Genomic DNA, 134,649 nt, shown 5'->3' with positions numbered 1-134,649 from the left:
GATAACATGGTTAAAAATAAAAGTCAACATCAAATGGCCTAACATGACATCTTCCTTTGCTGATGCTAACATCACTGTTATTATAGATTACATCTCTTGCCTTTGTCCTGTGATGAATGGGAGTCACCTGCTGGGGTCTTGTTTTGCTTTCCTTGATACATTAAAATATGGAAAAAAAATCACCCAAAACACTCAAACTCAAACCAACTGTGTCTGTGTGTCGTCTTCTTCCGTCCACATTTCTTGTTCATATATAAACTGAGCAGCTCACAGAGAAACATGAATGAGCCAGGAGAGCAGAGTCAATTCTCCACAGATAACATGGAACACCTGCTCTCAGGTTTGTACTACTGCACCATATGTGTGACATTATTCTCTGGGCCTTTCAGGAGTGAGCTGGGTTTTCTGTTGGCTTGCAAATATTTTCAAGCTGCAATGAATGAATAATTATTTCATGATAAACTGAAATTAGCTTCATCCTGGCGTAGATATGAACATCACTAAAGATAAACAAAAACCTCTCACAGTCGACCCTCAAGGAAAAATTCTGACGAACACGGCGCGCTACAAGTAGATAAACAGAGATAGTGAAAGGCAATGTTGATCCTCTGAGTGGTTTCCTGCATCAGCCTCCAGAAAGCTAAATGTTTCCCAGCAAAATAGGAACACACATGTCCCAGCATGCAGCAGGACAATAAGGACTAAGTGGAACTTTACTCTGAGACTGAGAGAGAAAGAACACATTTCTGCACAACAATGCTTGCCGTCATGCCACAAAGATGCTCTGAGCTGTTCCTATTGTGTCAGGCCAGCAGCCCAATATGTAAACATCCTCTCTTTACCGAATCACGACTATATTCAGACCCCGACCAGGAAGTGATTTCATATCCAACATCCGCCTCAGCCTTCCTCTTTCAGGTGGTGAACGATCCTGGCACCCGGACTCTCAGATCAAGGAAAGCGGGTGATGGAAGAGCTAGTTAGTCTTTGCTAATGTAACTTAACGGTAAAACCACTAAATGTCTTTCTTAGTTTTATTTGTGATATGTGTAAAATAAACACCTTGATTTTTTTTACACTGTGTTACGTTTACACACATAAAGCATAAATGCATTTTATAACACAACAGTCCATTTTAGTGTTTTCTTTTCTTCATGCAGATACCAAACATCAAATAAGGCCGTCAAGTAAGCAATCAAAAATGTAACAAAAAGATTTATTTGTAGGAGTCTGTATTTATATAACATATTACATTTTTTAGTTTTTTATTTTGCATAGCTAGTTGCTCAGATTTACAAATTAGCCAGTAAGACAACACAAAATGAAAAGCATAGAAAAATGGTTTGTATTTTGCCGTAATAGAGAAAAAAAGAATTGAGGTACATAATCTGAACAAAAGGTCGTTTGCTTTAATGAATAACAGCGAAATCAAATGAACGCATTTATCTGATGCTGTGCATGGAAAGTCACTTAGCGATGAAAAAAATGTGTGTAAAATCTGAGCTACAACTGACTCTGCAGAAGGAAAATAAACAATTTAAATAAATGGATCGTTCTAAAGGTAAAATATTTTAAACAACGCATTTTTTATGCTTTATAAGGCATCGGTCTCCATGGCTGAGCAGCTCCTTGTAATGTGGATGTGGTCCAGAATTTTATATTTCTTTTATTTATATTCATATATATGTATATCAATTTCACAGTAGTTGTTACCTTCTATCATGCTGTCTTCTGTTATATTAAGCTATAGTACTCTTCTGCTAAGCTCATTTTAAATGACAAAATATGGGTAAATAAGATATATCTTATCTACATTGACCCACATATTTGTTTTTGTTTGTTTGTGTATCTTATTTTGTAAAGTGTAGTTTATAGTGAAAAACATGTGCCCGTGTTGTTTTCCACAGTGGACTTGTTGTCATGTTGAAAGGTCCTCTGTGAATAGATGTAATCAGTGGAGCTGATTACAACAGACCAAATGTAGAAAACGAGCCAGAGAACCTGCCAGGAACTAATAAGCTGATAAAAATGTAAACATACTTGTTTGAATGGAGAGCTACATGCATCAATTTAGTACCGTTTTAAAACAAACCTGTAAACTGTGTATGGGAACGACCAAAGAGAAAACCAACGAGAGACAAAACTAAAAATGAAATAAATAAATGTAACGTTCTAACTCAATTTAAGGGACATTGCATACCTTCATTTACAAAAATCACACACAGGAAGAAAATGACTCCCTTTGAATCCCAGGGTGTACACAGCTCCAAAAACTGGGTTCAATCAATTCCCTCCATTAACATCTGCAGAAGCACTGGAGCTGAACGGTGCTGTGTTATTTTTAAAATGCCCGAATAAATCATTTAGCTATAACCATCTTAAAAAAACAGAAGGAACGTCATTAGAAGCATATAAAACATAAACAATAGCAAGTTTCAGCGCTACAGTATGTGACAAGGAACGATAAAACAGATAAATGTATTTGATTACTTTTAATGAATCTAGTCTTCTGGGAGCTTTAGGCTCATATATACAAACTTAACAACTCAGAGCTTCAAGAGGACAGCTGAGAACAAAAAGGCTGTTTTCACCTTTAGAATAACTGGTCTATTCAGTTATGCTTGCTTTGGTGTGTGTAAATGAGTGAGCGTCCTTCAGGTCTAATAGCTAAATAAACATAGACTGAATTGTTGGATCAGACTATTCATTCAAACAGGTGTCTAACAACGGCCGGAGCAGAATCTGTACTCTACTGATCTCCTCACAATACAGAGTGTGTCATCTCTACTTGCTTACGTAAGAACTCGCACTCCTACTGAATAACATCAAAGTACTACCAGATCAGAAATAGTAGTGAAACCTATCGCTGCCATGTGTGACTCCCAGCTGTAAAACAAGCTTGCAAACAACTTGTCACAGACGGAGCAGGTGAGGGATGAAATGAGGAAAGTGAAAATAAATGAACTCAGGAAGCAACAGTGGGTGGTGGTGAGAAACAAACAAGCAAGAGGTTAGTTTTTACACCCACCTGTTCCATCAGCTGTTCTATACCAGCTACTGACAGAAGGGAACAGAGTGTGACAACTGGGGAGTACACCTAACCAAAGAAGCATTTTCCATGTTCGAGTTTATCATCAGTGGGAAACGTATTTGTGTTCTTCACTTGAAGCATCAGAAATATTTTTATTTTACTAATGCCTACGCCATGTCTCTGGTGATGACACTGTTAGGCTGACAAGTCAGTGATTCTACAGCTTTGATGCAGGCTGAAATATACATACAGCTACTGGGTGGAATATCGTGAGATTTTGCCCAGATCATGAATCAAACTGATCTGACTGGTAGGTTTAGAGTCTTGCTTTAAATTAAAAATCTACTGGACACAAAACTGTGCTGCAACCTTTTTATGTCTTCTTGAAAATAGAAAACACAAATCCTGTCTATGAAAACAAATTAACAAAGTTTGATGTCTGTTTCACTAACACTTGTGCTTCATTAACATCCAGACTATACTGGATTTACTGATCCTTTAAAAATTTAAACTCTATCCTTAATGATAGAGATTAACTTCCAGACTTTGGTTTATGCCTAAATTTACATTCCTATTATAATCAGCAACACTTGGGCTTTATGCAGTTGTATTGAGTTGTCATGTCAGTACAGGCTCAGGTGTAATGAATAACCTTAAGGATGGCTGAGTTTCATATCAGTAGTTATCTAATACACGTTACGACTGTGCTATTTCTGTGATGAGGCTAAATGCCTGCTATATCTTTCAGCAACTAAAATAGCGATCATAAATATCAGTCTGTTAGCCTGTTAGCTGAAGAGCCTGTTAGCTTGTTGGCGTTAACTTAAATGCTAAATATAGAGCATTTACAGTGAGTGTTGTTATACCTAAACCTGTAAAAAGTGTCCTTGGAGTGTTATCACCAGGCTGTGATTTCCTCTTGGCTTCTTTCCTGTTTTTGTTCACTTTCACCGCTCGTATCAATGCTCTTTTCACATTTAGCAGGTAGCTCTTTGGCCTCACTACCACTAGACAGATGTAGTGAGAAGCTGGCGAACATAAAAGAGCAATTAGCTGCTAAAGAGAAGCTATATCCCATGAGAGATAGCGGAGCCCCACAAAAGCATGAAGGATCATCCAGAAACAAAACCCCAAACAAATATTGCTCTTTGTTTACCAGAAGGGCTAAAAGGTAAGTGTTTGCATATTATATCAGTGCTGCCTTAGTCAGTTAATCTGTAACCATCTGAGGCCTGATGTGCTCATCTTACACCACCAACCAAGATGTCTTCAGCTTAACTCTGGCTGAGCTAGCAAAAATAAAAAATACAAATAAAATAGCAAAATGCAAATGAAAAAATGGCAATGTATGAATTATAACATTATGTGACTGATTAAATATTTTAGAATATTGTCTATTTAAATTCTTATTACAAATTCATATATATATGTAGATTTCTAAAAAAGTAATGTGTAGCATGTATTAGAACGGTATAACAAAGAACAATTAAATAAAGCATTAAATGAAGTAGGAAAACTAGAGAGGAAACAGATGCACCCCCCCACACATAGTTCATTATTCTCCTGCTAAAAGCCTTGAAAGGACACTTGGAGCTTCAATAGGCAGTACCTCAGCTGTGAGATAACACTTCATTGCTTCAAGTGTCCCGACAAAGACGGCGAGCGAAAGGTTGCTGAAGCCATCTGCAACCTTTATACCTCGCTACTCATTTACTTACTCTCCCCCCTTTGCTCTTCGACTTCTCCTTTACTCTCCCACACACAGAGAGTATGCACACACAAACTGATAAACACAGAGAGCTGATTGAACTGAGAAAGTGAGCCAGTGCAGACAGCCGACCAAGCCAGACCAACATGCAGATAAGAGCTGCTAGTAGTCAGGCTGATGATCAATAGCCAAATACCATGTGTACAAGTGTGTGTTTGTGTGGATGTTTGCCCCTGGTCACTGCAGTGATGTGCTACCACCCACACCCCATCCATGGAAAAGCAAAAATTCTGCATACACATAAGAAATGAATGTTTTTGTGCAAAGGATTCACTTCATATAGAGACAACGGCTCAACCTTATCCAAACATGTCTGCCAAGTCACAAAATTTTGAGTGAACACATCTGTGAGATGTTAACTGATAATGTGTTTTAAATATGCAGCAAAGCAATTGTGGTTGTAGCTTCTGCTTTAAGAAGTAAACAGCAACTTCAAGTTTCAGAACCACAAACCTTTGGAAAAGAGCAAAATATTGTGTGTATCCATGTAAAAAGGTTTAGGTTTAAGACAAAGTTACAAAGCGGGGAAAAGGTCTACACACAATTTGTCTTTATTGCAGTCGTCAGACATGCCTGAAGAACATCCCATTGCCTTTAAAGGATGTTTAGATAAACTGGAGCCACGCAGTGTGCAGACCTTTCCCCCTCTTCCCAGTCTTATCCAGGTTTTGTTAAACCTTACAAAAGCAAGGTCTGTGAACAAAAGCAGACTGAATTTTGGAAATCCAACAACCTTAACCCAGATCTTCATTGGCCATGTGTGGCAGAAAAACGATGTGTTCACTGCCCCAGAAAAAATAAAAAAGTCAGGGAAGGCAGCAGTTCCTTCTTTATTGTGATTGGTAGTACAAATATAGAATTTGTCAGACTGCACAACTTTGTCTGGTCAATTGAAACCAGTTTGGATTGAAAACCAAAAAAATATCCATTTTTTAAGGCAGTAGTGTGAACAAATTTAGAGAGAAGCAGCTCTTTGATGGTGACATCCAAAATCACGCTGAGCCGCTTTATGACCGGTAGCCTCGGATGGCGCCTTTTCATGTGAGAGCTGGTCCATTTATCAACCTGATAAATCCCACAGCACTGACTGACAGGCTCTTAAGAAAGACAGATGGGCCTGCAGAGGATTGTTAAAGGTGGGAACCTCAGAATTTTCCTTTGGCCAGGAGCAGGATTTGGGGGAGGGGGTGGGGTCGTCATTATATTTAGCAGTCTTTAAATTTTACTTCTACTCAGAAAGTCCAACATGCATTCATACAGACAGAGAGAAACATGAACCCATATTAGCGTGTGTGCCTGTGCGCAAGCATGACAGAACCGAGGGGATTTTCCCCGTGTGGGATTTCAACACTTTATTAGATTTTTCATTACTACATGTGGGGGTTTTTTTGTTTTTTGTTTTGTTAAATAATATGTCTATATTACATGCTGGGAAATACTGCAGATGGTGCCAGTGACTGAGAGTGGAGATGAGGTTGAGAGACAGAATATCAGCATCAGCAGGTTGCAGGAAATCAAGTGATCGGGCTTGTTTTGTGTCCCTGAATGCAACCTAATACTGACCAAGTATAGTCGAGGCGAGACTGGATTTATTTTTCTTGAGTTACTTTAAAAAAAAACTCAACCGGTAACAGGGTCATGGCATATCCATGGTGAATTGAAGACGGAGTGCTGTGTATGTAATTCATCTTTCACTCTCTGGCGGCCTTCACACTAAACCTCATCTTGACGCAAAACCCTAAGCACAGAGCTTTCCTCTTGCACAAATCACAACAGACGGTATTCATTTTACACCATTTTAACTGTTAGCTGAACAGCCAGCTTACCCATTTTAATGCTGCTCGCCAAACCGACCACCCTCTTTGTCTATCTGTCTTGCACACAATAGATTTCTACTGCTACTACTGCACAGTTTTGTTAGGCTTTTATCTCCGTCGCAGTCCACCCTTCCCTCCTGTTCATCTCCTCATCTATCAGCCTGCAATGTGACTCATATATTATTGTAGTGTTAACACAGGGAAGCACCCGCTGACCGGAAGATCTGTTTCTGCAGATTGAGCCAGTAACTAAATGACGCTTCCTGTCTCTCACCCCTAATTCCCTTCTCTAATGTTGCCTACAGAACCATTACATCAACATTAAAAGCCTCATGCTACCGTATAGCCCTGCTTAATGATTTTTTATGAATTTGAACTCTAGCTGTGTGCTTATGAACGCCACGTTTAGACATTTATCTCGTGGCAAATATGCTCTCGAGTCAGTCATATGTACCTGTACATTGCAGGAAAAAGTCCAGGCATTTTCAATTATGGGTTTTTGCATATTTATGGGAAAAAAAAGAAGTGGATTACACGATGACCATTTGTCACATCCAAATGAATCGTGACAGAATAAACATTCAAGGCAAAAAGTGCAGACTTTTTGAGCAGGGAACCTGAACGAGACACCCACCTTCTGCACTCAAGGATATTTTCTTTCTGCCACAGACCCCGAGGCAGAATGCCACGTGAATCAGAGGTCAGAGTTCACAGCAGGTTTACATTGAATCAAGCGCAAAATATGCCCTAACGCTTGTTACAGATGTATCCTGCTCATTTCGCCGCCAATACATCTACATTTATTTTAAGTCAAGGGAATTGACTAAAAAACATTAGGTCTGGGCCAGCCGGGGTGGATAATCCCAACCAGACTGACCTTGACTGAAAGAATGAGTGAAGGCTCGGGACCAGGGGGATCAAAGACCGGGAACAATTGGAAGATTTTGTTTTGCTGGATGTCAAATGGCGGGGTGAACCGTGCTGAGGTGCTCAGATATGTGCTTGCTTTTTCTTTTTCTTTTTTTTGTCTTAACCTTTTTTAGGGTGGGGCCGAGTGGGAGGCGAGTCTGCAGGACTGAGATAAATTCAGAAGGGAGTCGATAGGAAGTGCTCTCACATCACTTCCTCTCTTTGTTTCAGCCGCTATTTTCAAGGCTTGGAATGTAGTTCCTGTCAAGTAGGTGAAGGAATTCAAAACAAGTTCATTAACCTCTGCATAAGTAAGATGGGAAAGCACTGTGGGGTCTATTTGTGGGTTGTGTTTGTGAATGAAGGAGTTTTTAGTCAAAGGCTCCCACAAGAATGCATTTTATGTCTATTTTCTCTTGTCGGAGCGAATCAAGCCAATCATGCGTAGCTGGTTTTGTGTGTGTGTTGTACGCGTCCTGTATGTGTCCCAAGGTCTGTGGGAGACTGAGAAAAACTTGAGCACCACACCCGCTTCACATCCTGTAGCAGGTCTGTCCTTGTTTCCAGACATACCAAGCCCTGCAGTCCCAGCACACTGACATAAACACTGACCCCTAAAAGGAAGTCTGTGTGTATTTGTGTGTGTGTGTGCATCTGTGCTCATCTGTTGCAGTGCAACACACTGTTCGCAACTTGATGCTCAAAATGTGCGACTCAAATACTTGTTAACATTCCCAAATAAGATGACTGGCTCAGTGGGTTTCCACAGCTTCAAACACCTGGCACTTCCATTGTGTTGGTGAAGACAGGATGTAAGTCATGCTGTGCTCACCAACAGCGTGTCTACAGGCTTTTATTTGTAAGTGGGTATATCTCTCCTGGGACATCTCAAGTTATGCCCCATCCTCTGCTCACAGACATGCGGAAATCCACCATTTTTCTCGAGAAAAGACTTCAGTCCCACTAATGACTCTCTAGGAAACTGCAGTCAGCAGCAGAGGGATTTGGGCTGAAACACAGCAAACCTTTGCCACAGCCAGTCTGACGGGCCTTCACAGATGTGAGCCTGAATTCTCACCCTTTTGGGCCTTTGGCAACCGTCACAGGCTTTTGTAATTTAGTGACTGTGGTATAGTTCAACATCTAAAAGCTTGATGTGAAAACAATCTACGATCTTCTGAACTGCACACACGCAAATGTGAAAAATAAAGAAACATTGTTAAGCAGACTAACTTATTTCATCCCATATATAGAGTTGGGCTCTAACACTGGAATAGTTTGACATTTTGCACATTCACTCTCCTGCCAAGAGTCAGGTGAAACATGAAGCTTTAGCTCAAAGCTGGTGAGCTTAGTTTTCATTAAACATACAGCATAATCTGTGTTAATTAGTGTGTTTAGACATTCTATATTGGCCAGTTTTTTACCTCCAGACATAGTTATATTAACATAAGCTAACCGGCAGCTAGTTCTCGCTTCATAGTGAGTGCATATATAATGAGCATTTCCCAAAATGTCAAACAATTTCAGCTATTGTGACACTGTGAAGAATAAACACGGGTGTGTTGTGCACCACACTGCTTTTGGCAAATGGATTAAGGGTTTGTGCTAAAATCTTTTCATGGCAGACACACACACACACTTTCCCTTCTTTTACTACCCTTCCTTGCCTCCATTTATTTCCTAATGCCATCATCAGCTCCTTGGTGCCATCAGTACTATTGCATTTGAGACATTTTTTGGGACGGTGCAATGCCACACACAATTTTGTGGGCACATTAGGGCTCCGCTGCTAATGTCTTTGACAAAGTTATGAGAGTACTTTGTCTCATAAAGCCTGTGTACAGTAGCTGTAAGCCCCATCAGAAAGAGGATAATTGGTCTCATTTGGAGAGGTCACTCTATTTCATAATCTTTCTTTTTCAGTGTCTTTTGATTGGCACTGTTAGACGGAAACCAAAGACTATGTTTCCAGTTGGTGGCGATATAATTTAAACAGATACGTTGAACAAACTGTCAGTTTAAATTTGCCTTGGTTTGCCCTCCATAGATGCTGTGAATGGTCACATTTATACTAAATGAATGTCAGGGACAGTGCAGCTTTGGATCTCGTGTAAAAACAGAGGCAGACAAGAGCTCAAATAGATGTAATGTTGAGACTGTTGTGCAGAGTTTCCGAGGTTCAGCTGCGGTTTGACATAAATCTCCCCTGTTTGATATGCCATAACTGCTTGTCAGCCATCTGTGCTTAGTTAGAGAGCAAGATACCTTTTTAATGAACCTATCATTAAGACTTTAGGAGAAAGCAACAGCATTCAGCTGGTATTCCCTCTGTGGTTTGCTGATGGCTCTGTAAATACAATATTTCAGACAGCACTGTATGTCATTAAAGAACTGCGCTGCAAGACTGCGCTCTCCCTCATAAGCTGTGGTGGTCCACTTTAATGCTCAGTTCACATCAATCAGAATCAAGTTGTAACCTGACAGAAAGAGCACGGCGGGGGTCTCCGAGGTGGATTCTCATAAAACTCTCATCAGTGCAAGAAGTCATGCTGCTTCACTGACAACAGTTGAGTTTTAACTCACACTGATATTCTGTTTTTTCTGCACCAGCTGAAAGAAAGCAACCCCCCCACCACACACACACACACACACACACAAAAAAAAAAAATCCCGTCTGTGGCCTGCTAAAAGGAAAGTGCCAAAAATGAGTGCGTTGCTTTCTTTTAAGTGCACCATGATTTTTTGATTTTGGACTTTTGTTTGCAAAAATTACAAAAGAAGTGTAGTTGGTAAAACATTTACCACTGAGATTTTGCTAATCTGTAGTAAACACTGGGAAGCGCTGATGGGAATGTTATTGACAGAATCATCGGTTTACTTAACCTTAATTCAAATATGCATGACATATTATTATATACATGACATTAGCATGTTGCTAACTTGTTGAAAGTAAGCAAGAGATTGTGTAGCACATCTTGGGAAGAAACCGCCAACATGTTGGTGGTCTTGGCTTTAATGAACCGTGGACTTTGTCTCAGTGCAGGAACAGATGGCTGCCTGGCTGGACAGAATCCCCCCCTCTGCTCCACCCTGATGTCACTCAGCGTTTTTGGTGCAATATCCCTCCATTCAGCAGTGCAGACAAAATCCTTGTGGCTGTCATCAAAGCGGCTCCAGACTGGCATGCATCAAAATCTATAAAATTGACTGACTGGTCTTCTTTGGTTACTGCAAGAAGGGAATCGATTATGTTGAGCCTCTAACTTTCAGAGCAGACTTTCAGAACTTTTATATGGTGGTTTATGTAGAGCTCACTGTTGATGGCAAAAAGTTCAATTAAATTTTGCCCCAATTTTTACAGCGGAACAATAAACAGGTAGCCAAGTAGCATATTGTTCTTGACTCAAGTGGAGCTTTCATACTCTTTTATTTAGTGCATCAAAGATCTGGCCTGACTATAGGAAAATAAACAAGGCACTGAGCACTTGCTCTAAGCTACAACCCTGACCACGTTAGTGTAAAATTTAAAAACTGAATAAAATTATTATGAAGACAGTTTTAAGTCTATAATAGTGAAAACTGTAAACGTGTAATATATCAAATATCCAAACTCAAAAAAGCTAATTTGTATAAATTTGTATATAACACCAACACTTATTTCAAAAACATTTAGATGTGGATCTAAATTGTTTCCACTGTGTTCTGTGCTTCTTATTTTAACAACACTCTGTAAGTCTTTGGAGAATTTAAAATAATGTGGTGTAGAGTTTTACTTAAACAGCATGGTCATTCTTAAAAAAAGGCATCTGAATGGCCACAGCCTGAATACATGGCCCAGCATTAATCACAAATGGTGACCTTTGAACTATGGGTTGATAAAAATAACCTGGATAGAGTCTCTGCTCCTTAGCACAGAGGACACTGTGGCCACGATTTCTAAAAAGAATTCCTAATTTTGATTGGTCACAGCACAGGCCAGTTTCACACTTAGCTTCAGTCCATATCAAATAAGCCTGGGCTCAGAGAGAGCGAGAGAGAGAAAAGGGATTCCGGGATGTTGTTTATCTAAAGTTTTTCTTTGCATGGTAAGGATTTAACTTGGATTTATGGATGTAGCAACAAACCGTGTTCACTGACAGAAGTTTTCAGACATGTTCCTGTACTCCTTTAGTGCCTGTTCTAAAGCACTTTGGAGCCATTAATTATTGGGTTTCAGCCTTATGCCTTGATTTGAGAGTCTTTTCTGACACTTTGAATTTATTGGACCATTGATAATGTTGAAAAATGCTATTTACTGTTGAACCATGTCTCCATACATCTCTTTTTAGGCCTATTAGTTGCTATATATCTTTACACACCTTTTCTAGTCTTGTTGCCTCTCTCCCTTTTTGGTGCTGGCCTAAAACTTCTCAATTTCAACATTTGGTAATTTCTGTTTGTCCTAACAAGAAGACAAAGATAGCTAAGATAGTAAGCATTATGTGATGATGAAACTATAAGCACGTCAAAATCCTGCCAAAATATCTCCAACACATATTCAATAGACTCACATAATGTCTTAAACAGCCAAGTTTGCTCTTTTCCGAGTAAAATATTTGTACACAAGCAGCATGAATTAGAGAGAATGCCATTCAAGGCTTTAAAATCATGTAGAGGAATTCTAAAGACTTAAGCAATCTCATCTTGTCCTCTAGCCAGCAAACTGTACTCTTTAGAAATCTTTATGAGCAGTACTTGAGGGAAAAAATGACTATTTTAATGTAATATTCTGTAAAGACCATGCCTATTCAGCCAAAGAGAAAATGAATAGTGCTCCTAACGCTCCTATTTCTGCAAAAGTTTGAAAAAAAAAAGAAGGTAAATCTAAGAATAGCAACAAAAAAAACCATCAGTAAAACACCAAATACTGCTGCTGGCAGCCATCATTAGAGCTGGCAATGCTATCGTGAATCTCATATCCAGGACATATTAGCATTTCTCTTCATGTAACATCACTCCTCACTGTGACACCTCACCTAGGCAATAAATATCTGTGTGTGAACTAACATTAAATCATGCTGGATGAATGGAGAAAATATTTTAGGATTGGTGCGGCTAAGCAATGACAGCACCCACACTTAACACACAACAAGAACAAATGTTGGCTCGAGTTTAAGCCACAACCAACATGGCCACTGTTCAGAATATCCTCAGAACGGGAGAATGTGATTACTACGGTAAATAAACCAATCAGACTCACATGTGTTTCTGGGGAATGTGCTTAAAGTCCACACTGTTGACAGACTGACACAGAGAGCTGGCAGGAGCAAAGAATTACTCTATGAAAAAGAGGCCATAAAAGGGGGCATATCAATCAGGACAGAAAAATGAAAGCAAGCCTTACAGAATAACAGTATTATTTGACACCTTTTCTGCAAAACAGGGCAAGATGAACAGATAAAGAGGTGGACACAGGGCTAACAAAGATACTTGTTGCTGTGAGGCTACTAGTGTATCACTAAAACTTTGATTTTTATCTGGAGAAGTGGTCTTTCAGAGATTCTAAATATCTTTGGATCCTGATGCAAAATCCACTTGAGAATTTTTTTGTAGTTTGCTTTAGGTTTGCATCCAAATCTTTTCCCATAAATTCAAAGTTCTCTCTTCCAGATCTACCACAAGAACAATGTTCCCACCGTCCACATTTTACTTTAGCCTTAGTGTAGTCCTGTTTTCGTTATTTTCCTTAACATGTGAGTTGAATTTTGTGATCTCTGAAGCAGTCGTTTCTACTGCAGTCCAATCTGCTAATAGTCGTGCTAGGTCTGTCTTTTGCACCTTCTCTTCTCAGTCTTCCTTTTCTTAACTTTTTGACTTGATATGAAGGTTTGGGTTTTTTTGGCTGATCTAACAAATACTGGTCTTCTTGTTGAAAACACACCAATTCAATTCAGTTTAGCTTTATTTATATAGCACCGCATCACAACAACAATTGCCATACATTGTAATGTCAAGACCATATAATAATAGAGAGAAAACTCCCAACAATTAGATAACCCCCCTGTGAGCAAGCACTTAGCAACAGTGGCAATAAAAAACTCTCTTTTAACAGGAAGAGGCAAGTAACTGCAATAACAAGTTGGGGGGTGATGGAAAAAGAAGAGATCAGAGGATAAACAAATGAATAAAACAAATAAACAAAAGTAGACAATACTCCACAGGCCTATGCCCTGTTTCAGATATTAAAGCAGTTCCCAGATCTCATTTCTAAAGCGTGACAGTGAAACTTTTTTCTTTTTTTTTTTAAGTGACAACCTAACTAACTTATTTCAGTAGAATAGTGTACCAAATGTGTTTTTCAGTGGACACATACCAGATATGCCACATTTTAGGAAGTGATTTTGAGGAACCATATGGAAGTTTGCAAATTTTTCATTAATTGTTTTGGGAGATCTCACAGAGTAAATAGAGTTAATAAGAAGGACTAACACTTAATCAATTCCTGAAATTTGTTAGAACTAAATAAGACAACATTTTCCCAAGATTTATTCTAGTTTTGTTGAGTCTTTAAGAGTTCACAATCAGTCTCAGACTATAGTATGATATAGTCTGGCTCCGGTCGTGGAACAGAGGAAGCACTGAGACCACCAACATGAAGTCATTAGCACGACGGTTTTGGAGGATTGCATGCTTTGGCTTTGAGGGTGACAGGGGAGTGATGGTACTAGTGGCAGGACTTGGACAACAGGATGTCCTGCTTGGCTGCTCAGCATGGAAATCAGAGCAGAGACACTGGCTGCACCTCTAGTCTTGTTCAGCAGAATGAATCAGCAGGGCTTTGGCAAAATCAAATACTTCACAACTCCTCTGTAAATCCTAAGGTTATATTAATACAGAGATTGGAAATAGAGAAACTATTTGAAACTACTGTATCTACATACTGTCATACTGACTATTTAACAGTAAAACCTAAAACACAATCAGTCACTACTTTGGCATCACTTTTCTAAAATATTAGAATCTTATCTCACCCTAAAAGTGGCTTTTATGTTGATTATGTTGCTCCACTGGCACACAACACTGATTAAGGATGACGCAAACTTTTTAAAAAAAGTTGAATTTGACACTTTTGTGGTAGGAAAAAGAATCGTCTCCACACATATGTTTCTCTAAAAGGTCTGCATGCTTTTGCGAATGGCCTAACAGACTATCGGGCTTGCTGGGAGCAACAACTCGCAGCTCTTTTAAAAATATAGATTTTCCTTGACTCCCTTTTTAAGAAGTATCTGATGTGCACGTATTCGCCCTGTATTCTTGTAAAAGTTTGCCCATTACTCCCCATTCTCTGATGCTACTGATGCAACTTTCTCCTCAGCATTGATTTGGAATCTTTGTTTTCAAAATGCAAGTAATAAGTTATTGAGTTAAATGAGTTATTGTTGGGGCACAGCTGCCCTCTTGTTCATGCCCCATCCAGGGTCACTGCTACTGCCCTTTAGTAAAATCTGTCAGGCCTTCTTTGACGCAGATCCGTTTCCTGTCAAAGTGAGATTTTTATTGTTCCAAGGGAGCAGGCTCCAGAATCTCACTCCCCCAGCCTTTTCCTGTTTCCCTTTGAAGAGGAAGTGCTGCTTTGCTTCTTTTTTTTCATACCCCCCACCCCCCACCCCACATGCCCCTACATCTTCTCTGGGACAAATCTGGAACAGTAGCTACAAGATTTTGCTTTTGTCAGCCAAGTCTTGATTTCAAAGAATGAAAGTTCCTTAAAAAAAAAGAAAGGAAAAAAGAGGCACCCTCCCACTTTGTTATACAATCCCTAATATACAAACACACACAGGCTAATGCGCTGACAAACAAGCCCACGCTGATTTTTGCATCTTATTCTAATGCGCCCCCTCTGAGCAATCAGCGCTGAAGGTGCATGCTCACCTGCGACCCCAAAGTCAAAGGTTCCCATGGTGCCTCAGCACGTAGGCTCTTTGTTATCGGAGAAAATAGTTCTTTGTATGCAGGGAGGGTCTGACTTAGTCAATATAAGCTCTTGAACAAACACTTAAAAAAAGGGCCAAACATCCCCCACAGCGGCATCATTGCATAACAAAGAGAAACAAACCAGAACATAAATACATATTTTTTAAAAAATCAAGGCATTTATCATTAGTGCAGAAGGAAAGTTCCGGTTTATGCCACTTGAAGCTCACCCTAAATGCACATACTGAAGTTGTCTGAGTGTGCACGCACACATCAACGCATTTCCAGCAGAGCAGTTCTGCACAATAAATCCTTCTCGTCAGATTTGTCAAAGTTAAACTCAGTTTAAATGAGAAGGTCGAGGAGTCTGTTGCTGATACAATGTCAGCTGCAGCCACCGAAATCCACTTTGGTTCAAATCAGATTCCTATGAACACAGGCAGGAACACATCCAACACGCTCCAGGAGCCTTACAAGACTGAGCGCGGCGATTTAACCCAACAAACGAATGAGTTCTCACACGTCAGGCAAACAAACAAGGATTCAAAAAGTGAATCACGAGGAAGGAATTCTAAAGATGGGAATTCTAAAGTGAATTCATGCATCTGGAAAATGTCAGGAGAAGTTTGGGGTTTGCAGTTTATCAAACTGTTGGTCATTACTGTAGAGGTGGGAGTGAGACATATGTATATGGGAGGTGATCAGGAAAGTCTTTTTTTTAAATATAATAATAGTGGTCTGACAGTGAGTTACAGGCTACCATTTGTCCCACTGCGCTGCACTGATCTACAATAGATGCATGCAAGCAGGGAAAAGAATCTACTTCCTTATCATGTAACGAGCTGCAATTTCACAGATTTGATCTGGCAGTGACCTTAAACAGTTGTAAACTTGACTCTACCCTCTAATGGAATAGTAGTAAGTGCTGTTGCACTGGGCCTAGTGCGAGCTTCACTTTTCTCTATACTTGCATAGGCAGCAGGAGGCCGTGAGGTGAGAAGACTGGAGACACTTGCCTCCAAAAAAAAAAAAAAAAAAATGTCACAATGGACGTGGTGGTGGGGGAGAAAAAAATGTTTCAAAATCAGATTCGCCAAGCGGTTTGAGCAGGATGGAGAGTGTTTGTGCAGGAGAGGGGGTTTTATCAGCGGCAAACACTCACAGGAATTCCGGTTTGGGATTGTCCATCCAATTCCTGCGTTCCACAGGAAGCTTTGCATAAAAAGCAAGTGAAATACGCCCAAAGACATTTCATTTGCCGCCAGTCGACTCAGAGGGAGCACCTCGAATCAAGCGCGAGGGTTTTTTAATTCGAAAGCACCAACGCTAGAAGCTCTTAAAAGAAACTGGCACCATGGAAATGTCCCCTTACCCGCCGGTCCAGCGGCGCGTGCTCATGGCCGCCGCTCAGCCTGCGCGCGCGCACGCACCTGACGACCTAATACTGCAAGGGTAAGATTTGTGCCTATTTCAAAGGTCACATTCCGACAGGTAGGACAATGCACTAACCCGTGTTTCAAAGTTAATGATAGTTTTCACATACTACAAACAGTGGGCTCGTTAATTTTCAGCTCACTCACAGGAGCACTTCAAAGAAGGGAAATTCGTAAGGCTAGCTAGATAAAACAACCTAATTCAAATTCAGCATAAGCTAGCTGTACTGAGAAGAGATGCTTAGCAAAACCATCCATGTTGTTGATAAACAGCTATCTATACAGGGTTGAAAGTGCCGCAAATCACACGAGAATAGTGTATTGATAACACAGAACTCGTTTTGCGGACCTGTGGGATCACATAATTATATATGTGTTATTGCACTGTGTGTGCTTAACTATTGTATACAGTAAAACTTCAAATTGGTGTTTGAAGTACATGCAAAAATCACCAGAGTACATGCAAATACCGAATCACAGGCCTGTACAACTTTATACATTAAGAGAATTGAGACCAATCTTGTAGACAGACTTCAATACAGGCCAAACATTTTCTGATAATTTTCTTTTTTTTTTTATTAGTCCTTTATTTATCCAGGTAAAAATCTCGTTGAGAATATAAAAATCTCATTTCCAAGAGAGACCCGGATGAAAAAATGAGCTGTTTTCAGTGTGGTGACTTGTTGGGGGGGGTAGCTATTTGTTTTCGAATAACAGGGTTGTAATGTTTAAAGTCTCAATAATAGGTTACATGATTTATAAGTATTGTTGATATAGATTTCCTTGGACTATTTTATTTTTTCAGCTGTAGCAGTTAATTAAAGGATTGGATTATTTTGTCCCTGCAATGAGCTGTTTGCTGTTCTAATTATTTTGTCTACAATGCCTAACATAACAGCCATTTGCACTTGAGGAATGGGAAACAGCGTGATTCTTGCTTTGTGCAAAAACAAGGAAAAAATATTCATTCCAACAAATGTATCGTTTCACTAAAGCAGTGGACGTATGTGTGTGTGAGACAGAGCAGGAGGAGTGATCGCAGCACCCAAAATCTGCCTCCTTGTGATGGGTAAATTGCTTGAAGGGAGGGGCAGCATGCCTCTCTCGGGTCTCTTTACTAAACCAGTCGGCAGTCGATAGTTTATGAATGAAAAAGCTGAGTAGTCTACCTGCTGACGTCACACACGTTGAACCCCCCCCCCTCCACCCACCCCCAGTGAAGGCAAGAGTGAGCTGCGGGACACCCAGCTGGAGGAGTGGGAGGAGGTCCTACCATCACCCCCCATGCTCTCTGACAGTCCGAGCTCTAGGACAAACCTGAGTAGTGGCGGAGTTTTATCACTGGACTCTCCCCTCACTTGGCGGAATATAAGGGAACTAACTTTTATCAGACCTCCGGCTGTTTCTCTACTACCAGCAGTGTACGAGTGTGTGTGCGCTTTTTAAATTTTTTCATTTTTTTGCGGGAGTCGTCTTAGAGGAGCTGATTGTTTATTGCACGGTTTGTCATTATTCTTATGTATCCATGCGGGCGCCCCGGAGTTTGGCTCGTGTTTAATGGCGTGTCCGGCATGCCCGCTTGTTCTTTGATGTAGGACGCTTTGGTTTTTCTTTGTATTTATTTCCGATTCTCTCGTGAAATCATGCGTTTAACGTGACTCCGTGTGCGTGAGAATAGCGCGGAGGAGGGAAGGTCTCTTAGACTTTATGTGCAGTGCCTGTAAAACAGCGCCCTCTTACGGCGAATCTAAAAGTGGTCCGATTGCTTTTTAATGTATCAGTAGGCCAGGCTTGATTATGCTTTGAAACACTTGCATGTGCATATACAAACAAGGATTAAGTCTCTGGTGTTCCTGATGTACTTCCTGACACCCAAAATACTTTAAAATAAAGCTGATAAAACTCCCATGTCCTAACCGACAATAACTTTTTTGTGTTTCCCCCTGTGGCGATCTTCCCCTGCCAGTGTAATGATGCTCAATCGTTAACACATATCATTTTGAAAGTGGCTACCTGCTGCACAGAGTGTCCTGTTCTCTGAAGTGATTTGTGAATGAATGCAGGGCTTTAGAAGTGCATGTATGTCACGTCTTCAGGCACAAAGCCAGCCAGAGATCAGAGAGACATGCAAGCTGTCATCCGTGGCTTAGTGTCACCTCCAGGATAACCGAGGACTCTCCAGCAGGCTACGGTCCCGAAAACTGATGATACCGCCCGGATGGATTTAATGTGCTATGAGAGATTTCCCAGGGGTTTAGTATCGGCTGTGTTAAAACATGCCTGTAGGCTTACATTGGAGCAGGAGCGGGTCCAAGCTGACTGTCATGCACTCTGACAGTCCTACTTGGGAATGGGTGGCTCAGTCTTTCTTTTAATCCTCTACAGTATGTTATAATCTAATATGGTGTGAGGGTGGATGAACATATCTGTGAAATGAGAGTGCTCTGGCTTTTTTGTCTTTTACCCTGTGACCTCAGAGGCAGGGCAGGTGCAGGTCACCGATGCCTCTCTGTGTTCTTGGATGCATCCAAACATCTGCCTAGCAGCGAGTTCTCCAATATCTTTCCAGAAGGCTTTTCTGTGTCTTTGGGAATGTCAACTGGACATTTAGGGGTAGCACAGAAATCCAAATGTACAGTGGGAGCAAATGAACTCTTTAGATGCATGTTAGGTCTTTATTACTGTTTTCTCACTGCATCCTGTTTAATGACTTTTAGAAACATTCACTGAGAAAAAACCCAAACAACAATAACTTTATTTGTGATATAAAATACAAATCAGGGATGTTAAAAGTTGAAAGTAATAACTGAAAACAGCTAAAAACGATCCATTTGTAATTGAGATGTTTCCAGATGTAAAGTCTCTCATTTTTATTTGACACAATCGTGTCTCTCTGTTGCCCAGACCCATACTGCTCAGCTCAAGCTGCTTTCTGCCGTACAAATGTGACCGCTTTCCAGTTTCAGCTAGTTTTTCATTTGCTACTTAATGACTTCCGGGTTCAGTAATCTGCTGTTTCTCAGACTTCCCCTTTACCTGTCCTCAGCAACCCCACTAATCATAAGTGACAGAGCTTCTCCAGACCCATTAACATTTTCTACACAGATTTAATGGGTGCTAATCCTTTTTTGAAAAGGAGTGCAGAGGCTCTGGTGTGGACGCCTGTAGAAATCTGCTAATGCAGACATGACACAGCTGACACTGACACCAGAGTCCTTCCCTCTAGTGCTCCATGGCTTCAAAGGAAGTAGGATTTGCTCTGTGGCTGCAAAAGAATGAACTGTATTCCATTTAAGTTCCTTTATTTATCGCCTTGTTCGCATAATTTTTTGTTCAGTTTTTTTGCTTTAACACATCCTCTCCCCATGCCCTCTCCTTATAGGTAGCTGGAGTGGTCCTCCTTGAAGGAAACATAGATATTCAGTGTGAGGAGACTTTGGATTCAATCCACGCCCTTCCCCCCGTCACCCCTTCTTCATCCTCCTCTCCTCTTCCCTCCGACTGGCACGGAGAAGAGTCCAAGAGACCCAGCGAGGGAACGTGGGAAAGAGGAAGACGATGTACCAAATACTGCTCCTTTCCTCCTCCCTCTTCATCCTTCATGTGATGGCCACTCCCCAGTTCTTCGCTCACCACGGGTAATAGCTCACTTAATACTCTTCCTGTGTTTGTAATGGCCTGTCATTTAGTCAGTAGCTCTGTCCTGATTTCAGCTGCAGATCTCCACTTTAGCTGTCATTCATACTGTGACATTCTCAGCCAAAGCGAATGTATACAGATTGGTCAAATGACCTCAGTCTCTGTTCCAACTCTTAGATGGACACCAGTATGGGCAGGCTAATCTTGTCATTTTCAGTTGATTTGTACACAGGCAAAAATTAACTTAAAGGTGAATGAAAGGTCAAGTGGCGACTTGGAGGTCGAAGATCAGCTCTTAACACGGACACATTCAGGAGTGATTACATAGGTCATTCAGGAGCAATTAGACTCCAATCTGGAGTTTTTCATGTGAATTGTGGACCACTTAGGGCTTAAATATCTCAAACTGTTTGAACTTGGGTCTGGAATGACTTAAAAGCTGTAAAAATGTCTCCATTTAAAAACCAGCTCAGCTTCCGATGCAGCTGGAGCGCCTACAAATGTGCACTTCAGGTCAGTTTTTAACATCAAATCTCACGTCTGCCTTTCGCAGGAGAAGGGTGTGCGGCAGAGACCTCCGTCACAGTGTTGTCACTACGACAGAGTCGTTCGTCCAGCCAGTGCACAAGCCCTACCTCACCCTGTGTCAGGGGCATCGCCTCTGCAGCACATACAAGTGAGACAAACTTTCTCAGCCTTCCATACACTGAATCAGCACAAAGACACAACAACTAAATCAGACATTTACAGCTTTTTTGGGGGAAAAAACCAGCCGAACTGCACGGTCAGTTTACATTGAGAGTCAGCCTTTATCTGAAGATGTTTAGTTTATTAAGGAGTAAACAGCGCTTGACATGTTTAGGAAGGGAAAGGGTTAGGAGTACAGTCATAAATAGATCTTGACTTCACACAAACACACACATATACACATACATGTGCATTTTTCACAGAACTGGGTCATGGTGGCACGTATTTGGGTAGAATCTAAATATCGAATACTTTGTGTAACTACGGGAAATGAACTACTGCCCACAGAGACTGGTCGTGTTTATTTTGGACTCTGTCTCCCTCCATACTTCTCTCTCTCCCTTTTTCTAGCTCTGACCCCCCAACCCACCCCCACATTCTCCCCATTTTTTCTCTTTAACTCCTCTCGCCACCAAAATGCAGCTTCACTTTAAAGTATTTGTAATTTGTGTGCTCATTATGTTTTCGATAACAGCCCTAGAAAATAATTCCTTGTTTTGTTTTAAGAAAGCACATCTCAAACTGGTTCCTTTAGCTTTTGGTTCATCACCCCCTGCAAGCTAAACATACCAAGCTCTCAGCAGGCTGCAGCAAAAGCTCTGATTTTCGATACGATCTCCAGCCCCTCCACCCCTCTCTCATCTCTGACACACTCTTGGAAGTCAGTGGTCCGTGGTTCAGTATTCCACCAAATTACCATCCTCTCATCAGCATTCCTGCTGTGTGACAGATCATGGAAAAGGCCTCACAGGCTGAACACCACACGCACACACACACACACTTACAGATGAGAGTGATGACAGTATGAATAATTAGAAATGCCTAAACACTGTGGGCGTCTGTACTTTGTCTCCACAGGACTACGTACTTGGTGGCATACCGACAGGTGAACAGAGCAGCTTCTCCTTTGCATTTCTACCCAGATTGCTGCCCAGGCTGGAGGAGATTTTACTCTCACAACTGCAACCAAGGTATTTCAGTGGGATGTGCATTATAATTAGAATCATATGGAAAGAGCTATATTAGCCCAGTTTTAGGGTTCAAACATGTTCATCAAATGTCCACTTTAGGCTTGCTTTTAAAACTCCACATAGCTACCTGAATTTAAATGTTCACATTTAGAGCAGAAATAAGCATATTTACATCCCGCTACACTATTTATAACTGATTTCTTACTCTATTAGAATTGTAAGGTTGGTAAGGCTTAAAGTTTGCATTATTTGGGGTGTGGCACCTTTTAGTGACAACTGTCATGGCTGCCTGCTAGGCTTCATCTCTGCATTTATGCTCTTTAACTGGACAGCTCTGTGTTTATGCTGTTTGTGCCTTTTAGAGCATTTTATTGGATTTAAATAATAGCAAATAATATGGGAATACATTCTGTATGTTAAAAGTTGCAGTTACCAACACAAATATAAAGTCGAGCAGATAGCTTGCTAGCAAGCTCTCTGCAGATGGAATGCAGCTACATTTTTTGTACAATATGTAAATGTAAATGTGTTTATTATGAAGTTCTGAGGTGGTGTAATTTTTTATTTTTTGTATTAATTTATTTTGATTTATTATTTTGGTGTCGATCTTCTTGTCTGTGTCTCAGCAAGAACATCTGTTTCATCTCAGTGGGAAAGTGAAACTGCATATTTCCTAGTGACAGGTCACTTGTACAGATTAAAACAAACTACATTAAATGTGACAACAATTAAAATGTGAGAAAGCCAGGCTAGCATAAACCAACCCTTGCTAACTGCGATACTATACATCCATATACAAGAATGATCTCTTAACCAAATGATCGCTTCATAAATGTCTTTCACAGCTGTGTGCGGACAACCCTGTTTGAATGGCGGTACCTGTTTAAGACCCAACCAGTGTGCTTGTCCGTTAGGCTGGACAGGACACCAGTGCCAAAGAGGTATATGTGCTCCTACCATTTACCTGCAAAGCCACTCTCAAGTGTCTGTGTTTATATTCACAGTGGTTTTTGTGTCTTTCTTGCCTGTCAGATGTGGATGAGTGCAGTGAGCAGCAGCGGTGCGCCCAGCAGTGCGTGAACACAGCTGGCAGCTATCGATGTACATGCAGAGAGGGCTTCGCCCTTGCTGGAGACGGCCGTTCCTGTCAAAGCCTTCCTCCTCCATCTCCTCCTCCTGCCACTCCTACCTCCTCATCACAGAGCAGCCAGGCAACAGTGGGTGTGGGTCATCACACTGATGCAGGTAAATGAACAGAATAGGAGTGCGTCTAATTTTGTGTTACGCAGCAGCAAAGTGTCTGGACAGAAGAGAGGAACATGGCCAGCTTCGCGGTCCATTATTACTTTTGGTACGCGCTATGCCACTCTCAACTCGTACCGTGAGTAATAATGCACTGCGACTGGTGCCGACTCCAGACAGATGTCTTGCGGTCTGGCCCAGTGCGGCGAGACTGGGACCGATTGGGCTTTGATAATGACTCCTATGAGTCCTGTGAGCAAAGCAAACATCTGCCTCTAATAGAGCTCCCGTGCTAATACAGACATATTTTTATCCCACACACTCCATTAGCTCTCTTAAAAAAAGTTTAAATGTTATCTCCTACCAAGAAAAAGTCAATTTTTTCCCGTGTGTGCTTTCTGTATCTTAGCAACAACAGAAAAATACAACCCCCCCCTCCCTCTCCATGTCTAGAAATGTGGTCGTTGACCCGAGGATGTTCCTTTTAACTCCAATTCTGTGTCAACATTATCTGCTCTCAGAAATTTATGTAACATGAAAGTTTAAAGAAGACGTACCTCATCCTGATCTTCCAAACTTGGGGGATTTTTTTGTGAGTCACCACATTGTTAAAATCCAAAAGGAGAGAGCGTCTCCTGTACTTGCAGAAAAAGAAATATTTCTCTGTAAAGTGTGTGAGATTGCCAAATTTCTCAGGCTCGGCTCCAGATTCCCTTCTGTTTATCGAGTTTCACACAGAGCGAGTTTTCTCTGTTCAAAGGAAAGTGCTCGTCTCCGTGACTCGGCGTGATAGATCAGTGGAAGCATTGCTGAGTCTGCGAAAAGGACAGAAAAACACTCAGAGGAAAGGGAAATAAAAAGCCAATATGACAGATTTTTGTATTTTTCTTTAGGAAAGCAATGTGTTCTGTGTCAGAGGCAAAAAAAAAAAATTATTGCAATGTTTTTGTAAGATGTCTTGCCTGAGACAGTTTTCTGTTATTTGTGTTCATATGCACATGTCAGAGTGATATTATGCCAGGGGTGTTGGACTACATTTCTGTACTGCAGTCTTTACCCCCCTCTCGCCTGCATTCTTTTCACTCTGTCCTTGGCCAACACTTGTGTTCTCATTCCAGCTCCATCAACCCCGTCTGCTGGGGGTCATCGCCAGCTCCCCCTCCCCTTTCTTCTCCTGAACCTCCACCTCTTCCTCACCCTGTTTCTCAGCTTATTCTTGTCTCAGTAATGGACCACATCTGGCAGAGATTGAAGCACTCTCTCAGTCTGTCTGCGGAAGAGCAACCATCGAGTCGGGGGCGGGGGGTGTTTCTAACTGTGCGTCCCGATCACGGTCCTGCCTGCAGCAGACACATTCCCCTTCGAATGGAGACAGCCAGGCTTTTCCTCACAGTCAAATCACAGGAGGAATGAATGTTTGGCTGTATGTTTCTCATAATCTGTCTTTGAGCTTATCTACTGGCTTTTTGGGCCATTCCCCCCTCTGTGCCCTGCATTCCCCCTCTCTCTCAGCAGCCCTGCCGTCTTCTTCCTGGTTTATACTTTGGAGACATTGCAGTGGTCATGAATCATTCAAGGAGGGACTGAAGGGGGCTTCCTAGATGCTCCAAGGAATCCAATGCAATATATACTCTGCATCATTCTCACGCATCATCACATCCATGCCCTTACCCCTCTCTCTGTTCTGCTCCTCATCAGTTTGTTTCCACAGATTCAGACTGAAGTCACCACGCTCTGATGTGTATGTCTGCATTTGTGTGGTTTTCTATAGATGCAAAGTTTGGCTTGGTGGAGAATGTGACAGAGGAGGTACAGAGCCTGAGGAACCGAGTTGAGCTCCTGGAAAAGGTACATAGGAAAACTCAAGAACACATGTTCAAACATATAAAAGCCACCTACTCTGATACCTCCCAGTCTGGCTCACCAGGAAAACCTCTGAGCCTTGTGTGTGATCTGACGTCTTAGCTGCTCTTTAATCCCCCAACAAAAGATTTTTAGATATGCCAGACCTGCACAGTGGCTTTTTAAAACTTTCACAAGTTTACTAAAATCCTTCTCATGTTAAACAATTATAAAGAGCAAATAGATGCATATAAAATAACGATGTAATGGTCCTCTTGTGGAGCATTTTTCTCTTTTCCCTAACTTCCTCTCATCTCTCTGTTAAGAAGCTGCAGCTGGTGCTGACGCCCTTCAGCAGCTTCTTCCCTCTGTCGTTGGATGAGGGCCTGTCGGAGAAAACCACCTTGCTATCCCACTCTTTCCAGCAGCTAGATCGCATCGACTCCCTCAGCGAGCAGATTGGCTTTCTGGAGGAGCGCCTTGGGACATGTGAGTGACCACAGACTGACCCTTTTTATTGTTCATAAGTTAAAATCCAGTATTTTGTTGAACTCCATGGGAACTTGGTTTCCTGGGAAAGTAGGATCTGTAACAAAAAAAGTCAAATTAAAGACAAGAGGCCACACAAAATCTCAAATGTAATAAAATTCACAATCCAATCCATCAATATAATACAATCTTGTGTCTCTAATGTAATAACCTTTGATTATGATGTAATACAGTAAACTGTACAAGCTAAAAATGACACATTTGCTCTTAAAGTTTAACCTAATTAGGCACAGCTGAAGCTCATGGATAGCCATGTTAGACAAACTACGTTGCAGGAATGTTACTATAATTAATCACATTTACAGAACTGCAGTCTATCCAACTATCATAAAAAGAATACAAACAGTGGCTCTAAAGGAGTATTCAGGGGATTTATCCTCTGGTGATAAATTCAGTTTTAGTATATATGACCAAATCACAACAACAGTCACCAAAAGGTAAAAACGTAACAATGATACAGAGAAAACCTCCTATGAGCAAGCACTTGGAAAAAGTGGGAAGGAAAACCTCACTTTTAACAGGAAGAAACCTCCAACAGAACCAGGATCAGCAAGGAGCAGCTGTCTGCCACAACTGGTTTGGGCTGTTAGGAGGGAGACGGGAGATAAAAGACAATAAGGAATTTTTGGAGAATGGTGTTCAGTTGAAGAGCTGCTGAAACAGCGTTAGCCGTGCAGCAGACATGCCGCTTCTTATTTAAACACTTCAGTCTCTGCTGTGCTCACTAAAAAACACTTTCTTGCCACTGTGCAGCCACACGAGCCGACATCCCATTCGGCTTAACAACTTGCGCCGTCACGCTGGTATTTTAAAGTAGATAAAGAATAAATAGCATACAAGATGAAGACAATCAAGTTTTCTATCAAATTTAACTTGGTTTTTAGCCAGAATACATTCATCAACATTGGTGTAAATGTTTAATCATATAACAAACTTGATCAAATTTAGATTGATTGCATTTTAATAATAGCTACTTTGGGAATCCAAACACTTAAATAAGAGCATTTGAAACCAGCCTCTTTTCTATTCTTTGAAAAGGTCTCCCTAGCCAGTAATACAGTTAAAAAAAAAAAAGTATTGTTCTTTTAATGGAAATCCCGATGGATAGCGCCCAGTGTTTTCAATCATATTTCAAAATCCACAGTTATAAAAGTACCTGTGGTAAGTCTTTTCATCTTCTTCCCTGCAGGTTCATGTCAGGAGAATTAGCCTCTGAACACGGCCACCATTGTTCCAGTAAAGTTACCGTCTACGCAAACCTGCCAGATTGGACGTGCCAAGACTGCTGGCATTTGCAGCAAAGAGATGGCAGACGTCAGAAAGCGCCTCGGTCCTCGTTATGCCGTGATGTAATCGCCTTGGAAATCATTTGAGATTTTTACTATTCCTGACAGGTTCATTTACTTTTCTCATTGAATCACTGTCACGTTGTTGATTTTCTAACAGTACCTGTGGTGGGGGGCAGTTTCACTATTACATCACCCCAGGAAGATCTAAATTAAACTCCCCTGTTAGGGTCAGAGGTCAAACTTGCCACTTAGTTTCTGTTTGTTTTTCACCAGTGCAGCTTTGTCCCAAAGTGACCTGGGGCATCTGTATTTATGTATTTAAATTATGATTACTTGTAGGTCTGTCTCAGTGCTCCAATAGACATTTGTAACTAGTTTTGTAACATTTTGTAATAAAACTTCCTAATCAAAAACACGACTTACTGATTAATGTGTGCAGATATGTGAGCTCGTCTACAATGCTGATGGAAGAGTGCAATTACAAACCTGCTGACCTCATGTGTGTACAGAAAATACTGCAATCAGTGGTAAAAGTATTCAGATACTTCCAGTCAAAGCACACCATGAAAAATGGGATTTTGAAAAAAAATATATCTACAGTCCACATTATGAGAAATGATGCTTTACATAGATACAGTTTTGTACAATGATTGTTTTCTGTAGATAAATGGGATCATTGCTTTAGAATCAGAAAATCATTCTAGAAAATTCATAATTCCTAAAAGTACATCAATGCAATGTCTTTTCCCCCCCTTTTTGCTCCATGAAATTAAATGTTTTAGGTCTCAGAACGCTTTTTGTGCTTCACAGTGCAACATGTCTGCAAACATGCAGTCAAATGTCGCAGAGTTAATGTGGAATATTAATATGAAGTAGCAGAAAGGGAAAATAGAAACAAAGTACCTCCAGGTCTTTATGCCCCAACTTTAAGTCGGAGCGTAGTTTGCTGCTTATGTATGGATCTGGTCTGATGGTGTGCGGTGAACTTTGAGAACTTCTAGAAACAGCTGGAACAAACTAAGTTCTGTCGAACCCCAGATTAAAGCCATTACTGCGGACTCTCATACAGTAAGTACCTTTTCCACTGCTGATTTTAAAACGAGTCCCAGAGGAGGGCAAGACAGGCATTTCAGTACATGACCAATTAAGAAAAGGAAAAAAAAGAAAAAAAAAAAAGAATTTATTTACTTAATGTTATGCAAGGCATTCACATTTACCCAGAATATGTGAAATCAAGAACACTACATTAAATATTAACCGGATACTTATAATGGGCATCTATACCATGTGTGCATATATACACACACACATACAATAAAGGGCCACACGCACACACACGGCTCTGCAGGATGTCAGCTCTGTTTCTCATATCCATCTAAATTACACTTTAATAGCTTTGGTGAAAACAAACATCTTTTTTTATTTTCGCCCACCAGAACTCGGCATGAAAAGTGCTTTACGAATACTTTAATATGTAAGATATTGGAAAATATTCAGTTTGTAAACAATGGCCCTACGGGAAAAAAAAAAAAAAAGACAAAAGATTTTAAAAAAAAAAAAAAAACACAAAGGGAAGAAATTAAACAGGCAGGACTGTTGCAGAGCCTGTTAGCCAAAGCTAACAAATCACACAATCTCTTGTACAAAACACCCCCAACACACACAATGAACAGGGAATAAATGGATAGCACACCCCATTAAATAAATGTATATGGTATAGATAGTTTTTGGAAAGAAACCGATTTGGTAGAGTGCTTTTTGAACATTCGAAACACCTGCTGCAAAGGTGAAAACTGGTCTTAGACAGCCCCCCCCCCCCTCAAAAAAAACCAAAACAAAACAAAAAGGATAATAAACAAAAAAAAAAAAAGAAAGAAAAACTAAAAGAAAAATATAATAACAATAATAATAATGATAATAAAGAACAGGTTGGTGAGTTATTAGTAGTGATTAATAGTAAGGGCTTATGATCCAAACTGGCTTTGGAACTTGCCTGAAATCCGACTCTAACATGTCACCAAAGCAGGGCTCACTAAAAGTAAGTGCACTCAACTACGAACAGCAACGCACGTAGCAGGGCGTACTACCAACGTACCCATAAATCCATTCACATGAGCTCTCAGGAGGTCAGTGAGCACAACAAGGTTAGACTAAGCCTAATGCCTTGTGCCCAGCCCAATAAATCACCTACATTTGATGCCAAGTACATGCAAGGCAACGTCACACTTCTAATAAAGAAAGCAAAAGTCATTTAAAAAAAAAAAAAAAAAAAAAGCTGCAATTAGTAACAAACAAATGTCCTGAATGCTGTGGTACATTGTCAGAGTATGTTTGATGGGAAGAATTAATGATTTTTGTGGCTGTACTCTGAGCGAAGTGAAACTAAGACCTGGGTGTAAATGAAAGCGGTTCAGTCAGTGGTCCGAAGACATTTTCAGTACAAATCATAAAACAAATCCATTTCGAGCAAAACTCACCCAACGATGCCAACAATCAAAATTTGGGCCAAATTTTTGCACTTTTTCTGTTTAAATAATCTAATAGTCTCCAGTGAGGTTAAATAATCAGAACATCACAACTAAATATAATAACTTATTTTCTTAGGATTTTAAAAAACAAAACAAAAACAGGGCTTCCCATCATACCCAATCAATATAACACATTTTCAGTCATTAGATCCTCGAGTTTGTTAGTACTTTGGGATTCCTTGGTTTAATCCTAATAAATGAACAAATACTAGAGATCTAAATCATCTCATAGGTTTCCTCCTCTTGTTTATGGCAAGAACTGCCTTAAATCATTTCATTGGGCCGGCAGTTAAGCAGACCGTAATGAGATAGTAATATATAAAAAAAAAAAAAAAAAAAACCCCACGCACATTGGAAACCTCCCAAAACATCTTTGTCATGGCACAGCAGGAAGCTCGCACTTTGGAACAGTAGTAACGCTGAAAGAATTGGACATTGCACTTAAAGAATTCACTTCTTTTGACACTTTGTATATGAGTAGGAGCAAAAAGGTGATCCTGAAAAAAAACAAAAAAAAAAAAACAAAAACAAAACAACAACAAAGCAAGAGTGTGAAATTAGAGTTTGAGTTCAGAGCACTGCTGGAGGACACTTGGTGCTCAATGCTGCAGACCGGTTGCTTCAATTCATTTTTGGAGAGAGAGACAAACTGGAAGAATGTACAGTGATACACCAACATACGACACACTGAGAAGTGATCAGTTCGCTTGAGTCCATAAATCCAGTACAGATGGGTGCTGTTGTTATACACGGTATCTTGCATTCCTTGCCTTCTGACATCATGAAGCGTGTCATGGAGCTATTGGTCATTGGGTTGATGAGCCAATGTGGATATAGAGTTCAATCCAGAGCGACAGAGCTAGAGAAAGTCGTGGGTGTCCTTTCCTTCCACACGCTCCACACTTTGTGGAGACCCGCACTCATTTTTGTCTTTGGGCAAAAGACTGGAATGCTCAAAGGGGAGAAACAGAAAAAACAGTAAAAGCAAAGGAAGTAAGGAGATGAGGTACTTTGATTTTGTGTATGTCTGTTTAAGCATCCGAAGAGAACTAAAACCAAGGCAGCATGAGAGGAAAACATAAATATCCACTGACATTTATGATCAGAAAAAACCCCGCAAAATTTATCTGCTAAACAGAAGGCAAAACAGACAAAAGCAGGTGAAGATAAAAGGCCAAAGAAAAGTAGAAAACAGCGATAAAGTAAGACAATAAGAAAGCTGAGCTTTCCAAAGCAAGGATGAAAGGTGGACAGAGCCATCCGAAAGGCATGCATGAACAACACACACCCAGACTGTTCGGCTCGCCGTCCGTCATTCCGCTCACAAAGTGCAGAGCAGCTGCTGCTGCTGGGACAGTGAGGGTCAGGACTGACTGTGCTGTGTGCTCAGGCAAGAGGTGGACCGGACCAGGCGTCAACTAGACATGAAGAGCTTTCATCACAAAAAGACTTGTGTCACGTTGTTTCCTGGCCAGGCGGTGGGACAACCTGGGGCGGAGAGTGGGGAGGTCTTGGGGAGGGGTGGGTCTCAGACATGGGGCTGAAAAAAAAACAGGAGGCGGGTGGAAGATCAATGTTCAGTGCCTTACGGGCCCGTTGCTCCGGGTTATGGAGTCAGAGATGTCCAGGAAGGCAGCACGCATCAGGTCAAAGGATTTGTCAGACAGGGATGACACGTCGTCTGAAGTCATCCCCTTTGTCTCAATCTTTGGAAGGATCTTCAATCTGATGACTCCTGCAGGGGCAAAAAAACCCAAAAAACTTTAGAGTCAGGAGTCTCAGGGAACATCAAGCTGTTGTTTTCATGTTATTGTCATTTGACCCTACACAAATTAAAAAGTTGAGGACCGTTACCTGATTTGAACTGCTTTTCTTTCCGTAGATAGAAGTTGCTGTAGGAGGAGAAAACGACAGGTATGATGGGTACCTGGAAAAAAACAAAAACAAAGGCAAAAATAAGAAAACAGACAGGAAAGAAGCCCCAAAAGGAAATGTTTTCTAAACCAATCAAAAAAGGCCGAAATTCCTGATTAAACCAGCAGCACATTTCTTCAAACACACACAAACTCAGCATGACACAAGCATTCTCCATCTCCTCCACTCCTGCTAATCGAGGCCGAGTTGCTCTCTCTCAAGGCCCCGAGTGGCCCTTCAGCAGGGCTGAATGAGCCAAACGCGGCTCCCCCTGGGCGCTGTCCTGTTTCCACTCAATCTGGCTGGTCGGGTACGAATGAAAAGGCTGGACTAACTCAGCAGAAGCAAATGCAGAGAGAGAAACAGTCTCAAGTGTGTAAAAAAGAAGAAGAAAAAAAGCCATCAGGGAAAGGTGAAACAGACTGCATTCACCACATTTCAAATGGAGTTACTCCAGCACTTCAAATGCAAACAAAGTGCTTTTGTTAACATCCACTAAACACCATTTGGAGAACGTGTTAGCAAGCGCTCTGAAGTGTAAGAACCTCTTACTAAAACGTTAATGTGTTTTCTAATGAGAAGCAGCAGGGCTTTATTTTTGCAGACTCTGGTGCACATCTGAACCCGACTGATATCGATCTTCAGCTGCAAGTTACAAAATCTGGGTTCACACATGCACACACCGTTGTAGCTTCATGGCTAGGTCTCATTCGAGAGTGTTTTTCTTTTTGCGTATGTGTAATTTATCCCACCTGTCTGACCCCGAGTGTTGCTATGAAACATTAACTGGAGAACAGAGACCTCCCACCTGCATGCACGCAGAGATAAAGCTCATAAATTTGCACAGCTGAGCTGCAGCCATTTTGAACTGGAGGTCATGTCTGCTGCTGTCCCACCAATCATTTTGTGAGAGCGCACTGGCAATGTATCAAACACAATGCAGAAAAAATATCATAGAAAATGAAAATGACCTGGCTGCAGCCCGGCTGAAAGCTGTGCTCTCTACTAAATTATGATTTCATAATTTAGTCTTGCCCCACATAAGTCTGCTAGCTCCCCCATGTGTCTGGAATCAGCCCCCTCACTATTGGGAACCCTAAGCTGGCAGAAGTTTCCTGAAATACCAACAGAATCATCACAGCCTGTCAGGGTTAAGAGAATAAATAGGATGTTTACATGTATGGATGAAGCAAAATGCTAGAAGAGCTCTAACACTCCCTCCCTCTACATACAAGGTAAAATTTAAGATCTTTAAAGTAAATAAATAAATAAACCTACTTGTGCCTGCACTGCCAGGTGGAAAGCACCCTTTTTGAAGGGCAGCAGGTCGCCATTTTGGTTACGAGTTCCCTCTGGAAATACCCACAGACGAATCTGTGAAAGTCATAAGACAAGGGTGATTTAATCATCTCACATTCTCCAACAAAGATTACAACAGAACCTAGAGATGAAGATGCTTCTTGTGTTAACTGGAGGCAGGTTACCTGGTCGTCCAACATGGTTTTGGCGGCGTCAGCCATCACGCTTTTGGCATCACTCGTCTTCTTGCGGTTGATGAAGACAATCCCGCCCAGCCAGCAAATGAGGCCCACTGTACCGGCGTAGACCAGCTCCTTCTTAGCAATTGTGGTGCAGCGGTCTGGTAGGATCTCCATCAAGCCTGACAGACAAAGCAAGAGACTTAACCTTCAGGATCATGAAACTTTTAGAACCATCACAGCTACTGTATGTACATAGTGGTTTGTTTTGGTTTTGGCAAAGAAACAACAGCTCATCATTTCCATTTCCAACATCATTTCCAAGATGTCTTTGTGCCATGTATGATAGACAACTCTAGGACAAACAGGGCTTGGCTGTACTCCCATGTAATACCACTTTGAACCACAAGATGGTGCAGTAAGTCCAATCTGCTGTGCCCAAAATGAGATATACCAGATGTTAGCTCAATACTTGTAAAGAGTTCATGATTCTATCACACTCACCTGACTTATTTTGGCAGCTAGAAGAGCACAGAGACTGCAGTTTTTCAAAATTAAACATATTTCAAACATCCATAAAAAAAATAATAATAATAATAATAAAAATGTAATGCTATACTACAACCTAGTGAAACGGTGACACCTTGTGGTGACAGTTTTTACTCAGTTTTTTACAAAAACTACTTCTAAAACTAAAATATAAAAATAATAAATTAAAATAAAAGTTAAAGACATTGCAGTTAAGCACACAGCTTTCTACTAGCAGTATGTAACTGCTCTGTAGCTTCAAAGTCTTCTAATATGACAAGTTACAGAGAGTCAATAAGAACTTGTGCTATAATAAATTGTCTTCCTTTCAGTCATTAAATAATACCCCAAATGCAATGCACTTATACCATAGAGACTTTAAAAATACGCCCTCTCAAAGCAGAGAGAGAGTCCACCTGTGGCACGTATTTACACATGAGGACGAAGAGCTGGATATGAACTCTGATAAGTGATCAGAATGGGATATCTGTAGCACCGCCACATGTCTGAAGTGGTGCTATCTTGGAAGGGGATAGCACCCAAACTGAAATCACATGTTTCTGCCTTTTGATTGTAGCTCATTCAGAGAAGGATCAGTGACCAGACGAAACATCCATGCTTTTGACTCTTTGTCTCATCTCTTTATAAGATGTTACTCTGAAAACAGCAGGTGAGCAGATGCGTTTAAACCAAGCTGAAAAAGCAGCTCAGAACGGTGAAGACACTAATATAACATCCGCTCTAGCATCAGCATCTCCTAATGGCTGGGGTGTAGCAGTTGGCATGGCAACTTGGACGCTAAACAAACCGCATGCTGAGTTTTGTCAGTGCTAATTAGATGCCTAGCTCTTCCTCTGCTATCACTACCCTGGCCTTGAGCCTGCCCTCATCACTCACGGGTGCTGAAAAACCCTCTTCCCCCACACACTGATGGATCAGTGTGTGGGGGACACTCAGATTTAGAACAGGGAAGAATGAGATACTGTTAAAAGATATTTCAACTATCAACAATACAAGCTGAAGAAAATAAATAAAAGAAGAATCGAAGCCTTTCTACAACATGCTTTTGTTTCCGACCAGTGTGTAGCTCAGATAGGGTTCTGTGAGGCCTACATTTTATTGATACAGTAAGTTGATCAGTATGTAAAGAATGTTTTCTGAAGCCACATTAAAAACCCATACCAATGTAACAGGTTCTTTCTGTGCCCGTGCTTTGCTTCTTTACCAAGTTTTGTATTATTCAGCTTGCTGAGAAGCAAACAGCATGTGATCCCCTATCAGCAGAGGTTGTGAAAACTGTTCTGTTCTGACAAGCACTGTGTACCAACACAAAGCTGGAATGTAGTAATCTAACAATTGGCCTAGTTTTAACATGCCTACTGCCTGTCTGACAAACCAGAAAAGGTGCCCGTTGCTAAAGTAGGTGGGAGTGTATACACCTGGAAGGCCTTAACATTTGGTTCCAGTAAGTTGTGAGTAGCCTGTGCAGACTTTCCCTTAATGACCAAAGCAATAAAGCTGTAACAGTGGAGCAGCAAGTCTTGCTCCACTGTTTGCTGGCTGATCTAAACTAAACTGTAACAGGATGAGACCAGATCACAGTCTGGCTCCATCACGGCTGCCACAGACAATCCTGCAGTCTGATCACAAAGTGTTTTCACATGGCATAACCTACAATGTAGCCCTTTATTATTTACATATTCCCCAGTTCCTGTTTGCACACAAAGGAACGAGTGTTAAAGTGGAGCACGGCTCAAAAATAGTAGCTACTGAGATCCAGAAAAAAAGAATTGTTATGTATAACCATCGTGACATAGAATAATGATAGTAATAGTAGTATAATGACTCTCAAAAGGAGAGACCAAGGATAAAGTTTGACACAAAAACAAGTTGCATCTGGTACTACATCTGCTGGAACTGAGCCAACTGCAAACATCCGTACCAGTTAGCTGGTTGCTTTTGCACTTTCACACAGGCTTGAGTTTAGCCATCACTACATGCTGACCAGAATAGACAGGTGACATGAACTCTTCTGATATTCAAGATTTGTTCTTGTATTAGTTAAAATGCATATTTTGTGGTTTTGCCAGCGGTTTGAATGAAGATGCCAACTTGTCTGTAGATACCGGGGAACTAACCACAGACAGGTAGTGAAACTTGAAGAAGAGCGATAAACTGGAGCTGCAAAATGCCTCCAAAGTAAAAGTTGTGCCACTGAACACGTTTCCAAAAAAAGCACAACATTTTCCCATTTCCAGTTTGTGTTTCACATTTCAGATTTTCGTAACTGCTTGGTGATTAGTTGGCAACTGTTTGCAGACAAGTTGGCATCTTCCATCTTACAAAATGTACAGGTGATGAGAGTAATCCGCTAGTGACCAGCGCAATCACAGTAATCCTATACCTCTGTGTTCAATTTCACCAAGATTTTCACCAAGACACAAAAGCGCCTTCCTAAATACATTTTTAGTGCTATTGGGCCCCTGATTGGTCTCTCCGCCAATGTGATTGGTGCAGACATTAAATTAGCCATCAGCCGATGAGGCTCGATATCAGCTTTTCCTTTCCTACTTTAGGTCATGAGGTAGACAATTGCCACATGTATATTAAGGTGCAGATTCAAAAATTTCCATGGTTGGAGCTTAACGATACAATTCTTCCATCTGGGACTCATGCATCTACTGCAGAGGAATGCTGCTCCTCCAACTAAAATGTTCAGGACCGCATGCATCATATCTGGTATCAAGTTGCTCAGGATGAACTGGACTCACTGTAAAACAACTCTTCCCTGGTGAGGATTCTCTCTTTTTCCTACTCTTGGTTTGTTTTCTTGAGTCTGTAGGGCTTAAAAACACAAAAACTACAGCTGAGACAAATCTACCGTCCGCATGACTGTCTTGCTTTATTCCTCCTCTCAGATTAAAAGTCGGTGTATAGTGAGAAACAGATGAGACAGGCTGTCACTGCTAAACTCTCAACACATGTTTCAATCTGATATTTATGACCATTTATAAGTAGAGGGTTGAATGCATTTTAAATAACCTTTAAGTATGTCATCACACAGGCCTACCTGATGACAGAGCAGTAAGGACACATCCTGCATGGGTACAAATGCCCTAAGCAGGATCCTAGCAATTCCCAGCCAGCTGGACCTTTACTGCACACCCTTCTCTTTACCCACATGTCCTTTCTGTCTGCTTCACCAATTATATTTCTTGCTAAAATGCCAAATGTCTGTCTTCAGAGAAGCACTAAAAGACTCACCCAAAACATCCAGGGAGCTCTGGTGGTTCGAGATGACAACGTAGGGACCCTCGGTCTGCAGATGCTCCCAACCGCTCACTTCAAATCGAAGACCCAGCAAATACTTGACGTGTCGAACCATGAAACGGATGATCCTAAGAGAGGGAAAGGTTCAGTAAAGTGAGTATGTATTGGTTACTTATGATGTCAGTGTATCGCATATTAAAGCCCTGTGAAATGTAGAAGGCAAAAGCGGAATGTGTCAGGTAATATAATCACAACCATTTTTAAACACATAGGCTAAATGAATCATGTTCAACACCCCTTTTAAGCTTTGGTTTTTTCCTGGTTGGGTAAATAATTACTTGCACCAAGTATAACGCTCCAGTAACCATCGAGAAAGAAATGTTCATCCACCTTCCTGATGACAAACATTACATACAAGAACACACAGGCTTTGATTAGTCAAAGTAAATGCACATTTGTATTTATCTGAACATTTAATTTTTTTATCTTGTTGCAAGATAGTCACTATCTGTCTTACTCTGATAGGCAGGTAGTGAACAGTCCATTTATCAGAGCTAGTCTGCTGACAACAACAAAAACAGCCGTCTTTTGACCTTACAATAACTTACAAAACTATAGGCTTCCATGGGAGCTCTCTCCAAGTATCACAAAAATCTGTTTGTAGTTAGGGTTAAAAGAAAAAAAAAAATGTTACAAGGAAATTTTACTAGAAACTGTCAGGGCATTTATGACCTGACAGTTTGCTGATGCAATGAGGCAATGGACAAGGAAAAAAGAGAAAAAGAAGAAGAAAAAAAATTCAACAGAAACAAGGGTTTTTTGGGCTCCACTGTGCATGATTACTCAAGTTCAATGATGACGTGATTACTGTAAATGTTTGTTAGTCAGCATGTGCTTGTTTATAACTGTGATTTGATGATCTAACAAAGTCAGTTTTTTTTAAGCTTTTCTTTCCCCCTTGCAACTATTAAAAGCCTGAAACTGTCTGATCCACCAGATGAGATCTATTGGGACTTGTGAAACTTAACCTTTGTAGACACAAACATGATAACAACTCTGACCTCTGTTAAGACAAATCCAAGGTGCTCGCTGGCTTGGCTTGGAAAACTTTCGGTGTGATTTTTAACAACCATGATGAGCTCAGGCAGAGTTCACACATCATGAAAACGCTACTTTACATTTTCAGCTAAACAATCATACTCCCATAACATTCTCCATGCTAAAGTGTACCACTAATTTTGGATAGCAAACTAGCTGTGTGACACACTAAAACTGGCTTCTGTCAATAATCTGAATGAAATTTCTCAGAAAAAGAGCAGAGCCACTACCAATCTGGCCTCAGGAAGAGAAATATCTCTTCTATACATAATACTTAAAGAAGAGACCTCGCTCATCCCTGAATCGTATTCTCTCTGTAACATCTTCCTCTGTTTGTTGTCACAAAAACAAACTATCCTCCTTGTAACGTGTGGTAGTTTTCTTGCTAAACCAGCTATTACAGGAACCGCACTCATCTTTAAACTGTGCTTTCATTTAAGCTCAGTTTCATGACTGCACACAAAATGTGTCCACTGACTAAAACATCTACCCAACTACTTAAAACCATCTTTGAGCAAGTTTCAGCTATAACGTATATCCAATGTCACACATACTCACTGAAAACTGTACCACTAATGCTAATAATGTGCCATGAAGGAGCAGCTTTAAGCATTTAGGCACATCGAAACTCAATACTGCTAACTCAAAACCAGGAGTATCAAACATAAGGCTCAGGGCCCAGAATTGGCCCGGCAAAGACTCCAACTTGGTTCGCTAGATGGCTTTGGAAAATATGAAGGGCAATATATTTTGGACTTTTTACTGTATTTTTTTAAATAAATTTTACACCCTTTTCTGCTGACAAAGGCCTCACATGCAGAGTCTTTTAAGAATTTTATAGTGATTCTACTCTACTACAAGTATTACCTAACAGACAAGCAAAACATTTTAAAAATTAAATAAAAAATTTTTTAATGGGAACTACCAGACTATTCTTATAAGAATATACATTGGACATAGTTTCTTACTAAAATACAGCAAAAAAGGTCTTTAACCACCCTTCATGTCTTTATATTTTGTAGGAAATATAGGACATAAGTACTGTATTTACTGAAATGTGCAAGCATACATGCGACTACAACATAAAGAGCAAATAAACTGAGTTTGTGCAATTCTAACAAGCTGGAAGTTAATATTTGGTATAACCAGCTTTATTCTTCAACACAGCCTGAACTCTCTTAGACAATCTTTCTTTACCATTTGAACAATTTAAAATTGGTTCTTTGAGAAGTTATAATGTATAACATAATAGGTGCCCTTTTTATGTTTTAAGTGGCCTTCAGGCAGAACCATTACTCAACCACTTCAAAATAAAAATACAACACAGTCTGGCTCCTTGGAAACAAAATATAAAGAAGTGGTGGTATGCGATTTCTCAGAACCATCTTCTGATGACTGTAGTAGACTTTGGTTCAACTTGCATATATACGCTTGACTGGTAATCTACAGGAAAAATCTTGTTAACCTTTAAACTAGAGTAGCCTTTTGGTTATCTTACAACATAGCGGTGCAGTGATAACACATTCGGTCTGAAGTAAAAGCCACAGGTTATGCAACGATATAGTGTTGCAGCAACTCTAAGTATGTTCAAGGGTAATAAGTGACCTCTGTTGAATGATATTTTATGATCAATCCACTAAGCATTCACTTTGGTTCACTTCATTATCAGCAACCCAGAGAGTGCAATCAAATTTGAACAAGAGGATAAATCACATGCAATCTGGCCACTCCAAAGGTCAGCCTGACCTGTTTTGCCAAAATGTAAAACTGCCAAACTTATTGAATTTACTTATAAGTTTAAGGTCAGTAGGTTGTCCAAAGGGCAAGAATCTAATGACAGTCTCAGGGTGACAGAGCTAACAATTACTTTGATCAGAAATACTATGGCAAGAAAACTGGTTGTTTTCAATACAGCATGTTGAGTGGCAATATTACTCCTTTACCAAAAAGACAGGGCCACTGATCTCCCACTGATGTTCGACACCATTACACAGCACGGAACATGAGCTCATGCAATTGTGAGTGAGAAAACTAAACCCCTGTCCTTTATCTGTTGTCATGAGATCCTACCTAATAACTAATGCTGGACTCATACCCAGAAGTAGCCATTCACATAAGTGATGGATAAAACAGAGTTTCAATTAAATGTAAACTAATGGATGTGTTTCAAGAAATGAAAGCACAACACAAGCTGTAACTTGATGCTTTACAGATGTTATTGACTGAGCGAACTCATGGACACCTGCTGTGGCCTACAGGTTTAATTCAGAGGTAAAGTGACTGGAAACCCACAAGTCTTCAGGCTTTGGTGTGACAGTAAATTTAGGTGACAGAACCCTCTGAATTACAGTGCTCTCTCTTCCAGTCCTGTCTGCCATGTAAAATATCCATCCAAAAAGTCAATTCATTCCCTATCTCAGGTCTGACCTCAGTTCGCTCACTTTGTCACAGACAACCCGTCCAGATAACCTCTGCACTGACAGAACGGTACACTGGTGCAACATGACACCACGGGCACAGCTAACATGACTGTGACACTGTTATTCCTGGAGCACTGAGGCAGTAAGGTCTGCTGTTGTAACAGACATTGCTGCTGTCAGCAGTTCAGGGCCAAGTGAGGTTGCATTGAGGATGGGTCTGATAACTATTCAGTAACCCAGCTCCAATCAGGGGAAACGTGCCATCTGGCATCTGTCTCTTCAGGGTAATTACTGAAATGCAATCATTTGTGTGCAGCAAGCCATCACCACTGACTAGATTTAACCAACCACACAACAACACCCCCTACAACGTGAACACCAACACTGAAGATGTGTTACATTCCTACAGTAAGGATCAGTTGACTGCTTTTTGTGTCAGGTGAAAAATAACGTCTTTGTAAAATGTTTAACATTTTGCCCCCTGACACAGATATAAACTGAGGCAGATAAGACAGAAATATGAAGTTAAATCAGCACTACTAGTAACTATCGCTTCAAGAAATTAGTCACTCCTTTATACACACACACACACACACACACACACACACACACACACACACACACACACACACAGATTTAAAAAGACAGGACTAATTGAGCGGATACAGTGCTAGATTACACATGCAGAGGGCACAAATCGGTGGATACTTGTATGGGTTGGGATTCTAAGAAAGTGCCTGCAGGAAATACACTGAAAATATCCGCTATCTAAAGATATTATTGCTTTTCTTGCGTTAAGATTTGCCAAACATTTTAAAATAGTGCACAGGGTTCATCTTAGCAAATCAAAATTGGCAAAGATGTATCCCCAGATTGACCCAACCTGCGAAAGATGTAAATTGGCAGAGGCGACCTTGATCCATACGTTTTGGTCCTGTCCCAAAATACAAAAGTTCTGGGTGGATGTCTGTGGGGCTTTGTCATGCATATTTGGGATAAGAGTGCCGCTTAATCCACTTTTATTTTTATTTGGGGTCAATTCCGATGGTCTGGCACTACCAGCAGGTGGTCAAAGACTTATTGCCTTCTCTACACTACTGGCAAGACGTCTGATACTTTTGAAGTGGAAGGACGCAGCCCCGTCCACAGTTTCGCATTGGGTTAAGGATGTACTATTTCATCTTAAATTAGAGAAAATTAGGTTCGTTTTGAGAGGCTCTGTAAATAAATTTAATAAAGTCTGAAACCCTTTTTGATATTTTTGACCAACCATCTACGCAGGTTCAGGAATGACATTTATTTATTTATTTTTAATTATATTTGTTTGCTTATTTTTCCTTCCTTCTTGTTCTGTATACCTTGGCTGGTGTTATTTTGCACTGATTGTAAGTTTTTTCTTTTAAACTTTTGATTACTTGACGGCGAACAGGGGTGTTGTTTGTTAGGGTGGGTTTTTATTTTTATTTATTTATTTTTTCTCCCCTCTTTTACTTTTATTTGATGCTTTGTATTTTTGTATTTCATTGTGGAAAATAATAAATATATTAAACACTAAGATTTGCCAAACATTAACCCAGCATGAACACAACGTCACATTAGCACCCTGATTTTTAGCTAATGTCCACTCGCCGTTACTGCCAATGTGTCAAGCGAGCTAATAGTAGCATATGAATGATAGAGAAAAATGCATTGGGAATTTCTTTACTTTCTGCTTATTTTTTGTCTTTCAAATTTCACACAGTTTGGCAGGAAACACCTCTTCCGCCACATTGCTGTAACGGTAACTTAACTCCTCGCAACAATGAGGCCATTATTGTTTCTGCTGAGATTAAAAACCCGAATGCTTCAATATAAACAACCACTGTTGCTAGCCAGCTAACGAGCTAGCGCGGGCTAGCTGTCAGACGGCGCCGCGAGCGACATTTCTGCAAAACTCACCTCATGTTTTCAATGTCTCTGCCTCCGCTCTTTAGTATGCACAGAGGTATAGCGATGAGGGCCAAGACCATCATCCAGGCCACGTAAAAGAACTTTTTGAAATAAAAAACAAACGTGCTGCTGGTGCACATCAGGAGCGGAATAATCATGAGCAGCAGCAGCGGTATCATCCACAGCACATCCATAGCGAAACAGCCGCAGAAACTAGCAGCAGCACTGACTCACGCGGGGTGTTTCTGGATGAGGAAGCCGCTAACGGTTTCAGCCAGCTACGGTGCAAGGGACGGAGGGACGGACCGCGACCCCGACAAACATTTACACAGTGAAGTATTCCTTCAGGAAACCACGGCGGCGGCTGTGCTTCACTCTGGCCCGACAAAATGAACATGAAGCGCTGCTCATCTGTTGCTAAATGGTATCGTGAGGTGGAGTCAAATCGTCATCGGTTGTGAGTTCTTTCTATTTCCGGTTGCTTGGCCACTAAATGGTCCGATGTCACCAGAGATGGTCAGGTATCGACAGAGATTTTGGTGTTACAAACCACACATCAGTTATTATGGCAGTAGTTGTTTAAACTTGGAAATAATTTCTAGATACAGCCACAGCTCCCCTATTTATTTATTTGGTACGACTGCGTGTTCAAAATTTTTAATTCAGCCTCCAAATGGTCATCCTTACTTACAGTAGTTTCACAGCCGATTACAGCACACCATGTGTAATTGGATTAGCAGTGATAATCCAGTCCTCAACTATAATCTGACACTGTCCGTAGCCATGATCATGAAGTTTCAGCAACGTCCAAGAGCTCTGCTTGACATGATTTGGAAGATTAGGATCAATCGGTCATTAATCCTAATTTAATATCCTAATCAAGGACTTTAAACTTGGCACTAGAGGCAGTAACAAGGCTGTCTAATTTGCACTATGTGTAAGCAGTGAATAAAATGTAATGTGTAGGCATATGAAAACAAAACTGTGATTAAAAACATTAATGGAATATTTTTGATCAGCTTTTTTTCTGGTTTTTTTTTTAATAGTTTTTTTTGTGGACTTCATATTACCCACAAATTAAATGACTTAACTGTATTTACAAGTTGGTAATGTTTGCTTTTTCACTGGTAGGGTGTGATGGTGTTTAAACTGGAGTTTAAGCAAACACACTGGTCATGGGTGAAATATTCAAACAGGCTCACTCTTTCACTGTAAAAGATGCATGTACAGACATCTGCACACTTATATCTATATAATGGCTCCCACGTTCACAGTTGCATTTTTTAACAGTACAATTTATTATCAGAAATACAATATATGACTTTCCAAGTTAGAGAAAGATCTTGAGGGGTAAACAGCGAAGAGATTAAAGGTCTTTTAGTGATATCTGGTGTACCGTACTAAATGTACTAAATACAAGAATAACTCCACTTGATAATGTAGCAGTGGTTATGAGTCCATCCATTTGGACGAGTAAAGCAAGGTGAACACGGTGGAAACTGGCAGTCTGAATGTGCAGTGGAACCACTGCTTAGGAAAGGTGGCATGATTTTGCAATTTCCAATAGAGCTGGAGGTTATCCAAGCTCTCTGTTGCACTAAATACACACTGAGGTTCAAAGCACAGGGGAGATCTGGTGATTCTAAATTGGTATAGATGTGAGGTAGATAAAATGCCCCAGATAGTAAGATGACATTAAACTGATGTAGAGTTTTCATCCACATTATCATTATAGTCAAGATTGAAATCTCAGTGCTATATAAATGTTGGATCAATGTTAAAATACTGATGAAATCTGACAGTGTATGTGTATGACAGTGTGATTTATAGTTGGAAAGTTGTTATCAGTTAGACTGTTCCATCGCACCCCTCTCACAGTGGTACACCCCATCTGTACATATATTGCTGAACATGCAATACATTGACACATATTGTAGATGTATGACTGTCACCATGGTCATTATTAGACACATCAAAAATGTCATTAACTGAAGTTAGATTGCTAACGTAACTGATACTAAAGGCGGATTATATTAGCTAGGATGAGTTAGTGAAACAGAGAGAGATGTCTTAGGTGGAAAATTTCAAATCTGACCAAAGTATGCCCTTTCCTTAACTTTTTCATGGCCTTCATTCACTTTTTGGTTTTGCTTTCTTTTGTAGATGAAGCGACTCGGCAAATTGAAGCAGTGACAGTCTGTGAGTTCTCCTTTAACTATAGAGGTAGCTCCCAGTTAGGATACAGACTAGAGAAGGACATCATTCAGTGCAGGAGTGAATTCACCAAAATTATTGTAAACTAATCTTGATTTCATAAATTAATTAGCCTGATGTAAAGTTGTCTTTTGCTGCTTATATGTTAGAGACTAGTCTTTAATAGAACTGTTAAAATGTTTTAATCAACACCATTACATCATTTATCACAATATTAGATAAGTAAAATATATTAATCTGAAGTATTTTAGGTAATTTGTTTTGTTTAACATCAGTTGAATTTCCACTTATGTCCTCTTGGTCTTTAGTAGTTACTTTCACATTGTTTTAATATTAACTGAGGGTGCAAAAGTGGTCAGAATTCAATGAAAATTAAGTTGACAGCGTGGCGGACCATCAGGGTTTCCACTCACACCCAGCAAGAAGAAAAGTGGGATGAGTAATGTTTCTGGGTTCTAGGAGATGTTTTGGCACGTTGTGAAACCAGTTGAGTGAAGCTGAGATTAAAGTTGGAGTAAAATGTGAGTTTTCGTGTCATCCTTACATACCTCCATAACAGTATAACTCTGATTTCACGTATATTAAATTATTGTTTGCTTTCTGGGGTGACTAGTGACAACAGTGACGATTAGATGCCCACATTAAATTATTTGGCTGCCATGAGCAAATTTGACAATGGAACAAAAGAACCACAGCAATGAAATTACAACTACTCACACTCATGTGAATACAATTCCCAAATGTATAAAATACAATTCACACCAAACCATATTATCCTGGGTTACAATATCCTATTAAACAGTATATAAAAAACAAATGCATATTAGTGCTGTCAATAGATTTTTTATTTTTATTTTCGCCTGTCCCGTTTGGTTCTTTTGCCATCAGAATTATTGTCTAAAGGCAAAGAAAGATGCCCAACGGATTTACTTTAACAAATGGACCATCCCGGCCTTGCCGTATTGGTCTATTTGATTCACCTTTGCTTTTATTGTTTATTTTATTTTATTTTCACTTGCTAAATATGGGACAGACTTGACTGGGGAAAAGAAAAGGGAGAAAGAAAGAGGGAAAGAAAAACAGGAGGGAAGAGGAACGCTGATAAAGGGCAAAAAACAAACAGACAAAAAATACATATATCAATCACCTGGATCACCTGTTGAGAAAGAAAAAAGAGAAAACAAGCAAAAAAAAGAGCAATATAATAAACAACATCATCGCGATGGTCTATGTGAATATAACAGTAAATACTAAATATTGAATATTATTGTGCAGCACGTAAGATCGACAGCGCACAGTGTGCTTTGAGGTAGGAGCCAAAAAGGGTGTAGTTTGTGTGTGTGAGCACCCGTGTGTACACCTGTGAGCATGAGCGCGCTTGTATTTAACAGGTTCCTTCATGTAATGATCTGCTAGAGGGTGTGGGGAGCCATAGCCCCGTCTTCCAGGGCATGAAGCAGGTATGGAGGAGATCCAGGCTCCAGACATCCAGAGGCCCTCAGAGCACAAGAGACCAAGGAAGACCAACGGAGGGGCAAACGTGCCACTCTCCCGGAAAGAGCTGAGGAGAGCCCCAGATGAGGGGTCACTCAGCAGCCGCGGAGCAGAAGCCAGGGGGGGTTGCAGTGACGTGCCCATGAGCTCCGCCCGCAGCCAGCTGTGCCAGAGTGACTGTCAATAGATTTAAAAAATTAACTAATTAATTACACAATTTTCTGTAATTAATAGCGATTAATCGCAATTACTTGTTCAGTAGGCCGGTTGCAATGACATTTTTTCAATTTATATTTAAGCTTGTAACTGAAATTTATGCAATATAATGAAGTAAATGCAGAATAAACACAAAGAATGTGTGCTTAATTTCAAAGAGAATTTGAATAGTTTTCTTCAGTCTTTTAGCATTGGTTCTCTCCTGTGAAATACAACTGTTTAAAAAACCTATATACTAACAGGTAAGTATATACTAATATATTATATATATTAGTGCTGTCAAACAATTAAAAATTTTAATCAGATTCATCACAGGGTTACTGTGGATTATTTTTGATTAATCACAATTAGATATTCATTTTTATTTTATATTAATCACATTTCATTTTGCATGAGCAAACAGAATCGAGAAAAAAGGGAAAAAATATACACTTAATATGTTTATTGAACATCTTGAACATTCATGTTAACAAAACACTCTGTAAACATTTATCCACTCTCTCTGTCACTCTTTGGGGAGGCACTTCAAGTCCTTGAAATGAGGAACCAAAGCTATGTAAAGAGTGTCAGTCAATATGTCCGAGGTAGACTTACTGAGTCCCCGATGCTCAGTGAGTGGTTTGTCGCAAGCTGGGTGACGCGTTAGAAAAAGTGCTAGCAGCATCCCCGGCTAACGTATTCGCATCAATGTGATATTTTAAGCTGGAGGTGCTTCAGTGAAAAGAAAATTCCTTCTTGCACAATGTGCATAATACTTTATGTCGGTCAACTGTTTCGTCTTGTTATTTTTTTTAAAAAACTCATCAAGAGTGCATTTATCATCTTCCATATTGAGTTGACTGGTTCAGCTGCCCATTTGCGCATGTGCGAAGGTAACTCTACCTGCCTGAAATGCGTTGACAGAAACATTTCAGAAATTTTGAGTCATTCTCCACTCCAGATGCGTTACTTGCGTTAAAATTTTTTAATCGCGTTGACTGTGATGGCAGATTAATTTGCGTTAACGCGTCAATTTTGACAGCACTTTACATATATATATTTGTTTCATGTATGTTTTTCCAATGACTATTTTTTTAAATACAAGGTTAAAGAAAAAAAATCCCCATTCATATATGTCATGTGACAACCTAATTCCTATGACATCATAAACTTTTTGAGGTGTACTCTCAGTGGCAAGGGAACAATAACAGAACAGCACCACCAAGGCTGGAGACGGAGCAATACTGGAAGAGCATATGGGAGAAGGACGCAACCCATAACGGCAATGCTCAGTGGCTAGTGGATCTGAGGGCAGACCATAGCGACCTCCCTGAACAGGGTCCAGTAACCATCACAGTGGCAGATATCCAAGAAAGGGTCTCCAGTATGAAGAGTTGGACAGCACCAGGGCCCGACATGGTTCACGCCTACTGGCTGAAGAAGCTGACTGCACTCCACGAGCGTCTGGCAGCACAAATGAACCAAATGAACGAGAGACACCCGGAATGGCTAACCGAAGGTCGGACGGTCCTGATCCCCAAGGACCCCAAGAAGGGACCGGTCCCATCCAACTACCGACCAATAACCTGCCTCAGTACTACATGGAAGCTCCTGTCAGGCATCATATCGGCTAAGATGAACAGGCACATGGGTCAATACATGAGCGGGGCACAGAAAGGGATTGGCAAGAATACGCAAAACACCAGCTACTGGTAGACAGAACGGTCAGCCGAGACTGCAAGACCAGACTGACCAACCTGTGCACTGCCTGGATTGATTACAAGAAGGCCTATGACTCAATGCCCCACAGCTGGATCCTGGAATGCCTAGAATTGTACAAGATCAACAGGACCCTAAGAGCCTTCATCAGGAACTCAATGGGGATGTGGCGTACAACACTAGAGGCCAACTCCAAGCCCATAGCACAAGTCACCATCAAGTGCGGGATCTACCAAGGAGATGCTCTGTCCCCACTGCTGTTCTGCATAGGCCTGAACCCCCTCAGTGAGATCATTGACAAGACTGGCTACGGATACCGACTACGAAACGGAGCAGTTGTCAGCCACCTCCTGTACATGGATGACATCAAGCTGTATGCCAAGAGTGAACGAGACATCGATTCACTGATACACACTACCAGGCTATACAGCAATGACATTGGAATGTCGTTCGGACTGGAGAAGTGTAGTCGGATGGTAACAAAAAGAGGGAAGGTAGTCAGAACTGAGGGGATTGAACTACCAGAAGGCAACATTGCAGACATAGAGGACAGTTACAAGTACCTGGGGATCCCGCAAGCGAATGGGAACCATGAAGAGGGCGCTAGGAAAGCTGCAACCACCAAGTACCTGCAGAGGGTCAGGCAAGTCCTGAGGAGTCAGCTGAACGGTAAGAACAAGATCCGGGCCATCAACACCTACGCCCTGCCCTGGGGTAATAGGCTGGCCAAAGGAGGAGATAGAAGCCACTGACATAAAGACAAGAAAGCTCCTTACCATGCATGGAGGGTTTCACCCCAAGTCCAGCACCCTGAGGCTGTATGCTAAGCGGAAGGAAGGGGCCGGGGACTGGTGAGTGTCAGCACCACAGTCCAGGATGAGACAAGAAACATCCACGAATACATCACGAAGATGGCCCCAACTGACAGCGTGCTCAGTGAATACCTCAGGCAGCAGAAACCCAAGAAAGAGGAGGAAGGCGAGGAACCATCATGGAAGGACAGGCCCCTGCACGGTATGTACCACCGGCAGATAGAGGAGGTGGCTGATATCCAGAAATCCTACCAGTGGCTGGACAAAGCTGGACTGAAAGACAGCACAGAGGCACTAATCATGGCAGCACAAGAACAAGCTCTGAGTACAAGATCCATAGAGGCTGGGGTCTATCACACCAGGCAAGACCCCAGGTGCAGGCTGTGTAAAGATGCCCCAGAGACAATCCAGCACATAACAGCAGGGTGCAAGATGCTAGCAGGCAAGGCATACATGGAGCGCCATAACCAAGTGGCCGGCATAGTGTACAGGAACATCTGTGCCGAGTATAACCTGGAAGTCCCGAGGTCAAAATGGGAGATGCCCCCAAGGGTGGTGGAGAATGACCGAGCTAAGATCCTGTGGGACTTCCAGATGCAGACGGACAAAATGGTGGTGGCTAACCAACCGGACATAGTGGTGGTAGACAAACAGAAGAAGACGGCTGTAGTGATCGATGTAGCGGTTCCGAATGACAGCAATATCAGGAAGAAGGAACACGAGAAGCTGGAGAAATACCAAGGGCTCAGAGAAGAGCTCGAGAGGATGTGGAGGGTGAAGGTGACGGTGGTCCCCGTGGTAATCGGAGCACTAGGTGCGGTGACTCCCAAGCTAGGCGAGTGGCTCCAGCAGATCCCGGGAACAACATCAGAGATCTCTGTCCAGAAGAGCGCAGTCCTGGGAACAGCTAAGATACTGCAAGAGGACCCTCAAGCTCCCAGGCCTCTGGTAGAGGACCCGAGCTTGAAGGATAAACCGCCCGCAGGGGCGTGCTGGTGTGTTTTTATTTATATATATATATATATATATATATATATATATATATATATATATATATATATATATATGTATATATATAGTCTTAATATTGCATATTATGCATAAACACATGCATAATATGCTCTTGTATTAAACATCTGCTGAAATTCTGGCCGGTCACATAAGGGAAACAACTCTGTGTTACTTGTCTATTCCTTTCTTTATTGAGTGAAACAAACCACGAGATCATGACAGATACTGGTAATAATGTAAAACATAAATGTGCTGCCCCACTACACATGCAGTTATCACCCGTTTGTTGCTTTTATTCTAAAGATGAATTATTCTTGAATGAAGACATTGATTTGAGACAAGTAAAAATATGGTTGATTGTGTTTATTGTTAGTTAAGAAAAGTTAAGTGAGGGTGAAAAAAGAAAAGAGAAAGGATGAAGAAGGCAGGGGAGAAAGAAAAAAATGGAGAGTGATGGAGAGGTGGTAGGAGAGAAAGGGAGAAGAGATGAAAATAAAGGGATAGAAAGGAGGAAAGAGACAGAGGAGAAAACCCCAACAATCCCCTCTGAGCAAGCACTAGGCGACTGTGGTTAGGAAAAACTCCCTATAAGGAAGAAACCTATTGCAGAACCAGGCTCAGTGAGGATCATCTGCCTTGACTAGTTGGGGGTAAGGGGAAAAAAAAAAAAAAAAAGATGAAGAGGAGAGGGAGAAAAGAAAAACGGGGAGTGATGGAGAGTTGGTAGGGGAGAAAGGGAGAAAAGATGAAAATAAAGGGATAGAAAGGAGGAAAGAGACAGAGGAGAGAAAACCCCAACAATCCCCTCTGAGCAAGCACTAGGCGACTGTGGTTAGGAAAAACTCCCTTTTAAAAGGAAGAAACCTATTGCAGAACCAGGCTCAGTGAGGGTCATCTGCCTTGACTAGTTCGGGGGTAAGGGGGAAAAAAGAAAAGAAAAAGGATGAAGAGGAGAGGGGAGAAAGAAAAAACGGGGAGTGATGGAGAGTTGGTAGGGGAGAAAGGGAGGTAGAAGGGTGAGGAGATAGAAAAGAGGTGGATGAAGAGGAGGCTATTTCTATTTCATTGTCTTTGCACGTGAAGTTGTTATTAAGTTCTGTTTTTCCTGAGCATTTCATTTTTTTTGCATTTTAAGTTGTTATTAAGTCTCTCGAGCTCTCATGCTTTTCCTGAGCATTTCCTTGTTTCTGCATTTTAAGTTCTTATTAACTTTCTCGAGCTCTGTGTTTTTCCTCAGCATTTCATTGTTTTTGTATTTTAAGTTCTTAAGAAGTTTCTCGAGCTCCGTGTTCTTTCTCAGCATTTCCTTGTTTCTGCATTTTAAGTTGTAATTAAGTTTCTCGAGCTCTGTGTTTTTCCTGGGCGTTTCATTGGTTTTGTATTTTAGGTTCTGATTAAGTTTCTTGAGCTCAGTGTTTTCCCTAAGCATTTCGTTGTTTTTGCACTTTAAGTTCTTATTAAGTTCCTCGAGTTCTCTGTTTTCCCTGAGCATATCATAGTTTTTGCACTTTAGGTTCTTATTCGTTTCCTCGAGTTCTATGTTTTGCCTGAGCATATCATAGTTTTTGCACTTTAGGTTCTTATTTGTTTCCTCGAGTTCTATGTTTTCCCTGAGCATTTTAGTGTTTTTGTATTTTAAGTTGTTATTAAGGTCCTGGAGCACTGTGTTCTTTCTCAGCATTTCGTTGTTTTGGTATTTTAAGTTCTTATTAATTTCCTCAAGCTCTGTGTTTTCCCTGAGCATTTTCTTGTTTTTGTACTTTAAGTTCTTATTAAGTTCCTCGAGTTCTGTGTTTTCCCTGAGCATTTTCTTGTTTTTGTACTTTAAGTTCTTATTAAGTTCCTCGAGTTCTGTGTTTTCCCTGAGCATTTTCTTGTTTTTGTATTTTACGTTGTTATTAAGTTCCTCGAGTTCTGTGTTCTTTTTTAGGATTTCACTGTATTTGTATTTTAAGTTCTTATTATGTTCCTCGAGCACTGTGTTCTTTCTCAGGATTTCATCGTTTTTGTATTTTAATCTGTTATTAAGTTCCTCAAGCTCTGAGTTCTTGCTTAGCATTTCACTGCATTTGCATTTTAAGTTGTTATTATCTTCCTCAAGCTCTGAGTTCTTTCTTAGCATTTCAATCAAAGTAGACTGCATGCCTGAGCATTGTTTTTTCAGTTTTTCCCTTTCTCCTTCTAGTTTCATGATTTTCTCCTTCATTTCATTATAACATCCGTTTAGTTGTAGATTTTTCCTTTCTAAGTCTTGGAGAATAAGTTGTGTCTTTTTGTGCATTTTTTCCTGTTGCTGTTTCTCCTGAAGAAACTCTTTGTTTTTTTCCTGGGCTTCATCAAGTTGTACTTCCATCTCCTGGTTCTTTTTCTTAGTGTCTTGGAGATTCTCATAGAGCTCCTCATTAATATCTTCTGATTCTTCAAGCTGGTGGGACATTTTTCTTAATTCAGCACAGTTGTGCTTGTTTCTTGTCGCCAGGTTAAAAATCTTCTCCTTTGCTTGCTTAAACATTATTTCCCAGCCCTTATTTATATTATCCACATTGGGCTGCCTTCGCTTTTCATTTTCTTGTTCTCGTTGGTTCTTGACAAATTCATTATGCCTTTCTTCCAACTGTTTATTTAGGGCCTCCATGTGTCTGCACTTCCTTACAAGCTGAATTTTCTCTGCTTTGATTTGTTTAATCATGTTGTCCAGAGTTTGGTTTTCCTGCCTACTTTCAGCTAATGCCTTTTTGATAGATAAAACATCATCTGGGGCATTTTTCTGGGCACCCTCGAGCAGAAGGCCAACGTAAGTTTCTTGGTTTTTGCTGTGTTTTCTCTGAGACATGTTGTAATCTTAACAAAATGTTTCTCAGGCGTATGTTTCAATGCTACTATCACGACTGCTGCGAATAAACTGACTAAAGTTTGTAGTTCTCACCCTTATTTATGCCTTTCGGATCAAAGGCATATATGTGCCTTTGATCTGAATGGATCAGATGCCTTTGATCTTAGATTACGTCAGAGATTCCCAAAGTGTGGGGCCCGCCCCCTAGGGGGGCGCAGAGCCATTGCAGGGGGCGGCGGGCGCGGTATGAAAGGAAAAAAAAAAAAAAAGAGCGCTTGGACACTGTGGACAGGTTTTTGCAACACGTTCTCACTCCCAACTCGTCAAATGTGTGACGCATGGTCAGGCTCCCTCTGCTGCTTCACTTATCGACGCGCAGGGTACCCCCCTCGCGTCGAGAATTGACGTGCAGGGTCCTCCTATTGAATACTATAGCGCTCCCTAAACGTTGTTTATTGACGACAAGAGATTGCCGCGGAAGAGCCTGTTGTCCGTATATTTATATATTTCCGAAATCACATTGTAGTGACGTGTACTGAACACAATATATTATATAATGTAAACAACTACCTGAGAAACATCAGATACAGCAGATAAATTAATTATAGGCCATTACTTTTGTATCGTTTATTGCATTTATGGAGGGAGAGGTGTATGCTGGGTAATGGCACAGCTAGCGACCGGGTGACCCGCTTCGGATGTTCAGTCCATCAGGCGTTATTAGCAGAAATCAGTCCCATAGATATGGGCCATCTCCACCTGCTAGATTGTTCAGAAGGTTGTTATCATCCATCCAGATGGAGGATCACTAACTGGAGCGTGGGAAGACTCCAGAATCCACTCTGGCTGGAATCCGATGGATACAGCAGTGTTACAGGTAAGGCCATTTAAACGGACGGCATTTATAAAATGACTATTAAAAGTCAGCGAGTGTCAATAATGTTAATGTGGTTATGTTAGTAATACAGCGAAAAGTGCAATATAACAGCTTTAAGATGCATTTGTAGATATTATTACGTGTTTTACCGTCTTTATGGTGCTAGCTTAAAGTTACGGTGTAAACGTTAGCTTATACTGTAGTAAAGCTGTTACTGTTTAAACGATGTTGGGACAGAAATATTAGCTTCTGTCATGACTGATGAAGTTACTAGTTAATAAAGTTTCCAGTAAAGTGATTAATCGCAGCCACAGATTGACAGTAAATATCTCGATTAGCTTCAATGCATCTGTTATAAATATGTGCAAGTTTCAGTGCTTCGTTTAAACTGTATGATACTTATACTGACCCAGGGTCAGTGTAAAATACAATCCTAGCTGTGTGAACAAAGCCTGGCTCCTTTAATCCTGCATGACAAACCTCAGGATGCAGGTTATTATTACTATTTCCTGCTGGCACACCTGTCACACCTGAGAGTCAGCTAGAAACTTACAGTGACGTGGAAAATCATGCAAAGACTGCCAGACTCTGTAATACTGTAAATGATCAGTGACTCAGGTTAACACTAAACTTTAAACAGTCCCTTTGTGTCTCTGTGTGCTGAACATTTAGGATTAAGTCAGGCTGCATTGACTGTGGTACTTTTCTGTGTTAAAAGCAAGTTGAAGACGGCTCAGAAACATTTGAAGATTAAAATTTAGCATTATGGCTGCTGGTGGTGTGTAAAGCTTCTACTCAGCTGTATTTTTGTTACTAATTTATGTTTGTTGTTGTTTAACACAGATTTCAGAAGAGCAAAGATGAGCACTGTTGCTTAATCCTTAATAGTTTAAGTGGATTGGAAATAAAAAAAATTCCAGATTTTTCTTCCACAGAAGTTTCATTTGTCAGTGTGAAGAGGGAGCTGGGGGTTATAAAAAAAATCTAAATGTATTTATAAAGAAACCTTTAAATAATATTTTAATTAATAGTCATAATTATGATTACTATTAGAAATATCAAACATTTAAGTGGATTTTCTGTTACACGTATTGTCTTAGCCCTGCGATAACTGGCAGCCTGTCTTTGTCCTGTATCAGCTGGGATAGGCTTCATCCTCCCACGACCTTGAATTGGATACATGAATTGTATTGAATTGTATTCCAATTATGTAATCTGATCATTTACAAACTCAAGGTATCTAATCAAAATGTAAGTAATAATGATAAAAATGGGAAAGCAGAAATAAGTGTGACATGAATGTAAATGTGTGAGCTGACATAGAGGACAGCTACATGTAGTCTGAAAAACCTTTGTTGTCAAGTTTGCAGGTCTATCACGAAACATTCTTACATAGAAGAGACTGTTAAAGTCTCTAACTCAGTGAAGCATTATTGGTCCAGTCTGTTTGGATAAATATAGTAAGTTGATGTTTGTCCATTTATTGACACATTTTCTTAAGTGCTTATCCAGTTCAGGATCACAGTGGAGCTGCAGCTGAATGTGTTCAGTAAAGAAACCTTACAAAAGTTAACAATATACCTGCATCTCTGTACGTTGTTGTCCACAGGATGAGAAAATCAAACTGGAAGACTGTGGAACATGTTAATAAATGTTTGTGTTTATGCCTGTGTCTTTCACAGGAGGCGCTGAAAGGTTTCCCTAATAGTTCCTGGTGAATCAAAGCAGAACCATAAAGGTTGCTGGACTGCATCGTGGCCTTACCCCTGAGAAGTCATCCTGTTAAAGGAGGAACCAGTTAGAAGCTGTTTTCAAAGTAGCTGAGCAGATTTCACCTCAAGTAAGCGATTAACTGTTTGTTTGTTTGTTCTGCCACTTAAAGAGCATTTAAGGACATCTTTTGAGTGTCCAGTTGAATTAATTCTACTGGCTCTCATGGTCATTTGTGATTATGGACATATTTTTCATGTTCATCCAGCTATTTAGTAAATTCTATCTATTTAGTAATATCTGTCAGCTATAAAATATAATATAAATATAAAAATATCTAAATATCTCCTGCCCTTTATATTTTAATGATGTAAGACCAGACGTCTGTTATCGTGTTACATTAGCATTAATGGATTGGATTTATATAGGGCTGTTCAAGGCACCCAAAGCGCTTGATATGTGAGCATTCCTCACATATGAATGAGATGCTGTACAGTACAATCCTACAGACACAGCAGAGGGATAACAGCGGCTATTCAACATCGTTACACGACACATTCGAGCTGCATGATGCAGACAAAGTGACTAAATCATCTTTTTGTGGTTTATTGTCTTCAAACCAGCAGACAAAGCCGATGGCAGAAGATGTTTGGAGAAGAACTTCAGGCCGTGCACTGAAAAGGTATTTTTTTCTTGTTATCAAAAGACATTTGGAGTGACGGCTTCTACAACTGTGCTGAAGTAAAGCTTACAGCCTAAGAAGTCACAGTGTTGATATTCAGCACAAAGAGAAAAGCTCACTAGTTTGAATTGATTTACAATCATAGTTTTTATAAATTCTGACTGTAAACAGCTTTTACAGCTTTGATATTGTTTGACACTCGATGTCAGGTGATGGTATTTAATTTAAAGGTTTCTTTGTCCCAATGAGCCATTTACACTGACCAGTTCAGTTTAACTGTAACACATTCATTATTTAGATCCAACATTTCTAAGAGAAATAACTGAATGTAAAAAATGGCAGCACTCAGACCAGGTTTAATTGATAGAGATGTCTGCATGCATTATGAAATTTATGTATCCCAGATAATTGTTATTCATCTAGTCCTGGCAGACCCACCCCTTCCTCCCAAGTAAACTGCAACCCAAAAGAACTAGTGGGGCTATTTACACACTCACAACCAGTGTGGGGTAAAAAGAGCCACCAAAAACCTGTCAGCCTGCACAGCTACAGATGTGCTAAAAGCTATAAGAGTTAGAAGCTCTGCTTATGGAGATACTCTTGGAGAAACTTTCTAAGCCTAACAGGGGACAGGTACTCCTGCCCAAATAACATGATATAACCCCACATACAGCCCAGCCATAAAGTGAACCAAGTCATTTATTTAAAGACAGCATGGGAGCAAATGCCAGCCTGCACCAACCTGACATTTCTTCCTCCTGAATTAAATGGATGGATGGATGAAAGTTAAATGACTACAAACCTAAAGCCACTAGTTCCCACACTGGAGTTCCCTGACACTGTGTTTTAACTATATTTAGCTTGTATCAACAGTTGTAACAGGCTAAGCTACGTGAGACACTGCATTGAACGATTGTTTCTATCTGAATGGTTTCAGCTCAGATGTTCTGCTTTTTCCTTTCAGTAGATCAAAGCAGCTCGTGCTCTGTCTGCTTCCATTCTGATGGCAAGAAGAAGAAGAAGGAGAAGAATGCTTCAGCGAAGTGGCGTTCATGGTCTCAGTGGACAGTCATGGTCACACACTGCATGTGGTTTTAAAAGCAACATTGTTCACCACAACAATGGAGATGTGTAATATTAGTGCAGCTACGGTTTGTTCTTGAACATCAGTTCTGTTTTCTACTTTGACCACTTAGACCAAAAAAGTGTTGTTTTCAGATTCTTTCTTTTTAAATCTATAAAGCACCTGTTCATTTTTTATTACAATTAGTTTCACATAAATGTTAGTGTTTCCTTTATGATCTTTTAATGCTTACACTACACTGTACACGTCTACATTAGAGACATTTCTGTTACCTATGTATGAGACTGGGCTGCTTGACTACGATTTGGAAATGGATGCAAAATCACATGGATCGTGCTATTGTTTGTTTTTTAATATGATGGACTGAACACAGGATGTATCTGACTAAGCAAAGATTAATCTGATCCCATTTCTACCTGTCTCTACTGTTTCAACTGTAACTGTCAGGATATATATTTATTCCAGCTCTCATAGGGCAAAGGAATGACTCAGACTTGTCAAATGTTCTTTGACTTGATACACAATATGAAGTTCACAATTTTCTTACAAATAAAACTATAATGACAAACATGAACAGCTGTGCTTATTTCTGAGACATGATTTTTTTGAACGTGTTCACATTTAGACAGTGTGCATTTGTATGCTGAAACTGTAATGGTGAACCTGAGGTGATGGTCAACAGAAGGCAAATATATATAAATATAAAACAATATTGAAGTAATGTCTTTACCCTCTGCAGCGTGTGGACGCTGTGCACGCAATCACCTTATTCACTGTAGTAAACATGCACCGCTAGCTCACGTGACTGACTGTCTCCATGGTTACATCGTATATTATTAGCTATGTAAACAGCTTCCAAAGATACCGCCATAGCTCTCTGCAACACTTTCACGCTTTGCAAATCATTTCACGTTTTTGGTAGTTATGAAGACAGAATATGTTTTTAAAGTCATGCTAGGCGGTTGCTATGGTGGTTGCTGTGGACTAGGGTGGACCGCGCGTCCGATTCCTGTTATTAGCTGTCCGCCGTAGGAAGGCTGCGTTCCATTTAGAAGTAGCGACAGTATGCCGTAACTCGAACTCAAACCCCGTTTTGTTCTTTAATTAAAGGGCTTTTATAGCCGTTCATGACACGCACGCACACACACATAAAACACTTTGCCTCACCATGAGAATGCAACTTTACTAAAACCTTTAAAGTATCTGATATAGGATAGAAAAATGAAGCAACCAGAGATTTAATGATGAAGACTCTGGGTTCTGTAGTTCACGTTTTACAGTCCTGAATGACTCACTGCACATCCATATAATTTATTGAAGAGGAGTTTAGAATGCACTTTACATTTAGACTGTTGCTGTTTAATTTTTTACATTGTTACTGTGTTATGTCATGAATAAGGTTCACCTGCTAGGGGTTTGATGGATCAGCTGGACAATACAGTCAAAGACAGACTTCATCCATCATACGCAAGAATCCTAGTTGGATTTTTGTTTTCACTCATATTTTAGAACCAAATATTGAAAACAACTGTGACAGACTGGATACCTGGTCAGGGTGTACATTACCTTTCACTCAAGCATCCCAGGACAGAGCCCTGCCCCACCATGAGCCTGGGTGGATACATGGTTATAATATAAAATGACTGATACTGAATTTGAATATTTCATGAATTATAATACAAATTCCTAGGCGTTTGTTCCAGCAAGAGTAATATTGATTACATATGTCTGAATTCCTAACCCTAACCCTAGCTCAACAGACCACAATGCCCTGGACTGTCACTATTATTACATGCTGTGAACATAAGTAGCTTTGATCACAGTTTATGTTGTAAAAGAGAAGGAATATTAAAAAAAGATCAACACTGTGATGTTATTTCTTCCAAACTGACCAGAAACATGCTTGTCAGACTCTCACAGCACAGGATCAGACTCACCGTGCATGACGGCTCAGGCCAATAATGTCTGTTAGATTGTCAGTTGTTTAGTGCTTCTGTACAGTTATGGTCACCATCTCTATTTCAGTATAATTAATATGCAGAAAACACTAAAAGTTGATTGTCTTCCAATATTCTAGCATAATTAAAAAACTTTGACTTTGTAAGTACATATTGGTACAGTCCTAATGCCAGTATGATTCTTCATAATGCCTGCTTTGAAATACTGAACTTTAAAATTGACCTGATGAAAGATAATTTACAGTGGGAGTCTGTCAGGATAATTCTGACTATAAGATCACTGTATTGATCTGAATCGTTCTGCAATGTGCTGTGAATGAATGCTGATGCAACTGACTGTGGGAAAGCTGTTAATAAATGAATCTGTGACACATGCAACACATTCACAGAGGAAGAGGACACAAAGGGAGGACACGCAGAGGCTGTGTTAAAGTCAGAAATCCAAATCTTTAGTCAAAAACAGGCGGCGGTTACAAACAGGAAGACAAGCAGTCCATTAAACAGTCTACAGGGTCAAACATACAGAGAATTCAAACAACAGTAAAAAATAACTGAACACTGAAAAACTTAAAGCAATGTGAGACGAAACAAAAGGAAGCAGCGCAGTATATTCACTGAATTATCATCAATTACAAAAGAGAAAAGCAACGATTTCTACGGTTTGTTTTCTTAATTGCAGTTAAGAGTGTGGCTGGTAAAGATGGAAGCATACAGAATGTAAACTGTGTGAGTTTGTTGAACTTTGTTAGTAACAAATGAGGTAAAAAAACCAAAACAGACAAAACACAGAAAGAGGCTCTCAGTATTCATTAATAATTAGAAAGCATCTAAACATTCTGGTCATGGATTTTTACAGTCTTAGTTCCGCTCACTGTCATCATTATAATCATCATGATCAATGGCGAGGTCCTGAGGTGGGCAGGGCTGTCTCTGGTGATGTCACCATGAAGGAACAGCATCTGGCACGTGTTGCTGAAACATCCCAGTACACTGGTGTAGTTTCCTCTCCAGCTGGTTGACATTTGACACTTCAACATTAAGGGGAAGAAGAAGAAACAGTGTTAGGTCAGGTGACCACATGGTTTCTAAAATAACTGACAGGAAGTAGAGATGGACCGATCCGATATTACGTATCGGTATCGGTCCGATACTGACCTAAATTACTGGATCGGATATTGGCGAGAAATAAAAAAATGTAATCCGATCCAGTAAATATCAAAAAAAACACCTCACAAAACTTGCCACACGGCGTAACTCGCCTCATAACCGTAGCACGTCGGAGCAGTGTGCGTCATGTGATAGAGCGGCTGTGTGTATTTGTAGCCTCGCTAGCAATCCAGCATTTCATCTCCGAGGAAGTTATCCCAGAGAGAAGTAAAGCAAGTGTGTAAGTTCATCTCTGAATGTTTGTAAAGCATTCCCACGTTAAGCTTAACAACCGATATATGGAGCGACTGCCTCTCTCTCCCTCACCTTCCTGCGGCTACTTCAATCGTGAAACTGATCAATGATCAGCTGATCGGCTTTACTGTGGCGAGACCGTCTCTCTTCTTTGTTTTTGGTCCACTTTGCACCAGAAGGAGGAAACCAGCGGCTGAACAACAGCAGCACCTTTCACCTTGATAAGCTGTTGTTAGAATTTATTTAATATTACTTTCTACACCAGGATCCTTTTCTACGTAGCTGACGGCTGGTAACTGTGCAGGGGCGGATCTAGCAAAGTTTAGCCAGGGGGACCGATAGGGCATGAACAGGGAAAAGGGGGCACAAAGACATACTTTTCTTTCTTATTCTCATTTAAAATGTCTAGCTTTTAATAAATAATTATCTGAATCTTACACCCAAAGCTTTAATCTGATGTAAAATGTATAGAAGTCCATTACTGTATATAGTAACTGTTAAGTCTAATATACCCTAGTAAGCTATAGTACTTTTTCCTTTGGGAAGATACCATCTGTGAACTCTGCAATTCTGTTGAAGAAAGATGTTGAATCTATTTAATTATTCTTGAAAAATAATTTGTTTCTGTGCATTTTTTTTCACCCTGCATCAAATTGAAGTTGATTACATCGATTAAGCATCATGAGGTGGAGGGTGGGGGGGTGGTTCCCCATTTTTTTTTTTGCTGGGAGTTTGCAACCCTATTAGTTAGGTTGCTTAATATTTCTGCTAAGTAGTCTTTAAAATACCAGAATAGGGAGGATGGAGTAGGTTTAAGTTTATTAGATTGATCAGTTTTGCTGAACTATGAAATATTTTGGGTGCAGTGTATTTTTTACATGCAGGCATAACAGAATAGCTTTAGTGTTGTTGTTTATTTAAACTTGAGTATGAACTTATACAAAATGCAGCAAGATATTAAAAAATTTTATTGATTAAAAAACACACTATATCGGATTCATATCGGTATCGGCAGATATCCAAATTTATGATATCGGTATCGGACATAAAAAAGTGGTATCGTGCCATCTCTAACAGGAAGTAACCAGGCCGTTAGAAATGGATGGCATGTGTTTAGAGTTACTGTAGTTAGATAGCTCTACTTACCAAAAGCAAAGCTGCTGAATGTTGCAGGAACATGCTCATGTGTGGTGGTTATTCAGTGCTGCTCCTGCAGGTTAGACAGTCCAAGATTGATATCCTACCCATCTGAGAGTTTGAAAACACACATGCAAAGATTTATTTTGTGTTACAGTCAAAGTTGGATGTTCGTTTTTGTCCTTTAAAAATGTTTGTGTATTTGAAAGCACTAACATTTAAGGATGACTCGGATCGTCTCTCTCTAAGAGTATCTCCTTTAAAGGGGAGACAAGTGTATCCACTGATCCACGTCACTTTACCTGGATGATGACTCCTCTCTCCCTCACTCAGAAACACTCCTAATATAACCAAGCAAATAAATAATATTGAAGGTTTACTTACATCATTACAAAAACATCAAAAACATCTCCCTTTGATTCCATTTCTCCATTCCTGCTAAACATCAGGCAACAAATATCCCAGTAAATCACAGTAAAATGTAAAGCACATATTTTCTCTGCTTTGTCTAACCTCTGCAGAGCCCCTCTGTCAAGAAAAACATATCTGTAAGCATAAAACAAATATACATTTCATAACACTGCACTGGACAAACCTCTGTTAGTTGATTTCCTCTGTGCAGTGCAGACGAGCATCAGTCAGCAAGTCAAGGTGGTGAGAAGGACTCGTGCCCTTTGTGACTCTGCTAGTTCTTCTGAGGAAACACCACCGTCTCTCCACAACGTCACCATCTGTGAGCACAAACGGCCGCTCTGCTCTGCCAGCATGTAGGAAATCAGATATCACACACACAAGGGTGAAGAAACATTAGAGCTCAACTTTGGATACATTAGATCTAAATAGATCAAAGTAGCTCTTAGTTTCAGCAATCAGTGAACAGACAGACAATGATACCATACTGATTCTGTATGAATACAATATAGTATTGTCAATACAGGTGTGAAATTAATGTATTAAAAGTAATATATATATATTTGATAAATTAGTTTGCTAAATTAGAATATATTTTTCTTTTTCTTTCATTTAACAATTGCATCTGAATGAATTAAATATTGAACTAAAATATATTGTCACATTCTTCATTCTCAAATACAAATTTCACAAAGTAAATTTTTGATTAACATAAAAAATATGAATTACAAAAAATAATTGTATATTATTAAAATATTATGCAACCATGACCAAAGTCAGAATCATCATTACAGTATTGTGGACTTAATGCTTGATAAACTTCAGGGGAGATCATGATGACAGAAAACTGTAAACAGCACTCTAAAGTGTCAAGCTGCTTTTCTTGTTTCTCTGACCTCAGCACGCTGACAGACCTGAAGTTGCTACAGATTTTAAAAAATGATAATTATAGGGAAGAAACTTCTCTTTTTCATCCATTTAATCAAACATTTGATGCCTCAGCTGTCTCAGTCCTAAAGCATTCTGCAACTACAACTAACCTGAGGCGGCTTGGATTTGGCTGCAGGTGCCCCTGTACATCCTTCTCAGCAGCACACATGTGGGTACCATTTAATCACACTTCTTCCTGAGCTTTGCTTCATCACAAGACTAAAGGTGGCATCCCGTGTCACAGTCATATCATCATCCAATTGGAGAAGAAACATTTACGCGCCTCCTGGTTTTGTTTTCTGATCCTGCAAAAAGACTGAGGACAACAAAGCCCAGAGAACACGAGATACACAACATCCAACTTTCAGACTCAACAGCCTCCATAAATGAAGAGCACCAGGTTGGTCCAGTTATACTAGATATAAGCATACTTCACATTACTGTGTATCAGTAATAAGCAAGAGACAAACTTTGAAGATGCACAGCATGATGTCCCATCATCAGTCTGTAAACAAACATCCACCAGGCTTCTTTGTTGGCAGAGGTGAAGATTCTCCCATCAGGGATCAGTAGCATGTATTAACCTGTGATATAAGCAGCAGTCACTGAAATATTACTGTTTCAGATATGAAATCTGCCACATAAAAGCCAGGGTGGGAGGGATCTCTACAAACTGACTTACCTCTGCAAGTGTGAGGCTGTTCCTCCAGCCTCAACAAAAATCTGACTCTCCCGTCACAAACAAAAAACTCCAGCTGGGAGATAGAAAACGCTGCCTGGGTCTTGCTGGATGTTGCTGGATGTTGCTGGTCAGAGTCCACACATTAGCAGAGTGCTTCTTGGTCCCACTGACCCATGTGGACAGTGACTGTGGAGAACTGTTCTGGCAAACGGAAAAGAGAATTAAAATGACAAAAAACCAAACAGGATTTCCACAAAGACTCTCTTGGAATCAGCAATCAGAAAATCATTGGTTCATATTACAATTAAATATGACCAGGCTCCTTAAATGTAAGCACTTAAGATCTGATTTCATTTACATCCTTCACACAGCACATTTCTCCAGGCTGTCAGGTAAACATAGAATTAATCTCAGGTAACATGACTCATAGTAGAGATTCAGTAGGAAAGATTGCTAGCTCTAATATTATTACCACACAATCCAAGGACACACCAACAGCTCAGATTTCTAGAAGTATTTAAACAAATGTCAGTCTATCCATTCATTTTCTTCTGAATAGTCAATTCAGGTTCACAGTGGGAGGGTGGGGGGGTGTTGTGGAATTTTGTAAATAAAATCTGCTGTGATCAAGCTATTTATTACTGCATGCAGGAGAGCCAACACACATCAAACATCTAAGTTCACAGTCATGTCAGCTCTGCCACAGAAGTGGTGCTCACACTCCTCTTTGCATTCCAAGAAAGAGGGAGGAAGTTACAAACTGATCATACCACACTTCACGCGTCTCGCTATGAAACCTAACAGATCAATGGTTAAGCTGTTTTGTGCTCTTGGCCTTATCAGCACCTGTAAAGGGAGTTGTTTTCTCAAACTGCTGATGCTGAAGTAAGTTCATCTAGTTTTAGAAACTTTCACTGAACAGTCTATAACAGTGTCACAACTAAGCATATGCATAAGCACTTAAATACCTTAAATGAGAATAATAGAAACTTTCTATTAGAGCCTGTCCCAGTAGTCATAGGTAGAGCACACCTGGACAGGTACCAGTCTGTCAGAGGACTAACAGAGAGACAGACATCAGAGTAACAAATCGATTTAAAATTAATGTAAGCTTGCTGCAGCTGTATGTATGAACATGTGTTTCTGTGCTCACAGTCCACCTCTCAGGAACCTGCAGTTCATTTTAAGTCTACTTTAAACAGACCTCACAAAAGGCTGATGTGGCTGGATCAGTAGTCTGATTTAAGTACGATACCTTTGGCCAGGGATTAATCTGGTACATCTCTTCACTGTAATCTTACGTATTTTCCCCACACCTGAATTAAAAAATACTGATAATTACATATAACACATTCAGCTGATGCAGCCTGACTTAATCCTAAATGTTCAGCACACACAGAGACACAGAGGGACTGTTTAAAGTTTAGTGTTAACCTGAGTCACTGATCATTTACAGTATTACAGAGTCTGGCAGTCTTTGCATGATGTCCACGTCACTGTAAGTTTCTAGCTGACTCTCAGGTGTGACAGGTGTGCCAGCAGGAAAGAGTAATAATAACCTGCATCCTGAGGTTTGTCATGCAGGATTAAAGGAGCCAGGCTTTGTTCACACAGCTAGGATTGTATTTTACACTGACCCTGGGTCAGTATAAGTATCATACAGTTTAAACGAAGCACTGAAACTTGCACATATTTATAACAGATGCATTGAAGCTAATCGAGATATTTACTGTCAATCTGTGGCTGCGATTAATCACTTTACTGGAAACTTTATTAACTAGTAACTTCATCAGTCATGACAGAAGCTAATATTTCTGTCCCAACATCGTTTAAACAGTAACAGCTTTACTACAATATAAGCTAACGTTTACACCGTAACTTTAAGCTAGCACCATAAAGACGGTAAAACACGTAATAATATCTACAAATGCATCTTAAAGCTGTTATATTAGCACTCGCTGTATTACTAACATAACCACATTAACATTATTGACACTCGCTGACTTTTAATAGTCATTTTATAAATGCCGTCCATTTAAATGGCCTTACCTGTAACACTGCTGTATCCACCGGATTCCAGCCAGAGTGGATTCTGGAGTCTTCCCACGCTCCAGTTAGTGATCCTCCATCTGGATGGATGATAACAACCTTCTGAACAATCTAGCAGGTGGAGATGGCCCATATCTATGGGACTGATTTCTGCTAATAACGCCTGATGGACTGAACATCCGAAGCGGGTCACCCGGTCGCTAGCTGTGCCATTACCCAGCATACACCTCTCCCTCCATAAATGCAATAAACGATACAAAAGTAATGGCCTATAATTAATTTATCTGCTGTATCTGATGTTTCTCAGGTAGTTGTTTACATTATATAATATATTGTGTTCAGTACACGTCACTACAATGTGATTTCGAAATATATAAATATACCGACAACAGGCTCTTCATGGCAATCTCTTGTCGTCAATAAACAACGTTTAGGGAGCGCTATAGTATTCAATAGGAGGACCCTGCACGTCAATTCTCGACGCGAGGGGGTACCCTGCGCGTCGATAAGTGAAGCAGCAGAGGGAGCCTGACCATGCGTCACACATTTGACGAGTTGGGAGTGAGAACGTGTTGCAAAAACCTGTCCACAGTGTCCAAGCGCTCTTTTTTTTTTTTTTTCTTTTCATACCGCGCCCCCCGCCCCCTGCAATGGCTCTGCGCCCCCCTAGGGGGCGGGCCCCACACTTTGGGAATCTCTGACGTAATCTAAGATCAAAGGCATCTGATCCATTCAGATCAAAGGCACATATATGCCTTTGATCCGAAAGGCATAAATAAGGGTGAGCACTACAAACTTTAGTCAGTTTATTCGCAGCAGTCGTGATAGTAGCATTGAAACATACGCCTGAGAAACATTTTGTTAAGATTACAACATGTCTCAGAGAAAACACAGCAAAAACCAAGAAACTTACGTTGGCCTTCTGCTCGAGGGTGCCCAGAAAAATGCCCCAGATGATGTTTTATCCATCAAAAAGGCATTAGCTGAAAGTAGGCAGGAAAACCAAACTCTGGACAACATGATTAAACAAATCAAAGCAGAGAAAATTCAGCTTGTAAGGAAGTGCAGACACATGGAGGCCCTAAATAAACAGTTGGAAGAAAGGCATAATGAATTTGTCAAGAACCAACGAGAACAAGAAAATGAAAAGCGAAGGCAGCCCAATGTGGATAATATAAATAAGGGCTGGGAAATAATGTTTAAGCAAGCAAAGGAGAAGATTCTTAACCTGGCAACAAGAAACAAGCACAACTGTGCTGAATTAAGAAAAATGTCCCAACAGCTTGAAGAATCAGAAGATATTAATGAGGAGCTCTATGAGAATCTCCAAGACACTAAGACAAAGAACCAGGAGATGGGAGTAAAACTTGATGAAGCCCAGGAAAAAAACAAAGAGTTGCTTCAAGAGAAAAAACAACAGGAAAGAAAGGAGAAAAAAATGGAATGTAAACTTCAGAACATGAAGAAACAAAATAAAGTCTTGCAAGTAAAGCTTAATGAAGCACTGCACAGAAATGCAGAAATGGTTCACGATGAAAGTCTCATGAACCAACAAGACGAAGAAAATAAAAAGAGACAAAACCAGCCCAACGTAGATATTGAAAATAAGGGCTGGGAAATAATCTTTATTGAAGATCCGCAGCATATTGTGAGCCTGATGACAACAAACAAGCAGAACTGCGACCAGTTAAGAAAAATGTCCCACCAGCTTCAACAAACAGAAGCTATTAATCAGGAGCTCTATGAGAATCTCCAAGACACTGAGTACAAGAATCTGGAGCTTCAAGTAAAACTTGATGAAGTCCAGGAAAAAAACAAAGAGTTTCTTCAAGAGAAAAAACAACAGGAAAGAAAGGAGAAAAAAATGGAATGTAAACTTCAGAACATGAAGAAACAAAATAAAGTCTTGCAAGTAAAGCTTAATGAAGCACTGCAAAGAAATGCAGAAATGGTTCATGATGAAAGTCTCATGAACCAACAAGACGAAGAAAATAAAAAGACACAAAACCAGCCCAACGTAGATATTGAAAATAAGGGCTGGGAAATAATCTTTATTGAAGATCCGCAGCATATTGTAAGCCTGATGACAACAAACAAGCAGAACTGCGACCAGTTAAGAAAAATGTCCCACCAGCTTCAACAAACAGAAGCTATTAATCAGGAGCTCTATGAGAATCTCCAAGACACTGAGAACAAGAATCTGCAGCTTCAAGTAAAACTTGATGAAGCCCTGGAGAAAAACAAAGAGTTTCTTCAGGAGAAACAGCAACAGGAAAAAATGCACAAAAAGACACAACTTATTCTCCAAGACTTAGAAAGGAAAAATCTACAACTAAACGGATGTTATAATGAAATGAAGGAGAAAATCATGGAACTAGAAGGAGAAAGGGAAAAACTGAAAAAACAATGCTCAGGCATGCAGTCTACTTTCAATGAAATGCTAAGAAAGAACACAGAGCTTGAGGAACTTAATAACAGATTAAAATACAAAAACGATGAAATCCTGAGAAAGAACACAGTGCTCGAGGAACATAATAAGAACTTAAAATACAAATACAGTGAAATCCTAAAAAAGAACACAGAACTCGAGGAACTTAATAACAACGTAAAATACAAAAACAAGAAAATGCTCAGGGAAAACACAGAACTCGAGGAACTTAATAAGAACTTAAAGTACAAAAACAAGAAAATGCTCAGGGAAAACACAGAACTCGAGGAACTTAATAAGAACTTAAAGTACAAAAACAAGAAAATGCTCAGGGAAAACACAGAGCTTGAGGAAATTAATAAGAACTTAAAATACAAAAACAACGAAATGCTGAGAAAGAACACAGTGCTCAAGGAACTTAATAACAACTTAAAATACAAAAACAATAAAATTCTCAAGGAAAACATAGAACTCGAGGAAACGAATAAGAACCTAAAGTGCAAAAACTATGATATGCTCAGGGAAAACACAGAACTCAAGGAAATTAATAAGAATTTAAAGTGCAAAAACAACGAAATGCTTAGGGAAAACACTGAGCTCAAGAAACTTAATCAGAACCTAAAATACAAAACCAATGAAACGCCCAGGAAAAACACAGAGCTCGAGAAACTTAATTACAACTTAAAATGCAGAAACAAGGAAATGCTGAGAAAGAACACGGAGCTCGAGAAACTTCTTAAGAACTTAAAATACAAAAACAATGAAATGCTGAGGAAAAACACAGAGCTCGAGAAAGTTAATAAGAACTTAAAATGCAGAAACAAGGAAATGCTCAGGAAAAACGCAGAGCTCGAGAGACTTAATAACAACTTAAAATGCAAAAAAAATGAAATGCTCAGGAAAAACAGAACTTAATAACAACTTCACGTGCAAAGACAATGAAATGGAAATAGCCTCCTCTTCATCCACCTCTTTTCTATCTCCTCACCCTTCTACCTCCCTTTCTCCCCTACCAACTCTCCATCACTCCCCGTTTTTTCTTTCTCCCCTCTCCTCTTCATCCTTTTTCTTTTCTTTTTTCCCCCTTACCCCCGAACTAGTCAAGGCAGATGACCCTCACTGAGCCTGGTTCTGCAATAGGTTTCTTCCTTTTAAAAGGGAGTTTTTCCTAACCACAGTCGCCTAGTGCTTGCTCAGAGGGGATTGTTGGGGTTTTCTCTCCTCTGTCTCTTTCCTCCTTTCGATCCCTTTATTTTCATCTCTTCTCCCTTTCTCCCCTACCAACTCTCCGTCACTCCCCGTTTTTTCTTTCTCCCCTCTCCTCTTCATCCTTTTTCTTTTCTTTTTTCCCCCTTACCCCCCAACTAGTCAAGGCAGATGACCCTCACTGAGCCTGGTTCTGCAATAGGTTTCTTCCTTATAGGGAGTTTTTCCTAACCACAGTCGCCTAGTGCTTGCTCAGAGGGGATTGTTGGGGTTTTCTCTCCTCTGTCTCTTTCCTCCTTTCTATCCCTTTATTTTCATCTCTTCTCCCTTTCTCTCCTACCACCTCTCCATCACTCTCCATTTTTTTCTTTCTCCCCTGCCTTCTTCATCCTTTTTCTTTTCTTTTTTCACCCTCACTTAACTTTTCTTAACTAACAATAAACACAATCAACCATATTTTTACTTGTCTCAAATCAATGTCTTCATTCAAGAATAATTCATCTTTAGAATAAAAGCAACAAACGGGTGATAACTGCATGTGTAGTGGGGCAGCACATTCATGTTTTACATTATTACCAGTATCTGTCATGATCTCGTGGTTTGTTTCACTCAATAAAGAAAGGAATAGACAAGTAACACAGAGTTGTTTCCCTTATGTAACCGGCCAGAATTTCAGCAGATGTTTAATACAAGAGAAACACATGCATAATATGCATTATTAAGACTGATGAAAAGCAGAGATTTTATATACATATATATATATATATATATATATATATATATATATATATATATATATATATATATATATAAAGCCTTACTTATTTAGGGGCAGTTGTAACAGTGTCCATCTAAACTTTAGAACCATTGAAACAATGTCAGGAGTCTGTACAAAATGTTCAAACAGAACTACAGATGGAGTTTATTAGTTTAGACATTTTTCATTAGTTTACAGTACAGTCAGACTGGTGCCACAAGCACTGATTGAGTCTGACCTCATAATAACGTATGTCAAATTGTAAGACACTACTATCAATGTCACAAAAATTAATTCCCAATTATTTTAATTTGAATGATCCAAAATAGGGGTCACCAACCCTTTTGAAACTGAGAGCTACTTCTTGGGTACTGATTAATTTGAAGGGTTATTAGTTTGATACACACTTCTGAAATAACAAATTTGCTCAATTATATTTAACTCTGTTATCATTAATAATTAATGATATGATCTATGTAAAGACACTGATTATGTTAATGATTTCTCACCATATGTTTTAACAAGGTAGGAAACAGATAAATAAAAACATGCAACACTTTATAGTTCTATAATTCTCTGCAAGTACTTACATTTTCAAATGATCACATTTACAACATTGTCACTTGCCACCAGTGTTGGTCAAGTTACTTGAAAAAAGTAATCAGTTACTAATTACTGATTACTTCCCCCAAAAAGTAATCCCGTTACTTTACTGATTACTTATTTTCAAAAGTAATCGATTACTTAGTTACTTAGTTACTTAGTTACTTTTTAAAAACACGATTTACAACCTGAATAGGTGATAAAGCGATAGATCTTTCAGCCCAATTCTACTTTTTCTGCATAATTCATCATACAAAATGTAATCAAATGGAAAAGTCTCTTTTTAAAACTTGTTTTATTAGTTTTAATCTTTTAACTTTATGCATCAAGCAAAAATTAAATTATATGCAACATTCTCTGACTGGAAGAAATTTGTTTAACATTTAAACCTATTTTCTGCACATTCCAGCACATAAAATAAAATATTTTTTTGTGTTTACACTCACTCTTTCAAATAGATGCAAGTAAAACACAGCAGAAAATAAATAAAATCAAAGACTAGCGGTCCTGTTGCTCTATTTTCACCTGTAAAGCAGGACTGGGGTAGGCGGAGGAGGTTTACCCTGGTGCAGGTGTGCCGCAGCGGTCAGTGGAAGAATCCATGAGTTTCTCTGTGAATTTCACATTACGTCGTAGTACACTCGGTGCTTGCTTGGAAGTTTAGGGTTTTTTCGCTGTAAAAAAAGTTTTCTTTCCACGCACAACGGACACTAATGTTTTTGTCACTTTTATGGAATCAAACTCAAAATAAGGTCAGTACTTCCACGCTTTAAACGCTGCATGCTACACTCTGTCCCGCACTCGATATATTATGATCTGCAGACAGCTGTTGTCACGAACGTCGCACTCGCTTACGTCACTGTCATGAGACGTTCTCGCAAAAAATCACGGTTTTAGTAACGCAGTAACGCAGCGTTCCTACGTGAAAGTAACGGTAATCTAATTACCGTTTTTGCAATAGTAATCCCTTACATTACTCGTTACTTGAAAAAAGTAATCAGATTACAGTAACGCGTTACAAGTAACGCGTTACTGCCCATCTCTGCTTGCCACTAACAATTTTTTACCAAATCCTGCACTACGTTGCACCATGTTTGCACAGATTATCAATTATGTAACAAAGAAAAATCAAGTTTCTGATTTTACTGAACTTGTCACCAAATCTGCAGCATTTAAAAAAAAAAAAAAAAAATCATATAGTAAATTTAACGAACACATCTGTTTTTCAATAATTAAAGCCAGCTTTAACATGACACTGCCATGTTGCCACTGAGAACATCTGATATTGCTTTCTTTGTATGTTAGTGGGGACCCTGGCATTGCGTGCTGTTCAAAGTGCAGTACCTTTTTTCTCTATAAATGCACAGAGAAAATGTTCATCTGGACTTGTATCATGTCAGCAACAATCTTACCTTTGCCTTGCAGCTCACAGTTCAAATGGTCCAGTTTTCCAGTAATGTCCGTTAAAAATGCAAGGTCAAGTGTCGACTCAGTGTCCTCCAGCAGCGAGGTGTCTTCGCCTTTGGATTGCACGATGTTTTCATCATCTCGTTCTCTTTACTGACAGCTAGCTGGTCTCCACGGCAACCGTTGCCGTGAAGCCCTGATCTAAAATGAAACACTTGTTGTTGTTGTTGTTTAAAAAAAAATCATTTTCAAATTTACACCAAGTGTAAATTTGAAAAGTGTGATTTTAAAAAAAAGAATAGCAACAAAAATATTAGATGCAGCTCACTGCTAAGTGGCGCTATGGTGAGCTATTTTTAGAACAGGCCGCTGGTGACTCTTGGTCCTTGTAGCCGTGGGCACTATGTTGGTGACCCCTGATCTAAAATAATAAAATGTTTTGATTGAAATTATTTTGTGTTGTGCTCTGGAGAACGTTTATTATATGTTGATGTACAGTGATATAGTCCAAGAATATAAATATGGAGCTTGACATGAGGTAACATTTCCAATTTAACAAGCGCAAAGGTAAAAAATCAGACACGGCTTGTTTCATCCAAAGTCCCCAAAAACTATTTCAAAATCATTTGATCCTTATGAGTATTTTAATCCAGGCATCACAAACCCTGTTCTCTTTTTGTAGTGCTTTTCTGTTTTCTTTTATCTGTGTTTATACGCACGGTGGCTGGACTGGTGTGTCTCTGTTTTCTGCCAACAGATGGCGGTGTTGCTATAGTAACGGAGGAAAGCATAGTGAGTGAATAGGACTGAAAAGTTTTCTAATAAAAACGATCGACATAAATCATCACAATAAATGTGATGGCCATTACAGGTGTCTGATTAGATCAATGTTTACGCCTGGATGATATGTTGAATATGAACATAATTCCCTATTTGTAACATATAGTTATATTTATACTTAATTAGCGTATAATATAGGGAAAATAAAAATATCATTTGGAACAAGAGGGAGCAAGCATAAGATGCTTTTTATTTGAGAACTAAACTAGTTTAGCTACCCTAAGTAGTTTTATGTATAATTGCGCTAGATGACGCAAACAACGGCCACGTGTCGGTACGCAAAGTTTTAAGTAGATAGAAACCTATAAATAACCTATAAATATGAAACATTGTAGATCTTGTGAGGTACATGTTACATTAAAGGCGTTGTCGGCGTCATGCGTGATCGCCATGGCTCATCAGACAAGGGGTGGGGGGAACCCTGACAAAAGACGAGAGAGAAAGTAGGGTTTGTTGGCCAGAAGTTACTCCGAAACCCTCTGGGACTATTCAATGCAACATCTGCCAAGGGTGGCGACCCTTTTCACACCACCCCCCTGCGTTCATATAGCATTTCTAAACGGGCTTTTCAGCAGTGCAATGACACAGCGAAGAGAGTGAGCGAGCAGAGATATCGGTAAAGGCTTTTTTGGACAACCCCGCAGTGACACCCCCCACCAGGCGTTTTTTTTTCTTCTCGCCTGTGCGCGCGCAGGAGCAGCTGTCATTGGCGCTGGTGCCCGCGCGCTGCATTCAGCGAGACTATCCTGTTTGAAGATGCTGCAGCTCTTGGCCATCTTGTGTCAGAGAGGATGAGAGTGTGAAAAAAAAACCACCTACAAGGAGAGGAGCGTTTTTTTTCTTCTCAGCGTTGACAGGCGAATACCACAGAGGCAAAAATCACGTCTGCTATCGCCGCTGTGTGTGTTGGAAAGACCTCGTACAAGCTGTGGATTATTCCTAGGACATCACACTGAAACCATGAGCTGGGGGACAGAGCTATGGGTGAGTCCCGGTGCACTTGTAACCTTTGCTCTTTATCATTGAGTCCGTGTGCGTGCGTATAACGGTTCTCAGAATAAACACGCGTGTGATAATGCGCAGTACCCCGCTTTTTTCCGCTAAAAACGACGTCTAGCGAGCACGTCTTTATGCGTGTTAGTGTTCGATGACATAAGCTAAAGGGGGGCTAATTTGTAGCAGTTATTGCGTGAGATTGTGTGTTTTATTACTACGTGGTGGTATGGTGTTGTTAGCAAGAAGGGTATGGTGCATAAATATGGGCAGCTAGCGTTAGCTCGCCATCCATTTTAGTTTACATTTGAGCCTTTCAAACCACGCTTTTGCACACACCCCCTCGCAATATAACACGGCAATTCCCGTTTCCCAGCGCAGACAAATCGTTGTGGCTGTTTGTTCTCTTTGCGGCGACGGTTGCCTTTTTTTCTCTTTGCTTGTTACCGTGTAATGCGTGGCTAACCCGCAGAGAAATGCGCACATCTCACAGGCTGCATTATCACAGCAAGCAGAGGAAGTAGATAAGGTTAAGTTCTCCTAGTTGTGCATCTCTGATCGTGAGGTTACTAAAACCAGAGGCAAATGTTGAACTCGTTCTTCCAATAAGTAGCAAGTTACACTCATTTCACTACTAATGGATTTATTACAGTCGCAACTTTTAAGCCCCCCAGCTGTGTAGTTATTGGCATTCTCTAAAAAGTATTTGCATCTACAGAGAGATTTCAGATAGATTCGGCAGTAAAAAGTTTTGCCATAGCAGCTATTTCGAAATAGCAGGTTAATACAGGTGTTGCTAATCACATTAGCGAAGGATCAGAGGTGTAATTAATGTGATTAGTAACACCTGCGTTTATCTCTTATTTCATGTCAAGATAGTTGCTGTGAAAAAAAAGAAACCGCATACTACATCGGCCTGGCTGAAAAGACAATAATATGGTTCCTGGAGTCACCAAGACCTTTATGAGCAGCAGCAGAAGACAAAGTAGAAGCCGAGTGACCTACAGTAAATTCCTCTACCATGATGTCACTTTTAAGCCTATTCCTCTTTGAAATTGACTTTCAGGCAGTGTTGAACTTCTTACAACCTGGAAGTAGCCCTTATCAAGCTAGCTGGCATTTCCTAATTTATATTCAGACACATGATCACACTTGTAAGGCAACCCTGTAAAGAAAAAGGAATAAGCAAAGCAGTAATGAAGATTACAGCACCCTGTCAGACTCTTTTTTTTATGACTTGATAATAGGTAGTTGTTGCAAGTGTGAAAGAGTGATTCTTCTCTCCCCAGAGGTGCTTGCTTGTTGGCTGTTTCACAATTAATTGCACGTTTTAAATATAGCACATGTGCTAGTTTGTGCTTTGGCACAGGCATGCATGAAGCCAAGCACTGAGTATAGATTTGAACCCGCCAGGAGGGTCAGAGTGTATTTACATAAACTCATGTTGCACCATTTTTCATGCAAATATTTATAGCAAACACAGCTTCTTTTAATATGAGGTGTTCAGCTTGAGAAATTTATTTGCTTGGTTTTTACCTGTGTGCAATACATCAAATTACAGTCTCTTTAGGATTGCAGCTTGGAGCCCTTTTTGCCCTGACACAAACAGCAGTCTAAAGTCAGTGTTATAAGTTTGATTTTTTTTTTTCTTCTTGTAGACATCAAGGGGTCTGGAGATAGTTAACGTAGGGATGTTTTCTCATTTCAGAAAAAAAAAAAGGAGGGGGGGGGGCACTCACTGAATTCGCCAGTAATTTACCTGGTCCAAAGTTCACAAAGAAAACCACCGGCACTCCACATTTTTTTGCAGTTTTTCCCGTGCTCTCTGTGTATTTTCACTTTTGTACCACAATGCTTGGCCGACAAATGCTATTGCCTAGGTAGTCATGCATAGCCAACATACCCTTGAGGTACTTTACAGGCTTTCATGTGTACCTTTTGGTCTGGAAAGCATTTACAAGTTTTTAAACGTAGTCTGGCTTTTTGCAGAGAATAATGTATTACAACCAGATGCTTGCTTTTTTTCTTAGCAGGCTGAATAGAGTCCAGACACTTGATTCTTCAACATGCCATAGGGATGCAGGCTGATTTGAGCAGTGATCTGCAGGTGGACAATGCACACAGCTAATTGGGCTGTCGTCCCAACCCAGCAACCTCAGCTATGCTATTGTGGCAGCACCCACGCTTTTAAGTAGAACAAGGATGTAACTAACCAGTATGTTGTTGGTTAGATTGCATGTACATTTAGTTGTGCCCTGCATCTATGCACGATCTTTATTATGTACAATCCAGTTACTTTGATGTTTATTTTCACAATAAAATGGTTATCATAATAGCTGTTTTAAGATGAGTGCACGGTTTCCGCCAGTGTAATATAAGCATTAGCTGGCACAAGGCTCGAGTTTAATGTTGCACTCGCTTAATGCAACGCTATCCATTTGCTATAAATCTAGAGAGAACAGCATAGCTGTGACTCTGCACCTGTCTACCTCCACTGAACATGAATGGATGAAATATCAAAAATTCCGCTTGCGTAAACCATCCATTGCTTAATCATTGCAGCTGTAGTTATTAGCCTGGTACAAAAGAAATTACTGGACATTAGCCTTAAAAGGAGCATGCAGCGTGACAGATGAAGGATGAGTCACGACATGCACTGCACTTTTTCAACAAGCTCATCCTGTTGTTTCTCGCTTTGAACAGGAAAGTGTATGATATTTCAGGAAGTGAAGTAAAAGTAGAGCACAGTTTCTAAACTCTTAGCCACATGGTGAGGTAGTGCAAACAGATCTTATGGCGATATTTCTCCCTTTGCTGCTTTGTGGAGACAGTAGAGTATAACTGAAACTTTATGACAATAGAGGCTAAGTGTTAGCAGAACTGCATCAAATTAAATTTGTGGCTTGCAAATGTGAGCTTTAGACAGACTAACAGGGTAAATAAATGAACTTGACTTGTGGTGGGTCTCTATTGTTTGAACTGCATTACTCACAATGAGTAAAGCACCAACCAGTGACTCCAAAATGTTGAATACCTTTGGTGCAACATCACAGCACCGATAATAGCATTCACTGTGTTCTTAAAGAAAGGTTTTGAGAATGTTTACTGGCATGCCATCACACTCCTGTCCTTGTAACAGTAACAGTGAGATGCTCAGTGTTACACAAACAGTGTTTCAGAAGAGCCTAGCTGTGGCTTGCAACATTATTTCTAAACAGCATTTGCCACTGACAATACAACCTAACCAGGATATTATACATCATTACATTATGACAAAATGCTATAAAAAGTAAGTTGGCATCAAAGTCTTTGCAGGATTGTTAGGAAATAACTGGCTTTCTTTTTGTGAAAGCAGAGAATTGAGTAAAACAATTAGAATCACATGCATGCACAAAAGGGAATAAGCATTATGTACAAATGTGACCGAATGGAACGAAATAAGAAGGAAGTCAAATGTGGTCTAACTTGTGACTGTTTCAATCTGGACCTGGTGTCAGAAAAAAATTAAAATTTTGTTCCTAACTATAGAGGTCTTGTCACCTTTAATTTAAAAAAAAAAATCTAAATCAAGTCAGATTGAAGTATTCAAGAAAGCAAGACCGCAGCATTTCCTCTGAGACGTTGCTTAGATGCACAGTGTAGAGCTGGTGCTTTAAGCTGCAGAGGTGCTACTATATGAAGATCAACGAAAGAAGAAGATGCACATAATATTCTCAAAAACCAAAGTTGCATAGCTGTGAAAACTGAAAAAAGAAGTTAACCTCACCCTCTGGCTTTACAATGTGACTATAGAGCTTTCCATTATGACACACCTTGAATGTTTCACTTCTCTCGTGTGGATAATTTGGGAACTGGACAAAAGCTGCTTTTCTCACAGTTATGCTGGAGTCCACTAAGTCTGCACTGCCTGTAGGATGTAAAAGTGTCTTTTTCTGTGACATAACTAATTGATGAGGCAACATGGACAAGGCTGAAACTCTACTCAAAGAGCAGCAGCTTAAGGTGAGTTGAGCTTTACAGAAGCATCACTGCATTTATGAATGAGGACACCATATCCCACAGAAGTGAAGTGCACTTTCCCAGTTTCTTTGATTGTGCATTGTATTGTATTGCCAGTTTCACCCAAGGCATGGATCTGTGTATTGGCCATCAAAAGGGAAAGCTGTACAGTTTGGAGAGGATTTGTCAACTTTGCTTGCTTTCTCTTATATTTTTAATTGGAAATTTTAAGTCAACACCTGATGGTTTTAGTCTTGCATTTGCAGCAGTGAAGTATTCAGGGCTTTTTTCCTGGTGGTGTTTTTGGAGTCTAGTGTTAGGCAGATATTTCCCCAGTGTTTTCTGCTGTTCCATTTCATCTTGATTCAAGCTCCCCTGGGGTCTAGCCCCATCCCTCCTGGTGTTCTCTTGATATTCAGGGCACTTCCAGGACTGAAACCTGAGCTAGCTTGTTTCTTTCTATCAGTGTGTTGGAGTCAGTGGGGGTCAGAGCCTGAAACCCTTGGCAGACTACAACCACCATTGCTCTCACCATTAAATCTTATACCCATCACTACCCACCTGCTGACTCAGCGTTACCACTTCCAGTCCATTTTCTCCTCTCCTCCTCCTTTAAGCTGTTGTGATGCTAAAAACAAAGATGAATGAATCTGAATTTGTTCTAAAGGCTGTTAAGGAGTGAAGAGCAGAGGAAAGCAGTATTCATACAGAATTGGCTCACAACATTTTTTTAAATTAGCTAGACCATTTAAAGTACAATTTTGATTTGATTCCCATTTGCTGGTTTCTTAAATGTGAAAATTTGGTGCTTTTCAGATGACACGTGACTTCCTCCTACCTTCTCCACAATGGGAGCGGCTTAGGCTGTTTTGTCATGTTGTCCATGGAAATGTGACTCATTTCCTCCCACCACAGAGTCTAACTGTAACCTCTAATCTTTAGTCACCACTTCTTTTGTTATTTGTAAAGTCAGACTCTAATCAATGCTGTGACAGTGGCAAATATGCAGCTGTTAAACTGCAGTCACTCCAAGTGGACATGTTGTCACCTGAACCTTGTAGCTGTCTGTATTATCCTAATTGCTGTTATATTGTACCACATACTGTAAGTGTGACTTGTAGTGTTGGCAGTGCATTTATTGTCTGTCTCATCTAGGAAGCATCAGCGTTTGTGTGTGTGTGTGTGTGTGTGTGTGTGTGTGTGTGTGTGTGTGAGAACATGCTGAAAACTTGAGTTTAGTAGTTGTTGTGAATGCACTTCCTGATACTTTGCCTTCTGGAAATCTGTTCATTTTTATTCAAGATGTGGTCAGACCATACTATCAGTTAATTCAAGACTTTATTCATGTAAAATGATTTAGTGGTAATAAAAACTGGACCATGCAGACATTCAGTTGCTACACGTTTGTCTCCCACTGTTTTAACTGCGGGACTCCATTTCTACCAATCACTCATACCTTTCTTTAATATTGCTCAGTAACTCTTGTCTCTTATGCTCTTTTCATGTTCACTCGTTTGGAAACAGCTTTAAAATACTGTTTGTTTGATATGACCATGTCAATACAGCATTTACGTGTTGTAGTTTTTTTGGGGGGATGCACCAACTTCTTAAACAGGCATTGGTTCATCAGCCTCAGTCCCTTCAGTTTTGATTATATCTGTGATATTCCTTCCTTTACAGTTAGAAGAAGAAGAAGAAGTGACTTCATATTTTATGATTAATAAGTGGCTGTGTGAGCTTTTTTGAGGCTTCCTTGGAAAACTACAGTGTTGTAATGGATTCTGCTGTTGCAGGATTCTGCATTAAACCCATTTTGTCTCAGCTAGACTGGTATTTTGAATAAGGTAGAAAGTAAATTGTGTGCACTTACATTAATAATTAATAGTTAATGATGCCAGACGGAGAGGACAGAGAGCACTGATGTAGTGTAAAATAGCTTTAACAGTAAATGCCATTTAAATCTTTATCCCTGCTTCCCGTTCAGTAACAGCTACGTCCCTCACATTTCTCCCTGAATATGTGTTGCCCTCCATATACTGTACATTAAAATAGAAAACACTGCATAGAACTTAGAATTGTCAACGTGTTTTTTTTTTTTTGTGCAAGTTCCTCCATGATGAGTAATCTGCCTGTCTTGTCAGGCAACCCCTAAAAAGTGGCATCTTTACTCATATTCTGAGATGAGGCATGTTAGGGTGGAGCGAAACAACTGCCACATAATTTAGAGATTGCCTGGGAAACTGTAGCACGTATCTCAGCTCATTTAGATAAGTGAAAGTACTCAATGTTCCCTAAGGCCTTTACCTTGTGGAGAAATAGTGTACATATATTAACATGAGCGTAAAAGAGAGGGAAGTGAATGGATTTATAAAATCCAGTTATGGTTTGATTGATTGATTGATTGATTGATTGTTAATTTATTTCAAACAGTTGTGTGGCCTGTTAGCAGATTACTGGCTTTTGTTTAGCTGTGTTATTTTAACTAGTACACTAGTGAAAAACAGCGCTCTCTGTTGTATTAGCAACACTGCTTCCTGACTGCGCTAGCAGTAGTTGTATGACGTCACTTTTAAATTGTGTTATGTCACTCAAGTGTAAATGACTTCTTGCTGATGTGCGCCTTCACCTTAAAGAGAGTGGTTTGACCTTTGTTATCTGAAGCTAAGCTGGAGTGAGTTGGAAGCATTTGCAATAAATGTTCCATGTCACTTCTGAAGAAAGTCTCTAGCAACACAGTTGGGTCAAAGTGTAAAATACATAAGATGCAAACATGTTTAATCTAGTCTCTCATTTACAACCACAATGTTTGCCAGCAGACTTAATTATAAGGTAATGCAGTTTGTTTGTGTTATTTTTTTTAAATTACATAAGTCCCATGGCAGCCATAATTTGATTTTAAGACTGACACTTGTTGACAAAGATGTGCAGTAATCTCAGACAGTATAGTTTGAGCCACTGCAAAGGAACATGTTGTTAGTATGTTATTCAGTGGAAAGTATTTAAATTGGGCATGTCATGGCAACATGTAGCATGACTGCCTTGAAACCCAGTATGTATACTGTTAGGGACAGCTGAGCAGGGGTGTCATTTAGAACCTGAAGTCAGTATTAACTCACTGCTTTGGCATGTGTCTGTATTTATTTACCAAGCAGCAACCTCTGAGCCTGTAAAAATGAAGCCAATGTCCAAGTGCCAAAGGTGTATTTCCTTAAATGGCCAATTGAGGCTGGTTCCAAAGATGAGCAAGCTCTGCAGTTACCACTCTCATTTAAAGTGTCTTCACACTTAAAAGTTATTTATGTTTGAGACATGGTTGCTTTTAATGACAGGTGGGTGCTGAGACTGTTTTGGTGCATGTTGGAGCTTTTTTTAAGCTCATTATCTTACATTATTTGACACTAGACCGACAGACACTGCACAAAGTCTTTTCATAGCTTATTTATTTATAGGGGATGAAATTCTAGTTGTATTTTTTCTATTTTAGCAATGATGAGAGGGATTGTGTTTGTGTAATACACCCGTGGCTATGGATGCCTTGAGCTGGTCAAACTGGTGATAACTTAGCACTACCTTTAGCACTTAGCACTCCTCTCATAATTTAGCTGTTAAAAAACAAAACAAAACAAAAAGTAGCAATAGTATGACTATGACTCAAATCTTTAAAACAGTAGTTCAGGTAACAAGTTCACAGAGGATCTTTTCTATGTGCTATAATAGCATGCATATATCTGCAATAAGCTAATATCAGAAAATGCTGTTATAGGTTGATTCAGTTGCAAGTTGTTTGCAAATTAGAGTGCCAGATTTAGGTAAAGTATAGATCAGCCTATATGTAATGGACAGTCAGTACACCTCTTGCTTTAGTGATCCATTTATATAATCTTATGAAGCTTATGGACAGAGAATCTATCACAGTTAAATGTAGATAACATTCAGCTTGAAGAAATGAGAGATGATTATCAACTGACAGACTAAAATATAAATTCATTACAGTTCATTCAAATTGGGCATTTCCCAAAGTTCAAAGTTTCCTTCATTCCACAGACCGTGTTATATAAAGAATTAAAGAGCTTTATCCTCCAAAAAGAAGAAAAACAGCTCAGCAGGAACAATGGCTAATGTGTGTTTGCAGGATTAGCCACAAAGCAGCCTATTGGGTAGTAAAGGTAATTAGAAGGGGGTGTAGTAATCAGATTAATGACTTCATGGTTTAATCAAGTTCTGTGCTAGCTCCTTCTCATTATGCTTCTTATTCTTGGTGCATTCTAGTTTACACTGGCCCCTGTGAAATGAAAATGTTTGCGTATTAGGTATTATCAGGAGTCTTTGCACCACTGTATTCTGGATCTTCAAACTACCAGCACTCAGTTATTTGTCCAGGACAGGTTTTTCTTTTCTATTTTATCCCAGTGAGACGGATTAATTTGCGACTTATTTGCCTATCCCGTCGCTTCATGAAAACAGTGACCATGTTACGGAGAAGAAGTGAGTTTTTTGTTTTTCTGGACAGTGCCCTTTCTGTGATTACACAAAAAGAGGAACAGAAAGAAGAGCCACAGCTGAGCCCTTGTGACGAGTATCTACAGGTGCTAATGCAGATGAAAACGACCAGTGCTGTAAGTCAAGTATTTCTGACTTCAGTCATATTTGCACAGTGATTTGTTTAGTTCAGACAAACATCAGGATTAGTCAAAGGTATGGGTAACAGTCATAAAGGGTTCTGATATACTGTCTGAGTGAAAGAAGAGACGCCGAGCTGCAGCAGAACTTTCCATTTGATGTCCAAACTTTCCTTCTTGAGTTGGCCACCCTTTCTGTTACTATGACTAACAACTGACATGCAGAAATTTCCTGTTGCATAAATGCCACAAGAAGCTCTTCTTATTAAAGGAACAAAGCTGTGAGAGCTTCTTACCAGTGTTACAAGACAGAAGTAAAGACAAATGACAAGCTAGCACAGTAAAAAAACACTATAGCTTAAAGCAAGAGTGCATTATGCACATGTGCATGAATCAACTTCCATTCTTAAATTTTCAGACCATCAGAGGAGTTATTTCTATAAATACCTGCATGGCATGCAAACAAGAGTTGTTTTACGTAAGGTCATCCATCGCCTCAAACAGCTGTTCATATTTTACAGGAAGTTTTGCGTGTATGGTTGCTGCACATGTGTGCATTTGCCCCTGGACACGTGTGCCTTGTACTTTCACAGTTATTTTCATATTACCTAACAAAAGACAGTTGATAGCTGATCCTAAAAGGTGATAATAAAAATTGTTTTCATGTCATCATCAGTTTTGTTGTTGTTGGTAAGGCTGAGGCAGGAGGCACTGTATTTGAAGTGTGTTCTACCTGCTAGTCTTTTTTAACTTTAATTCATTATGAGGAGATGGGTAAATTTAGTGTGTGCACCATAATAAGTCCTTTTAACCCAAGTTATGATGCCTCTGAGTGTACTTTCTTTCTTTAAAGTTGCCATTGCCCATAGGTTTGCAGGTAGGCTACTTATTGACTTTTGTAACTTACTGAATTTTGTGCTATTTAAATATGAACATATGTTCATTCTTTTGAATGAACATATGTTGCTACTCCACGCTGCAGCTGGTGGAGCTGTGATTGAATATGTGTACCATTTACAAAACTATTATTAGACCAAACCTACTTTGAGGTAATCATCATAATTTCACACTCAAAGCCTCAAACATTTAAAATTAAAGTGTAACATCCTATCACAGACCCGCTTTTAGATGGTGTTTGATAATGATTTTGTTGGTAGTTGGAGACGAATGACGAGTACCTGCAGCTCATGCTGCAGATGAAAATAATTTTGTTTTGAGCTGTAGTATGCAAACTAATGCTAAATTTACACTCGACTGCTTATTTTAACAAAATGAAGCAACACATCTTTGACCTGGTGTCAGGTAGTTTTCCACTGACTAAAAGTAAACTTTAAGTAATTTTACTAATTAAGCCATTTGGTTTGGGGGAATTTGGTCACCACAGTTGTGAAAACACCGTGGGTTTAAAGATGTAGCTCTTTAGCCTCATGAAATCAATGGTGACCAATTTCGCCTACAGGCATAGTTTTTGACCTGGACTTGGCTGATCATGCAGTCCTCAATGAGAGTATTAAGAATCACGTCCAGAAAAAAAAAGGTTAAACATGTACAAATTTGCTTAGTTGCATGAAGAACAAATTTGTTTACATTCATATATTACACTGGAGTTGGCCGAACAGAGCCATGATTTGGAGGCAGAGCATAAAAATTCTAAAAACAAAAAACAAAAGAAAATCAAAATTTACTTATAAAGCACATTTAAAAACAACAAAGTTGACCAAAGTTGGAACAAAGGATTACAAAGAAAGAATCAACAGCTAGGTGAATAATCTGTATTGTCCAGCCGCCCTGCCAAATTTTAGGTTCCCCAACAGTGGAAGACAGTTTTGCCTGTAAACCTTTTTTAGCCTTTATTAACCCAAAGTGACATAGTTGAGGGGATCTGTTTGCTGGCACTGTATATGATCTACTGTCTGTGTTTGTGGGTGTGCACATGTGCATTGTTGGTGTGTCTCTTATCCTGCAACACCTCCTGGACTAGGGGGTTACACCGAGCTATGGAGGCATTGTTCCACCCCACTTTATTGGACAAAGCCTGATGTGTGTCAGAGAGAGGGTTTGGCATCTCCACCAAATATTTGTTCTTGCAGCTGAACGCCCACTGTCGTGAGGAGGCACAAGAAAACGCTGCATTGACCCACTCAGGGGGACATTAGTCTTCACTTCATCTCTGAGGGTGGTGGTTTTGTCTGGTCAGTAAAAAGCTGTATGTAACTTTCTGAATAATCACTTAATAAACCAGACCAGGACATTTTGTGCAACTTTTTTCTTTTAAAGTTGAAGCTACGTTTGGTAGAACAATTGGGCTATTTGTTTTTTTCTTTCTTTCTTTGGTGTGACCCTCACAGCTTAATGACCAGTTCTCAGTGAAAGCAGATTCTTCCTCACTCTTCTCATTCAGGATAGGGTTTGTGAGCTAATGAGACTCAAAATAGCTCACTCATATTTCCCGTGATTAGAGTTTAAAGCTGTTCTGATACCCATAACACTAGTTATGATGTGAAACAAAACAAAAACCTCTGCAACTTAGACAGTCAGTGGTCTGTGTAGGAATTCCCGTCATTATATACCTTGGATGATTCACTTCCACCAGCAAAAGTCTAGACAAGTAGAAAAGAAAGAGCTCCTCCTTTGACAGCACAGGCCTGCTGTTCTTGCTCTTCAGTCAACGCATTGACCCTTCAAAATAAAGGCAAAAGCATCCATGGACTTTTGCACTGCTCCCTCTCTAGGTGAGCATCTGTCTCCTCGACCTCTCTGGGTTACCCTCTGTGCTCATGTGACCTCATCACGCTCTGTTCTTTCTTTTCATTGAAAGCCTTTCAGTGGGTGGTTAGACTTCTTATGTTAAAAGTTGAAAGTCGATTAAAGGCTTAATTGGAATTTTGTAATTGCATAAATAAATAAATAAATAGCGACCCATCAAAAGAATTTCAGTAAAACTTTTCCCAGTGGGGATTTATTGTTATTTTTAATTCACTTTTCATTTACTGTAGAATTGACTACTTTGCAGTGAGAAATAAATGAAGCACATTATACAAACTCTTTACTAACAAAACAAAGCCAAACATAATTCATACTTTCATTTTTTGAAGTTATTAGTCTGTAATTCCTTTTCATGTTCTTTCCTCTGAGTTGACAAGTGAAATAGCGCTTTTTTTCTTTATTCTTGTGCTTTAATGGCATATTGATTTTTACTGTGATCAGCAGAGCAGCAAACTGACCTCTCCAGGGTTGGTATGAGTCCAGTAATATAAGAAGTGTGCCCAGAAGTTTGCTGATGTAACACAGGGCCTGTTTCAGGTGCTTTTTCCATGATCTCATTATCCTGGCTGTACAAAAGGAGAGATAACTATGCTAAATGGTTCCCTTTTGGTGCTCCCTGCATTCCTTCATGAAGTGAAAAGTCTAGGGCTGTCCTAAATACTCACCTTTAGCTTAGAAGCTTTGGTAGTAATCAAAAGCGAATATCTCAATCTTTAACAAAACCTGGGGAGCGGGGTGCTAAAGATGACTTATCTGACGCCTCGTTCTTTAAAAATAATTTTTATGTTAGGCTAATTATTTTAATTGTTGATTCTAAGCTTACTAAATATCTGAATGTAAGTGTGCTGATACTCTCTACTGTCTGCTGTTGAAGAAAGGAGAACAGACAGTAGGCCAGAAAATAATTTTTCTGCTTCAATACTATTTGTATATGACTTTACTACATTTCTCTGGACAGTTAAAGAAATATATACTGCTTAAAATGTGCATTTGTTATTCAAAATCATTCATTGGTTAGGAACTGGTTATTAGGATAAGATAAGACTATTTTATAATATAATAAAAGACTATTTATAATATAATAATAAAATCTTCATAGATTAGGCCACTGTTGCATCCAAAAACGGGTAACATCAAAAATAACAAAACCCCTGAGTGGATTACTCCAAATCCCTTCAAATAGCTGTTATTGCTAATGTTGTTACGATAAGAAAAGAAGCCCCTTCTTTCAGTTGAAGGAAGAAGTGTAAGGTATACATCATGGAAGCAATGAAATGTCCTGGAATTTTTTATTTTAAAGCTACTGAGACCCAGATTGGGTTAAAAGATTAGTTTTGACTTTGAATACCACTAAATTTATAGCAATTGTGAAATTTAGCCTGAGGTCTTCATGAGGTTTGATTTAATTACACTGGTTTTCAAAAGCTCTGCTATGATCAGAGAGGTTGGAGTGGTGTTTTAAGGGCCTGAATGTTGGTGTTTGAAGTTTGTTTGTTTTTTTTATATACTGGTCACTGTTCACATATAACTTGTGCCCTTTTTTTCATTAGATTTTGCAGAGAGGGAAGTTCCAACCACATGATATCATATATTGTCTACAAAGTGAAATATTTCTTTGAATTTGTAACCGTTGTAACCGTTCCAGCTGCTTTGACTTGATAGGTGATAACCAGTACAGGGCACAGTGAAACTGGCTCATCTTTGCCTCATGCGTGTCCGTGTGTTGAGAAAGCCTTTCTTTAGATGGGGAGCAAGGCAGTGGCCTGGGCCTTTATTATTTGTGAGATTTCAAAAGTTGTTGTTCAATAATATGTATTAGTTCAGATTAAGTGGCAGTCTGATACCTGCACTGTAATCTTCCTAAAACGCTCAAGAATAACTAGAGGTTATGAGGCTGACCCTTATACAAATATGCATTAGTTTTCTTACAGCCCATGGACCACCTACGTAAATTTAGTAACTGCTAATGTTCCCTTTGTTCTCAGTTTGAATCTGTTTTCCATTTCCTGAATAATAAAAAACATTTAGCCTCACAGTTCTATTTATTTTCTTTTACATACTACCACATAGTACATGTGGGCCACTGACTGGGACGGTATCCTGCAAAAATAAGTGTAGTGGACCTGGGTCATCTCCTGAAGGGATTCCAGCATATTGGCTTTGATAGCAATAAAGTCAGGTGTCCGAGGCAGCAGATGAAAGGATGGTTGTCATAAGTTATTAGTACAAGAGGCAGTAGGAGGATTAATGGAATGGATTGTTTCAAGTTTAAAGTCTGTTAGAGGTTTTGTTTGTATTCAAACCACTTTTGTTATCATATAATGTATTTCTGCTTGAATTATTCTCGTGTTTTTTAGGGCTATGACTAATTACACTTGATTGAATTTTGGCAGTCATTCATTTACTGTGTTCAGTGTCAAAAACTAGTTACGTTTTCACAATTCTGCAGAGCAAATGTATGTATTATATTGGCTAATATTGGCTTAGTTGACTGGTGTCGTTTTTTTGGCAAGTAGCATGACATTTAACCAGAGACAGTGAGCAATTTTAATCTGTTGGGTCACATCTATTTTGTGATTCCTAAATAAGAAAGGTGGAGACCTTGCCCAAAAAGAGCCAGCAGCCAGAAACGTAAGCCAATCATGTTGTTACACCTTTGCAAGCAGTGGAGGTTCAGCTTCAGCTCTATTGTAATAAACAGTGTTGTGAAAAAGTCTTTGCCCCCTTCCTGGTTTACTATTTTTTTGTATGTTTGTCACAATTAAATGTTTTAGATCATCAAACAAATTTAATAAGATAACACAAATGTAAACAAAATGCAGTTTTCTAAATGAAAGTGTCCTGAATCTGATTGAGATGCTGTGGCATGACCATGCTTGAAAACCTGCCAATATGGCTGAATTACAACAATTCTGTAAAGATGAGTGAAACTAAAATTGCTGTGATAGAGTCATTGGCAGTTATCGCAAACGCTTTATTGCAGTGATTGCGGCTAAGGGTTGCTCAACCAGTTATTAGGTCTAATGTCAAACTTTTTCACACAGGGCCATATAGGTTTGGATTTTTTCTCAGTTAATAATAAACACATTCATAATGTAGCATAAGCGTATGCTTTAAAAACTTTTTTTGTGGCTTACTAGTTCTTTAAATTGAATTAGCGTCTTCAATGGTATCATGGGATTAGCATCGCTGCTAATCACGTTGACACTGTGGTTTGAGCCGTCATCTTGTGAATCTGTGCACATGCATTGTGGAAGTTTTAATTGAGCAGTTCTATATATGCACGTATTATGTTCCTCTAACCATTGAATCGAAAGTTATGCCTCAGTCTAGGGCTTTTTAGACATAAGTTGTAATGGCCACCATTTTCTTTGTGAGTATTTATTACACGGCGTGCTGCGGGGAAAATCCTGTCCTAACGTTTGAGTCTAAGGTTTATTTTTTAGCACCTGACAGCTCTTTTTTGCTTCTCAGCTGTAAACACTGCATACTCTTTCACGTGATTCAGTTTATTTTGAAAAGTCTCAACAGGATCTTGAGCTTTATTGTGAAAGGTTTATGTGGAAAATAAACAAGCGGACACGCGATGGTTTTACCGTCGTTGTTGCTAACAACAACGCATAAAAACAGTCGCTTGTCTGTCCGTAGTGTGGTTATACGAAATATAAGAGAAAGGGAGACCTTTAAGAAATTAATATGGCCACTACAGTGACCATCAAAACGATGAAAAAATATTGCAGTAAACAGTTTATTTTGTGACACCACGAAACAAACGATAGCGTAAAATGAAACGATAGTTTTTATATCGTCATCCAATATATATCGTTATATTGAACAGCCCTACCTCAGTCTACATTCATATAAATAGAGCCTTCAAAATACCTGACCTTTTATGTGATGCCTGTCAAGTAGAGGTACTTACTTTGAAATATGTGGGGTCAAAACCTCCCAGCAGAAAGGTCAGTAACTCCAGTTTATCAATAAAATCAGTTTGAGATGCTCCTGTTGTTGAGATCATGGCATTACAATACAGGATTGAAAATGGGGTTTGACCTAATGATAAAGTATGAGTATATGCTTGTGTCTTACTTTCACATAATGCATTTCTTTCTTTGACAGCACTCTCTTCTAATTCATAATTTATTAATACACTTTTTCTCTTGTAGCTGGCAAATTGCTTGGTTGATGGCTTTTCCATTTTACTTCAGGAAGTGTCTCTTGATTTGTGATCTCAGAATGACTCAACATTATGATGGATCGATTTTTTATTTTATTTTATTTTTTAAAATGAGATAAATGGTAAAATGAACAAGGTGACAATGTTTATGAGACCCCAGCAACATGGGCTAGTCCCTCTTGTAATTTTAATCCCCTCACATATAATCCCGCCTCTTCTGTAATTTCCATTCTTTTCATGACCCCTCCCTCCCTCTGTTTTTCCGCTCTCTCTCACTGTCCTCTCTCATCCCACTTATTCCACCTTACGGCTGATGGAGCATTAAGCCTGAGTGCTGTGGGCAGCCATAGCTTCAGATTCAGAGCGTGCACTTGAGTGAGCCACTGCTGCGCGAGTTCCTCCCCTGGTCTTTCACATTCTTGCTGTTTCTGGATAATCAGGAATTAATTGCTTGAACTGGCCAGTTTCTGTTGTTATTGTGTAGAAGTAGGGGTTCATTGTTCCCCATGATGTTACCCCTTTAACTGTGGATATCTAGAGCATGGTCTTGTGGATGCCCTCTCCAGATTAACCACAGCTTTTTGGTGCTCTAATTTGGAGGACATTGGATGGACATTTTCTGGATTTGGATATTTTTGAATTATTCCACGACGAGACACAGTGGATAAGATGGTGCCCCTGCAAAAAAGGGTAATCTGAGTTATGTGTGCAGAGGAGGAGAGGAGGGTTTTGTGTGCATGATGTGGGTGGAGCTATGTGTGCTTATTGTTTTCTGTTTTGTGCCCTGAATGCTGGATGTCTGTAATAGTTTTCATAATGAAGTAAATATTGTTAATTGCTTTAATTGGAACATGGCATCTCAGAGTGAGCATGCGCTTGGGCGATAACAGCAAGCAGTGGATGGGTGTCTGAAAGTAAAGACTGTAGGATTGATGAGGCAGAGTTTAATTTCAGTAAAATGTGTAAATCTGTTGATTTCATCTTGTGCTGAGTGGCTTGTTGATGAGGAGTGATTGAAACTGACTAACAATGCAGAGTGCACCGCTACCCCTCACCCCCACCCTTCTCACTCCATTATATTTTGCTAGAGTACCAGTTAAATGTGTGAAGGCTTGTTCAAAGGTGTGCAAGAAAATTTTTTATCACACTCTAGACAACATTTTGTGGCTTCAGTAAAGCTAGAAATATATTTTCCTGAAGTGTTTGAATGTTTTGCACTTCTAACAAAAAAGCCAGTTTAACATAACTTCTCATAGGCTACACTACACCTCTTAAACTTTTCATCACCACAACCACTTCCTGTGAATGCGCTCTTTGTGGAGGATGTTTAAAGCCGTTCTAAAGTGCCCTGCATGGTTTGCTTAGAGAATTAGAAAGAACTTTTCGCACTGTGCTTAAGAGCAATTATCTGCACTCAGGAAGACTACCGACATGTTAGAAGAGAGGATGGGAGATTGTTGGAGCCGCACTAAGGTTGTCTGTGTCTTTTTTGTTGTTCACCTTTGGAATTATTTTGTAATTCTCTTGGAATTAAGCATACGATTGTTAGTGAAACTTTGCACGTATGTAAATCGATATTCCAGATGAAAGCTTTTCTTTTTTGAAGTGATGAATTTCAAGACGTGACCTCAGCCAACTAAAGGCTCATTTTTTCCTCACAAGTCATGAACGAATCATGAAGAATGAGTTCAGTCTGAACAGCTGTGTTTGGTTATCAGTAGTGAGGATTGCTGCTGCTGCTGCTGCTGCCTGTTTTTACTATGAGCTCTACTTTTTCTCTGTGACAGACCACAATTTGAAATTAAATTAAGAGTAGCAAGGGGAAACTTGCTGGAAAATGACTCTGGTGTCAGGAGGACAGTTGCAGGCTTATTCCAGGAAACACTTCCTTTGAAGAGTTTAAATCACAATTTAGGTTTGTTTGAGTTCAATTACTGAGAGTAAACCAATGCGTGCCCTGTGGGAAGCCAGATGAGCAGTAGTCTACAAACAGAAGTTAGATTTTAAGAAACTTAATGATTAGTATGAGCAGTGCTCAACTGAAAAGGTCTTTGGTAAAAATGCACGTGGGCCAGAGTAAGTGAGCAAAAGATCGACAATAGGTCCCTTGCAGTGCCCTCATTGAACTGACTGAATCGTTTGTAATGCTTAACTTTCTTATTACAGTGTAAATGGCATTACACAGTGCTTTATTTTCCTTCTTGAATGATGTAATCACCGTCTTCTTCTTTTCTGCAGGATCAGTTTGACAACTTGGAAAAGCATACACAGTGGGGGATCGAGTTTGTGGAAAAGTACACCAAATTTGTCAAGGAGAGATCAGAAATTGAAACCAACTATGCAAAACAGATTAGGTGAGTATTTTAAGTTTACTCAGAATCTCATTGTGGGTTGCAGAAGCAGTTGTAATAATGGTGAATGTTTTCCTCTTGATGACATAGATAAAAAAGACACACACAGAAACAGACACTCTACAGCAGGATTTGACCTACCGAAGTGCCCTTGAGACTGAATCTTAAACACCACATTTTGAAGCTGACCTTGACCTCTGGCCTCCCATAGGAAGAGGAGACTAAATGAACAATCCCATGTGGGAAACCGTGCATTGGAATACAAGTTATCAAGAAATTCTCTTATTTTCACAGCAGTGTTGTTGTTTGCCTGCAAGGAAGTAGAATTACCTTATGTAACTGCAGAACCAAACATGCAAAGCGGAAGAGGTTGTCTATTCCCCTCCATCCTTTTTGTCTGTGAAGAGTCTGTCTGCTGCTTTGCACTCTATCCTGCGTGCTGTCTGATTGTGTTGCTAGCTTCAGTTTCAGGCAAGAGGAAGTCAGGTTGTGGGGGAAGGGGGTGAAGCTTGTGTTTCCATAGAGATTACTAGGTATCAGCATTATCAACCCCAGGTCTGACCCAGATTTTTCCCCCCTCCAATCACAAGTGTCGGTCCCGCCCCCTCCACTGTGTTTTGCTGCAGTCACTTATTTTTTTCAGGGGAAGTAGTGGGAGTGTATTCAGTCCTGCATTGACAGGATGCGCCTCACAAGACCTCTTGCATCCATGCACAGTGGGAGATACCCCCCAAATCCACAATCCTCATCTTTAAAGAGGCCAGGCAATATGGCTAATGCTATAAGTATTGACCCCCAACCCCCAGTTTCACAGAATCTAGCCACTACCATTCCAGTATTCACAATGAAAGCCTCTGTAACCTGCCCTGTGATCCTGTATGCAGACCTTGCAATGTTTCTTGATAATTAAGTCAGCTTGAGATAATAGGACTATCTGTCTGTGTTTATATGCATGCATTATCTACATATCTCTGTATTCATTAACTTTTCAGACCTAAATAAGGACACATCCAAACAGAGATGTTTTTTTAATTGGTGCATATAGTTTTCCTAACTATTAATTTTGTTCTGTTTTTTTCTTTCTGCAAATCTGCTAAGAAATAATGTTGAACTTTAACTATTTAAGGTCCTCTTTTTTTGTCTGGATCATTTTAATGGCATGTAAAATACATCGCCTTAGTTAAATAAAATTAGTTAAATTAAAGCACTTCATTAGTAAATAAGGTGGGCTTGTATGTAAACAAATATAGATATCCAATAATTCTGTTAGTTACTAGCATCTGTCTCTGTGTGTTCCACTCATCTAGCTATAGTAGGTTTATTGAACCGGAGGCCCTCCAGATGGTCCAATGTTTTCAGGGCTTGCTGTTATATAGCACACTCATACACACATACACATATATGTGCATATCGACATGCTTGACAGAAAAGCTAAAATGAGATAGTTAGGACATTAAGACAGAGGTTTTGCGACTCATTGAGTTTTCTATTGTTTTCAACACACTGGTTCTTTGTTGTGGTGCTACTTGGCCATACCTCAGGACTAATTACCCTCTGTAATCAACTTCATTTGTGACATCAGGTATAATCTATTGGGCACACTCATACTAAAAAAAATGCAGAGCTCTTAAATCTAATAAACTAATGGAGCTAATCCGTTGATCTAGTCCTCCTTTCTCTCAGCTGTGTTGTTGGGCAGATTTTTCAGGCTCAGAGGTACCGTCTTTCATCACAGTAGACAACTTGACAAGTCACAACAGGAAATGCACAGGTGTATTTAAAGACATTGCTTAACCTTGTGCAAGTTTATAGTTATGGTTTAACTTGCTGGGTCACCTTTTACATAGAGACATAAAATTATATGCATATGAATCATTTTTTTAATTAAAAAAAAAAACTAATTCAAATGTTATATCTGGGTGAACAAAGAAAATGTTTGTCAGATCAATAAGCCTGCAGAAATGGGCCAGTTATGGGAGGAATCATCAATAAGTGAGGCCACAGTTTTAATACAGTTGCAACAAATGCTATGTGAAACATATGAAACACTTTGCATTTCTAAAGACCTGAATGCCATGTATGGCTATAAATCTACTTTACAGCATTTCATCACCACACCAACCACACTGCACTAATCCACGAATAATCCTCTTTCCCTGAATTGGTGTAAACATGCACAATGCTTCAGTGTAGTCATTGCAGGGGCAATGCATTAATGCCCCACCCTCCTCTCCCCTAGAGTCCAGTCTGGAATAATCCAAATCAAAGTGGGAATAAAATCTTGCTGAAAACACACTGGTAGAGGGAGAAAATGTTATCAACTGCTTCAGAGATTCTGCCTCAGTAACTGTCCAGTAAAATATGGAGACATAAACTCTTAAGTTGCCCCCCAACTCCATTTAACCATCCTCATTTAAAGATAGTTGTTACCCTAGTTTCAACGCATTTGCTAAATATGTTGCTGAGTTGAGTGGGACACATACAGTCTGACACGTGGCTTCTGGCTGTGAGTGAATGAATGAGTGAGTGGGAGCTAGGGCTATAATTAGAGGTTGGGTGAAAAGGAGAGAGAGATAGGTGCATAGATCTGCCTAGCAACAGTGCAAACACCACTCGGAAGTCGTGTGGGGGATGTGGGCATGAGAGAGCTGGATGGAGTTCATGCAGACCCACATTATATCTTTCTTAATACATTTATTATTTATTTCGGCATGAATTAAGCAAGCTCTTGTGCAAGCTGAGGCATTTAGGTCCCATCACTGAATAAACTGCTGTAATCCCAGATCAAACACAGTCACCAATGACTGTAGTCAGGTCTTTGCATCAGTTGACATTGACATGGTGTAATAATTTGGACGTTAATGTCACCAAAGGTTTATGACATTAGACTGGAAAATTTCACTTTCTCTTTTTTATGTCTTTTCTCTGAATCAGTTAACATATTTGTGGCTTTTTCATTTTAGTATGTCTTTTTTTTGTTAGTCCACAGCTTGGATATTCATTTTTAATTTGACAACAGTTCCTCTAAATTAGACAACGGATCCTAAAGGTGCAAGCACACAGAGTTCCCAAATCCATCAGAACATTGAGTATGTTATTATGATTTGCTGACAGAGTCCCAGTTGGCTGGTGATGAGTCTGCCACAGTGTCTTTATGAAACGAGTGACATGATGCACCTTGCCTGCAGTGCATCATGTTGCTGGGCTGCGTGAAAGACAGTGATAAATGCTGCTATAGTGACATTAAAGGTTGTTATTTGTGTTCCACACACAAAACTAACCATGCACCTATAGTTACAACCATGTTTTATTTCATCTTTACGCATCCCTGTTCACTGTATGTCTCATTTTCCCTCCCCCTCTCTGCAATGCTCTACTCACATACTGCTAACATACAGCCAGAGTCAAAACAAGGGTAATGGCTGCTTTAGAACAGCTTTATTCTGGTGACTGGCTCTGCATGCATGCTCCTTAAGGGCAATGATTTATGACCTGAAGAGAGAGACTGTAGCAGCAGGAGCAGAAAGCACTCTGCTGGATTGAATGGTGTACTTGAATGATCCTTTGGCAGGTCCATAAGGGCCGTGTCAGGGAAATATAATGGCAGTGGTACACTACTGGTCTGAAGATGGGGCTCTTTGTAAAGTTCCAGTAAGGAATATCTGACTGGAATCTTTTTCTTTACAGGAATCTATCAAAGAAATATCAGCCCAAGAAGAACTCCAAAGAAGAAGAAGAGAGCAAGTAAGTTAAATGATGCTGCATATGAAGTAAAAGGAATGCTGAGATCAAAAAATGTTAATGTTTTGTGGTGGACAGAAGAGCCAGCAATTTTTTATGTCTAGAAATCACTGGAAACATTTAATATAAACATATAAAATCATAAAAAAGACAACGTATATAAATGATACACTTAAAGCATCATTTAAATGGAGATTTGTTAAGTTTTTGCTGTAGTCTTGTATATAATTGGCAGATTTGAGAGTGGTATCCTCTCATTAACCCTGTATTTAAAAAAAATCAAACTATGCCTTTTACTTGTTCTCATTTTTGAAAGAAAACGACCTCAATCCCAAATCCAAAGCAGCACTATTATTTATGTTTTTGGTAGCCATGTCTTTCCTCTGACTTCATTTCCTGTGCCCCACTAGGTACACCTTCTGTCGAGCCTTCCTAACAACACTGAACGAGTTAAATGATTATGCAGGTCAACACGAGGTTATTTCTGAGGACTTGACATCTCATATCATCACCGAACTTACGCGCTACCTACAAGAACTCAAGACTGAGAGAAAATCGGTGAGAGTTTTTGATATCAGATCTTTGGTTATTTTCTTTTTTTCAGTATTTGACTTCTGTTTCTTCTGTTCCTCTGTTCCTATGCCATAAAAAACAAACTTTGACTTCAGACAATAGGATATGTTTAAGGAAAACAGACACAATGGGCTTTTTAGCAGTGCTTTTCCTTTGCATGTTCTGTTCTCCATGAACTGAGGTCATCACAGAGTAAATATAGATACACCCAAAGGCTCACCAGAAGAGCAAAACGTGACTGAGTGAGTCCTTTTTATAGAACACTTCGTCTCTCTGTCATTACACACTTATTCCTTCTTTTAAACCAACTAAATATCGGTACACCACATGCTATTCTTAAACATTTAAGTCACTTTTATCATTACCATTATAAAGTGATTAGAAAGAGTGGTGCACTTGCATTGTGTGACACATAGAAATCAAATTCATAAAGGTGGTAGAAGAGCAGAAAGCGAGAGAGAGGATGAGAGCTAGCCACCTGGGAAAGTTTTCTGAAAATCTTTCATGAACTCTTTTGTCTTGGAAGTCCTGCTGGGGGAACTGGAGTGGAAACCCAAAACCAGAGTGCTGCTCAAAGGCTCAGTGACCTTTTTTTAGATTGCGTTTTCATTCACACAGGCACAGACATCAAGGCTCCTACATTTAGTCTATGGACCACATCATTAGTGATCATAATGAATTTTAAGCTAAGTTTTAGATGGAGATGCTACAGAAAAAAACGGGAATTTCCCGTATTTGCAAAGAGAAATCATACACCCCCAATTCATTTTTTACTTTGGTTTAGCCTGCTTCACACAGCAAAGATCACATACAGACTTCAGATTTGTCTCTTGTTGTAAAGGTTGATTAGAGAGACTCCTGCTGCTCGCAGGCTGCAGAATGTCACTTTGACACCACTGTTCCTTCTCATCTCTCTGCACAGTTCCTCTTTTTCTACTCTATTTAATTCTTAAATATATCTGTTTGTCCCTTTTTGATCCTTTGTCATCCTTTTTACCCATTCTTTTCTTTAGTCATGTGTCTTGACTAAAGAAGCCTAAAGCAGTATTTCTTCAGTTAGCTAGTATTGGAGGTTCCCCTTCATAGCACAGCCATAAAACAAGTTTTATGGCTGTGCTACATCCCCTGTACAGAACAGATAGCTTGTTCTGTGCAGAGGATCATTTCATCTAAATTCATTGAGTTTCTCATGTTTTGTACAGTGTCCTTGTGGAGTAAATTTAACCTGTTAAGCTTTCATTCATCTAAATGATTTTGCATTGAGATTCAAAGGCACATTCGTACAACTCGTGAGTACTGGGGTGTGACTTTGGCTTATTTTAAGTGTTGAAAAGCCTGCTGACAAAAGCAAATTTCCAGCTACAGAAAAACATAGCACTACCAGAGAAAGTGATATCTTGGGTGTTGTTTGTAAAGCCTTATGACCCCAGCTTCCTATCATTCACTTGTCAGTTTTTTCCCTTATTTGTAAGCACTACTCAGTGTCCCCTCTGCAGCATTTTGTTTGTGTTAGACAAAGCTGTGTAGGCAGACCCAGACAGTGGGATTAGAGGCTGAGGCTGGCCCTCCAGGGTTTATAGGAAGCTTATTGCGCAGGTAAAAGCCACATTACAAACCCGGAAATGAAAAAAAAATCCTCATTAAGTTCTCATATAGACTTGTTTTGTAACTTTCTACACTTCCCCTTTGCTGACTCCTTGAGTGAATCGCTTGCTAAACTCAGCTCAGGGTGGCATAAGAGGTGGCCAGCAATGTTCTCCTAAAAGGTTTAACATAGCAAATCTAGTTGTTTTTACAAAGGTAGAATCACATTTTATATGTTGGACTAAAGTTGTTGTAAGCACAGTAAGAAATATTTAAAATATTTCACAGTTATGACAACATACTTTCTTGTTTTTGCATTGCTTAATGCCTTAAAGTGTAATATGAAATGTTGTAGAGGGGGCAGGATTAATATGGGATGAAGACTCTTTAAGTCTCACTGGACTGTTTGTGCTGAGGAATCATAATAAGGTGTTCGGTCAGCATACTGCTGTCCTTACCAGGTCTCTGACCACAAGGCTTAACTGGCCTCTCTAATGAAGACTGCCGAAGACCCTAAGACTGTGCAAGACTTCCTATAACTCATCATAGGTTCCCTTTTTTATATAAGTATGTGACATATTCAGCCAGGTAGAAAATTAAAAAAAAGAAAGACACTAGCTCATTTAGCTACAAAGACCAGAAAAAATTGCATTGCATTTAGTGGAAAAGCAATAGACTTTTGTGCCAGAAAATATCATCCTTGTTGTTCTCGTTGAGGCAGACAAGAAAGAGAAATCATCACTCTGGGCTGTCCTCAAATGCCTTCTTGTGTTGAGTGGAAAAGCAAATAGGAAGGTGAGAGGGAGAATTGATCGTTGGATCTTCCAGTAGTCTCTGCATGCATGTATCAATCCAGAATGACTTCAGTATAAACAAACACTGCAGTACCACTAGGTCTGAACTGTTGCCTAATGGATTCGACATGAGGAGAAACGTCCCAGTGGAGCTTTCATAGGGTTTAATCATCTCTGTCGTCTGTAGAACTCCTACAACTTGTGGCTATTTCCAGTGCCTAATGATTATATGCATGCTGACAGCTGTATGAGGCTGCAGGTTCACATTCCTATGACCCAAGTCAAGTCAACGAATGAGTAATATATCAGTTAACTGCTGCATATGCACAGATGTGCATGCCCACATCTTGACTCATGTGTGCTTAAAGATGCACATGCTAAGCAGTAAAGAGGTTTTCTCTTTTACGTGTCAGAGAATACAGATTTTTACAGTGGATAAGGCAGCCTGTGAGTGCACATCACACTCAGCTCAGTCTGGAAAAGGATGCCAGTAAAAAGAGGTATGTAAGAGAGAGAGAGCGTCCAAAGGATCATGGTTGTGAAAACCCAAATCTATGTCCTTAGATGCCTCGTATCTTTGTCAGTGCTATGGTACCTGGATGGCATTAGAGAGTCTGTGTCGCAGCATGAGGAATTCCTTTATTTATGAAGGATGTGTCACAGTCATGAAAAAGCATTCCTACTTTCCATTATTAAGTGAATATTCAACTTTGATCTTTGATCTCATATTTTCCAATCCCACTTTTATTACACTTTAAATATGAATGCAGCAAAAGGATGAATTCTCGGTCAAGAACTTTTTAGGCCTTTTTCTCTCACTTGTTCTGGTAATGGAAATGGCTTGAGGTCACTGAACTGCTCTCAAATGTCACTGCAGTCACATGCTGATATTGATTAGCATGAATGGAAAAAAGATGACATGCTCATTGAGTTCTGAATGGGCTACAAGGGATATTTGTATCACTAGGGTCTGTTAATTTAAACACTGAGAAACCAGTACAGCAGAGCATCTGCTCTGATCGCTGTATATGTGTCTGTCAGGTGGCTGATGGCTCTTTTTATTGTGTTTGAAAGTAAAACAACCCCATTTGTCCCTGTAGTCAGTAAATCTTCATCCTCCAGCAGATCTTGTAAATCTGATGGAGCTGTTTATTGCACTCTGTTTATCTCCATAGATATTTATGTTTTTTTTAAACCAGATGATGTGCAGATTTCTTTTTTATAAATGTGGTTATAGAGGTAAATATTTGGTTGAACGAATTCTCCATAGTAACAGTGATGTCATACGGTCTGTGAGGTGTGTTGTGTGGAGAGGCTTCACGTTCACTTATCAATTTCCAAGAATTACTTTCAGAGTACATCATTGAAAAGTTGGTGTTATTAAACAGTTACCTGCAGGTCCTGGTTAGCAGATTTAAAAAAAAAAAAAAAAAAAAAAAGGTTAAATGTTGCATTGTTGGGAGCTGACTTTAGCAGTTCCACAATGTCCTGTTTTTTTTTTTTTGTAACGCTCAAATACTTCCTCTGAAACACTGGAACAGTTCCTTATTTTACTCAGCTTCCCTCGAAACTTTGGGAAATGGGAAGTGTGAATGCCTGAGGTACACCAGGTTGCATTCTCACTTACTACTCTCATGTCATTCAAGTAAGATGAACTTTTAAGCCTCCTGCATCAGTTGTAATTTCACATCTCTTGCTTATTTAATCAGAATACTGACTTCCTTGTGCTTCCCAAGCACTGAAATACCAGCAGAGTACAAACAGCAGCTTTCTGTTCTTTATAATAGCCGTTATTGAATAGCAGCATCGATATTCAACTCAGCTACTGATCCCAGCTTCCGCAGTCTGCGTTACTATGGGATACCGCATTAATAGTCAAGTCCTGGTGCCTTTTTCATTTTCATTTGATTCATTTTGAATCTTTCTGTCAGCAGTTAAAGAAGTATTTGCATGCTTTATAGCTAATCGCAATCTATTAAAAAAAAGAAAAAGTTTAGATTGTACCCCTGTGTTTCCAGTTTCAGGGGATTTGGCTGTGATCCACACAGAGAGCTGTAGAGGGATGTGTTCTGTCTCTGGGCCAAGTCCACGTTAGTAGGCTAAGTGAGGCCATGTACAAAAAGCACAGCGTATTTGCTGTACAAGTTTAGACTAGCAGCTGCCACCTAGTCCTCTCCAATATGCTACAGTTGACATTGCCAAAATCCTTCATTGTGTGTTTGTGTCTAAATAGTTTCTATGATTTAATTCATGCCTTGTTCTCTGTAAATTTTTATTTTATGTTGCTTCAGCTGCTATTTTAGAACTTCATCAGTTAGCCTATCTGTTTCTTATTCTGCCCACTTTGCTCTGGCTGTTACTATCGTGTTTATTAATACTTGGTTGTTTTGGGAAAGTACAAATTTTACCTGCTAATGGCTCTAAAACAGTTAGGGGAATACCAACATGATTACCGCTTAATCAGACATCAGAGCTGTCACACTGAAGTAAAAATATCAACCCCTACAAAGCACCAGAGAAAAGGGGGATCATCAGACTAATCATTAATATTGTTTGTAGGTCACAGTATTGCACTGGTTAACCAACAGAATTTCCCTCATCCAACAGTAGATTCATGCTTTTAGTAGTTTCTTTCAACATGCTTTCTAATAAGCTGTTTATAACTTCTTTGTCTTATAGATATATATATATATTTTAGCCATTTCTGTTAAGAAAAAAGTAGGATTTAGTAAGTTTTATCAAATAATATGCATTCTGTATTTGCATGACCCTCAACATAGAGCAGAGAGGACTGCTTTTTAAAAACAGAAACCTTTGGTGCACAGCTCTGCTATGAGCATGGCGTGACTTTAGTGCTTTGTGAAAACAACTGTGTACAGTATCTTTGACTGGGTTTTATTTTAATGATTTTACTCAGTTAACCTTCTTTTGTCACTGTAACACACTTTCTCTGTAGCAGTGTTGGTACACTTGTGGTGAGCTGGTGGTTAACCTTTCATCAAACAGACTTTTAGCCTCCTGCTCACGCTTGAATATATCTCTGAGCACTAAGCTCGTGGGTTCTATGGTCGTAATTTTTAGAATATGTACAATATAGTGTCCATCTGAATTTGCACTGCTTCCTCAGTTGACACTAATACTTCACTGCCACAGTGTAGGAACTAATCATAGTAGTTAATGATTACCTCATCTAATTTGTAAACCCTACTATATCAAAGACAGGTTCACCTGATTTTAAATCCCTTGAGCTCATAAATAAAATGAGAGAATTTAACAATTCTGTACTTTTTCTGTCATCTCTTGCAGCACTTCCATGATGGGCGTAAGGCACAGCAGCACATTGAAAGCTCGTGGAAACAGCTGGAAGCGGTAAGTGAACCTATTTACGTGCAGTTCCACAGTAGTGCACTAGTTGCTACAAATATATACTGAGCTTGCATCATTTGCAAATATAACATTATGAAATTATAAATGACTAAAATAAACCATTTTTTCTGGATGGCTTGTCAGTTTCTCTTGGCTAGGGAGCCAGAGGCACTTCAGATTTTAGTGGCAGCCTAACCCCAAGATGAAAAAAAAGAAAAAAAAGCAATACTTCTTTGAACAAACAAATAACTGTTTGTTTATGAACGATTTGCTCCAGGCATTGTAGATCATTCCAGTTATTTCCCAGGTGAAGAGTTGCTACAAGTCAAAGTCAAAGTCAAAGTCAGTTTTATTTGTCAATTTCTTCAGATGTACTTGCCATACAAAGGAATTGAAATTACGTTTCACACTGTCCCATGCGTAGACATAGACAACAATAAAGTGCAGATGCACAACATTTAGGTACATACAGGATGTAACAAGACAGCAGTAATAAACTAAAATACATAAAGCACATCATTATGAAAAAACTGCCAGACATGAGGTGTTAGTGGGAAAAATGTAAATCAGCAGAGGTCCTTGTACAGAAGAACCTCCTGTTATGTCCTAAAATCTCAGTGTACATTTTCTGTTACATGCGGTGAGGGGGACAGAAGTCACACACTGTAAATAATAATAATGACATCAGATGAACTGATTGATACACACACTGCCTGAGGTGCACCTAGTACTGAAGACTGAAACACTGAAGTATAATGTAAATATCAGCTGCTGGCCAGATTTTAAGTACATTGTTTCTCCTGTTGAAAAAGTGCAGGTCCAGGATTTCTGTTTGTATTTGCTTTAGTAAAGAAGCTCGAAGAGAAATTGCACAGAACACTACTTCTTATCTCTGGCTGGCCCCTTTGACGGGGGGGAGAAAGCGTGTGAGAGAGATGCCTTGTCCTCCTCAAACTTCTCTGTGCACTCAATGGATACCATTGTATGTGAGGCAGATAGGCATAGTTCAGAGTGCACACTAGCCCAACAAACACTGATTGTTCAGTTAGAGGGGTCGAAAGAGGGTTGGATGAATGCTTGTTTTTCTGTACACAAATGACCACTATGAATATTTGTTTAATCTGCAGACTGCAGACTTTAACAAACCCTGTTCCTGTGTCAGTTGACATAAACTGACCTCTGCTGCACACAATGCCAGGCCTTAAATGTATTTGACGTACACGTACACATTATGACGTCCGTTACTGTGCTTATTTAAAAGTCAAGTAATATAGCGTACTGCTATACCTCGTGTCAGGAATTGACTGATGTAATGTGTGTGATCTTATTAAATCATTAAACTGTCTTATTTCAGAGTAAAAAACGGTTTGAGAGGGAGTGTAAAGAGGCAGAAAGAGCACAGCAGTACTTTGAGAAGATGGATGCTGACATTAACGTGACTAAGGCTGACGTGGAAAAGGTATGTGTTGTGTCACCTCATATCCAATGAGCTTGCCCTGTACCCTTCATGCTTAACACGACTGCCTGGCCTTCTCACCCTCCCACCTAGCAACCTTTTTTTCACGATTTTCTTTTCCATGTATTCCCCCTTTTATGCCCCAATCCTGAGTCCTCGTTCCAATGAGCCTAAAAGACAGCAAAGACTGACTGATGACGTTCTTGATGCCAGGAACTGTGCAAAGAAGCTGGCATTGTCCCAGCAGCACAGTGATCTGCTGCTAAACAAAGCTGATAGCAGCAACAAGTCTGAATTATCTATGAAGAACAGCCACCAAAGATTTTTGTTTTGTATAAAAAGTCTTTCGGTTTATACATGTAGGTTTGTTTTTGCTTTTTGACTGTAAAAAACTAGATAAGTAGTGTGCTGTTTTAGAGATTATATGTCCTGTTCAATAAATCATCACAAGGAGCGATCATCCGATTCTCAGAACTTGCAGCCCACAGTCCCCTGGGCCCATAGCTGATGTCATTTCCTGCTGTCATGTCCAATTAAAGGAGCCCTCAAAATCTCAGACCCACACAGCTCCCACGCCCGCAAGGCATCATGGGTCAGCAGCGCATGTTCCTGCTGCTTCATCAGCTGTTGGAGCAGAGCTGAGGCTCACAGTTGACACAGTTCAGACCTGATTATTATGCAAATATAGGCTGGAATAAAGAGCCTTTCTGCACTCTGGACATGCAGCCAGAGAACTACAATCAGCTTAAGTGAGCACTGAACTCAGCTGGAAAGACCCGGCACAGCAGCTCAAGAATCTATTGTTGAAGCAGGAGTTTGCTGTACTCATTTTAGAGTTACCTTTATTGTCACACAAAATTCATAAATTACACACGATTCAGCAAATGAAAAGATTTTCACTTTATTTGAGTTTAGCCTGTTTGTAAAGTGGGCACGTAAACTGTGTCATAATATGCCAGAATCTTCACAAAATAGTCTTAAACTTAGATTATAGGTACATATGTATGCAGTGTAGTGTATGAACTGTAGTTAACTGGACAAGCCCATTAATACCACCGATATTACCCTTTTATTTAAATACAATCTCTCACATTGCATATCATTTAACTGTGCTTTAGTCCTCTCCTAGTCCTTCTCCTGTGGATCATTTGGGTGAACTTGGCTCGCTTTTTTACTTACTTGTGTCTCAGTTGTACAGAAATGAAGAATTCAGAATAGGAAAAGATGAAAGATGATCTTGTCAGTGTCTTTCTATAACAGGTACTTTTCTTCCAAAAAGTAAAAAAAAGTAATGACTCATAGTTTTACAGAGCTTAGTGTTCTTAGTAAGATATAGAGTATAGCCACTTAGACACTTATGTTATTACATTTGCTGCAAAATACATGCACAGTTTAATAGGTACCCAGATGAAATGTCCCAACCACAGCTTAGTTTGCATTTTAGTCATAGTGAAAAATGTTGCCCTGTGAGGAGGTTCGGGGTGAACAGATAGGTGGTAGCATGGTGGTAGGAGAGGCAGAGAAAGAGAAGTCATGTATATTTTGACCTGTCGACATCAGTATTCTGCAGCTAAGTTAGCTAAATATGTCACAGATATGTATTTTGATAGTTCATTCCATTAGATGCTTTTGTCGGTCATGCAATGCCCTTAATGCAAAAGAGCTGCTGTTTGTCGAGCTGGGGTTTTGTGGTTTTAAGCACAGCTGGAGCAAACCTCTAAGTGTTCTCTCTCTACCTCTGGCAAACAAATCCCTGAATTAGGGGTTTGGATTTGCAGCCCAGATATCCACAAAGACAGTTAAGGTTCTTTGAGGGACCCCCGGCCCTCGCACACACTGACAGACTTCCCTGTTGTGGATTCTCCGTCATAAAGTATAGGGATACAACATATTGGCTTCCTCTCAACTGTTCAGCCTCTACCAGTAGCAGAGAACAGCAGCTTAAAATCCCACTATTTTAGTGGTGATTGTGTTTGTTTATTCTGATACCAGCTTCCTTTTTTAGCGATGATTCTCGAGGTGGTGCAGGAAGTGCATCTATGGCAACTTCTTGTTTAGCTGGAAACAGCTAACAATTCTTTTGTGTGTATGTGTGTGTTTGTAAATTTATTTTATGCCATGCCTTGAAGCGAAGTTTCCATAAGGTAGGTCCAGCGAGCAGAGAACCTTCTGTATCTGTCGGAACACACACTGTCTCGACTTGTGTCTCGATATACACACGGTCTCCCGTAGAGTCTGACACATAGCCTCAACCAGGTCTGTTACCACGCCCTGTCCTGTCTGACTGTGGCTTATCGCGCTGTCTGCTGCTCTACACTTTCCCACTCTGATTTTTATGTGTAAGAAATATGAGAGAAAGGCTGATTATGCTAAGGCAAACCTTTATAAAAGTTCATTCAGTTGTTTCTTTGTGTTCCACATCTTCATTTTTTCATCAAACTCCTGTTTAAAATCCACATTTGACAGTTAGATAAATAACTTGAAATGTGTAAATATGTAGTTATAACCATTAGTGACAGCTAGCAAAACAGGTAATTTCCAGAAAATGACAACAGGATGTGATCTGGCTGCAGGCACAGCAACTTGTTTTGAAGCACTGGCAAAGTTACCATGGTGATAGCGCGTACCCTCATTATTTCTAAACGCATTCAAAACACTTTGCATGCACCTACACTTGCAAAGCACATACGCTAAATGCATGCTCACATGCTGGCGTTTAGAATTTAAACAGCTGGACTTCTCCACGTGCTTTTTAGCTTTTCTCTAGATTTCACATTCCTGTCTTTTGTAGGCTGTGTGACTCACAGCCAATCATTTTCCACTGAGGTATCATTTGTCATCCCTCATGTGCTGGAAATAATGTACCTTCGTATCTGACGTGTGTCTCGACTCTGATGCACTGTGTGTGTGTGTGTGTGTGAGTGAATGAGTTAGAGATACTCTGCTCTTGCTCTTAGATCAGTGTGTAGGTGAAAACTGGATGAAGTCCTTTAAATGTTTCCTCTTCACTATGAGAGATCAGGGTTATGTTCCCTTGGCTGGCTCTTACAGTTATACAGCTGCTCTTTTTTCTGTGTAGCCTTCAGCATATTAAATGCTGATCACAATCACAGGTTCGTAAGGTAACTCTTTGTTACAGATGACCCATTGAAATCAGTATTTATGTGAGGACGGCCTTAGGTCTGATGGAAAGAGGAAACAGATAGGAGTACTTAGCTGCACGCAACACTAACGCACATACACACAACCCGCACATGCTGTCTAGCTGAGATAATCTCATCTCCATCTGCTTAGATTTGTAATAGGCCTCTCCTGCAGCATTTCTGACTGCCTTCCTTCCTTCCCTTAGACTAGCTTAAAATAATCAACATTATCGACAGCAGAGGCAGGCCAGACGGGGCGGACAGAGAAAATCCAAATCCCTCCATTCTGCAGCCTGTGCAGGCTGTTGTCGTCTTCTTTATTTGTTTGTTCTGGCCTACATATAATCTAATGCCAAAGGCTGTTGCTGCTTGACAACTCTGAATTGCACTTTTAGATATGCATTCACAAGCTCTCTGTGAATATGTGTGTACATGTGCATGCATGAGTGCTCATATACACAAATATGTTGACTCATTTAGGTTTTTATGCTCTGGCTGTGTCTGTGGTCTGTTTTCATCAAGGGACACGAGGTTAGTGAAGAGAATGTGGTTGTGATATATGTGCTTGTGTGTGTGTCTTTTTTCTTCAGGCACGGCAGCAAGCTCAGATGAGGCACCAGATGGCTAATGACAGTAAGAGTGAATACGCCGCCTACCTGCAGAAGTTCAACCAGGAACAGAATGAACATTACTATACAGTTATTCCCAACATATTCCAGGTACATACAACAGCTCTACAGTGCATGATTCACCTCAGCTGATTTGTCATAAAGCTGGTTTTGGTTCATCAGTGTCACCATTAAATAGAATTTATTTACTCTGCCCACGTGAGAATATTAACACCTCCAAAATTATTGCATTTTTTTCATTATTTTCTGTTTTTCTTACATAACCAATGATTGCACAGTAATGCACTTTCATCTTGTGAATGCAAAGTTGTTTGCAGCTCGCTACACCCAACCCCCCCTGCAGTTCTGTTGCTAAAATTACACTTTTGTCATGCAGGAAACACTGACAGAAGCAAGCAGTCCTTATTTAAAGTGCAGTTATTTTCGTCTTATTTTCATCTTACAGTTACAAAGTTTGTGACTTTGAATTCACTATTTTGTAAAGTTCATGATTTTTGGGCGCTCCCATTTCCAGTGTTGTTTGGTCTGACCGGCCTTTGTTGCTCAGCATCAAAAGAGAGCACTTTGAGATAGATTAAAGGGTTTTTGTTTTTTCAATCAAACTCGACCCACAATTTTGTTTACGTATAAATATGCTTGTATTGAACTGTAGAAACTTCAAGACATGGAGGAGAAAAGAATTGAGAGGATATCAGTGTGCATGAAGAAATTTGCAGACGTGGATCGCCAGGTGCTGCCCATTGTGGGAAAATGTTTAGATGGCATGACAAATGCTGCCGAGTCCATTGAGCCCAAGGCTGTGAGTATCTGTCTTATCTATTTATCCATCTAGTCAATTATTTCCTTGTGGTAACAATGCTTATTGGCAATAAATCCTATAACCTTGAAAAACCTGTGTATTTCCCCTTAAATGGTGCCACAATAGTAAGGAAAATGCATTTGTGGGTTGAGTGTCAGAGAATGTGGCTAATGAAAAACTTGCCAGATCTTTTGGATGACTGAAGTCTAAAGAAACCATATCTCGTTTTCATCTTGAGATGTTCCTGTATACTATACCAGAAAATTAGTTATGGCATTCCATATATGCCCTGCCTGTTAGCATCTTGAACCCCTATTATTATATGTTGGATTGTCTCAGTGGCACCTCTGCACAGTCTGCACCCACTGTCTTTCCAGCTATATATGTATACTATATACCTCTTAACCAGGTCTTGGTTAACCCATCACTGTATGGGGGTTATTACTCAATCAGCCAGTCTGTCACTGACAACCCACACAATCCCAATTATGCTTTCACTTAAGCAACAAGTAGTTGAAGTCTTGGAGGACTTGTTAAAAGGTGAAAACACCTCACCTCACCAAACAAAGTGGTAGGACCTTGTCGTAAAAGAGAAAAGCTGTACAAGCTGATTCAATTAGTATGGTCCCCTCTTATAGTAAGCAAAATTAGTGACATCTTTAGCTTTCTGTGTTAAAAATACTCACTGTAGTCCTCCTTAAAGGGGTATTACACTGATATTAGACATAAAATTCCATTAATCCCTCAACAGATGTACTTCACACCCGGTGAAAGCAATTGTGTAATATGTGTGGTTTTGGAAGGAAACTTATAAAGACTGAAATAGTAAGAGTGATTGTGTCATTAGGATTATATCCATTTTGGCTTTAGGATTACCATTTCTGACAGAGCTGCACACTGGGGATGTGAAATCTAAAAGACACATGTATTTAGGGGCATTTATCAAGTGAAGGCGTTTTTGAGAATATACTACGAAATGTCACAGAGAATTAGGCCTTTAGTGCTTCTTTTTTGGCTATTCTTTTTTTATTCAAATATGTTTAAAGTGGATCTGAATAAAATCCAAACTTCAACACCGTTATCTTTTACCTTAAAGATGATGAATGTACAGCTAAAAGAATAACAAATGTCGGTTAACAGACATGGTTTTTAGTTGAACTGAGTAACACAGAGAGTTAGGTAGCCTGACTCTGGTAAATGGTAACAAAGGCTAGCTATGAGTAGCTGTAAAGCTCACACATTAATGTGTTAAATCTTGCCCCATTTCTAGTCTTTATGCTAAGTTTAGCAATCTGGCCAGCTGCTGTGGCTTCATATTTCATAGGCAGATGTGAGAGGTTTGTCAGTCTCGTCATTTATCTCTCCTGGAAAGAGAACAAGGCAATTTCTAATATGTCAGACAATTCCTTCAAGAAAAAGTAAACCACAGATTAAAGTTGTGTTTCATTGCTTATAGTTATTTATTATTTAAATAGGTAATAGGAGAGCAGCATTTGCCTGTGTTTAAAAGTGTGATATATTGAGCTGTCACATGTTGGCTGCCTGCCGTATGACAAAAAAACCCAAAACCATCCTCAGGGATCACATAGTTTGTGTATGTGTAGCTGTGTATGTGTGTGTCCTTGGCTAGGCTCCAGGAAGATGACTCTGTGCTGGAGTAAACAACGGCAGGGAATAACACATCACATGCTACTTTTCCTCTGGCGGACACTCTTCCTCTTTTCTTCTTCTCTCACATATAGAGGACACAAGAGCAGATCTGTGACCCCCTGATCCTAACTCCAACCAGACCCTTTGCTATTATCAGTTCAGATAGGCTGGCGTGCACTGCAACTGACGAATGTGCTTCTTCCTGTGTCTGAGAAGCCTGGCTGTATCCCCGACCTCAGTGTTTGCTCATAACTCCTGGCTGACAGATTTAGGCCTTTTCCTCTTTCTTCTGTAGGCCACAAACTGAGTAATTCCAGCTTCTCTCCTTTCTTGACACACTCTTGAATTGTTATCAGAGAGAAAGTAATATAAACAACTGAGTCACCGGGCCACATTTGTGTTGCATATAATCACCAGACCTATGATGCTCGAGACATTCTCAAACAACAAAGACCCTCCCTTTAGTTATTGTTTGGTATATGAAAAGCTACTTTGAAAAAGTCGTTGACGCAATTAAAGAGGTTCCAGGATTAAGGGTTCTGCTAACTGCTGCAACTGCTGTCTCTCACTAGGACTCTAAGCAGGTGGTGGAGTCCTTCAAGTCCGGTTTCGAGCCCCCAGGAGATGTAGAGTTTGAGGACTATGGCCAGGCCATGAAGAGGACAGTATCTGAAACCAGCCTGTCCAACACCAAAGAGAGCAAAGAGAAGCCTGGTGGCAAGACCAAAGGCAAACTGTGGCCTTTCATTAAGAACAAGAACAAGGTAACACATGAATGAACACCTTACTCAAAAATCACTGCTACACCCGAACGTATCGCAAAACATCACTAGTTATGGTGCAGTTTCCTCGCTTGGAGCTCACTTTGTACTTTCGGGAGATTTATATGGGGTGGGATGAAGGGCCGGAGGGATATTACAGGTCCCATTATGTTTGTTCTTATGACTTTTTATTTAGTGGCTGTAGAAATATATGTGTTCAGTGTTTGTAGTGTGTGTTACAGTCTTGGCGCTGATTCTGTATTAAATTTATATATTTTTAATAGATTTTTTGACTTTTGTTCACTATGTAAACTTCAGAAATTTATTGCTAGTTCTCTGTTATTATTGCCATTTTTGTTGTTATTATTTGCCACCCGTTTCCTCCCCCTGGCAATCACCCTCACCGATTTTGGAGCCTCCCTTTCATAACACACACTAATATATTTCTACCTTTCACTCTATGGACGGACTCAAGTGGCAGATATTAACTTCCTCTTGGATCTGATGTAACAGTCTTCCCTCAGTACTTTTCCACTGACTGATCATCCTTGAGTAGCTTCCTTTAGCTTCCTGTGTCTAAACATCAAGACTGATCTCTGGCTGTCTTATGGGCTGGTGGCACTGTTGGTATTGAATTAAAACAGAGTGTGATTGAGCAATCGTGTGTGTGTGTGTGTGTGTGTGTGTGTGTGTGTGTGTGTGTGTGTGTGTGTGTGTGTGTGTGTGTGTGTGTGTGCGCGTGTGTGTGTGTGTGTGTGCACGTCTGCGTGGGTGAGGGAGAAAGCGAGTTTGTGCAATGCTACATGAGAAACCCTGGTGTGCAGGGTTTCTCATGTGCCCAAAATTAAGGCAAACTTGTAAAGGCAGAATTTGGGAGCACAGTGTACAGAGAGGTATTTACACTGTACATGCACACAAGGACACATGCATGCCAACAGAAACACAAAAACAATATTTGTTTACAGAATGAAAAAAAAAAGATTTCTTAATCGTGCGCCAGTGCATGTGCAGTGTGCATCATGTGGTATCCTAAAACTCATCACTGCTTCACTCTCTCTCCTTAACTGCTGGTTGATGAATTATGCAGTCAGATGTTTTAGAGCCGCAATAAGCAATTAGATTAGGCTGATGATGGCCTCAAATTCAGCAGCTGTTATCCTCGGGGATGTGGTGAATTACTCGTCTTAGCTGGCATGTTGACGAGGTTGGGAAAGTAAAAAAAAACAAAACTCAAACGGAGGTTTCTAAAATGGAAGCCAGCATGCGCTTTGACCAAAACTCGTTGCTGTTTGCTTTGTGCATCTGCTTGCTTTAACACGTTTGTGCGCTTTCTACTCACTCTGGTCATTTTGTTCTTTTTAATTCTTTAATTTTTTTATGTTTTACGTGTTGAACAGTTTATTTTTTCCCACAACATAACAACTGCTACTCTGGGTTTGACATCCCTTTGGTTGTCTTTTATGTTCCTTTGGGTTTTCTGTTGCGTGTGTTTATTTTTTAATATTTGTAGGAGGCTTATTTATTTTGTTTTGTGTTCCCTCCTCCTTTTCCTCCTTTGTCTTTTTTCGTTGGATTCTCGGCCCCTTCTTCTTCTTCTTCTTCCACGTTTTTCCTCTTCTTCTCCGTCACGGCTCCCTCTCTTATTGGTAGCTTATGTCCCTGTTAACGTCCCCCCACCAGCCCCCACCTGCCCCCCCAGCCTCATCCCCACCCTCACCCTCTGCTGTTCCCAACGACCCCCAGTCTCCCAAGCAGCACAAGGAGCCCCTCTCCCACCGCCTCAACGACTTCATGGCCTCCAAACCCAAAATGCACTGCCTCCGGAGCCTGAGGCGAGGGGTAAGTGTGTGTGTGTCCAAGCCAGCTTTGTGCCTGTGTTTGTGTGTCCGTACACCTGTACCTGAGCTCTGTGGCTGCTACACTGTATGAGTGAATAATCCAAAGACGTGCTGAGCTTTCTTGGATGGTCATGATGGCTACAGCATCATTTTTACTTCTGTTGCCAGTAACTGATTAAGTGTAAGCAACGCAACCTCCAACAAGTGTCCCACCTTCACTCATACAGTGCTCAGCTTTTGTGCTTCTCTAGCATGCTTCTGTAGAGCATTACCTATTGACTCCATGGTATGTGTCTTACTCACCAACAGTCTCTTCACCTTGTCCCTTCATTCTTCAGATTAACTGTGCTCACAATGACAGCCCCTCTCTACCACCTTCCCCTTCTGACAGAAACTAAGGAGCCTAAGCAGTGTTGGCAGTAGCATGAAGACTGCACTTGCTCCCTGTGCTCTTCTCTGCAGTCTATGCTGGAGGCAGATTGTTTTGGGTTTTGCATGTGCTAGGAACCAAGAAGAAAGTTAAACCTTAACGTATGAATCAAGCGATTGGTATGGTGGGAGAGTACGTTTAGACGACTTCCTGAAGGATGGTTTTATCAGCACCTCTCCAGTGCCCTTGTGTGTGTCATCACAATTTCTGTTCTAAAGTCCAGTGCGTGTTTTGTAGAGATACAGGCGACAGTTGCTGGGGAAGGTCACAGCATGCTTTCCTGTCCTTTCTTACTTCACTCTCCAGTTGTCCGTGACCTCAGGAATGGGCTGTAACTCCCAATGTTCCTTCCGGACTCCACAAATATGGTTTTTTTGTTTATGTTCATAATTTGAAATGGGAGCAGTTCAGAGTAAAAACATCGGTTTGAATTGGTGCGAACATGACGTCTGAAAAGGCAAAAGAACAATGTGGTGCAGTAGTGCAGTGTGAGTATCGAAGAGGAAATGATTAAAATGAGGCAGTGCAGAGGGAAGTGTGTATTTTTTTCGAGCAGGTCTATCAGGAAGTGCACGTTTCTAAAAGCGGATGTGTTGCAACAGCTCATGAGAAGAGTGATAAAAAGAGTTAAATCAGATGCATTGTTTTCAACTATGCACAGATTAAAGAGTGAAGTTTGACCTTATTCTAACATTTCATGGTATAAGAAAGGCTGAATAAAGGTTTAAAGGTTAAAAGCTTTATCAGACCAGAAAGCCTTGTGGAGATCTTTAAATTCATCAGTACTGCTTTCCATTCCTCACGAGGGTGCAGTGAATTGAGCTGTAGGTGTTTTATATCAAGTGGAAGTTTATTTTCTGTGTTTAGATGCTGGTTGATGTAGATTACTGTGTTAAAATATTGCTTTCTTTTTGGAATAAATCTAATAAAACATCAAAAATGTAGGTAACCATGGTAACAAGGACTTTATTACCATTTTGAGGTAAAAGGCTTATTTTCTCTTCCTTTTTCTTTTACTATGGTTTCAAACTAGGGTCATCATCATAAGTCTGTAGGAAGTCTTAATATATTGGACTAATGTATGTGGTAATGTTAAGATGTGGTTTTGTACGTGCCCGTGACCTCTCAGCGATGTTACTCACTGATTCAAAAAGTGGTATCGTGACAGAAGAGCAGTGCATGTGTAGAAGGCTTCGGAGAGCTAGAGTAGGGAGCTCACCATGTCATAAAGGGAAATGGTAATTTGCCTAAAGCCCTACATGATAAAAACATTTATCATTGCTTAATCCATCCATCATTTTTGTGTTGCGTATATGGATAGACAGCATTTAATTTGATTCAGAAAATATTTAACCTGAAAAGTAATATAATATACTAAATAATTACTTTCCCTTGGTTATTGTCTTGAAAAGACTCAAATGTAACTCCAGCATAATCCCTGTTTGAAATCTAGCAATAAAATCTATCACTTACAGTCACATTCTGTCATTGCAGCTGTAGGAAAACGAATAAAATACACAAGTGTTGCTGTGACACCTCCCACAAGGAGAGCACATTTGGGATTAGTGTAGTCGTGTCTGTGGAGGTGGGGTGTTGTGTCTCCGCACAATGGCAGGATGTCTACCCCTGCAGGAGAGCTTGTGTGCACTGCATATGAGATGTCTAATCCATCCCCAGTCACTGTATGTGTGCGTGCACGTGTGTTGCTTCTGAGAAAAAAGAGAACGCGTCTGTGTCTTGAGAGTCAAATTAAGGCAGTATACAGTATAAGAGCTCAAGCACATCAGTGTTGTTTCCTAAGTTCTTATTGACAAAGCTTTATTCTCTCTGATGACCACACAGCAACAATCTCCGCGCTCTCTCATTTATCACAAAGAGCTAATGAAGAGGACTCTGGGCAGACCCACGTATGCTTTTGAAGCAAGGCAATATGTTGTAAGTGTGCGTGCGTGCGTGTGCGTGCGTGCGTGCGTGTGTGTCTGTGTGTGTGTTGGGCTTCAGTGAGCACCACACCAGATGTGTGTGTGTGTGTGTGTGAGAGACAGCAGGTGTATATTTGGTGAAAAGCGTGTATAAACATTGAATAGTTGTGGATGTGTGTGATTAGTAAAAGCCATGTATAACACAGGCAGTAGCCTCATTAATAATTGTCTGAGGAAATTTTCACCATTAATGAGGCAAAACATGCTCACAAAGGAGGCTAGTGTCTGTGTTTGGCTCAGTATTGATCACATGGTTGTGACATGTGCAGAGTCGGAAGAATGATTTTAGAAAATGATGACTTCATCCCTCATCACATGTGCCAGCTTGGGGTCTGCTGTGTCTTGCAGCTGTTTCAGGGCTTCCCCACTGAGCATCTACAAGGGGTCAATTCACAAAGTGTCACAAGCACCTGAGGACGTGAGAGTTATAAGGACGCTATTTATGATACTGAGGAATTACCCCTCCTTACTTATTAAACCTCATGTGGCTGTATGACACGAGGTGCTGGTTACACTTTGGGTCTGGGTCCAGCTTACAGTACCCAGAATTGACCCCTCTAGGGCTTTCTTTGTGCTGGTGTGCCATAGTGCAGCAGTGTTATCTGTCTGTAATATAACTGTTGATCTGTGTCTGTCTCAAGAACAAATCTAAAACGCTCTTTACTGAAAGCTGCAGCTTTTAAGTGGTCCCATGATAAATCACACATAAACTTAGTAATAAAACAAACAGTTAGAGACATAAATGTACGATGGCTCAAGTCATGAACAGCAGTTATTGACTCAAGCTGCTAATTTATAGGAAACCCACTGTAAACAAAACCGAAACAATCGACAGCAGAAAAGAAGTTATGCTGCTCGTAGATCAGGTAACGCTGAGAAATCCCGACAGCCAGGCTGATGAGTGCAAACAGTTTTGTTCAAAGGAAAACAAGTCCTCAATGCTTTATTCCTGCTGTTTGAACACCTGATGAATGCAAAAGTCAAAGGTAGCTTAAAAGGCTAATTTTCACATTTTTTTCTGGCCTGTTGTTAGAAAGGGAGCATAAAATTGGAATATAATGTGTCGTACAGAAGCAGACCAGCTTAGACTTTTTAGCTAATTATTCTATAAACATTTTAATTTCACAAAAACATCAAACATAGCTTTTATTTAGATTGTGAGAAAGAATATGAAAGGATCTTTTGGACCAGCTTTACTTGATTCTTTCACTTCAGTTTTTATCAACTTTCAGTGAAAAGTTTCTCTTTTTCATTTCCGGATACAAAGTCCATATATGACCCACCGCTGACAGAAGCAAAGGCCCGTGTTTTTGCCTGCACTTCTACAAAAGCAGTCTTTATACATGTGAAGGTGTGTGTGTGTGTGTGTGTGTGTGTGTGTGTGTGTGTGTGTGTGTGTGTGTGTGTGTGTATGTGTGTGTGTGGGTGGGTGGGTGGCGGGAGATCACATAGCAATGACCATAAAAGGCCATTCACAGGTGGATGACTTGATTAGTGGATTTAAGTGAGTAGAGCTCCTCGGTGCACCAGCCTGTGACCTTTTAACAGGATTACAAGTCATCTGCTCTGGCTCTACCAACCAGTTGTTGTTAACCTGCTCTGCACTCTGTTCTTTGTACTCAGAACCATATCCTCTCAAAAGTCCCGCAGCAAATTCTGTCGCTGTTTTAAGTTTTGGCTTCCACTGAGCCACTTGAGTTTGCAAAATTTAGAGAACCCGTTTATTTCTAAGCTGTTCTTCACGAGTGTGAATAGTTGGTTTCTGAAAGCATCTCTCCAGCTTGTCTGTGTACAGTATCTGCCTCCATGTCAACATATGGACCTGCTAATGTGGTAACATGCTTTTGGCGCCCTCTGCTGTGCCCTGTGTGTCATTGTGTTGGCAGCAGAGCGGGATCAAGAAGTAAAGGGTACATTGTCCTCTGTCGTCGTTGTCACTCTCCCTCTACTTCTTAATTTGCATCTGTCTTCCCTTAATTTTTCTCAGTGACTTCATGCTTTTGCAGTAGGTTGGCCTGTTAGCCAACTTTTTTTTCCATTTCTCATGAATTCATCATGTTAGAAATGTTAAACTTCACCACATTAAAAAAAGAGCGGGGTCTTAGTAGCTAAAATCGTTTCTGATAGAGCTTTTTTTTAACTACACAGCTAGTATATAAATCAGATTCTTGAAGTTTTAACTACTTTACCCTCTTTTCCTTATATGGTGAAGTCTGGCAGAGTAAAACATTATTATAAAAATCACGGAAACTATTTTTGTTGAAAGGAAAATAAAACAAATGGCCGTAATATTCTCCTGATGTTGACTTTTATCTGTTGTCTGTTTCTCTCTCCTGCTCTTCACCATTTTTCTCTCTTCTCCCCCCATGAAGCTTTCTCTCAAGCTGGTAAGCATGACCGTATAACTGCACGACCGTAGCGGCATGACCATAGCACGCATGTCACGTCGTCCCAGTAACACAGTCTTAATAACGTTCTGTACGCTGATATGTTTTTGGTGTGCTCTTTTTTTTTTTCTCATTTTATTTGTTTTGGATCTAATTTAATTATTAATTAAGTTTTGCTGTAACACAACAATGGACCTGAGACTCATGTCGCTGTCTCATTTTTGTGTTATGTTTGTTTGTTTGTTTTTATGTTGTGATTGTGTTCCCGTTTTGTCTCTCCCAAAATGTGTCTGTGGTCTCTGTGATGCAGATCACACTCAATTCCCACGTCCGGAATCTCATTGAGGTGATCAGATTTACTCTGTGTTTTATTTGTCTGTCTGTTAGTCTGTCTCGTAGTCCTTCTTGTCTCAGCTGATTGTATGTCCCTGTAACATATACTAACTGCTGATCCGTAGAAAGTGAGCTCCTGTCCTTACACTGCATGCCACTTCGGTTCCATTTATTGATTTATTGTTATTTTTTTGTGTGTGGTTTGTAAAGCTAACACTAGCGAGGATTTCCTCAAAACATAAGGATTAGTGAAATTGTTGAATACGTTTGGGAATGCTTTTCATATTTTGAAACATTCACTTTATGGTGTGTTAAGGGATAATAGTGATACACACTGGAAGCACTGGGAAACAGCTGTCCTGGCTTTATCCAGAAAAACCTAAAAGTTCTCTAATAGTACTCCATCTGCTTTACCTGTTTAAATATGTAAAAAAACCAAAAACCAAAATGGACTCAGTAGGGCTTGGCAATGAGACGAGAAACTCGTATCTGTTTTTAGGCTAACTGTTATATCCCAGTTGAGGTAATGGCCTGCCTGCTTTGCCTGTGACTCGCCTTTAGTATCAAAGCAGATCAGAGAAAATCTCTTTGTATTTCCGGCAAACAAAACTAAAAAGCTTTAAGTGGATAATTAAGCAAAATTCATTTTCAAAAATCCACATGAGTCGTGTCTCTCCATGTTGCTTTGTAAGTTAGGTCCAGATGCACAGGGGGAGTGTTGATGGGATGGTGCACAGCTTCAAAGAAGAAATAGTTGATGTAACATAACATCAGAGTATTGCCCTTCATGCAAGGCAGAAAGGAGGAGATCTTCACCTCTGGACAGTGCTAGGCTAACCGTTTCCCCACCCTTCCAGCTTTTATGTTAAGCATATTTTTACAGACATGAGTTTCTTTTCTGAAAAGAAAGCCAACAAGTGCATTTTCACAAATTTTAAACAGTTTTAAACTTTTTTTAAATTTTGACATTTTACAGCATACGCTTGGTTTGTTTTTGTACGTCAGTGCCTGAGTCAAATAAGACTGATCAGTTTGAACCTTTTCTAACAGTCCATCAACTTTATTGACTACAACATCAAGTTACTAAATGCCTGCATATAGTTTTAGTTTGTTTATTGATTAAATTTAATCACGTAGAATAAATTTAAATTTAGATCGTAGTGCCTCACTAGTCTGAGGATACGTGGATACGTAAACACTAATAAGTCATTTCTGTACTGTAACGTTTCACTGATACGAGAGCATGACATGGCTGCATGATGACTGACAGATCTTTGTTGTGTTGCATGCCTTTAAGTGTTGCATGCTGATACGGGGAGAAGGGGTAAGGTTGCCGTGGTAACTATCTGGCTCATGTGATGTGAATCCTGACCTCCAGGCTGTAGATCCAGCAGTTATTTCCTGTGGTGCCACTGTGACCCATCTCAATGAGATCCAATCACAGGCCTTGACCTCTTCAGTCCACACAGTTCATAGATTTTCTGCCGATATGTCACTATTTTCTTCCTTTTTTTCCAGCTAATCATAAACTCACTGAACCACAATGCTGCCCCAAATAGAGTAACAATATAAAACAAAGGCCTCATTGTATCTTATTGTGAAATCCTATCATTAAAACCTGTGGATAGTCAATTCTTTTTAAACAACAACAGTAGCACAGTATATATAGGGTCAAGAAATTGAAACCATGTCATGTATTAAGTAAGCTGTACTGCAATACCAGCATTTCTGAGTTATTCCAAGACCAAGCAGCTAGTTAATTACCTTATCCTTATTGATCAACTTATTTATTAGTTTTGATGCTTTGTTTACAGATGTTAACAGAAAGACTGAGAGGCAGCGGAGCAGCATGACTCATTCTATTCAGTGTTACAGTCTCAGCAGGAAACATGACTCCTGTCAAGCCAACCTCTCGCAGCTCATATAACCTTCATTTTAAGAAAGAGCTGTTCCTGTCAGAGAACAGATCCATTAGCTAGCTCACCCTGAAACACTATATGAGCAATGAAAGGATGTGGCCAATACTTTATTACATTTCCGTTGCATTTACAGAGCTCTCTGAATTAGATGTGGTGACTGAATAGGTGAAAGGCCTCAAGTCTACACAGAGCCAAACATCCTAAATGTCACAGAGTGTGTTAGAGAGCGGCTGCAGTATCTCCTTCAGTGATTCAGTTAGAGCCTAACAGGAGCTCCATTTATTTGCCCTGATACCCATTTATCCCTGAGTCTTGTTTCTCAGGGTTAAAAAAACCAAAAAAAACCCAGAGAGAGATACTGCACCTATCTAAAACTGATTCCTGCTAAGGCACAAAGAGGTAACGGATTATTGAAGTTGGTTATTTTCTTTCAGTTTTTAAAAAAAGTTTCCATGGTGTGATTTTTTTTCAGGGTTCTGTACCGGAGGACTTCAGTCACCTGCCGCCAGAGCAGAGGAGGAAGAAGTTGCAGGGCAAGATCGATGAGCTGAGTAAAGACATACAAAAAGAAATGGACCAGAGGTATTCAGAGGGGTTTTTAATCTAGCGTTATAAATCTTTCCATTCTGTTCTGAAGTCTCAAAGACTGATTTGCTCTTCCAGAGATGCTCTGACCAAGATGAAAGACGTGTATATAAAGAACCCTCAGATGGGAGACCCGGCCAGTGTCGACCCCCGGCTAACAGAAATAGGTCAAAACATTGAGAAGCTCCAGTCTGAAGTACAGAAATTTGAAGTAAGTTCAGTGTCTGTCTGAGCCCCTATTCCTTTTTGAGTGTTAATGTTGGCAAGGCCGTGTTGTTTGGTTTATCTGAAACAGTAAATAATGAGGAGCTCAGACACACATCTCCAGCTGGGGTAATTCCAAAGAAGACTGTCGCTCATCCATATTAGGAGAAGATGCGAGGCAGCTGCAGGGATTGGCTGCATGTTCCATGTTCTCTGTGCAGAGAGAGAAGTCCCAGAACAATGGCCTGGTTTAACCGTGTAAATAAATGGGGGAATGCAAGGATGAGGTGTTCGTTCTGTGCTAGGTCCTTGCCGAATGTAAAGGCCGTCCGAATCACAGATAAAAAGAATTCCTCAAGTTGTCATTCGTCCAAGTTGTCATGTAATAAAAATGAAAAGCTAGAGCCAAATAATGATTGCGTGTGTTTCAGGGCTGGTTAGCAGAGGTGGAGGAGAGAATGCCGTCTAAGAGTGATTCACAGCGGAAAAGCGGACTCTATGAGACCCAGAATAGCACAACAGTGAGCAACAACTGTGCACAGGACAGAGAGAGGTATGGTATACTTGGACAAACAGCAGCCACAGAACCCAGAGTTTGTAACACACATGACTTTTTGGGAAGAAATCTATGTGTGTTTTCACAGTATATTTACTGTGTGTGTGTTGGCCCCTGAGCAGCCCGGATGGCAGCTACACAGAGGAGCAGAATTCAGAGGTTCAGGTCAAAGCCCAACCCATCCCCACCCCAACCACCACAACGGAGTTCGATGACGAGTTTGATGATGAGGAGGTCCTGCCTACCATCGGCACCTGCAAAGCCTTGTATCCCTTCGAAGGTAACTGCACTGGTTTAAAATAAAAACAGTCAATGTAAGTATGAAGCCTGCTTGTTGGCTGGTGGCTGCTGCTGAGGTCCTGTTATTTCTGGAAATAAGCTGAACATGAGTCTGATGAAAAACGGGTGGAGGAGTTTGTTTCCTCTGAATGAGGAGGAGGAGTAGGGATGTGACCTTTGTGTGCAAGTGTGGAGGAGTATGAATAAAAATATGCTCATTTCTCAGCTGCACTATTTCAAAATCAAATTTGGAAAATTATTCAAAGCTGCTAAACATAAAGCTCAGTGCATATAAAGAGGCGGTAAAGGTCTATCTGGTGTATTCTATTGACATATGCATACTTTAGCTGTAGCGACTGCTGGGTTAACGGTGAAATTGTGGTTCATTGTATAGGTTAAACTAGTTTTTCAGTTGTGTAAGACCTTTGATGAGTCATAATCATGAATATTAGAATAGCAGTAATAAAGTAATTCTGTAATATTGCAGTCATTCTGGAGTTTTTGTTTTCAGCAAGGCGACATAACCAAATGCTACCCACCCTACTGGCAACAAGAAATGAGAGAAAAGTCCCAGGAATAACCCCAGTCCCTACTGTAGTGGATTACAGTCACGTAAATGAATTACAGCTACACATATTTCCAGAGAGCTCACCGCCCTGTATCCCTTGTGTTTTGGCATAAAATCTTCATCCTCAAACATTTGTCCAAAAGGAAAAAAGAAGTGTACACTCAAAAAAGCAATTTGATTACAGATAAGGTTTCCAGGTAATTGTGTTACGCAAGTGCAGCGTAAAAGATTAAACTTACTGGAATCTGGTCTATTGAAATCTACTTGACCAAAGCACAACATTTAACAAAGCTGCAAAGTTCAACCACACAACGGCATCACAAAAAACAAATAAACAGTAACACGATAACATTGATCTTGGAGTTGTATTCCCTTAATTATCTGGTTAAGGTTTTTTGTAGGGCCTCAAACATCTTGGTTCCCCAATCCCAGCCCCCCAGCTCCAAAACTGAATAAGAGGGGCTTCCACTGAGTAACACTTTCCTAACTAATGTATCCATAAATGTTTACTTTTCAGAAATAGATGAAATTTAGAATTTCTGTTAAAATGGATAGATCACCTGAAGCACTACTAATTGTTAAAACTACCTGTGCTTATTCATATATGTTGACTCAGTACATGTTAAAGTGCCAGTGCAGTTTCTACAAGTAGTCTCTGACTATATTCCTGCTGTACAGCATCTGGTTTTGCTTCCTCTTTTGTGGATCTCTGATTTTCAAAGTGCGCTACTAATCAACATGGTTCCTGTTAATGCACAAAGCCAGCGTTCTTATCTTCTGTTGGTTTGCGGCTGTTCTCTCCTGCAGGTCATAACGAGGGCACCATCTCCGTGGCTGAGGGCGAGCTGTTGTACGTCATAGAAGAAGACAAAGGAGATGGCTGGACACGCGTGCGGAGGAACGAGGATGAGGAGGGATACGTGCCCACATCCTACGTTGAAGTGTTTTTGGAAACGAATGCCAAAGGTGCTATGACATACATTTAACTCAGCAAGTTCTTGCTATGACAGTTTTTGTTACTCTGTATTCCATTCACGTGCTGAACGAGTGGGGCAAGTTACAGAGATTATAGATGCTAGCTCAGACACACACACACAGACACTTCACGTCGCTCCACAAAGAAGGAGCAATCGGATTTGTCCATTGTGCCTCATAACAGTCTGAAAAGTTGTTTCTGGTAGCGTGAGCTGTGCCAATCAGATATCATGTCTAAGAAGTGTTTGAAGTGAAGCCTGTTGTTATCTCATCTCTTATTCACAGCAGTGCCACCTAGTGATCATTGAAAATAAAACATGGCACACTGAAAGCTCATGATGGCGCAAATCAGCACCTAACAGTGATCACCTGTACATTTGAGACATTCAGTATTTGATTTTCTTTTAGGTTTTAAAATGTTGAATAACAATATTCCACTCAAATAAAAACACTGTTAATCGAGACTTTGAGCCAGAACTGTGGCCAAAGCTGAATCTGTGTGGTGATAAATCAGCTGAGTGAATGTAAGCACCATGTGAAGAGGCAGTGACCATCAACTCAAAGTTACAGTTTTAGAAGTTATTGTGTTTTGGTCACTTGACGTACCTAAAAAGAAAGAATGCTTAATGTGCAATCAAGCAAATGTAATTTAAATCAGCTGTACAGTATGAAGACATATCAAGAGATATTTTTGTAGGTTAAACTAGATTAAAAATCATGCTGCTGCCTCTCAAGTGTCGCATGCTCTAGATAAATTACAGTGTTGTTACAACAAGAACAAGTTATTTTCCCCTGTAAGGGGCCATTTTTTTAAAATATTGTCCAGTTTAATAAAATTAATAGCCGCCTTATAATGTTTCCTTTTTCTAAATTCACCTTTTGATAATGACAGTGTTGGGCTGTTCTGGTCCTTTTTTGCAGGCCAGTGGTAAAAGACTAAAGGACTGAGAATTAGCTGAAGTAAACTATATATGGTGAGGCTGAGCTGGGATATGGAGCTGGTCATGACTCTAAAGCTTTGTGGTTTGTTTGCATCGGTCTCTGAAGTGTTTACTCTAAGAGCATGGTGTGTGTAGCCTCTGGGTCATTTCACTGCTCTGTTACTCTTTTCCAAGATCAGCACTCTCTCAAAAATCATACCAGAGCCTTTGTTTAACTCTCACTCTTTTAAAGACACAACTCACCTCAAAATTGAATTTACACATTTTCCCTCTGGCCTCTAGTGCTATTTTCTTACTGTGCAACTACATCCACTAACTGTAAAAAGCATGCAGCTAGCTAACATTAGCAGAGGGGGGCACCATTGATGTTTACATGCTGTCACTCTGCTATGAACAAGAGACTGTTGTCAGTCTTTTCTGCCCAGTGAGACAGTTTAGGTAGAAAGAAAACAGGTTTTACATAAATCTGCTCGCACCAAAACAGTCTAGATCAGGGATGACAAAAGCATTTCACACTGTGGGCCACAAATAGCCGCCTACCAGTTCTACTCCCCTTTCTGTCAGTGTTAAAAAGTAAAATTACACATTTAAACTTTGAGATATCTTAATATAATTTTTTAAAATAAGGTGCAATTTCAACAGGACATCTCATTTTTTTGTACATGATAAAGAAAAACTGCTGTAGTAAATGACAGAATGACTCTTTGGGCTTAAATGGTAAGAAACAAATTACAGAAAAAAATTTAGCTGTAGCACATTGACTACCCTGTAATTAATAGCATTTTTCTTTAGTTCATTCACAGAAAATGTCCTTTTTTCCCTTACTTTGTACACATTGTAAAAAAAACCCCTTCCTGTCATTTCATTTTTATTCTATAACCTAATTACTTTAGTGTAGTGTGAATAGTTATAGGCTGGTTTTTATCATTAAAGATAAAGCTGGAAAACTTATAAAAATATCATCTTTCATGTTTTCCAAAGCTGTCCAGTGGACCTGATTAGGAGTCGTTGCTAGGCCGATTCTGGACCCGGGGTCTTATGTTTGACAACACAGATCTAAAAATAGTACTACAGGCCAGATTTCGTATGATTTGGGGAGTTGAAGGGTCCCTTGTATCAGTTTTGAAGATTTGTTAAAGCCATAGCATGGCCGTGTCTGCGAGGTGTAACTCTACATCAGGTTTTACACAGAGTAATTGTGAAATTTGGTGTGTGCTGTGGCGTTTGTGGGAGTTTTATCGTAACAGGATTACAGCATGTTGTGACAGTACAGCCACTGCATTCTAACATGCATTCAAGCCCAGTGGTTTTTAGTTAAACAGATGCATGTTTGGGTTAATTCAGGTCGTACAACACACGTCTTTCTTGGAGATACAGTAGTAGAACCAATTTAATATAGTCTCATATTTAATGCAATGACCTCCTCTCCATATCTGAATATATGGGTTGGTCTTCACTTCTTTTTAAAGCTAACTCTTCTTTTTGTTATTTTTTGTTGTTTGTATTTTCCTTTTTGAATTACAGATTCCTAAAAGTGTGAGGCTGGCTGAGGAATGGCAGGGCAAGCAGCCTCGGAGAAACCACCACGTTCCTCACATGCTCACAGAGTCAGAGAGAAAGATGACCTGAGTCTAAAAGAAAGAGAGAGAGACGGCCGATTAGAACGCATCTGAATTTTCCAAACAAACAAACAAAAAGAAAAAGTTTAGATAGAACGCATCGAAAATTTAGTGCTCATAACTTCTCCATTTTTAACCCCCATTCAGCAGTCACAGCCGCAGTACACAAACGGCTTTATGTTGTTGTCAGCAACGCTTTGCTTCTTAATGTAACTAACTGCTCGCACCATGTGCGGTCATGACTGAGGCTGCTGGCTTCCCTGGCTCTGCCACTTCTCTTTTTTCCTTCCCTTTGCCCTGTGACACACAAACACACACACATACATGAAGGAGGGTGTGGTCAGAGACAGGACGGAGACCGACAGGAGCGGACGGACAAAAGAACCAGGTGGATGAAACGCTCATTCGCTCACTGACTCGAGACAGAATCATCCCAGGTTCATCTGACGCCGCAAGATGCTCATATTCACGCCTTCCACTTAAATCAGCTCTATATTTGCAGGTTTCACTTAACTGGACTGAGAAGAACTGAAGGTGCTAATCATCTGTCTTTGTGTCCTGTGCTTCTCATGTACGTTCGTTTGATCTCAGTGGTTGTTGGTCTTTTGTGTCACAGTGTCCACTTTCCTCCTCACCAAGATCACTTCCACATATCCAGGACCAGCTGAAGGGGCAGAACTCTAGATGATGGTGTCATCCACCATCCATCTCATCCAGCCATTTCTTGTTCTGTCACTGGTGCCTGTTCCTCTCTCTGACCACACCCCACCCCCTTCCTCACCTCCACAGCCCTTCCCCCCTCCCTCAGGCTATGGCGGCTCAGGCTAGCTCCCTTGGCTGCTTTAAGCCTTTTTTTCTTGTTTTTTTTTGTTTTTCTTTTGCAACAGCTCGGGGGGCGGGGGTCCCTCAGCGTTGTGGTGTGCTGCATGCTTGCCCTGTCTTCCTCCTCGCCCCTGTGCTGGCGGGTTGGAGGAGGCGGTGGGGGTGTTAAGCCTGCTTACGCCCCTTCCCTCCAGCCTTTTAAATTCAGTTAACCCTCATTGCCTAGTCATACTGTTCGAATTAACCTGAATGCTACTGTTTGGGTTTGGTGCCTGTGGGTCTTTTTTTTTTTTAAATTACGTACATGTTTTTTCAGTCATTGGTTCAGAAAGCATGTTTCCCTGTTTTTAACAGAGAGTAAGTGATCTCAAATTTGTGTAGTTTAATCACAAAAAAGGATGATAGGGACCCGAACTGTCATTTTGTTTCGTTTTTTTTCTTTTCTTTTTTCCTGAATGATCTCATGCATAGATAGATCATGGTTGTTTTGTTTTTTTGTAAGTACAGTACGTATGAAAAGTGTTAGTTTGCTATGTTTTGATCAGAGTGTCTAATGCAAGTTGTTAGTTTAAAGTTAATCACCTTGTGGAAGTGGCTCCACTTGGTCCAAGCAGCACCCAAAAACGAAACCTATGAAGATATGAGTTACACCCGATGTTTGTAACAAGCTCCACCTACTGTCTACTGTATATGAAAATATACTGTGATCGTTTTCCTGTGAGTTTTTGACTGAAATGTGACAACACGCCGATCACCACCCGTTTTGAGCCTTAACCAGGTTTCACTGAGAGGAGGAACGATGCTGACGTTAGCTGTGGTATGGTGAGGAGATGTAGATGTGATTATCTCGAGGGGGCAAATTTCTAATCATGAAACTGTCAGGGTAGAGAAATGATGTCCACTGATTCCCCCTGCTCAATGGCACATAATGCACGTGATTTTTAACATTTTTGTTTTATATATGACGAGTGAAGATTCTCTCTTTTTCTTCCTTTTTTTCTCTTCTTTTTTTAAAGCTGGAATGATATGTTGTTGCTTATTCTACCTGAATGGGACTAAAATCCCTTAACTGCAAACATGAGTAACCGTTACATTGTTTTTATGTTTTGGATGAAGCCATCGTACATTTGTCTAATGCAGAATTTTATGAACACTCCCCGTGTGGAGGAATGACGGACGTACTGATCATTTGGACTGCCGATGTAAGGAATGATCAAATCCCTGCTGAATCAAATACCACGTTTGCTTTCGCCCCTCTCATCGCTTCACACATCACGGTGATCAAACAGTGTCTGGCAAATGATATGATTAAATCCGATGAGGCAGCAGTAGCTTTAGAGCAGGCTTTTTCCTGCCACTGCTCTGACACGAGACCACCACAAACGTTTTCTGTCGATGCCCCAGAATAACCCGCGTGTACAGTGGAAATGACGTGATGGAATTAGAGAAAATATATATGAGTATATAAATAAAGTCTAAAAAGGAAAACATCTATTTTAACTATGGAGAGTCTTACCATTACTTTATCTGCTTTGCAAAGTAAGACTTCTTTTCCTTTGTAAGGTCTACCAGATGGTGTGTTTTTGCACTTTTTCGTTTGTGTTCCATTCGGTAGGCCATGCTTGTGTTTTGGAGCACTGAATACTTTGTATTGTGTTTACTGTGCCAATTAAATATGCCTGGAGAGTAAATGGTGTATTGTCTGCTTGTTTTTCTTCTCTCGATGAGCCACAAAAATCAATCACCACTAACTGCATCAGCAACTTCAACCATAAAACACTATGTGAATGGAGACAGATAAAGTGTGATGGCAGGGCTTTACAATTTAATTACTCTTAACACAGACCACTTGTAGCACACTTTGTTTTATAACTAAAGATTGTTTTTGTCATTTTTATACTCGTGTTTTAATCATTTAGCCCATTAAAATTATGCAAGTATAAAAAATGACAAAAGCATTACGAGTTCTCAGGGCGCAGAGTGACTTGTTCATATTTCTTCTTTGTTGGAACAACAGTCCAAATGTGAAACCAGTTAACTGACTTTTTCTTACTCTGCTTTTCACCATACAAATGTGGATAATTTATTATATTATTACTGAGTCATTTTAATGAATACATCAACCATTTCTATGATTAAAGGCACAACATTTGGATTTAGTCATCTACTATCAGAAAAGGCAACACACTACCTTTTACAAGTCTCTTTTACAGCAGCGGTGTACCCAGACCTACTCATACCCCCAGAGGTCTGTCGGCTTTAAACCCTTTCATCACCCCCCTCTCATGTTCACATGTGTTCAACAAACACTGAACTCATTTTTCAGTCTGGTCTCTGGACTGCTTTCAGTTTACCATTTACCACAGTTAGACATTGCTGGTTAGCAAGCTGCCATTTATTTGTGACTTTAATTGCACTCAAACAGTTCTTTACTTGTGCTTACTGATGCTCATCCACACTTCACACCAAGCTAATATTTCAAGACAGCTATAGCCATGTCATTCACATCTTTAGTAAAATATTCCATATTTTTATTCATAATTTCAACAATTTTTGCTGCTTATTGTTTAGCTTCGCAAGCAATTTTAATACTCGCACAGATTTGCTTACCTGTACTGGTAGCAGCAGTTTTTACACCTCATACATTGCTTTAACATTCAGCCTTTGGCCCTATATCTGACCCCAGTGTGCAGTGGTCCACTGGGCTACGTGTACCCCGGTTTGGAATCTGTGCGCTAATATGTACAACTGCAACATAGCCTGAGCACACTTGCATTGTTAAGCCCCCCGCCCCCATGCCACACTGTACTGTGGTTACACAAAGCTTTGTATATCAAAAACTTTCCTTTTTAGCTCCAGATGCAGTTCCCCATCTCGTCCAGCAGAGGGTAGTCGTGCTCCATTCTCAGCTATGGTAATGTCACTTAAATGGTTGGGAGTGTTACACTTTTTATTGCCTTATTTTTCAGTAACAGTGCTGGGAAAAAAAGGAAGTATTTTTCAGGGACGAAGCTAAAAAATAAAACGCAGATGGTTCTTGAATTATGTTTAGTGCTCACTGGACAGACGTCAGTTTGGATCATGTTGTGTTTACTTAACTCTCTCTCTCTGTCTCGTAGCATTTTATGTCCAGTATACTTTTTTTAAAAGGTGTTCTTACTAACTGTACTGTTATTGGATTGCATCTGGCAGTCAGACACTGGCAGTAGTCACATATATTGATTCTGGACCACTAAGCTGCAGCCTGATAAATCCCAGCTGCCCCACAGTATGCAGGTGCATGCTGTGTAGCAGATGCAGCACTCACTTCCTCCACCACACTTCACCACACTTTCAAAAAGCCTCATTGGCTTTTGCTCCCTAGAACTCCCCAGTAGCTTGAAAGGGCTAAAGAAAATTAATTGCTTCAGTGGATCCTACAGGGCAAGGAAGTTTGTGTTGCCAACACGATTCAGAGCTTCTTCCACTTTGCTTTTTTTTAATTGGTTTATTCAGGAGTGAGTTTATATCACATGCAGGAGTTGCCCTGCAATAGCAAAATTTTCATCTGTAGTCACGTGCAGGAAGGAAGGCATGTTGCAGCCATGTGTGTCATCCTCAAAGTGCAACATCACACAGTACATGTGAAACAGATGACAAGAAAACAGATGAAAATTGAATTACAAGACATAACTGTAACCAGCTAAGCTCACATAATTCATTCAAAAATAGCTAGCTTTTGAATGATTACATTAAAGGTGAAAATAAGTAGATGGCAGCAAAGCGTTACATGTTCATTTCTTAAATTGGCCTGGTTGGCAGGTTTACTTCATTTGCTTTCTGTGAAGATGATCATGCCATTAAAATAGGGCCACTGCTTTTAGCTTTAAGGATTGATGATTAAAGCTGCCTCAGACTAATCTTCCATCTGTCTTTGAGCCCAAATAAGTCAGGGAACAATCTTTACAGATTTATGGGCTAGTATCACTCACTCGCTGATGGATGTCACACCTTTGTAAGAAGTCATGTACGTTTTATTGTAGCCAACAACAAGTGAAAATGGTTTGCTGTTAGCCACACACAAACTGATATGTTGCTTTTCATTTGATGACTCTGGGTATCCATTTACCATTTATACCATATGTGTTTACTCTGGTTCTAAAGAGGCATTTTTATTGTTCTGTTATTCACGTTACACATTCTTTCTAGCTGCCACTAGGGGGCGATACCCATGGTACAAAAATACTTGATGATGAGTTTATCGGGTCTTCACTTACTTATTGAATAAAACAATAAGTCAATTTTATGAATTTTGGCCATTTTCAGTGTCGAAAAGAAGGATTATTCAGGCTATGTTCACTTGTGATTGACCAAGGATGATAGATAATGAGCATGTGGCATTTTGAGATTTAGACTGTCTATGCTGTGCTCTCCTATTATACTCCATGACTTTGTTCATACAGTACAACTGTTAGTTGCTTCAGTGTTTCAACAGCCTCTAATAAGAAACACAGCAGTGCAGCAGGATGAAAGTAAGGCAGGGGAAGACTCTCTGTTCTGCACAATCAACTGACTATTCAGTCCTAAAAATTCAACTGAATGTGGATGCTAATGCTATGGCTCTAGGGTGAGTCAGACCACTACTTTGTTCCAGGCTTTACAACACTGTACAAATATAAACGGGGCACAGAAGCTGAGAATAATACTTACTTTTACTGTAATGGCACAAAGAAGTTGGCATTTGCTTTCTTTAGTTAGTAATTGCCATGAAATCTGCTAGAGGTCATATCCAAGTTAATACGCATTGTAACAAGTTGGAGCATTAACTAAGAGTATCCCTGTCAACTTTCAGATCTATTTTTATGTGCAAAAGATAATGCCTGCTGAACATCAGCATGTTATCTGTCTTTCTTTTATCTTTGTGGACTTGTTAGCATGCTGACATTAGCATTTAGCACAAAGCATAGCATGCTTACAGCAGCTAGTTTTTATTTTCTGAAAGGTGTAGATTTAGATTTAGTATAATCTTACATCTAAATGACCCTGTTATTCTTTACTCAGACTTCCTCTGTAATTTTACTTATGTAGCCAGAGGCATGAACTCAAGTAAAACCATATATTTGATGATTTTAGAGCGATCACCACATAACCCCTCCAGAAAAAGCTTGTCTCATGACTTGGACTTTGGCATGGTGACTTCAAAGATTCAAAATCCTTGAAAATCCCAAACTGGCCAACTCTTCATACGTCACAAATTTAAAAAGGGTCTCGACTTGAACACTCTATGCTACTGTTTCACTGTCAGACTTTGTCCAGCGAATCAATAAACCCGGTGTATAAATTCAGCAGCTTGTTTGGAGGTTTGTAAGAGACTTTTGGCCACTTACCACAGTCTGCTTTACCTGCTGCTTTCGCTCTGTTCCATTACTGCTATGTTCCTGTCTGGCCTGGAGTGAGGGCAGGCCGCCTGATGGGGAAAACACACCTCTGGAGATCAGCCCAGTCTGTCCCATCATTAACAGCCGGTGGGGGCTGGCGTCCGTCTGTGAAATGAATCAAGGCTGTCACCTCATAAGCTACCTTTGCAGCTTGTTTCATTCATTTATTCATGTATTTTTTACTTCAAATTTGGCATTGTAGTTCAAAAGGTCCTTTCATTTTAGTGCTGTTTGAGCATTTTTCATGTGTTAAGTCACCACAAGCTCCTTCAACTTCCTGAACAATTATGATTGCTACATATGATCAAAAAAAATATTTAATGTTACTACATGTTCTTCACGTCCTTTAAGCGATGGCAGCCAAAAGGCCCTGCGGGCCTCGTGGACCTCTTTCTCCTGTCCTTCTAATGACGCTGAGCGTTAATACAGCGCAGGTCCACACAATGAGGGAGGCTGTTCACAGGTTTTGCAATAGCAATGTCAAATTAATCCTGACACGAGTAAACAGCTTTCATTTGTGAACAGCGCTCAGCTGCTGGCCTGCCGCTGCTCCGTCTTCTTCACTGGGACCATCTTCAACTTTGGCAAATTTCTCAAAGCCAAAATATGCTGAATCCTTCCCAAAGGTATGACAAATGTGGGAAAGGAAGACACAAACCACCAGTCAACAAAAGAAGCTTGGCCACCTCAGACCGCTTGGCGGATATCAAGCTTTGCAGACACAAAGGCCATTAATAAGGCCATTAATAGCCGGTGCCTCAAAATTTAAAAACAAACAAAATGACGTCAGCAGTGGCATTTCTCAAAATTAAAGCACAGATGTTTCTCCAGTGTAACAAAGAGAAAGCTAGTTCCTCCATCTGGAATAGCTATGCTGACAGCAGACCGGGTCCTGAGCTGAGCTAATACTTGGAGTGTGGCGCTTGGTTTCTGTATTTTTAATATCTTGCACATTACAGCCAGGACTGTCAAGTCAGCATTGTACAATACAACCTCTTGCCACTGCCGTTTGGCAATAAGCGCTCAACATGGCTTACAAACATCTAACTACGGAGCAAAGATCTCTGATTTATGCGTGTCTGTCATTTGGACTCAAGTGCAGTCATTTGGCTGAGCTGTCCTCTTTTGGCTAGAAGCCGTTTCCTGTTAGGTAAGACAGGCAACTGGGGGCACTCAAGGAGCTGACTGAGTGTGGGAGCTGCTGTGGCTACAACATTCACACAGTGGATGAATGGAATGACGTTCCAGTTGGAAACCTCCCTGAAGGGGCCCTCCTCCTAGCTACCTGGCAGGTGTATTGCTGTTTGATGGAGCGGTCCAGCGTCAGTGCCTGCATTGTTTTATCTCCAGGTGCTCATGATTCCAACTACAGTCCAGGGCATGCTTGTTTGTGAGTGACAAACTCCCCAGAGCAATGCAATGGGCTGTGTTGTGTGTTTATATGTGTGTGTGTGTGCACGCTAATAGGCACATTTACTGACTGCTCCTTCTAAACGCAAACTATGCAGAAACTTGAGTTGTATGTTTTAGATGCACTCTGTTTCATCCCCGCAGTGGCCATGTCAAAGCAAGCAACCAATAAAAGTGATGTTTCTGCTTGACTGTTTAGCAGTGGCTGGCTCAGTTAGCATCCTTTGTTTATCGACAGCTTTCCAGCAAATATTTCAGCGTTGAATTGTCGGTGGCGGTCTTTTCAGGACAACTAGTCAAGGTTAAAAGATAGTTCCAAAATCAAAGTCGTGTTGACGTAGAGGCACAACTTCACCGTGTAAATCTCCTGGACTTTCTTGTTTCCAGCAAAAGAAAGTTAGTCTTTAAAAATTCTTTCATATCAGTAAGTACATTTTATTTCTATAGCACATTTAAACTAAAGTGCTTCACACTAAAGGGTTTTTTTTTAATCGCTAGACAGTACAACTAGCTTCCATGCTTCCTGTTTCTTATGAAAACATGAAAAACTCTCTGAGACCATTTTTCTTTCAACTGAACTACCTATGACTACACAGTCACAATGTGTAACCTGCGTTTTGATCACAGGTTTACGATGGTGCCAACGGGCAGCAGCAAGGCAACGACTGGAATGGTTTGGCATGTTAAACTCATCATAAGTGACCGTGGAGACAATTTGAGCTTCCTGATCTCATTGTCAGGTTCAGGAAACCAGTTTGAGATGAGCATTGTGCAATGGGTGTAATTGGTAAACTGATGACCATAAAATGACAGACGTAAACAGTAATAATACTCAGGTAGGCTGTAGCGTTTTAATAATGATCAGGTGGTACTAAGATGCCCAATGTGTGCCAATTAAATATCCCCACATCATTACACCACCACCATCAGCCTGAACCTTTGATACGAGGTAGGATGGATCCATGATGTTTTTTTAAAATGTTAAATTCTAAACCTGCTCACCAAATGTCACAGCAGACCAGGAAATGTTTTACTGTTTCAGTGAGCTTGTGTTAATTAACAACTAGCCACACTTTCCTGTTTTATCTGACAGTAATGGCAAGTGGTGTGGTCTTCTGCTGCTGTAGTGCATCTGTTTCAAGAGCTCAGAGATGCTCTTCTGCATACCTTGGTTGTAATGATTAGTTATCTGGACTATCGTTGCCTTTGTATCACCTTGAAGGAGTCATGGTCATAATTTCCCTTTCTCTGACCATTCTCTGTAAAACCTAGAGATGGTTTTGTGGGGAAATCCCAGTAGATCATCAGTTTCTGTAACACTCAGACCAGCCTGGCACCAACAACCACGTCACAATCACAGTCATTTAATTAGTGTTTCATCACTTTTCTCCATCATCCTGCTACTCACGTTGAACTTCATCAGGCCAGCTTGACCATGTCTACATGCTTAAATGCAATGAGTTGCTACCATGTGATTGGCTGATTAGATATTTTCATTAATGATTGGTTGAACAGGTACTTATAATGAAGTGACTGGTTAGTGTATTTCTGTGTATTTCTTAAATCAGCTATTTAAATTTTTTTAAAATATTAGCCTATATTATATAACGTTCATATTGGTATTATAGATCTCAATTGTCCAAAACCAAAGTTGCTGAATCACTGGAGCTGAATCTTGGCTCAAGGTGGCTCAACTTTGTGCTGGAAGCCAATGGCACTCTACTGGTCTGTCTTGAAAAGAATAAAACCTTAAATGGCATTCGGAGTGCGAATCACCTGCCAATGCACAGGCCTTGATACCGTTCTCCACCGAAGTTGATGAAACTGGTAGATTATGTATAATCCTGCTGACAAATGGACAAACAGACAAACATCACCGAGCACATCTTACAGAGAAAGCGTTCAGAGCTGCAGGCTGGGTGCGAACGTCCTCTTCAACTGATTCACAGCATGCACTACTTTCCCCAATCACAGCCAGACTTGTAAAAGCAGATGTGAGCTATATGTTTACATTGAGCCTGGGGGGTTGGAGGTTGTCAGCAAATACTTTTCACTTTCTGCAGCGAGCCTGTATGCTACTACCCACTCATCTCCGCTCTTCAATTACCTGCTGCTAATTAGAGACAAAGGCGTGGAAGCGTGGGTCAAATGCTATAAAACACTTCGCAATCGAGCAGAAAATCTA

The 134,649-nt window shown here is 40.0% G+C and overlaps 3 protein-coding genes across 23 annotated transcripts; 2 read left to right on the top strand and 1 right to left on the bottom strand.

Moving 5' to 3' along the window:
* Nucleotides 1-16,742: 16,742 nt before the first annotated feature.
* On the top strand, nucleotides 16,743-27,611 carry egfl7 (EGF-like-domain, multiple 7). 5 transcript variants are annotated; one of them, XM_031734567.2, is made up of 9 exons: nucleotides 16,743-16,933; nucleotides 20,297-20,552; nucleotides 21,107-21,229; nucleotides 22,159-22,271; nucleotides 23,117-23,212; nucleotides 23,304-23,516; nucleotides 25,285-25,361; nucleotides 25,682-25,844; nucleotides 27,094-27,611. In XM_031734567.2, exons 2-9 carry the CDS (start codon nucleotides 20,473-20,475, stop codon nucleotides 27,111-27,113), a joined length of 885 nt encoding a protein of 294 aa, XP_031590427.1. In that variant the 5' UTR covers nucleotides 16,743-16,933; nucleotides 20,297-20,472; the 3' UTR covers nucleotides 27,114-27,611. The 5 variants fall into 5 exon arrangements, with proteins under 5 accessions (XP_031590427.1, XP_039470635.1, XP_039470632.1 ...); XM_039614698.1 differs by lacking the exon at nucleotides 16,743-16,933 and adding an exon at nucleotides 18,147-18,335; XM_039614699.1 differs by lacking the exon at nucleotides 16,743-16,933 and adding an exon at nucleotides 18,147-18,341.
* Nucleotides 27,612-27,766: 155 nt separating this feature from the next.
* Nucleotides 27,767-42,964, bottom strand: agpat2 (1-acylglycerol-3-phosphate O-acyltransferase 2 (lysophosphatidic acid acyltransferase, beta)). The gene is made up of 6 exons (XM_031734698.2): nucleotides 42,368-42,964; nucleotides 36,906-37,039; nucleotides 33,120-33,295; nucleotides 32,914-33,009; nucleotides 31,576-31,648; nucleotides 27,767-31,456 (listed from the first exon to the last, which is right to left on the bottom strand). The coding sequence occupies exons 1-6, from the start codon at nucleotides 42,550-42,552 to the stop codon at nucleotides 31,299-31,301; spliced, it is 822 nt and encodes a 273-aa protein (XP_031590558.1). The 5' UTR covers nucleotides 42,553-42,964; the 3' UTR covers nucleotides 27,767-31,298.
* Nucleotides 42,965-73,266: 30,302 nt separating this feature from the next.
* Nucleotides 73,267-127,333, top strand: LOC116331862 (formin-binding protein 1). 17 transcript variants are annotated; one of them, XM_039615840.1, is made up of 18 exons: nucleotides 90,682-90,825; nucleotides 91,591-91,706; nucleotides 95,391-95,447; nucleotides 95,855-96,002; nucleotides 101,702-101,764; nucleotides 103,116-103,220; nucleotides 106,951-107,079; nucleotides 107,642-107,788; nucleotides 110,011-110,202; nucleotides 111,850-112,038; nucleotides 116,822-116,836; nucleotides 117,147-117,182; nucleotides 119,561-119,670; nucleotides 119,752-119,884; nucleotides 120,309-120,430; nucleotides 120,544-120,713; nucleotides 122,088-122,246; nucleotides 124,721-127,333. In XM_039615840.1, exons 1-18 carry the CDS (start codon nucleotides 90,784-90,786, stop codon nucleotides 124,726-124,728), a joined length of 1,941 nt encoding a protein of 646 aa, XP_039471774.1. In that variant the 5' UTR covers nucleotides 90,682-90,783; the 3' UTR covers nucleotides 124,729-127,333. The 17 variants fall into 17 exon arrangements, with proteins under 17 accessions (XP_039471776.1, XP_039471774.1, XP_039471779.1 ...); XM_039615842.1 differs by lacking the exon at nucleotides 90,682-90,825 and adding an exon at nucleotides 73,267-73,782 and having other exon boundaries at nucleotides 122,088-127,333; XM_039615845.1 differs by having other exon boundaries at nucleotides 111,943-112,038; nucleotides 122,088-127,333.
* Nucleotides 127,334-134,649: the final 7,316 nt, after the last annotated feature.

The sequence above is a fragment of the Oreochromis aureus genome, linkage group 7 (genome assembly GCF_013358895.1).
Source record: "Oreochromis aureus strain Israel breed Guangdong linkage group 7, ZZ_aureus, whole genome shotgun sequence".
In the NCBI taxonomy this organism is placed as follows: domain Eukaryota; kingdom Metazoa; phylum Chordata; class Actinopteri; order Cichliformes; family Cichlidae; genus Oreochromis; species Oreochromis aureus.
This window is presented reverse-complemented; position numbering and strand designations above follow the sequence as displayed.

Excerpts from the sequence above, each read along its gene's own strand:
- LOC116331862 (XM_039615838.1), top strand. The coding sequence starts at position 90,784 with ATGTTAGAAGAGAGGATGGGAGATTGTTGGAGCCGCACTAAG. Across the intron at positions 91,707-95,390 it reads AACTATGCAAAACAGATTAG|GAATCTATCAAAGAAATATC; the intron begins GTGAGTATTTTA and ends TTTTCTTTACAG. Across the intron at positions 107,080-107,641 it reads TTATTCCCAACATATTCCAG|AAACTTCAAGACATGGAGGA; the intron begins GTACATACAACA and ends ATTGAACTGTAG.
- agpat2 (XM_031734698.2), bottom strand. The coding sequence starts at position 42,552 with ATGGATGTGCTGTGGATGATACCGCTGCTGCTGCTCATGATTATTCCG. Across the intron at positions 33,010-33,119 it reads AAACCATGTTGGACGACCAG|ATTCGTCTGTGGGTATTTCC; the intron begins GTAACCTGCCTC and ends TGACTTTCACAG. Across the intron at positions 31,457-31,575 it reads AGAAAAGCAGTTCAAATCAG|GAGTCATCAGATTGAAGATC; the intron begins GTAACGGTCCTC and ends TTGCCCCTGCAG.
- egfl7 (XM_031734567.2), top strand. The coding sequence starts at position 20,473 with ATGTACCAAATACTGCTCCTTTCCTCCTCCCTCTTCATCCTTCATGTG. Across the intron at positions 20,553-21,106 it reads CAGTTCTTCGCTCACCACGG|GAGAAGGGTGTGCGGCAGAG; the intron begins GTAATAGCTCAC and ends TGCCTTTCGCAG. Across the intron at positions 22,272-23,116 it reads CTCTCACAACTGCAACCAAG|CTGTGTGCGGACAACCCTGT; the intron begins GTATTTCAGTGG and ends TGTCTTTCACAG.